Below are 142,547 nucleotides of genomic sequence, written 5' to 3' on the forward strand. Positions count from 1 at the left end.
CTTTAGTTTTTCCTACATGGGTCTGACCTGAACTCTCTGCACACAAACCTTCCAAGAAACATTCTCCCCAAGGAGTACGGGGGCACAGCTGGAGAGCTGGACATCACTGCTTGGAACGCGGTCCTGCTGGCCTCGGAAGAGGACTTTGTGAGAGAGTTCTGCCAGCCTGTCCCTGCCTGCGACAGCATCCTAGGCCAGGCCCTGCTGCCCGAGGGGCTGACCTCAGATGCGCCGTGTGATGACTCCATGCGGGCTGTGAAATCACAGCTGTACTCCTGCTATTAGCCAGTCCCCTGTGAATGTCACCGTCTTTAAAACCTTCCCTTCTTTCTCTGGAGAGGCACACGGGGAGTTTGAGGTGCCATGGATTGTCTTGCTCCTTGTAATTAAACTTCAGCGTGGAGGAAAAGCCTATAGAGCTCTAAGGTGAGCTGTGAGTGAGCCCGTGGTTACTTGAATTACTCTATGGAAGAGATGGAGAAGGTCTCCTAGTGATTCTAGACATTTGGATTCCCAGTGTGCAACCACCATTCATCTGGAAGCCGTATCTGGTTCTTACACATCTCAAGGCAAGAAAAATCAGGACCAAAGTTGTTTTGGTCCCACGTTGCAGGAGAAAATCACCAGGCTGGTCCATCAGCACACTCCTGTGAAAGAGTTTGGCTGAGCCTGCAAGGTGGCCACACATGAGACCACGGGCGTTTGTGTCTTTCACGTGAGCCCTAACTATGGATCTTGGTTGCTCATTAAGAAACTTGAAGTTGGTGGTCCAGGCCTCGGTTGCCATCATTGGGTCTGGAAAGCACCTTCACTGAATCATGCTAGCATCCAGACAGAAGCAGCACTCCCAGATCAAATTCGGGAGCCAGGGACTCCAAGCCTTTCTGGGATTCATCGGCTGAATCTTGCAATAGAAACTTAAGTTTACCCAAACCCATACAGCCTTAGTCCTGGTTCTCAATAGAATCATACATGATCCTAGATGTCCGTGATTTTACTCAACCTGAAACACTGGATGCTAGGCCTGTGTAGCTAAAAGAATTCTAGCTTAAGAATTAAGAGGCCTAGGCCCCCGCCTCAGATGTGTGACTGTGGACAAGACATCAGCCTCCGTGGGCCTCAGCTTTCTCATCTGTGAAGTGAGGCTGGATGAAGTGATGCCTACAGCCCTTCTGGTTACTCTCCAGATTCTGGGATTTGGCTTAGTTATTTACTGAATATTAGACATCGGTTTTCTGCCCAGAAAGATGACTCTCCAGATGATTCCAGTGTTTGGATCCTGTTTTTTATGGTACACATGGGCCTTTCCAAGAGGGATGTATCACTTTCGGGCCCTGCCTTTAGAGAAACTAGTATGTATATTCGTGGGACTCAGCAATACCCACTTTCTTTTCATCGTGAGGGTTAAACTTGATAGAGATGGCCTTGATGAGGGCAAGCGAGATGCCCAGCATCTTGTATGAATTCCATCCATCCCTCAGGCTCTGGCACTATATTTTAAACTTGGTAATGGTGAATGATTAAATTACTCGGGATTCTTAAATTTTGGCCTCTGGGAATGAACACAAGGGTATATTATTCTGGGGACCCCCACCCCACCCCCACCCCTGGCCCAAACCTGCTTGAGTTTCTCTCTCTGGTGTCCAGCTAGACTGCATGTTAGTTCTGCATTTCAGCACTTTAGACCCCTCCCGTCAAGAATTTAGCCTCAGCCCAAGCACCAAATTAGGTGGTTCACCTGTTGGCTTTTGACCTATTTCCTTTCATACTCATTCCATGCAAATTGTGACGTTAAAAAGTGACGGGTAAAGCGAGTTGTGTATGTACCTTCTCCGTCCATTTGTTAGACCAGAAGGCAAGGTAGATGGCTCAGTTAGGACTGGAGCAGTCCTCTGAAATTCAAAGGTCAGTCAGTTGTTAATAAGCTGTTCATCTCTCTTAGCACTTTTTTAAATGTCTGGAGAAGTTGTTGGTGGAAATTACTGTACCTCATTAGTGCCAATTCTAGGGAAAACTTTTCACCATAGATACTAGCCCTGGGTGCTCTAGGGACCTGGCTGAGTTGCAAGTGTCAAAATGCACACCCCTGGCTGTCTCTGGTCCCATCTGACAATGATAGTGTGACCAGCATTTTGCTGAAGGTCTAAACAGGACAAGTGGGATGGCTATAGTAGAGGGTGCTGAATCCAACCAAAGAGGACAGAGAGGTTAAAAAACAAAACAAAACAGAGAGACAAATCATTCAGCCCCACCAAGTTTCCAAGGTTTAAACTGCATTGCCTTCCTGGCCAACTGCCTTTATCTCTGTGTCTTAACACAGGGATGGACAAGCTCACGTAGAGAAATTTCTCAAACACCAGGATGTTGCCCATTTTCCAAGCTTTTCTGGTTGGACCAAGGAGCTATTTCATTCAGTTTCTGAGAGGAGTTAGAGCAAGGGTTGTCTGCCTTCGGGAGTTGCTGTTTTATTTTGGCTCCAGAGAGATCAAATGGTTTTGGCACCTCAGGAGGTTTCAAACAGGCTGTGAAACAAGGACCTCCCTGGGTAGAAAACATGGCAGTCCCCGCATGGCTTCACCAGGCATAGTTCAGACAGTTGCCCCTGCGGGTGGGGCAGTGACCATGGGAGCACCCCAGGAGCTTCGCTCAGTAGGGACACAGTGACAGAGTTAAGTGAACCCCAGGAGAATTGTTTTCCTTCAGGGAAAAGTCCTGACCCATTTCACAAACAGCTGAAAATTAACTTTTCCCTAAATTCAGGGTAGTGTGGTGTAGATGAGGGAAACAGTAGTAAACCAGGGGACCTGAGTTCCAGCTTTACTTTGCCATGTGGCCTCAGATCAGCCATTAACACCCCGAATCATCATGTGATAAAGGGGAACTACACTCTGAGCCCTGAACTCTCGGTTCCTATCATCAAAGGCTTTGTTCTTTTCCCCCTCAATCTGGGTTACTCTTTAGGAAATTTAGGTCTGAATGAATTGATAGCTGAAGCTTCCAAATGAATCTGTAAGCTTAAATAAAGGCGAGGATGTCCCTCTTCTACTCAGAATTCTGGAAAATTATGCTTCTTCCTGGAATCCTATCCTACCTTCAAGAGCAGAGGCTGGAAGAAATCTACAGAAATAGCCAGGAGTGCCACCTTGGCTTCCCAAGTTGTCTTGGCAAAGGTGGCTCGAGCACCCTCACACTTCATCCCACTTTCACAAGGAGCTACCTGTCCTTAAAAGGTGGACTGACACTTCGGTTCACAAGATACTACCTTTTGCCAGAAATAGAGTCAGGGTAATAAAAGATGTTTTCCCTGAATTCCTATGAGCTACTTAGCCTTTCAGAATTCTCGCTGGGTGCGCAGTTGCTTTAAACGCCATCGGATTCTGATCATTCATAGGGTTGCTTTTTCATTTGGGTAGGAAAAGTTATAGGACTGTTGTGGCATTATTGTAATACCTCGTTTTAAGGTTTTCCTTTGAAACCTCTTCTTTCCTTTAGGAAGTAAGATGTTCAGTAAGCTAATGACGTAAGTGTGGCTGGCCTGTGGCATGAGAGGTGTGGAGATACCAAACACGAACATATCGACTGCAGGAAGGTTGTCAGTTCTGGTCACACCTTTCAGTATTGGGATCTGTGAATTTTGTAAATCTCAAGATTTTGCGTTCTGCTTGCCTGACTCGGAAATGGTTTGCTTGAACTACAAGTAATAAACATCATCAGAGTCAGATATTCTTCCTTTATAGAGCTTGCTTGGTGGGAAGGCCCGGCGGCTTTGTGGATGGAGATGCTGGTGACCTTTTTACTCTGCTGATTAGCTGCTCTTCCTTTCATCTCACTGGGTGCCACGTTGTCGGGCAGTTAAGAGGCTGCCACTGGAATTCTTGTGGATATCGGCTTCTTTGGCATATCAAGTGGAACCTGCTACAAGTGAAATACTTGAAACTCCTCTGAGGCCAAGAGCCTCTGACATCACTCTGAAGGGGTGAGAGCTGGACTAACTAGCTGACCAGACTGGGCCGCCATTTCGGCCACTGGTTGCATTCCTCGCTTCAAACTGAAATTTCAGTTTGGCTTCAAGTATAGGGACACATGGTGATGGATTCATCTACTTCAGTGTTTGTTTTGACTAAAAGTTTATTTTTCTAGTGTATTTTCTAAGTCAAAATGGTGGAAACATGTAATTTTAGTATGCATGACTGGGTCTTAAATAATAAAAATCTCTGTCAGGTTGAGTGTGTGTGGAGTTCTTTTGTGACAATGGCGGTTTGGATAGAGGTTCTGAGGATTTAAGATTCACGGACACAATAGCCTGGGCAGAGCCTCTTGTCTGGTGAGGCAGGAGGTGCTGTGGGAGGACAGCGCATTGGTGGGCTGAATGCCTCTGAAGACCGTGGGCAGGGAGAAGACAGCCATGTGAAGAGAGGAGGTGGAGCTAGATGCACACAGTGACAGAGGTGACATGAGAACTTATTGCCCAAGGCCCAGATGTACCTCGCGGACCGGCCAGGAATCCTGATGGCTGATGATTCCTGACAGCTTGTATGGGCTGAGCATCCGTGGTGTTAGATGCTTCACATACATAATCTCATTTAATCTTCAAACACCCTTAATAAAAGAGTATGATTGCCCCTGTGGGGAAAGTGAGGCACTGAAAAGTTAAGCAGTTGTGCTCGAGGACACGCAGCTGGCAAGAACTAGCAGTGGGATTCAGGGCCAGGCAGGCTGGCTGGAGCCCACGACTTCCTCCTGATGGTTGGAGTGAGGCTACGCAGTCAGCCCCCAGACGGAACATAGAGGGAAAGATGGGAGGAATTTTATAGAGTAGGAAAGTGTTAGTGTAAAAACAGGCTTGTTTTCTGGCTTCTTGGGAAGTATAAAGCAGAAGTTCTAAATCTCTGAGACCCAAGTTGTAATTGAACATTTGATTCTGGAAGTGCCTATAAGTGAACCCAAACTCCTTAAGGGGTGACTAGGGTGTGGCTTGATCAACTCTGGTCCCATACTGTTTAGCTGTTTCTCCACCTGCCCCTGGTCCGTCTCCCCAGAGGAGGCGGTCCCCACGGTGGGCCTGGTGTTGGTGATGGATAGGTTAACAAAAATACTCTCGTGCAGGATGTCTGTATGCTTACTGTGGCTTAAGGTGATGCAACAGGTAAGTACTTACATTGCAACATACCAGCTCTTCAGGTCAGCCTTCTCTAGGAACTTAAACACACTCTCTCACATCTGCAAAAAAACAGAGCTAATGGCCCCCCCATCCTTTTTACCGCACAACAGTGTTCTAAGGATCAACTTGGGCACTTTACAAGCCACGGGAGTTATTTTCCATGTTTTAAGTCAGCACTTCCTGGTTTCTCTTCTAAAGTACATCTTAGTTTCCCACTGTGCCCACTCCTCTTAGCACTCCTTCAGAATCCTATATAATCAATGGCCCCAAATGTTTGCTGTTTTTGCATTTAAAGCTGGTGAGTAAGAAAATCCTTTAGGACGCCACTTTTCTGGGAAAAAAATTTTTTTTAACCAAATGTTCACCCTCTTACCTGATAAAAGTACGAGTCACTCGGGATACAGTGACCCAGTAAGACAGTAGTCACTGTCTTTAGGGAACTACTGACTTCAATAGTGATGGGTAGTTTAAAGCACCAGGTGACTCACCTCCATGTCTCTAAGCAGTCTCTAGTTTATCTTGTCTCCTGTATCCTTATGGGCTCAGGGAAATTGGGATCTAACTGGAAAAAATCAAGCCCTGGGTTTGTTTCTCTGCTTCGCCTCTGAGTAACTGTGGGCAAGACACTAAACTCTTTAAACCTCAGTTTGCTCTATAAAGAGGGGTAAGAATAATCACACCTTTTAGGGCTGTGGACAATGTCTGTTCATTGCTTGGTACATGTTGCTGGTTTGGGGTACTATTATTTTTCTTCACCTAAGGATATAGGCATCGTGTGGTTTGAGTCACCCAGTAGCAATAATGAGACCACTGAGTAGGTTGCCTGATCTGGGCTCCTAGGTAACAGGATGGATAGACCAATACGAAGTATAAAGAGATGAACAGCAGCTCCCATTAAGAAGCATAAGCCTGGCACCCGCCATCAATCCAGACTCACATTACTGAATACTCACTTCAGCCTGAAGGTGTAAAAAGAAAAATATAATCAAGCAAGGACTTGTAATGGGCAAAAAAGCTGTCCTGGTTTAAATTAGGCCTGAGTTACTGGTTTGGTCCAGAACATCAAAAGCACTGAAAATCAGGAATATGGCCATTCTTTGGCAGTATCTTTGATGGTCAAGAGAGTTTTATTTCCCAACCAACTCAGTACCTAGTAAGAGCAACCTAGAAAGTGAGCATCCAACATGGGCCCACCAGTTCTCTCCTAGCTGAAAGCATGTAGAAGAGGCAGCCATGGCTGTTGCCTTTGATGAATTCCTACAGCACACTGCTGAGCTCAAAGCCAGGGCCCCCCAGTCTGCAATAGTGGGGGACAGATAAGCCTGCTCATGGTGATGAGATACCAGGTGACTCTTCTGGAATGGGATGACACCATGGGGTACTGATGATTCAAAATACTCCCTTGCTTTAAAGTATGATCCTGGGCAAATACTGACTTTTTTTTTAAATGCATACGTATAATTCAGCACTCAATACGCAACTTGAGTCTTGAAACTACTGGGTGTCCTAGCAACAGGCCAACTTAACTTAGGGTATAACCAAGCAAAGCAGGGACATGGCCACCTCGTTTTTAAACAGAATTTGTTATTTCAAATTAATATCAAAGTTATCATCATGAGAAAAAAATAAAAACTTTATTGGACTTTGTTACATTTATTTTACAATTTACTATTGCTTTTATTTTAAATACATAAAGTGGGGTATGGTACATGGTAATGTTTTTGAAGTTTAGGCCCTTTAAAGGTCTTGATTGGCTGGCCCTCCTTTAAGAAAAAAGGGGTGGTTGCTTTACACTGGCAAAGTAAGGGGCTATACCTCCCCTATTTGCCCCCCAAAATTCCTTGCAACTTTATCTCTGTAACATGGCATGAATGACTGGTTTAAAAGATGGTGGTTCCAACAATTCATATCAAGCCCTGCTTCATGACCCCGCACCTACAGCTCAACTGAGATTTGGCCCCTTTATGTTCCTTCTAATTCTGTAAGAACATCTCAAATCTAACCTCTATCAGATTATGGCTAAACATCTCTGAACTTTCACTGTTGTCCAGTCTCATTTCAGCCTGCACTGAGATTAGCAGCTACCACAACTCTGCTTCAAATGGGTTAAGCACTTTGCAGAGTAAATTTACTCTCTAAACAATCTTATGTACTAGGTACTATCTTTTGTTCAAACAAAGGAAACACTGAGGCTCAGACAGCTTGTCATTTGCCCAAGGTCATAAAGCACAGGATATACTCAACAAATAATAACTGACCAGTTTGACTGATAGAAAATGACAAAGCTGTTTGCAAACCAAACAGCCTGACTCCTGAGCCTCTGCTTTTAGCCATTCTTAAGGACCACTTCCATCTCCTCTAGCACAGCTTGTTCCTCTCCTTCCTGTTTTTCTTACCATAGAAATGGAACCACCACAGACTTGGGTGATAAGAACCAGCATTACTCAGGAATCTACCTCTCCCCTATAGTTAATCAACTGCCAATTTAAAATTTTAAATTACTAAGTAGTTTTCAACTGTCAGTTTCTCTCCATCCTCACTTTTACTTCTGTTTCAAATCTTACATGGACTGCCCTGGTCTCATCTCTTTACATCCATTTTCCATATATCAGCCACGGTGACTGAAGATATCAATCATCTGTCCATGTCACTCTGAATATGTTCCCTGCTGGTCTCACATAAGGTCCAAACTCTTCAGTGTGGTTTACAAAGCCCTTTGTAACCTACTCCCTGCCCACTTCTCCCCATTCCAGCTTTACTGAACACATTATTGGTTTCCCTACCCTTAACATCCAGTTTAGTCTACTCTTCAGCAATGCCAGTCCGCTTCCCCATTTCCCTCTTATTAGCTAACTCCTAACATTTCTTGGCTTAGATATCACTTTTTCTAAGCCTATCATGACACCTCCCACCCAGCACCTCTCCTTTGAGTTCTCCACAATTCCTAAATCACAGCACTAATTTACAACACACTGTACCACCTGTCAGCTCATTTTACCCTCCTCAAAACCCTAAGTCCAAGATGGCAGAGCCAGTGTCTGTCATGTTTAAAGTCGTATCCCAGAACTTGACAGGACCTGGGACAGAACACTTAGTAAATCTTCATGGAAAGAACAAACTGTTCTATTCCACCTCCCTCTGTGCTATCTCACCTGAAGAAGTTTCCTGACAGTGTCTGCCTTGTCTCTCATCTACCCAGTGTCTCACCCAGAAAAGATACTTAGTACAATTTTTGAATAAGCTCAAGACTTTACTCATCAGTCAGACCTGGTGAGTTTTAGAAGGAACAGGAGCGTTCTGCTAGATGTTTGACAAACCTGACTGCCCATATAAGTCTAAAAAACATAGAATGGCTGCTAACTCATATAAGCTGTTAAAAAAAGGATCTTCAAAGCTTAAGTCTTTCTGTTTTAATTAAATAGCTTGATATAATTATATCAATATAAGTGCAAATATAATTCACATGCATTATACTTTTACAGACTCATAACAAGATAATTACACAGACTGAAGTTGCACTGTTTTCCTAAATGAACCTTTGTTTTAACCAAACCTACAAAGCATTTATTGAAATTAATATTTCTGGCAAAGCCACGGGCTTAAATCAAGCAGCATCAATGCTGCAGTGCAAAAAAAAGGAAATGAAAAAACTCAAGATGTAGAAGCAGTAGCCATACCAGCAACCCCTCTTCTGGGGCAAGATCCCGCAAACATACTCCTTCCCCCAAGCACTATGAATTTAAGGACTGAGCAGAGGGCTTGTAGCACACAAGTTAAGACTTTCAGGGAGGAAAACTGTCATAGAAATGCATTATTATAATTATTTTGCTTTTTAAGGATACTGCAAGAGAAATATATTAATGATGGCCTCAAATATCCAACATTTTTCTGTATTACTTTTTAACTCAAAGTTGTAGTGTCTCAATAAAGAACTCTCTCACAGCACAGCTGTAGTTCTCTTTAAAACATAAAATGTTCCTTTTGCTCTATATTCTTACAAATAAACATAATATAGATATAAATGAAAAGTTCTGATCCTGAATTAAGCATTATTCAATCTTGTCCTCTGATATAAACCTGGATATAGTCTTATTTGCAAAGCATTTGCTTAATATTTTAGTTGAAGCAAAAGTAAAATGATATGAGCTTTCAGCAAAGGAGACCTTTATGAATTTTGGTGGGGTCCTTGGCACTCAGAGGTTCAGCTGAAGTCTCGATTGGTGAGGACGAGTGGAGCCACAAGGGTCCAGAGATAGAGGAGGAGGCAGACCCAGCTGGAGCTGATCTTGACCCACACAGCTGGCCACTTGTTGGTCATGCTCTGGAAGTTTGCATCAGGGCTGAAAAAACAGCAAAGAGTAAGGTCAAGAAGCCTAATTTCAGCCTTCAGCAGCCCCTCAGCAAAAGCTAAGAAATTCTCCAGTGAAACTTGACTGACACTACTTCCTAGTAAGTTTCTAAAAGGGACTTGAGAAAGCTGCTATTTTTAGTTTTTATGAGCAGGGGACTCCACCTCTCAAAAAGCTTTCATCTTCTTGCCATATGAAGCACCGTGACTATTCCTTGCAAAAAGTTCTTCAGGAACATCTGCTGGTCTACATATTGGTAAAAGTCTAGACTGAAATGACCTCCCTGAAACTTTCCTTCCTTATCACATCCTTATTTTGATCAGAATATATGGCCATTTCTAGACAGAGAAAAATCTGTGAACAAAAATGAGTCAGATCTCTGTATGCCATGATTTTCTCTCTCAAGCAACTCAAGTTTGGAAGAGCTCCCCATGATTTTCACTGTAAAAATTCCACCTGGATTTTAAATTCAAGAGGAGAAAGTCAAAAGTACTTCACAAAAGAGAGGCTGAAAACAACCTCATTACATGGGTAAAAGAAGGGGATTCTGAGGTCAGGAAATGGAAGGAGATTTTACAGGCAACCCAAAGGGGCTAAGTGATCTTCCATCGATTTCATCTCTGCCTCCTACCTGTACCAGTTGGTCAGGGTCATCATGATGTACAAGGAAGCCAAGCAGAGCATGAGGTGGAACATGGAGTAGCTGTACTGCACCCCTTCTCTCTCATTGTCCACAGCCCGCCGAGGCCGTCCATCTTCTTCATCACCGGCGCCGTTGGCAGCTGTATCACCGAGGATCACACTGTCACTTCCTGACAGGGTCAGCTTACTTACTTGGCTATTGTTGGAATTGCGGATGCTGGAAAACGATCCCAAAGAAGGTAAGTCACAAAGGGGCCATGCAGATGAAACGCTGTCACTGGCTTATACACATGAAGGTTATTTCTGAACTGCTCCTACTTTGGGGACTGAAGGACTTCTGAAGGGTGTGCTTAAAGTTCTGAACTGCTGCCTGGCATCACAAGACAGAGACAGTATTCTCATCAGTTACAATTCGATGGTTTAACTGCCTAGGAGTTTCCCAAAACATACTATGTTCAGTGTCTGCTTCCTTGACTTCACAAGTACCTCTTCTTTGCTTGGAATGTACTGCCACCTTCTCCCAGGTAACTTACTCATTCTTTAATCCTCCAGGAAGCCTTCCATGACATCACTTTATCACTAGGCTGGCTTAAATTCCCACAGCTCCTTACTCTTCCTTCTGCCATATCATTTACTGGTCATGTCTTTCTTGCTATTCATAGAAATTTTTAACAACATTGACCTTAGCCACCTATGCATTTCTAGTACACAGCAGATGTTCACTAAAAGTTAGTTAAATGACTGAATAAAAAAGTACACACAAATAAAGGACAAAAATCACATGATCATCTCAACAGAAATTTAAAAAAAGCATCTGACAAAAATCTGATATTTTTCATGATAAAAACTCAAACTAGGAATAGAGAACTTCCCCAAACTGGCATCTATGCAAAACTCAGAGCTTACATCATACTTAATAGTGAAAGACTGAAAGCTTTCCCCTTAATATCAGGAACCAAAGGAAAACAAAAAGAGTCATAGACAATATGAAAACAAATGAACATAGCTGTTTTCCAATAAAACTTCATTTACAAAAATAGGGAGCCAGCCCAAGGGCTGTAGTTTGCCAACCCCTTCTTTAAGCCGTTGTTAAAAAAAAAAAAAGGTAAATCTATACATAATGTGCAAAGCTGTCCAAATTATAATGACAAATTCATATGCACTTCAGAATAGTATATACACTGTTATATATGTTCCTAATTTATTTTAAAAATTATATATCAAGTGTTCTAAATAAAATTATGTAACCATAAAAATATAGTTATTAGATATATAGATATACGTAGTTATATAGATCTACAAAAATATGCAATTAAATCATATATAAATATGATATATATTTTATATATGCTGAAATAATATATATCAAAATGTTAATCATGGAAGAGGTAAGTTTAGAGGGAGGATAATTTCATTTCCTATTTTATAATTTTCTCACTTATGTTATTAATTTATATAAATATATTCTTGCCCATTTTTATTATTTCATATTTAAAATTATTAAAGTAATATACACTGTTTTATAGACAACATCAGTAACAATGAGTGGGAAGATGAATGCAAACTGCTGACATAGGTTATATCTGGGGCTGTAGATTACAGACTTTAACATTTCACATATTTAATTCTGTAGTTGTTCAAATATTATTTACAATGATCAGAAAAGAAAGGTTTTTTTTTTTTTTAAAGATAAGCAATCAATTTTCAGTCACTATTCTAGCTCATCTAGGGACAGGTAAGGGCTTTATCCTCCTATACAAAGGACAGTATCTCTTAGTAAGGTTGGGAGGAATTATCTGTTGAGAGGATTTACTGAACTTTAAGAAATGTACACAGTGGGTAACTGAGGCAAGCCAAGGACTTTAATAAAGAGTTAAGTTTTTTAAATTCTTCATATGGCTTTTTGAAAGCAAAATGGCTTCTCCAATCTACTGTTGTTATTATTATTATTATTATTATTATTATTCACTCTATTATTAACCTTCATGAGAATCTTGTCCTAAGTACTTTTTAACTTACCTGGAATACAAAAGGGAGATAACAAAAACTACCAGCCCAACAAAATTCTCTTTATCCAGAGAAGGCCCGCTCTGTGATGGCGGAGCAGGGGTAGGGACTACTGCAGTTGTATTTCCAGGAGCCAATGTTGATGAGGTCATGTGAGTAATGATGCTCAACAGGCTAGGGTTGCAGGAACGATCTGAAAGTGAGAAATTTCTTATTACCTTTAGGTACAACTCATCTTGTTCTAAGAAAGGATTTGAGGGGTGTGCTGACACATCTTTCAGTCGTGATGTAAAACATGGGAATGCCATACTTCAAAGAATCTGCAACTCAGCAGTCAGTAATGTATTTGTATTACAATCAGGGACTTAGTTTTAGAAAAACAGAAAAGAAACCACAATAACAAAGTATTTGTCAAATTTCACAAAGGTTAATCTTGATTTCAATGGTTTTGAAGTTTCACTGGCTAGTCTTTTTGGCTCTATAGTTGTGCTTAAAGCACAAGGAGTTTATACCTAGTTTTGTTTTTGCATAGTTACATAGGATCACAATGAAAATAAGTCCAGTCATCACTGGAAGGTCTGCAATAATGGTTTTCCTTGAAAACGAGTCCACAGAACATCCTATTGAGAAACAATCCATAATACCTACAAAAGAAGATTTCCTGCAGCTGTTTCTTCCAGAGCCAGTACCATAAAGTAAAATTCAATTAAAACTATTCTACAAAGGGCCAAGACAATGTTGCCTTGTCCAGCTCTTAATTGGTTTGACTTAGTCCAGGGAAAAAGCCTAGACCATATATAGGACTGTGGTCCTTCAGGCTGTCAGCTCTGAATAGCTCTGAATAGCTATAAAGAATAAAACTTGAAAGGTAAATATGTGCAAACATACAGTGAACACTGTACATTTAAGTGACAATGTTTGTTTGTTCATTTGTTTGTCTGACATTTGCTCCAGCTCGTTTTTTGCACCTGCCAAAGGAGTAATTTCTTACTTTGTTTTCAGCAAATGAATGCACTACTGAATTCCCTTACCAGGTTCATTGGACATGGCTGACCACGTGAGGTACATGATGTAGAGGGTGATGACAGAGGACTGCAGGAGGCCAGAACGAGGCTGGTATTCCTATGGAATCAAAAAGAAAACAATGCCACAGGCATTGCAAGGGCTAAATTTCTAAAACCCAGTGCACTTCCTGGGACCCACTGAATCGTTATTAACTGAGAACGTCCTGATTCTGCTTGACAGCTGAAAGATGACAAGTAACCTTTCAGTTTGAGTTAGTTTGAAAAAAAAACCAAGAAAGAGGAAGCATGTACTACTGGTTCTCAAGGCATTTTATAATCCTGGAAGTTCCTGTGTATCATACAAAGGCTCTGATCTACTACTAGTCCCTCAGTAACAAAGTGAAATCTAAGCTAAGCTTTCCCATTAACTAGCAAGGTGACCCATCACCTCTCTGAAATTTCAGTTTTCTCACTTTTAAAAGGAGAGGTGATATCTAGATGTTCTTTTCATATTTCATATCTGGAACTCCATGAATTTTTAAAACATGGTATTTAAATAATGAAACTCAGGAGTATGAGTTTTATTTTAAATATTAAAATCAATTATTTTTTCTAGTTTAATACTCCTAAAATATCTTTGCTAATGATTCATAAGACTCATTCTCCTAATGTAAACAATTTTAAGAACTATAAATTCTCAAGTTACATAGGTTTTTTTTTTAATGATAGGGAAATTATTCACTTAATTATAATACAGGCACTAAATGGTACATTTTATAGTGATTAAGTTATAATTATGAAGACTTTACCGTGCTTAAGTAGATAAACTTGGATGTAAATTCATATAAAAGGTTATTCAGATTTCAAGTTTAGCATTAATTAAAAATCTTTCACAGCAGGAAGAACAACTTACAACTATACCTGAATTTTTGGAAGGATTGATACAATAGAAACTGCAATGCAAAGGATTAGATTAATGCTGATGAAGAACTTGTTTTCTGTACAGCCATCTGGTTTGGTGTAGTATATGTAGAGCAATACGACAGAGATGATTGACAGGATGTAACAGATGCTTGTGGCAGACAGTAAAGCTAGAAAAGAGAAAACAAACGTGAATGTCCACAATCATAACAAACTTTTATAAAGAAGACCATTTTCTTCTATTTTGTATAAAAATAAAGCAGCATTATTTCACTTTAATGATGGTCAGTAATTTACAGTAAAATTACTGAAGCCCCAAGGTTAAAGTTTCAGATTGTGTTAAGAGTTGATGCAATGTTAAATTCTAAAATCCACCAAGCAACTGAATTCACTTCCTGGATTATCCGACTGGATTCTGTGGGTTGAAAAACCAGTTGTAAAATTCTCACTAGAGTATTCCCTAACTACACGCTATATAAGGTACATTATAAACTTTTCTTGGGAAGCTAGAAGACTCCTGGGCCCTCAAAATGGCCCAATTTACAGCAAGCTAAATGCCAGGAATGGTGTTAGCAGAAAACAGCAAAGACAGGCATCTTTTTATGGCAAGTTTTTCTCTACAGCCAATGGCTATATAAACCCATTTCCTATTTCAATGAGACCACATCATTGTGTTAAAGTGGCTCATCTGCTCTTCTCAAATATCTAAAGTCATGTTTCTTTCTATCCATATGGATAATCAACAATTAATTAGCTGTGTAACTCTGAAAATTAGAAAACATGAAAGGGTATCCAGTATACTCAGACCAACTGTAGCAATGTTGAGTTCAATTAACTTGTGTTTACTTCAAAGCACAGACTTATTTAAGAAAACTAGTTTCGGGGAGGGTATAGCTCAATGGTAGCATGCGATGCATGAGGTCCTGGGTTCAATCCCCAGTACCTCCATTAAATAAACAAACAAACAAACAAACAAGCCTAATTATGTCCTCCACAAAAAAATGAAACAAAACAACAACAAAAGAAGCTAGTTTCTACTTATCTCAATCTCAATGGACTTTGCATGTTTAAAATTAAATGATGTACATGATGTTACTATAAAATGATAATGTATATTAAGTTATTAGCTCAGTTCTTAATGTTCTTCCATCTGAATATGTAAGATTTCTCCACTTTTAGTTACTTCAAAGTATGGCAAATCTGCAATTTGGGTGATCCAAAATAAATGGGAGAAAACAGAAGCAAATAGGTAAGAAAATAAAATAAATTTTTATTAGTCAGAAAGAAGTAAAGGAGGAGTTTCAGGACTCCCAACCAATAGTGGCAGATGATAAAGACAATTTTTTAAAACTTTTGTTGAAATAATTACAAACAATTTAAGTGACCTACAGCAGGGTAATGGTTAAACAAACTGTGGTATGCCAGGCCATGGAACACCATGGAATGTATAGATTGGAATACCATGCAGCCATTAAATGAATAGGACAGACTTACATTCACTGGTATGGAAGGACATTCATTCATCATACAGTAAGTGAAAAGAGCAAGTCATGGAACAGTAAGTACAATGAACTTGTTTACATTTAAATTCAAAAACATATAGATGTGCATAAATATATAAAGGTCTAGTAATAATGGAGAAGAAAGTGGGTTGCTGGTGGGTGGAAATTTTCGTGTTTTATTCTTATACAGGGCTCCAAATCCTTCTCCATTATCACAGGCTGTAAATTCTATTCCCAACCTAGAAATTTTAAGCGCCCCTTACCCACCAGAAAGCTTTTACAAGGAGTATGGGGTCATACTCTAAATAAAGCAGTAAAGACTGTTCAGCTTTATCTGCCTGAGGCATGTGAACAGATGTCCCATATGTAGAACCCATCTGAGTACCCTGTCCATGGAAAAAAAAAAAAAAACCAGAACTATGTCACTAAATAAAACTTTTTCCTTATGTTTTTCCAGAAAACTGGAGGTGTTTACATAAGGAGTCTCAAATCTCAAAATAAATGAATTGGGAGAATCCAGTGATTTAAATCATTTTTGCTCCTCTATTCTAGTAATACATATAATTCAGAACTGACTGAACTGGTAATTATAGTTTTTTAAAAGTCAGCTCTACATTGGGAGCTTATATGTTTACATCAACAGAAATTTTTATCGTCTGCCCTGTTTAACGGAGCGTAACACAGTGCAGCTCTCATTGGTGTTTAGATACCTACCGGCATACCAGCACTTGGGGTTCCCTTCTTCCATTCGATTTACCCATAATTCATTCCAAGAGTGAGCAAAGTCTACCAATAGCACCAGCTGGATGAGGATGAAGAAGGCAGCCCCCGCCATGCCAATAACAAACCAGGCTACAAACCAAATGCACAAAGTTATTCTTTACCATAGCAGTAACATTTCAGAATGTTACTGTCCAACCTTTAAAAAGATTTCAATTCAATTAAGAGAGAGGTGATGAAGACATACTCTGTCTCCAGCAGTGCAGCGAGATTACTGCAATTCCAAACTCAAAGGCACTCTCTGAGAAGTGTTGAGTTTTGGACCTTTTAAAACTTGTTCTAGCTTGTGCCAAGGGGAGCCTAGGATCTGACATTCCAAATGGAAAGAATATAAACCTTTTCCTTTACTTTACAGGAATAAAAATCACAGTGGAAATCCACAGGAAGCAGGTAAGACAGGGATAGTGGACCACATGGTTATAAGTCCCTATGTTGACAAGCTCTCCAATTAACTTAGTATTGCCAAGTGAGAAGGTAAAGTACTAAAATATTGGCAAACGATTAGCATATGGTTCCAGAACAGCTGACAAGTGGGCTGAAAGCCTTCTGGCTTTAATTAATCAGTTAATATCTTAATATCACTACCAAGTCATGGTAATTGGACACCATTTCATTTAATTACCAGTTCTATAAAATCGGTAATGAAAATGTAGCTTTAACTCAATCATTTGTAGTCTGTATACATTATAATTAACCCTCTTAATAGCGAACTGTACCTGTGGTGAAGTGACCCCCAGGAATATAGAAAGATCCAACCATGATACCAACAATGGCAGCAATTTTGAAGAACCAAAACCTATTAAAATACAAAAGTGCATTTATGAGATGCTAACTTTTGCCCTTACACTGAGAAAAACAAATTTATTAAATGTAAAAATAAAGCCGTACTAGCATTTCCAATATGATTGGGCTTATGTCTTCATCTGACATGAAGCTACTTCATTCAATATTTCACACAATTTAAGGACAAATAATAGCACAGAGACCAAATCATTCACATTCATAAGAAAGAAACATGTAACTTTAGAGTTTCCCTACTTTTAGCACTTAAAGATATGAATTTTTCTAGAATTCCAGAGCTAATTTAATGTTAGCTAAATATAGAGCAATCAACTCAGATCTGGGGAAAAGTTAATCACCTAATCCTTTTACAACCAAGTGAAACCCTGCCCCATAGAGTTAAAAAAACCCATCCTGAAACTGTGCCTCACAGAGCTGATAGAAACTGGTGACTAAATTCTTGAGTTTGTCTAACAAAACAGCAGCTAAGGGAACAGCTTGTTTTAAAGAACACCTCTGATTGTTTTGGTTTTTTGGGGGGGAGTGGTTGGTAATTGGGTTCATTTATCTTTAGAGGAGGTATTGGGGATTGAACCCAGGTCCTTGTGCATGCTAAGCATGCACTCTACCACTTGAGCTATATACCCTTCCCTTAAGAACCCTTCCACTTGTAGCCTTGCCTTCATTGAGCAAGCTTGCCTTAATTTTTTTCAAATTCCATACCCTCCAAGCTTCATATAGCCTCAATAATACATCACACAACTCTTAAACCTTTTAGATAACACCTCTGACATATGGGTTGCTATAGTATCAGAGGCTTAAGCTGTTTCTCAGAAACTTGGGAGTTCTTCTCCAGTTTGAGTTGGTTAAGACTGGTTCAAACCACTGACCCTAAAACTGAGCCTGCACAGGTGTTCAATGAATGACCTTTTGATATCAGAGTGCCAAAAATTCCACCCTCATTATGCTAAGCATCTCCATTTTTGAATATGCATTCCGTTAAGAAGCATGTAACTCAGATATGCCTGTGTAGAACACTAATAACTACACCTTTTGCCTACTTCCAATCTCCTTTCCCCAAACCTAAGACACTCCGCTTCTTTATCCCATAAATAACTCAAGCCCCTCATCTTCGGGGAGGTGGATCCGAGATTAGTCCTCCTGTCTCTGCTGCAAACTTCAAGCATCTGTTTGGCTTGCTGTACGTCAGGCAAATGAACCTGGTTCAGTAACAACTGGACATAAGTGCCTTGCCCACAATCACATGGTTCATCACTGGCAAAGCCAGGACCAAACCTGGCTTTCAGTCAATCTTTAAAGACTGTCTTGTATGGCACAGTGGCTTTGGAGCTGGACAAATCTGAATTTCAATCCTAGCTCCAACCCTCACTAGCTGAGAGATCTCAGGCAATTTATTTAATCTCTCTGGAATTCAGTTACTGCATCTGTAAAAAGGGGATTATAATATATATGAAGTTTACTAAATTCCCTTCCATCTTCAAATGAGAATTAGAAATATATGTATAGGGATCGGGAATGGGAAGAAACAGAATATATAAATCAGTGGCCCAAATATATTCACTATCTATTTCTGTATACTATTTAAATATATCAGGTACATGTTTATCTTTTAACAACAGAAAGAAAAAAATGTGTGTGTGTGTAGCGCCCACAGTGCTTGAACTGTTTCATAGGTGTTCAAGAAAAATCTGGACACTTGAAGCAAAGGTTTGTTTTGTCTTTTTTTTAATTAAAAACAAAAAAGACAAGACTCTCCTCATGCACTTAACCACCCCCATGCTGTTGGACTCCAAATGAAAATGACGTCAAACAATTTCACATGTATAATACGTCAGAAATACATCTGGGCCACTGATTCACATACTCTACTGCTTTCTTCAAACTAGCAACATTAACTGCAGAAGGGGAGGAGGCACACCATACTATAACAAGTTAATCATAAATAATTCTTACATACCCATTGTGTATTGCTGCTCTGGGATCTTTACTCGTTTTCACTTTTAACATAAGCAGAGAGAAGACAAAGAAAAAGACGGCTAAGGCAAAGTTGATTCGATATACAGCTTTATAACGAACCAGCACATCACAATCTTTATCCACATTTATGTCAGCCACTTTGGTATTAAATCCTTCATCACAGAATCCAGGAATCTGGAAAAAGCAATTTCAATGCCATAGGAATATCCACATTTACAGAGAGAGATTCTATTCCACCATAGGAAAGCCTGGATTTATAAAACTGACCACTTTAACAACTGTAAAACAGTCCTGTGGGATTTTTCTCTTTCCCTCCAATTCACTTACAATCTTGTCACCAAACAGTGTAAACATCTTGCATTTTGAAAATAAAAGTCAAGTGTTCTCTTTTCTGCTCTTGTCTGCTGATGAGGTGATCTCCCATTTTCCCACGAATTTTCATGCTACAACTCACTCCTTCCAAAGGTGAAGGGCTAGTCTAGCTTAAATGTTTAAAATTAAACACAGCATGGAAAGACAAAGTTTTAGGGCCACTCTTTAATATCATTCCCTCAGTTGACTGAAGATGTTCATTCTGACTACCTTTATTTTGGAAAAGGACTAATACCTTCATATTCTGTGTCTTGACTATATCCCAAATTTAAAATCCCAACAAATCCAATGAACTTGATTGAGTTTCACAATAATTATTAATTATGACTAAAATTTCACAAACTATAAAAATGATAAAAATAAGCCCTTCATTAAGGTTACTCTTAGGTCCACTTACCTTCTTCAGCTGTGTTTCCATCCCTTCATGAAACATGATAAAACATACAATGGTGCCCAGGAAGAGAATGAAAGCATAGATGAGGCGAGTCAGAGTGGAATTCTTACTATTGGGACAGCAACCACACAGCAAACATGACGCGCCACCGCAAAGGCACGGAACCTGTAATAAAGAACATCACTGCCATTTGACTCCTTCAGAGAACTCCTTCATGACATCCAGAGCAGACACGAGGCAGACCAGGCCCTGAGAGCTGTTACTGAGGGAATGACTGCCCGGGAGGAAGGGCTTACAAGCCTGGGCTCTGCAACCAATGTTATTTCTGCCACTTTACCTCAACAAGTTATACAATCCAAGCTTATCTCTCAAATTGTAAAACAGACTCAGTAACAGAATCTTCCTCTCTCAGACATTGCTATATTAAATGAGCACTCAACATAGTGCCTAAAACATAATAAAAAGCCCAATATTAGTTATGCTCACGCGGAGAGCACATTTTATTTAAAAACAATATATCTTAATACTGAGAAAAACAGAAACCTAACTCCATTTGCTGTTTGATGAGAATCCTAGCTACCAGATCTGAATTTACAGCATAAGGCAACATTACATGGAAATGCTTATAAATAATAAAAGCAAGAGTCATTTAGTTCCATTCAAGAGTAATCTGGAGATTCCTCAAAGTGAAACATAGAATTATCATATGAGCCAGCAACTCCACTCATATACACACCCCAAAGAACTGAAACAGGTATTCAGACAAAAACTTGTACATGAATGAATGTTCAAAGCAGCACTATCTACAATTGTCAGAAAGCAGAAACAACTCAAATGTCCATCAAGTGATGAATGGATAAGTGAAATGTGGTATAGCCACAAAATGGAATATTATTTAGCCATAAAAATGAAGTACTGAAACCTAGTACAGCATGGGTAAACCTAGAAAACATCATGCTAAGTGAAAGAAGCCAGACACAAAAGGTCACATATTGTGATTTCATTCATATGAAATACCCCAAACAGGTAAATCCAGAGAGAGAAAGAAGATTAGTGATTTCCAGAGGTTGGAGGGAGAGGGGAGACGAGAGCTGACTGCTTAATAGGTATCAAGTTTCCCTTTGGGGTGATGAAAATCTTCTGGAACCAGACAGAGGTGATGATGACAGTATAACACTGTGAATGTACTAAATGCTACTGAATTATACATTTTAAAATGGTTAATTTAATGTCATGTGAATGTTACCACAATTAAAAAAAACCCCAAAAACCCACTGTAACTTGGATCTTTGGTCAGCAGAAATCTAATGAGCATTCCAGATGAGAGGACATAATCTGAGTCATTCTTTTATTTGCTTGATTAGGAAACCACCTGAACTGCTTTGACAGATGATGTTATCAAGTCACATTACAAGAATAGGCCAATTCAGAATCATCAGCAGAAGCAGCAGATGCAAACACTGGGGTATTCTGATCTTAGAATATGGCCCCAGTAATCATCTTTTATGAGACATTGTTAGGAATATAGAGCACCTAGCACAATGCCTCTCACAGCAGGGGCTCAGTCTATCCTGGTAACCATTAGTAACCATAATCACAGCAGCCATGGAGAATTGACCACCCAGCCCCAGTCTGTAGCTCTTAATTACAATCTGGGTCAAAAGACCATAGTAAAAGTCTGTATCTGGCCACAGACAGAAATAGAGACATTTTACAACTAAAAACAATGATACTGATTGCTTCAGGTTTATTTTGTCTGCACTCTCACACTCCTGACTCTCTTTAGCATTTTTTCCCCTAGCCAGTTCCTCATAACTGCCTACTGTTTGCTATAGGTTGAATTGTGTCCTTCAAAATTCATATGTTGAAGTCCTAATCCCCAGTACCCCAGAATTTGACCTTAGGATCAGGATCTTTGCATATATAACTAGGGAAAATGTTCTGCTGGAGAAGAGTTGGCACCTAATCAACCATGACTAGTGTCATAAAAAGGAGAAACCTGGACACAGACATGCATCGCAGGGAGAACACCATGTGAAGATGAAGACAGAGATCTACAAACCAAGGAACACCAAAGACTGCTACCAAACCACCAGGAACGAGGAAGGAGGCCTGGAACAGAGTCTCTCTCACCACCCTCAGAAAGAACCCTGCTGACACCTTAATCTCAGATTTCTAGCCTCCAAAACTGTGAGACAGGAAATTTCTGTTATTTAAGTCACCCACTCCGTGGTATTGGCAAACCAATATCTACTTACCTGTTTATAACTGTCTTGTATCTTGAGAGGGGACCACCTAGTGTTGTATCTCTTGCACCTTTACATAGCAGGTACTCAATCTGTGGAACAAACTTGTCCTGCTATGCTATGTCACTTCCCTATCTCAGTAAATGACCACTCTATTTGAGATAGGCTGGGACCTGGAACCCTTTACTGGAGTGCTTACACCTTGGACCTACATCTCCGTGAGCAACAGAAAACAAAGTAAACTAAAAATAACTGAATAAGATACAAAAAGGCCACAAGCCAACTGCCACTTCAGAGGTGCTGGGAACAAAAGCAGGGGACTGTGCATGATCCCTGCAGACAGCATCGCCAACGAGATGGGCAGACCACCTCAGCTACGCTTCCTGCCCAACACACTGATCCCACACGCTCCTCCCACCCCACCTTGGGAGCAAACAAGGGCACCTGTTTCTTGTTTTCACTCCCTCATGCTGCACTAGGAGCTCCAGTAAAGCCTTACCTTAACATTCTCATCTGCCCTCTTACCAATTGCTGCTAATTAAAGAGTCCAGGACCCAGGTTGGTAACATACTCTTCCTGTTGCCCAGACCAAAAACCCTGGCGTCATCCTTGATGCCTTTCTTTTTCCAAAACCTTCATCCCTTTTGTCAGCACATCAGCTCTATCCTCAAAATATATCCAGAATCTGACTACTTTCACAGCATCCTTAGCTATCACATTGGTCTAAGCCCCTACTATCACTTCACCTGGATTAAAAGCTATAGTTCCCGTTGCTACAGCAACCCATTCAGAACCCAGAGTTAGTATAAAAATTATTTTAAGATGAAGACATGTGAGATTCAAAAGATGCAGGAAAAAAAATGCCTTCTTAGAGCTTTTTTCATCTGACTAAAAGCAGTAACTGCCACGAATTCTCTCTCCAAGGGAGTTTTATGGCCATGAAGAAGACAAAAAGACCTCTGCACCTACATAAACAAGAACTATCACAAACTTTCTTATCTCTTGTTTGTTCTCCTAAAAACTCAACTGTTGGTGGGGAGAGGGTATAGCTTAGTGGTAGAGTGCCTGCCTGGCATGCATGAGGTCCCAGGCTCAAACCCTAAAACCTCCATTAAATTAAAAAAAAAAAAAAAAAACCTAATTACCCCCTACAAAAAAAGTGAAAAAAAAAAATTTTTTTTAAAAAGAATTCAAGTAATTAAAAAAAACCCAATTATCTTTCCTAAAGAAACCTATTTGTTCCCCCTGGCAGCCCTTTTCTGCCATCCCCTGCAACTAAGTTAGGCATATAATAGGCCCTATATTCTAACCACCCCTTAGAGTTATTCATCACTGAGAACTCCTGTGTGTATGTGAGTTGCACAAGTAAACTCTTTTTTTCACGTGGTTTTTCTCTTCTCATTTTAATTTGCAGGCCTCAACCACTAACTCATAGTGGATGGAAGAAAAATTTTTTCTCCCTACACTGCTTTATCTTTTCTTTTCCACCAGCTATTCTCCACACAGCAATCCTGTTAAATCACTGGTCAGATCACATCATTCCCCTTTTCTGCTATGGATCCCTGTAATCACATAAGAATAAAAGCCCATGTTGTTAAATTGGCCAGTGGGCATCTACATGACTTGACTCCCTTCACCTTTCTGACTTCATTTACTCTTTTTCCCCTCACTCATTCCATTCTCTGGTACACTGAATTCCTTACTGTTCCTACTGAACAAAAGGAATTAATAAAATATGAATGGGATCTATAGATAGAAATGCTTTGATGGCATCAATTCCAATCTCAGCTTTACCTCAAAGCCAAAATGTGTTTCAGGTTTCAAATGACCAATTCATTCCTTAATTAATGACCTTCTTAGCTACTTTTTTCTAAATTTGTGTTGTAAATAGTGAGTCTGACCCACTAGAGGCCTGTAAAAATCAACTGACCAGAAATTTTCTTTAATATGACAGAAAAGAAAAATTGTATAGCAGAGGGCAAAGGTAAGAATTATTTCATGAAACTTGAGTCTAAATGGGTGTACTAAATCAACTGTGTAAAATTTATTTCCTATTTTGGATCAAGGTAAAAAAACTGGAAAGCCACTGCAATCTAGGAACCCATAAATGACCAAAGCCCCTTCTGATTTAAAATCAACAACCTTAAAGGATGGAAAATACACTGTTCCTAAAAAACGGTAGTGGAATGAGCTGACAGTGAGCCCTTGATTAATTAAGTCAGCTGGGGAATTAGGAAACAAGAAAATGATGTCAAGAAATCACCCTCCTCTGAAGCGAGTGCATGAACGAACTCGCCATATTCTCTTCCACAGAGCCTAAAATATTCCTTATAAAATATGGCCTTTACAATCTATCAAGTGATTCAATCCATTTATTCACTTCATCCTTACAACAGTTCTTGAAGCGAGGAATGCTGGGGTGACTGTCTTCATCTTAAGAGAAGCCAGAAAGAAATGACTTGCACAAGGTCCCAAAATGTTCAGACCATGACTTCCAATTGTGAATAATCCACAAGGCCTACTTTTCCTTGCACCAGAACCGCAGACAGGCCTCGGTTAAAATCCCACCTCTGCCATACGCTTCGTAGCTTTGGCAAAATCCTGTGCTATGGGATAAAAATATTATTCACCCTCCCCACCCGTAAATAAATGACGCCACCCTAAGAAGGTGCGTGGAAATGAACCTGAGAGCGCCGCCCCGGGAACTCTCCTTCGTCGCTCGTTTCAGCTCCAGAGGAAGCCAGAAGCCGGAAGGCTCGCGGGGGCGGGGCAATCGAAATTGTAAACAATGGAGGCCTGGCCTCTTAGGTTCCTCAACAAACCCAGAAGGCGAGTCGCCGGATCCCGATCGCAGGGCATCGCGAATTCTATCCTAGACACCCCCAATACCCTCTGCAGCCCGGCCCGGTCCCCCAAACCCTGGGCCCCTGGCGCCGAGGCCCTTTCGGGACTGGGCTTGGGGAGTCCTATAGCCCTCCCCCAAACCACAGGTCCGAGGGAGAAACCGGACCCCAAACTCACCCAGCTAGCGAGGGAGAAGACGCCCAGCACAGCCCCCATGGTGACACCGGTGATGGAGGTGGCCGAGCCGGAGGCTCCTAGCGCGGTGGTAACTGCCGGTTGAGGCGCCTCCTCAGAAACGCTACAGTTTCTCAGGCCGGAAACGTGCGTCCTGCGTCCTTACGTGGCCCCGCCCATCGCCCGCGGCCGCTGCCGAGAAGGCACCAGTCATTGGTAGGAGGAGAAGGCGGGGCTGGGGAGGAGGCGGGGCTAAACCTAAATAAAGGAGCAGAGCAGGCTTTATTCTTTGATCTCATTTGTATTCACTGGGAGCTCACTATGTGTCAAGATTTGGGGTACAGAAGTGCACGAGAATTTATGGTCAAGTTAAGAAGAGACTGATGATGAACAGAAACGTACCATGACATACTTTGGTGACTACAATGAAAAAGTAGCGTGAGGGAATATTCTTTCAATAAAAGTTTATTTAATGCCTACTATGTAGGGGGAAGGTAAATAGTTGGGGAGTAGTCCTGGAAGGACTTTATATCTAATCTGAGGAATTTATATTTAGTCTAAGACCTGAAGGATGAGCCCAAGTGAAGCAGGAGAGATGGGCACTGTTTCCTAAAATGCGGGATAAATAAGCCATTTGGGATAAATGAAAGGATCCAAGGATGCATATATCGGTCATTAAATAACACTGAAAGGCAGGATGAGAACGTCTTGCTTCAAATTAAAGAGAAAGTGTGTTTGAGACTAGTACGTATTTAACATTTTTTCTAACATTTGCTTATCTCCCTTTTTAACAGAGTGAAGGCTTCACTTTCCAAATATCATCCAAAGGTAACCACTCTACAGTTAAATAACATTGTTTTAGGGTTTGTGTATGTGTGGATTTGCAGAAATTCTTACACTTCTACCAAGCAATGCTTGATTTCCACTTAAGCAGTGGTGTAAATTTTCCTTTGTAAATTTAAGTAAAAATTAAGAGTCCATTTAAAGAAAAAATTTTGAAAAATTATTTACTAATGTCCATAACAGTACAGGTGGTATGTAGATATGGCAACAATGGTGACAACGTTATACAAATGACTAGTGTAGGGGAACATTTACCTGGCAGTATGAGAACCTGTAGAGTTTGGATCCTAGAATATTTAGATTGGAAGAAGCTTTAGAAATATATTTGAATCTCTTTTTGTACAGAAAGAAATGGGAAAAGACTCAAAGTGAAATGGTTTGCCTAAGGCCACAGAAAGGGTTGATGACAGAGGAAGAAGAATTACTCAAGCTTTCCTAATTCCTACCTCAGCCCTTCTTTCTTTCTGCCCCCCAAACTACCTGCCCAAGTCAGGCTGTTTCAGGACCACTGAACCTTCCAGGTAACCCTTAAAATCCTTCCTTCTTTCTGTCTGGACAGTGTTGGACTGGGCAGAAAAAAAGCTAAGACTGTGATAAAGTCCGTGATCCAATTCTACCAGGAACATACCATAGTCAAAATGAATTAGAGTTATTTAGCTTGTTCATTAAGGGAGAACGTATTAAGAGAAGCCATGAGGTATCTTGGTAAGAGGGAATTGGGAAAAGCTTGTTGTAGGATTTGGGTTTGTGCTGGGTATCTCTAAGGAGCAGGGAAGAGGTTAAGGAAGTGGGGAACAATTTTGAACTGGACAGAGTCAAGAAGCAGGAACAATTCAATAATTAGATATTTTAATTTTTATCCAGAAGGTAGGAGGATTAAAAGAGGGCCAGAGTTGTCCTTGAAAAAGAAGCAGGACCCACTCATGTTGGAAGAAGATGTTGAGTCATATTTGTTTCCAGAGTGGCCTTATCTATTGCCTTGTTCCAACTACAGAGTAGCCTCATCTGATATTTGTTTATATTCATTGAACACTTTTTTATGTTCAGTGAGGAACAGTGGGTCTCACCAGCAGCTGAAGAGTTTTTCACATCCTGACCTGCAAGCATTAGTCCTCCCAAATGTGGGACCCTGCCCGTCTCAGTGTTTCTGACCCAAAGTGGTTAAGTGTGCCTCATCTAGGTGGCAACGGTGAGGGAGGGCAGATCTTTCAGAGCATCTATTCTAATTTCCCACATCATGCAAGAACCCCTCAGCAACATCCCCTATAGAGTGGGGGGCTCACTGTCACCCAAAGTAGCCCCTTTCATATTCCTATTGTCAAAACTAGGTTGTTTTCCCCCTACCTTCTGAATTTCAGTGATTGGGCCAGCTAGGCAAGGAGGCTTTTATATCATTCTGACAGAGAAGGGTAAATTAAAATTTGTAGAGATGTGATAGGACGAAGGAAAAGGGTTTATGGCTTTTAGGAGGCAGCCTGTGGGAAGGTAAACATATGTGAGAAACTGATGGAAGATAAGGATTGTTTTAGTAAGGTTTGTTTTGTAGCTTCCTCTCACTGATAGTCTATCTAGAGTTGTCTCCTGTGATTAACTTTTGCCCTTCCTGGTGGAGAGGAGATGGGGGATACCTTACAAAGGGTAATTCATAGGGGGAAGGGCAGAGAGCTTTTCTGTGTCTACTTCTCAGTTGTCTTCTGCTGTAAATAATCCTTATGCCAAAGTGGCATATTTTGGGGTGGAATAATCTGATTACCTACACTCCTATATGTTGTTTGAAAAGATAATGTATGTACTTGATTTTTAAAAATACTGTATGGGGGGTGGGGATATAGCCCAATGGTAGAGAACAGGCTTAGCATGCACAAGGTCCTGGGTTCAACCCCCAGTACTTCTATTAACAACAACAAAAAAATACTGTATAAAAGAACATACAGTGAAGATGTATTAGCTTAGTCCTCAGCACCTCCCAGGTCTCTTTCCAGAGTACATGTATGCCTATGCCAGCAATATAGGTATTATCTACCACTCCCTTTTTACCCATAGTAGCATTCCAACCACCTGGTGTTGCACATTGCTTATTTCACTTAACTTATTCATTCATTCAAGAAGTACTGACCAAGCTGTTACTATGTGCCACACACTTCCCAGTGATGGGAAAACAGCAGGGAACAAACAAAATGCTTGCCCTTTAAAGTTTATGCTTTAGTGAAAAGAGACAGGCAACAAACAAATGTAAAATATAAGATCAGATAGTGACAAGAGCTGTGAAAAAATAAAAAATGAACCAGGAGAGGAGAAGACAAAGTTGGTGGGGTCTGCTATTTTAAATATAGTCAAGACAGGTCTTCTTTAAAAAAAACAAAAACACTTTATATATTTTTATTTATTTATTATTTTATTTTCTTGGGTGGAGGGGAGGAGGTAATTAGGTTTATTTATTCATTTTAATGTAAGTACTGGGGATTGAACCCAGGATCTCCTGCATGCTAAGCACACACTCTACCACTGAGCTATACTCTCCCACCAGGGCAGGTCTTTTTGAAGGCCTGACATTTTAAGTTGAGATTTGAAGGAAGTGAGGAAGCAAGTCATGGGGATATCTGGAGGAAGGGCGGTCCTAACATAGAACAGCAAGAGGAAAGGCCTCGAGTTGGAAGCATTCTTAACAAGCCAGGGTGGCTGGAGCATGGACAAGAGGGAAAGTGGTGAGAGATGGGATTGGACCGATATCCAGGGAGGTAGTTCACTTGGGAGTCTGTTGTTGAGCATGGTAACTCTAGATTTTGTTCAGCATACTAAAAGGTTTTGAACAGGGGAAAGACATGATCATGTTTACATTTTAAAAGGATCATTTTGGATCTCAGGTGGAGAATAGACTGGGGCAGAGTTGGAAGTAAAAGTTAGAAGCAAAGATAAAGTTAGGAGACTATTGCTGTATGCATAGCTTGAAGAAAGGTCTGTATCTAAACTGTATCTACATCTATCCTTCTGCTCCTCTTAATTCTTGCTATGGTGATCCATTTTATGGATGTGACATAATTTAGTTAATCCCTTACCGATGGACGTTTAGATGTCTCAACTCTTTTGCTGTTACAATGGAGCAATGAGTATCTCTCATGCTCATGTTTCAGTATTATATGCAGGATTATTCCATAAAGTATAACTACTGGTCACAAGTTAAACAATTTCCATATTAAAATTAAATCTGGTGATCTAATTCCCACTTTGAGCCCAAAGAAACAAGTTTGTTTTTGTTTTTGTTTTTTTAATTCTTTGCCACATCACTGCTTTGGAAATTAAAGAGAGAGGCGTGTGCCACCCCTCCCACATTAGTTTTCACGTCTTTAAATATTCCCAGTCTAGCCAGCTTCTGCCTGCGCCTCCGTCATCTCCCAGCATGGACTCCATCTCAGGTGACCCGAGAGAGAAACTGAGACACGCACGTGCAGGCTTCGAAGCACAAGTCTTCCTCCGGCCTTGTGCCCCCCTTTCCCCGAAACGTTTCCTTCTTTCTTCCTTCGGGGCCAAGTTCCAAGCTGCCAATCCCCAGCCGGGTCCCTCACCGCCCAGGACTACGACTGCCACCCGATTTCACCCCTCCGCCCGCTCGGGGGCTGCGGAAGGGGACGTGACGCCTCCTGGTCCCCTCCGAGCCGCCGTAGCGCGAGCCGCGGGAGTTCGGCAGCTCCGGTCGCCAAGGCAACGGTCTCCGCTGCGCGCGGCGGGCGCCAGGCAGCCCGGGGGAGGCGCTGCGGGCCGGCGGCCCGGATCGGCTGGTGGCGGGACGGCAGGTGAGCAGGGGCCGGGCGGGCAGTGGCGGCCCAAAGGCACGGCTCGCGGCGTCGACTTGTCGCAGCGGTCGAGGGGCTGGGCCACGGGGGGACCCCCAGGAAGGAGACGGGGGCCTGACCTTTATTCCCCGCCCATAGGCGCCGGGGCGGCGCCCCCTCGTGGCCTTTACCCCCGCCTGTCGCTGGCATGGAGTTCGCTTTGGGCTGTTGATTATGTTTGTGGACCACTGGCCTGATGCGAAAGTTTCTTTTTAAAAAAAAAGCCCATCTTATTTGGGAGTCGAGGAATAACTCTAAACTGCAGAAAATGTACGTCTGTGCGACTCTTCTGGGGCCAGAGGGGATTGACTTCTTTGTACATCAGTTTTTCCATCTGCAGAATGGGGATAATGATAGCACCTGTTTTAGAAGGTTATTACAAAATAAATTTATATTTCAAGTCTTTGCAGGTAAGTCCTCAATGCTTGAGAGCTTTTATTATTACTACTGCTACTACAGGGAGGTCCATCAGTGAGCCTGTACCGTGTGCCAGGGCCTGGGCTGATTGCCAGGGATAAAAAAGTCAATGAAACATCTTGTCCTCTGGGAACTCCACAGTTTTACTGTATAAATAGGAATTCATTGCGGTTCCAGCTATGATTTGGGGCATACAGGGGACTGTGAATGCACAGAGAAAGCGGTTAACCCAGATTTCCGGAGACGAGGTTGGGGAGGATGGTCAAAGAGAGGTTTCAAAAGAAGAGGACTTCCAAAATGAGACATGAAGACTGCCTTTGTATTGGCAGAAGATGAAGCTGGTGGAGTGCACAGTGTTCTAGACAGAACAGCCAGCGCAGGATCCTGGAGAGGGAGTGCCGTCTTCTTGGGCATTTGAGGGATTTCACAGCCTGTTAAGAGACAGATTCTGGGAAGTGGAAGTAGTCTGGCTAGATGTGTTTGACAGCTAAGCAGGTGCCCTTCTGAAGGACTTACCTTGTATCTCCTTATAAATTTTGAGGAGTTTGGACTTTATCGTGGGGGTTAGTGGGGAGCATCAAAGGATTTAAAGCAGGCAGTGAGTGTGTGTTGTGTATGTTTGATCAGCAGTATGTTTTCCAAAGACTGGGGTTTTTTGTTGTTGTTGTTCTCGTCTCTTGGTCTCATGACTCCTCCAGTCTGTTTCTCACATTGTAGCTATTCATTTATGGCCATTCAAAAAATATCTATTAAGCATCAGCTGCGTGCCAGGCACTGTGTAGGTAGTAAAGAATCAGGTTCCTTTCCTCATGGCATGTATTCCAGACATATTCAAAGGTACATTTGTGGAGAAAAAAAGCAGTTTAGTACAACTGGAACTTAATCAGTATTAGAAGAGACCCAAGCAGTGAGATTTTTTTTTTTAAGGCCCAGATCATGCAAGACCAGTGTGTTGCACACGCTCGGCAGAACCATTCATTTAGACTACACCAGGAAGAAATGGCCAGAGAATGGGAGGAAAGCTAGGAGAGTGTAGTAATAAAAACCCAAGGAAGAGGTCAACATTGCTGGATGCTGCTCGGATTTCAAGTAAAATAAGTTAAATGTTAAAATGTGCCTTTTGGATAAATAAATATAGAGGTCACTGAGGACCTAATTGGGCAAATTTGGTGAAATGATGGGGGTGGAATCTGTAATACAGGCAGCTTCCAAAGGTTCAATGTAATATGTCAGTGGGATGAGGAGAGAGTGGGATGTGAGAAAGTAAAGACAAAGTGTAGGCAGCTCCAAGAAGTCTGGCTGTGAAGAGACGCCAGAGAAGCTGGAGAGTGATTGGGAATCAGGTGAAGTCTTTAAGCAGGAGAGAGACACGAGCAGATTTAAAGGCTGAGCAGATTTAGAGGCTGACGGCAAAGAGCCAGTAGTGAGGGAGAGGCAGAGAAAATACAGGAGATGGAAAGATAAATCAGTGACACAGCTTTGCAGAGGACGTGACAGTGGATGAGATCCACAGGACAGACCCTTTGAAGAGTCTGGTGGTGTGTACTTTTTTGAAGAAGTGGGAAGCAAGGTAATTGCAGAAAAGGAGTGCAGCTGCGTAACAGAAAAAATAAATGAAAGATGCAAATGTGGAGAGAAAGTTAAGTCTTCATTCTCGTGAAATAGCAGACACTTATTGAACTAATACTGCGTTTAGGACTTTCCATAATGTGATCTTTACAACAACCCTTGGAGATAGCCTCTAGTATAATTCCCAGCTTACGGATGAGGAAATGGAGGTAAAAATGCTTAGCCAAGGTCACACCGGATTTGAATCCAGGTCAGCCTGAGCCTAGAGCTTTTGCTTTTAATCACTCCCTAAATGATATGGTTGTCTACCTACGATATGATTATCTCCCAAGAAAATACAAAAGAATTGCATAAAAAATAATTAGATAGAATAAGGTTAAGTGAACCAGCAGCTACGGGATAGACAAAAAGCAATTGCTTCATACCAACAGTAATATTCAGAAAATGGAATTGTAGGAGAAATGACAATTGCAACATGAAAAATAAATACCTAGGAATAAAGTTTAAATGTGTCCATACTAGCCAAAAGAATGAGTGGGCTGGAGGGGGGAGGTGGAGGTTTATTGGTTTTTTTTTTCTTTTGGGAAAATTGGGGTATTGATAGCAGAAAAAGGGCATGTAAAAAACAAACAAAACAGATGTCTATTATGAGACATAAGGAGAATATATGCAAAGATGTTGACTGTGATGTTTTTATAATATTGAAAAATTGAAAACAGACTGGTTAAATTAGGGTGCGGTCATATGTGGGTACTATCAGCCATTAAAAAAGAATGAGGTGGGAGCTATATATATGGAAAGATGTTTACTTTATATGGTTAGGTGTGAAAAGCAGATTACAGTAGGTTTCTATTTTTGTTTTTTTTAAGTGTATACATACATACTTATAGGAAAAATGTCTAGGAAGATGAGTTGTTTGAAACATTATTTTTACTGTGGTAAAATACCCATAACATAAAATTTATCGTAACCATTTTTTATCATAACCATTTTTAAGTTAGTAGTGTTTTAAGTGTAGTGTATTTCAGTAGTGTTAAAGATATTCACACTGTTGTGCAATCAACCTCCAGAACTTTTTAATCTTGCAGAACAAACTTTATACCAGTTAGAAGCACAACTCCACATTCCCGCCTCACCCTAGCCCATGGCAACCACCATTATAACTACCATTTCTGTTTCTATGAATTTGACTATTCTGGATATTTCATATAAGTGGAATCATGCAGTATTTGTCTTTTGTGATTGGTTTATTTCACTTAGTATAATGTCCTCAAGGTTTGCCTGTGTTGTAGCATGTGTCAGAATTTCCTTCCTTTTGAAGGCTAAATAATATTCTATTGTATGTATGAACACATTTTGTTTATCCATTCCATAGAAGGATATTTGGGTTGCTTCCCTCTTTTGACTATTGTGAATAATGCTGCTGTGAACATATGTGGGCCAGAAAAATAAGTTCTTTATGTCTGTGTCATGAGATCATGGAGACTTTTATTCCTTTCCTTATTGCCTTTTTTTTTATGAGTGTAAATTGCTTTCATAATCAGAAAAGCAATAAGGATATATCCTATTGGGGAGATGCGGGAGTAAAGGTAAAAAAGAAAAAAGAAAAAGACCTGATCTAGGGCAGCGGCAGCAGGAATGGAACGGAGTGGGCAGATTTGAGAGACATTTCAGGAGAATCAATAGGACTTGACAACCAAGAGTTAAGGAAGTAAGGAGTGGAGAATGAAACGGAGGCCTGTGGGGAGAAGAGGCTTAGACTAGGGGAGGAGGGAGAAAATAAGGCTGGGAGAGCCACCTGAGCCTTTTTGTTCAGGAGTTTGAACCCTTCCTGAAAGCAGAGGGAAACCATTGAAAAGAAGGGAAATGACTTAATCAGATTCGCATTATAGAAAGGTCACTTTTGGCTCCCGCCAACTCATTCTGCAAGCTGAAGCCAGATTGTGCCAAATTTCCCTTTGTGTTACTTAGACTTGAACCTCTGTTAACTTCCTTTTATTTGAGATGAAGCATTAGTGCTGAAAGACACATATTTATTCTTCTAAAAGCACCTGGAGTATTTTAAACAAAGTCCTATTTGGATTATATTGATCCCTAATCGTGTTCAGTTTTATTTTAACAACACAGTCTCCTGTAAATATCCTCTCTGCCTTTAGCAGGGGAAATATAATTGGGAAGGTAAACAAGAAATATAAACAACTCAGGTTAGAGACCTTCAATTTATTGCAGATATCTTTGACACTCTCCTTTGAGTAGAAAGGGCCCAATAAAGAAGTAAACAGTGTCTTACTAAGGGGCTACTGCAAAACAAAAAATCTTAAGAGTCCAAATGGATTCAGCTTACTACCCATTTCTGCTCAAAAAACTATGATCTCTCTCTGCTTCCAGAGCATCACAGAGGAAACTAACTGTTGTGCTGACAATTGTAAGCGTTCTGCAGTTTATAAGAGCTGCATATCCCAAAGATGTGAACCCATGATCTCATTTCATTCTTCCCAATAATTCTGTGAGACAGGGATTATCAGTCCTATTTTTGGATGAGGAAATTGAAGATCAGATGATTTAAGAAACCTCCCAGCTCCTACATCTAATAAATTCTGGAGTTTGAATCTGGGTTTTCTTATTTTCATTTTATATTATAGCTTATTATTATGGAAAGTTCTTAACATATACAAAAGTAGAAAAGATAGTATAATAAATACCTTATACTCATACTCCAGCTTCAAAAGATACTAACATATGGTCAGTTTTATTTGATCTATATGCCCTCCTCCCTCCCCACCTTGCATTATTTTAAAGCAAATCCTAGACATTGTATCATTTCATCTATAAAGACTTTAATATGCATCTAAGAGATAAGGATTTTTTCTCCTCCTCCCCCCCCCCATAATCACAATATTATCACACCTAAGGAAATGAACAGTGGTAATTCCTAAATATTACCAAATATCTATCTGGTATTCAGTTTCCTCAATTATCTCATAAATGTCTTTTTACAATTGGTTTGTTTGAATCAGAATCCAGACAAGGACCACCTATTTCACCTGGGTGATAGTCTCTTAAGTGTCTGAATCTATGGCAGTTTCTCTTCCCACCCCACCCCCTTTTATTTGTTGAAAAATCAGGTCATTTGTCCTGTACAACTGCTCACATTCTGGATTTGGCTGATTAGATTCCTTTAATGTGTTCCTTGAGTCCCTTTATTTTTTTGGCCATTATGCTTTGTGGGTGCTGCTGTGCATCACACTGGCAGCCAGTAAAGTCTAATTCTCTCACTTTTTGTGATACTGGAATTGATCATTGGGTTCAGGTGTTTGTTAGCATGATCCATCCATTATAAGTTTCTCATCAGCCTTTCACAGAATGGTTTTTACCAGCTATTAATCATTGCCTTGATCTATTATTTTATTAGGGGTTGCAGATGAATCCAGGTTTTCTGACGCCAAGTCATGTGCTCTGTTAAATCCTACTGTCTCCTGATTTAAAGCAGCCTTTGCACAGCTGTTATGTATTTTCCCCCCTGGTAGGTGGAGGAAATCCCCTCAGTTAATAATTCAGCTTAATATGTATATATATATATTTTTTTTTTTTTTTTAAGAAAACAGCCTGTGTGCTCTGTCCAATACTAGTTAGTTACAACATTGCTTTCCTGGATTGGTTTTATGTGTTGGCAAAACTGCACTGCAAGGGGCTGGCTATATCAGTGCTTTTCAAACTGTAGGTTACTACCTAGTTGGCTGGCAATTAGTAGGTTGAGGAAGTTATTTGGGAGAGGAGTTCTAGAATATTTTTTTTTAATGGAACAGACTTTTATTTCTGTTGGAAAGGAAGTTTTTCTGTAAGTAGGAGAACAGACACTGAGTAGATTGGTCAGCTAGGAACTGTGTTGGTTGCTAATAACAGGGCTTTAAATAAGACAAGTTATTTATTGTTCTTTAAAAAAAGCATTATGGAGGAGGGTAGTGGTAGAGGGCATGCTTAGCATGCAGGAGGTCCTGGGTTCAATCCCCAGTACTGCCACTTAAAAAAAAAACTTACTCCCCCCAACCCCAAAAAAAGCGTTAAGTCCAAAATTGGCAGTCTGTTGCTGGCATGGCAGTTCCACACTGCCACAGCCTAGATCTTTCTTTCTTTCTGCTCCATCATTCTTGTCACATAGTTGGCACTCTTTGGTCACCTTGTGGTCACAAGTGGGCTTCTGGCTCGCTAACCAAACAGTCCTTCCTTGATGCAGGAAGAAGTAGGAGAGGGGAGGGCAAAAGACACCCTTTAAAGTTCCAGAAGTCCCCGCCAACACGTACAGTTTACATCTCATTAATTGTTTGTATCTGGAGGGAGGCTGGTGAATGAGGTTTCTTAGCTGAACACATCGCTGTTCCCAACAAGAGAGGGAGGGAAAATGGCTACAGGTCTGACAACATGCAGTGCCCACCACGGAAGGCAGTCCTCAGTGTCCTCCATGCCCTCCGCGTGGAGGAAAGCACAGTTTCGTATGTGTTCACTGTCTTTCTGTTCATGGTTGTTTAATCAGATTATGAGCTCATACTTTATATGTTTTATAATTCATATTTTCCATTTAACCACATCATGAGTATCTTTTCATGTCAGTTACTATACAGTAGAAGCTTTTTAATCAGTCTCCACTTAATGGATGCTGACAGACCCTCTCCATTCTCACTAGAAAACTTAGTGTTTAATTCCCACGGCCCTCTGAATGTTCTTGACTAGTAGACAACTCTACTATGCTATCCAGTATGATAGCTACTACCCACATGTTGCTGTTTAAATTTTAGTTAATTAAAATTAAACTAAAAATCCAGTTTCTCAATCTCAGTAGCCACATATGACTAGTGATTACTGTATTCACAGCCCAGGTATAAAACATTTCCATCACTAGAGAAACTTGTGTGGGACAGCACTGCTCTGGAGCACCGGCACACTGCAGCTCCCACCTTTTTGGTTTCATGGAGTTTTAGTGGTTGGAGTCCCCAGCCTGGCGGGAACCAGACTGCCTGGGTTTGAATTCTCACTCTGCCATTTACTAGTTGTATGATCTCAGGCAAGTCACTTAACTTCACCATGTCTCAATTTTCTTATTTGTAAAATGAGGGTCACAGTTGTACTAGATTTTAAAAAAAAATTTATTTAAGTTTTTTTTTGGGGGGAGGGAGGTAATTAGGTTTATTTGTTTCCCTTTTTTGTTTGTTTTAGCGGAGGTGCTGGGGATTGAACCTAGGACCTTGTATATGCTAAGCATGTGCTCCACCACTTGAGCTATACCCTCCCCAGGTCACTATGTTTTAATCCAAGGACTTGGGAGAAATTTTTGACCCCTCTTCACGAAGAGGCCTGGATTTCAGTCTGGAAATCATTAAAATACAATAAAAGAGGGCATGTGGGCATTTCAGCCCAAATTTTGTTTTAGGATTTAGTTCTATTTCTTCTTGCGGGCCACTTGCTGATTTTAGATACAATATTTAGTATTTAATGCACCAAAAAGTTTGGACTGTCCTAAAAAATCGGTGTAATGGAATTTGTCCTGATGTGGCTTCTTTTTCCAATTCACATAGCACTTTGTTTGAACTTTTCTTTTTATAGCATTTCTCATAAATAGTCCTCCTTTATAATTATTTTTGCATTCATTTTGTGTCTGCTACTAGACTTTTAGTTTGTTGAGGACAGCAGTTCTTCACTGGACTTTTACATATCCTAACACGTGGGCCCTCAGCTTATGTTCATGGAATGAATGAATAAATCACTGCCCCTTTCTGTTATCACATAGCCATCTTTCGTAACATTTCCTTCAAATTCATTGTTAGTGGATAGTCTTCCAGCCCCTTCAGTAGGTCAGATTCCATGTTAGAGCAAAAAATGTTAAATGTTTATAAAGTAATTTTCTAACATAAACAAAGATAGAGGGAATAGTGTAAAGAAACCCCCATTACACATCATCTAGCTGCAACAATTAACATTTTAGAGCCAATTTTGGGTTAGGGTAGAGGGAACATTAAGACTTCCCATTTTATGGAGAAAGAAGCAGGGTGTGAGTGACAGGCGGGGTGGAGAAAGAGGAAGCCAGTGGCCCGAAGACAGACCTGCCTGCCTCCCTCATGGGGTTGTTATGAAGGTTTCATGAGTTGACACATGAACAGTGAACAATGCCCCGCACATGGTGAGTGCAGCTGACATGCTGCCACCACCACCGCCATTACTGTCATTGCCATTACTGTCACTACCCCATAGCTTGAGGGAGCTGAATTGGGTGGCCGTGGCACTAACTAACTTGGTAACCTTGGACATCAAACTTTCTGAGCTGCATTTTCTTTATCTGAAAAATAAGAATGATATTAGCATCTTCTCTACCACACAAGGCAGTGGAATAATGCATGTAAATATGTTCTGGCTTCATTAACATTAATCACAATTTTCTGGAGTGGTGTTCTGGTCCAGAGGGACTGTGTTTTTTGGAAGTCAAGCCTGTTCCTTGCATCGACTCTCATTCTAAGACTTCCTGTTATCCGTGGGCCCCAAAGTCATTTGTCAGCCTAGCAAATAAATATTATAGCACAATAAGCTTCATTTCTATTTGCAAAATGTTTATTTCTAAGGCATGAGAAAACAGTTTCGCTTTATATAGCTTGTCCGTATTTGCACTGGAAATGAAATACTTATCAACCAAGTTGATAAAGGGATAAAAATAGTTTTCCTAAGGAACAGTTTGCTGGGGATTAATGTTGGAAAAATTTTGTGGCAGAATCTGTTTCACCATCTTTGAAATATAAACAGTATCTTCATTTGTCTGTATTTTTCTTGTAACACTTTGCTCAACTCCTAATTTAAAATAGCTTTCCAAAAGCCAGAATTCCTCTTTAAAAAGTCAGTTTTCTTTTAAATGAAGACGAAGTTTTAAACACTTTGCTTTCTGCTCAGTACTGCAAAGAATTCTAATCATGCAGAACATTCATCCAAAGAACACACACACACACACACACACACACACACATCTGTCTGAGATAAGAATTAGTAGATACTGTGGGAAGAGAAATGGAATATCCCTGATGGTTATAATAAATTTCTGCAATGTTTGTTTGGACAGGACAATCAACTGTCATGTCTCCTGGCTATAAGAGTTACGTAAGTCGAGGGCAGAAAGTCAGTGCCCTAAACTTAATTCTCAGGAAGATACTCCCTTTTCAAACTACCACTTGCCATTAGGTTTGACTTTTTAAAAGTCTGATTTTTATTCTTTCACTTAGTAAAAACTTGGCCTTGCCATTTGTGGTTTATGGCAAGTTGGACTTTTATAAACTTCTTCATTCAAACAAACTAAACCCCCACTCCATATCTCCAAATAACAAAAACAAATAAATATAAAATGCAGCTTTATCTCAAAAAGAGCAAGACCCTAATTCCACTCTTTGAACCAATGACATATGATCTCTTTGCTTTAGTTCCCACAGACTGTTCTAGTAAAACGTTTTATTACACAGTCTCTTTACTTGATTCTTTTTCCTGGGATTCCAGTATATTTTGGTGATATTTCTTTTCTGAGAATCCAACACACATCATCTCTGGTAGTCATCCAGCCAATGTTGTCTTAGAAGATATGCCACTTCTAATTAAAATTTAAATTGGGAGAGTTGATGTGAAAAACTTTGGATTTTCATAATTATGAAATGTGGCTGGTCTGAGCTATATTATACACAAGGTATTTCAAAGACTTAGTACAAAGATAAAGAATATGTCAATAATTTTTACATTGATTACATGTTGAAATGATGATGTTTCAGAAATACTGGGTTAAATAAAACAGATCATTAAAGTTAAAAGTTTTTTATGTATGTATATATATTATATACATAATATATATGTATGTAAGTATATAGATACATCTATATGTATGTATGTAAGTATATAGATACATCTCTGCATAGTAGCCAGGGTGATTTTTTTTAACTTTTTGAGATAATTATAGATTCACATGCTGTTGTAAAAGATACAGAGAGATCCCATATACCCTTTATCCAGTTTCCTTTAATAATAAGTATCAGCTCAAATGCCACCTCCTCAAGGCATCCTTCCCTGACCACCTGCTTTTGTTCACCTGTCCCCATACTCTGTTTAACTTTCTTCATAGAATTTGCTTCTGTCTGAAATTTGTTTGTTTAGTTGACTTTTGTCCAGTAGAAGGTGAACTGAAGAGAGTGGAAACCTTGTCTGTTCTATTCATTGCTTTGTCTCCTGTGCCTAGAGTAGAACATACACGTAGTAGGCACTTGATAACTATTTTCTGAATGACTAAATTTTGTGGATGAGCAAGCTGCATTTCAAAGTGACTGAGTAGCTTATCTGTGATCACCTAGTCGTAATTAGTAGAACTGTGTCTTGAAGCCACAGGCACAAAGGGCTTAAAATAGAGGTGAGTTTGTCCTGTTTGAAGGACAGATAGAACCATGATGCTGGAGGATAGGCAGTGACAGCGAGAGTGGGACAGTTTCACAGTAGAGCCCGGGTCACCTCAGGCTTTGTAGACCGTGATGAGGAGTCTGGATCTCATTCTAGGTACAGTGGGAGGTACTGAAAGGTTCTAAGCGAAGGAACACTATGAATGACAGGTCCAGCTTAGCTCACTGGAATTCTGCTCTCATGCTGGGACCAAAGTCCTGGTCTGCGATGATGCTTTCCTTTTCCTTGCTTTGCCAGCCTAAAGGACCACAGCCCTGAAGGATGAGTAGGAATTTGGGGAAGGAAGAAGGAAGGGTGTTCAGGTAGGATGGGGAGAGAATAAGGTCAAGAGATGTTAGGAAAAAAATGGGCTGGAGTGTCAGAGGCTAGTAGGATCTGTCTGTCTGGAGCAGATTCAAGAAGGAGAAGAGAGAGAAAGGATCTGATTGGAAGGAAATGGTGTGAAAATGACTCTTGGTCAAGACTTTCCCACCTTTCTACTTGTACAAATAATCAGGATGGAGAGATGGGCAGGTGTGTGGGTGGGTGACTGTTCACTAGGGTTTGATGGTAATTGCTGTAACTTCAGGAGTGGCTGCTCTGTGCCAGGCTCTGGTCTTAGCATCTTCCATTAACTTATTTAATCCTTTTTAACAGCTCTGTGAGGTTGAGACTATTATTCCTCATGTTACAGATAGGAAAACTGACGCATGGGGAAGGAAAGATCTAGAATCTGTGCTTTTAGCTTCTAATATGACCACTTACTTAATGAGGGCTAGATGGATTTTCCCCAGCTTTTTATTACAAAAAATTTCAAACATATAGAGAAAAAAATTAGAGTACAGTGCACACCTGTGTCAGATGCCTAAATCAGTGTTAACATTTTGCTGCATTTGCTTTTATCTCCATATATGTATGTTTTTCAATTTTTATGGAACTCTTTGAAAGTATGTTACAGATATGATAATTCACCCCTGAATACAAAAAGGAGTGTTATCTTCCTTTCACATGATATTTACACCCTTCCTTCCCTGTGCATTTTTGGGAAATACATTGCCTCCATGTAAAAGTACTTTGTTAGATGTAAAAAGGAGTTTTGTTCTAGGCTCAGATAATTATAAATAGTCTTTCTGCTTACATGAATCTCCTGGTATTTGAAAGGCACGCAGGGTAAGAGCAATTTATGTTTCTCTAAGACTGCCTGACAATTTGCTGGACTTTTAACATCCTGGTCCTCACCTATTAAATACCCATTTGAGTGAGAAGCAATCAAATATTGTGACAACCAAAAATGCCCTCCCTTCCTCCCCCATTTCCAGAAGGCCCTGCAGCTACTTGGCCTGCTGAGAGTCATTGACTGACTAGTCCCCTCAGGAGAGAGCTGTAGTTTAAATTAAAAGAAAATGCTCCGTCACAGAACCCGTACTGTAATAGTTCAGTGTTGAGGGGAAGGAGGTGGTCCAACTTGCCTGTAGTGCTCCTTTCATTCCGGATTTGTATACATATATTCATTTATTCAGTTATGCCCCCACTACCACTACCACCATTTTGCTCCAGAAAGGCTGTATGATAGTTCTTGATTTATTTAACCATTAAGTGTATCTTCTAATGATTTGTAATTCTTGTGCTTTTCCATAGAATGGGACTTGAAGCTGACTCAGGGCTCACTCAGTTTACTTTCCCAGCTTTATTTCCCTTGATTTTGCTGGAGGCACGGGAAGATTTATCCCAACTCTGCAGCTCCCTGAACTACACCAGTCTCTACTTTTCAGTGTTGCCTGGCAAAGTCCATTTGTCAAGCTTACCTCAAATGTCATGTCGTTTGTAGATCTCACTGAGCCCTGCAAGATATAGTCTAAACCCCCGTAACACATTCTTTCTCGTGACACTAACCACAGACTGCCCTGCATTACGTTTGATTGTGTGTTTCCCGTATCTCCTACAAATATTTCCGTCATAATTCCCCAGGCAGCTCCTCCATGGCAGACCTTGTTCAAGATTCTGGAACTAGAGATGAATCTCTCCTAGATAATCCTATTTGATTCTTACTTTTGCTTTCCTGATAATTGGAGTGCCTCTTGTTCCCTTGCATCCCCTGTAGTGCCTGGTACATTGCCTTGTGTATGGTGATTCATGCATATTTCTGAATTGAGTTTGAGATCCAGGAAAACAGGCACTTCCAAGTCAGATGTAAGTCATACTCTGCCACTGTGCAGTGGGTGAATCACTTAACCTCTGTAAACTCCAAGTTCTTTATCTAGAAAACATTGATAATAATATCCATCCTAGAGGATTGTTGTAAGTTTAAAGATGAATTATATGAAGTGCCAGGCACCGTTACCAGCACATAGTAGGACTATTTTAACGTCACTTGAGTTAGCAGTAGATGTATTTAGGATCTTCATTGTCTTAAGGGAAACACTTACTTAGTCTTGGGGCCTCTCCAAGAAGAAACAGGCCCAGGGGAAGGTCTGGCCCATCACTGATTAACTGTTCCCTTTTTAGAGTCAATGATCTGAGTCTCTGTTTTGGAACTACTTATATAATATATACCACCTGTTATTTGTGTATTTTTAGCAGTGGGAGTCGGGTAATCCTAATCCTGTCTGTAAAAGAGCAAACTGTTTACCAGAAGCAGTTTTTTTTCTTAACACTGACTCACACTGACTCATCCCTCTCATTTTCCTTCCTACCCCTCATAACAGCCTTGCAGGGGAGAGAATTTTTAGGGAATTTAGTCGGGTTACTTTTCTTTCTTTTTTTTTTTTACTTTCCAAAATTGAAAGCGTGAAAGTGTCAGGCCATTAATTCCATCTCAGGAAAGGCTATAAAGCCTATGCTGCCTTGGAATGGCCAGGATGACCAATGCCAGGTAGCCAAACGTCTCTTAAAAAATCTTGTCTAGACAAACCAATCCTGTTGGCTGAGAGATTGGACCAGTGCCTGAAATGTACACGTTAATCAACTAAACACATGTTGTCAACTTAAATTCTGTTGAACCTAGAAATTTTCTTCTTCTGAGATAGGAAACCAGAGCAGGATTAGAGCCAGACCTGTGATGCCTTAACAGTTGGATTTGAGATGACAGACAGAATTCAGACAGCACATTAGAATCAGTAAAATGGGGAAGGAAGGAAATAGATCAGAATGACTAGTGTCCTTATGCCTTCATTTGACATTCATTAAGTGAATATTTACTGATCATCTGTGACATGCCAGGTGCTAGGGCTGCAACAGAGAATAATAAAAACATGGTGCCTGCTGTCATGGGCCTTTTCTTCTAATGTGTGTTTGTAGTAAACGCTGTGGTGGAAGTAGAGGATGCTAGGGAGCAGAGAAGTGCCTTGACCTGCTCATGTGAGCACACGCTAGTACGTGAGGATGAAGGGAGGAAGGAAGACTTCTGGAGGAAGAGACACCCCAGTTGAGACTGGCTGGATGCATAGGACTTACCTGGAAGAAAGGGGGTAGGATGGGGCAGGATGGCTGCTGAGATTCCTGGCAGAAAGGGCCACATGTGTGAAGGCCTTGAGGTGAGAAGGAGGTTGCTCATGGAGGAACTGAAATAAGTTCCAGAGTGACCAGAGGACAGTCAAGTGAGGGAGAAGTCTGGCACAAGCTAAATTTGGAGAAGCTGGCAGGACCAGATCATACAGAGCATTGTAGATCAGTTTATTAATTAAAAAAAATTTTTTTTCAACTGGGGCAAATTTTACAAACAGTGAAGTGCTCATGAAAAGTACATACACCCTTGCAACCCACCCCCCATTTTGGGTAAGGACTTTTGATACTGACAGCAATGGGAGGAACGGGTTTTGAGTAGGGCCCAGACTTGATGCTGTCTGCTTGCTAGCTTAGAACCTTCTGAGGTGGGAGGGGCACCAGCAGGACGGAACAGGAATAGATGGTGGTTTGCAGGTGGGTGGGGAACCCAGCTTGGGAAGGGTCCAGGATCTCTGTATTCCTAAGATGTTTTTACCAGAGGACAAACCCCTACATGCTTTGTAGGGTTGAAGTGTCTACAGAGAGTGCAGAAGACTGTTTTTTTTTTCAATGTCTTCCTGGAAAGACTCCCAGGCTGCCTGCATCTTGAAAAAAGCCTCCTGAAAGCCTGCCTGGCTACAGAGGCAGTACCTCCCAACTTCACTGATGAAACAAAGGAAAATAATCGCCTTATTGAATTTTTTTTATTACCTACAGTACATGTGACATTTTTCTTTTCTAAGAGTAGGGTGTTAAAAAATATTGTAATAGTTTTGGGTTTAGGGATTTACTGAAGCTTATATCTTTTAAGTGCTCCGACTGTTTGAATATTTGAGGGTTTTGATGTGGTGCCAGAAATCACTGAACGTGTCACTGTGCTCTGACTGGGATTCCCAGTGCTGTGTTGGATAGAAGTGGCAAGAATGGGGCATCCTTCTCTGGTTCCTGATCTTAGAGGAAAAGTTTTCAGGTTTTCACTGTTGAGTATGTTAGCTGTGGGCTTGTCATACACGGTCTTTATTATATTGAGGTGCATTTCTTCTGCACCTAATTGGTTGAGAGTTTTTATCATGAGAGGGTGTTGATTTTTGTCAAATGCTTTTTCTGCATCTACTGTGATGGTCATATGATTTTTCTCCTTTGTTTTTGTTAATGTGGTATATCACATGTATGATGTGTATATGTTGAACCATTCTTGTATCCCAGGGATAAATTCAATTTGATCACTTGAATGATCTTTTAATGTGCTCTTGTATTAAGTTTGCTAGTATTTTGTTGAAGGTTTTTGCATTTGTATTCATTGGGAATATTGGCCTGTAATTTTCTTTTCTGAAAGGCAAGAAGAGTGTTCTTGCCCGGCTTTGGTAGGACAGTAATGCTGGTCTTGTAAAATGATTTGGAAATTTCCTTCCTCTTTAGTTTTTGTAAAGAGTTTGAGAAGGATTGGTGTTAATTCTTTAAATGTTTGTGTTGGAATTCACCAGAGCTAAATTTCTACTTTAGTGATACACATATTACTATATTTCAATTATTTTAATATCACAAGGAACCTCAAAGATCATTTAGTCCAATCCCTATCAAAATTCCAATGGCATTTTTTTTGCAGAAGTAGAAAAATTCATCCTAAAATTCATATGAAATCTCAAGGGACCCCAAACAGCCAAAATACTTTTGGAAAAAAAAAAAAGGATAAAGTTGGAGGACTCACATGTCCTGGTTTCAAAACATTACCAAGTTATAGTAATCAAAATGGTATGGTTCTGGCATAATTAGACATGTAGACCACTGGAACAAAATAGAGAGTCTAGAAATAAAACCTTGAGTACACAATCAAATGATCTTAGACAGGGGTGCTAAGACCACTCAGTGGAAAAGGGATAGTCTTCAACAAATGGTGCTGGGATGTTTTACCCCCAGAAGAGGAAGATACACATTTATTCTGCACCTACTACATACTAGGTGTTATTGCAGCAATCCTGGGAGAGACATCATTAGTGTTCTTGTTAGATTGACTTGTCCTGCTGTGCAAGGGAAATTCAGGGTCCTAGCAGGGGTATGATCCCAGATCTGCATCCTTACAAAGCCTGTGCTTTCCTCATACTACCCAGCTGCATCTTCCTGCATCTCCTGGCAGCTTCCTAACAGTAGACAGAGTTTCTGTCCATAACTGATGGGTGTTTATCTTTTCATTAGTGCTGCAACATTTGTAGGGGTTCCACCTGCTATTATATTTAGGGAGTTGTCGCAGAATTTAAATGAGCTGCTTTTGTATATTTTAACACTTATCTTTTCAAAGAACCAGCTTTTAGTTTCATTGATTCTTTTTTTTTTTTTTTTTTTAGTCTCTAGTTTATTTCTGCTCTGATCTTTATGATCTCTTTCCTTCTACTAACCTTGGGTTTTGTTCATTCTTCTTTTACTAGTTTCTTTAGGTATATGGTTAGATTGTTTATTTGAGATTTTTCTTGATTTCTGAGGTAAGCTTGTATTGCTGTAAACTTCCCTCTTAGAACTGCTCTTGCTGCATCCCATAGATTTTGGAGGATTGTTGTGTTTTTTTTGTCTCTAGGTATTTTTTGATTTCTCGTTTGATATCTTTAAGGATCCGTTGGTTGTTTAGTATCATATTGTTCAGCCTCCATGTGTTTCAGTTTTTTTTTCTTGTAGTTGATTTCTAGTCTTACAGCATTTGGATCAGACAAGATGCTTAATATGATTTCAATTTTCTTAAATTTACTGAAGTTTATTTTATGGCCTCTCATGTGATATATCCTGGAAAATGTTCCACGTGCACTAAAAAGAATGTGTGTTATGCTGTTTTTGGATGGGATGATCTATCTGTATCTATTAAGTTCATCTGGTCTGATGTGACTCGTGTGTCACTTAAGGCCAGTGTTTGCTTATTGATTTTCTGCCTGGATGATCTGTCCATTGATGTAAGTAGGGTGTTAAAGTCCTGTACTATTATTTTCTTACTGTCAGTGTCTTCCTTTCTTTCTGTGTTTTCTTGTAGCTCACTAAGTTTCCTTAAAATAACTATTTTGAATTCTTCATTGGGAAAATCTTAAATCTTCCTCTATTTGTGGGGGGTCAGTTACTGGAAAGTTACTTTGTTTTTTTTTAGCGATGTCATGCTTCCTTGATTTTCCATGTTCTTTGAAGTATTGTATTGCTGTCTTCACATTTCAAGAGGAGGTCACCTCCTCTAGCCTTTACTGACTGGCCTCTGGAGAGAAATACCCACTGTTCACCCTTCTAGGGATTCTGAGGCTTTCTCAGACCTTTTCTATGGATACACCTGCTCCACACTTCTTGTTCCCTCTTGAGGAGGAATTCTTAAGATTGTATGCCTTCTCTTGATCTTGCAAAGACAGGTTAGGTGCTGACAGCCTCCTGTTTGCTTTTCCTTGGGTGGTCTGAGTGCTAAAGTTTGTGTGCTTTCTCCCAGCCCTGCGGAGTTGAACGAGTTCTCTGCATGTGCTCACTAGCTTTCTGCAAAGGCTCACACTCACTGCCCTCAGGGTGCACACAAGGAGTCAGCTATGGAATGTGGGTGTGTGGGTGAGGCACATGGAGCATTGTGGGAGCAAACTGGGGGGATGTTCCTGCAAGGCAATCTTGGTAGATTGTGTGTGGGCTTCCTGATGGAGCCCATGAAGGGGCTATAGTAGGACCTGTGTCCCTTTGATGCCCTCCAAGAGCCCTGGCTGCTGTTCCCCTAGTCCCTCTCTACCCCCTAGTCATGCAGAATACCTCTGTATTCTGGATGGGGTGAGAAAGAAGTGGACCTCTTGACAGTGACCTACATGACTAAAGGCAGTCAGGCTCTCACTCATATGCTCTCAGTTTTCCCCTTGGGAGAAATCTTGGGCTAAGAAGGTCTTTCCTGGCTCTGAGCTGTGCCACCTGGTGGGAGGGGTGACTGGGATAAAGTGAAACTCTTCTTACCTTCTTCAATGAGTCCAGTCTCAGATTTTGTTTTTGCTCCAACTGTATGCTGAAAATTCTTTGTTGGACTCCTGGCTTTCCACGGAAGTATTCTTGCCTATAGAGATTATCAAAATTGGTGTTTTTTTAGAGAGAAGACAAAAGAACACTCCTTTTCTGCCATTTTGCTTATGTTTTATAATATATGTGTGTGTGTGTGTGTGTCTCTGTGTGTGTGTGTATTTAACAAGAAAATACTTTTTGCATGTGAAATCCAACTCATAGAACTCAGGATTTGGAAAGAATTTTAGAGACCTCCTCCACTTAAAAGGTTTATTGCTGATTGGTTACTGTTAACAACTAAAACATTTATCGCCTAAAATTATCTTTTTATTTTTTTGTCCTTATTTAGCTGAATTTCCAAGTTTACAAATTCAGTTGATAAATACTTTATATGTGACAACCAAAAGTTAAAATTAACCATAATTATACTTTCCTGAACAGTAAATATTTAAAAGAAGCTATACCTTTATACTTTGGTCTTAAAGAACTGGGTTGGAGTATACAGTGGAAATATGACACTTGGTGCTCCTTTGGATTCCCAAGACTTTTCCATGTCTGGGAGAGAACTTGGGAGGGATCCTTTGCATAACAAAGGGGCTAGGAACTTCTCTGTTTTTTCACAGTTGATTGGCTTTCTGCAATTTATTAAGCCACAAGTCATTAGGAATAAAACTTTCAGTCTTTAAATGACCACAGTATTTTTAATGCAGCAGAATGAATATGTAACACCCCATTCTATAATGTAGATATGTTTCTGAAAGATTGGCTACTTGGGTATTACTTTTGCTATTTAAATTGTCATCCTCATCACTGAAGTAGCAGTAATAATAATAGTAGTAGTAGTAGTAGTTAACATTTATGGAAGATTTAGCATGTTTTATATATAGTTTCCTTTAATCCTTATAACAATCCTATGAATTGGGTGTTTTATTCTTTCCACTTTATAAATAAGAAAACTGAGACTTAAGTAGACCATATCATTTGTTCGGTTGGTTCGTTGTGGTAAAGTTCAGATACCATTTGCCCTATGGCTGGCACTCCATAGTAGACATTCAGTAAGTATTTGAGTAATAAATAATTGTGTGAGATATAAGATAATCTTGTCTTTTGCAATAGTCCCTTCTATTCCTTTCCTACTGCCAACTCTCCAGTCCAAGTTCATATTTCTTCAAATGTAATTAGTCTGCCTTTTTTCCAGCCTCTCTTTACTCAGTCCATCCTCCTGGTAGGGTTCCTTCTGCCAAAGTTATATCCAAATCCTACTTTGCACATGTCATTCTGCCATTTAAAGTATTTCAGTGATTTCTTTTCACATATCACCTAAAGAATGATAATGGGCTTTGTCTTTGAACAGCCCTCATTAAGAATAAGCACTTAGAGATTTCAGTGTATCTCAGCTTCAGAACAGCCCATCTCATCTGGCTTTTGTTTTCCTTTTTAAAATAAACTTTATAAAAATAAAAATAATTTTTAAAAAGTACTGAATGGTATAAGTAAGAGTTCTTCCCCCAAGTCCCCATTCTCATTTCATAGAAGTAACCATTATAAAAATTTCCAGGATTATTTTTTCAGAAATTCTGCATATCTGAGCAGGAATATTAGATTTATTGGTTGCTTTAAAATTGTATAAATGAGATCATCTTGTGCATATCCATTTAATTCTTTTAAATGACTTCATAGCTGTATTAGTTACAAACCTTTCTGCTTTGAGTAACAGAAGCACGGGATGCACTGGAGGGATGTAGGACAAAATCTGGGAAATGGGTCAGGACCAAGACAGGACCTTGAAGTAGCAGGCTCAATAAGCCTCTCTTATTTTAATGGAGGTACTGGAGATTGAACCCAGGACCTCATGCATGCTAAGCACGCACTCTACCACTGAGCTATACCCTCCCCCTACTAACAGACTACAAGAGAAAAATTATGATTGTATGACAAAATTCAGCATCCATTCCTGATTAAAACAACAACTTTTAGCCACCTAGGAATAGAAGGGAGCTTTCTTAATTTGGTGAAGAAGTAGCTATAAAACATGTACAGGAAACATCACACTTAATGTTAAATTGTCACTTTGAAGAAATTTCCACTTTGAGATCAGGAATCAGAGCTGTCCATTTTCATCATGTCTGTTCCATTTTGGGGGGGAAGTTCTAGCAATTGCAATGAGACAAGAAAAATGAAATGTTTTAAATATTGAAAAAGAAGAATTAGTAGCTTACTGTTTACACATGACATGATTGTTTATATAGAAATTGCAAAAGACTTCTGTATATACATCACTAAAGTTATTTTTTTCAAGTTGAACACCAAGTCAATTATATTTCTACACACCAACTACAAATAGAAAATTAAATTTTAGAAGATAATCTCTATAACAACATCAAAAGTAGCAGGTTCCTATGGAGAAAATCATAAAACTGTTGAAAGATATTAAAGAACATCCAAATAAAAGTAGGGATAGGTCATGTTGCAAATATTAGAAAACTCACTACTGTAAAGATACCAGTTCTTTACAAGAGATGGGGGTACTATTCTAGAGCAGAAGAAATTTAAGAAATAAAACAATCAATTTCAAAGTGTGGTTTTGATTGGATCCTATATCTACAAAAGAAAAAAGAAAAACCTTCCATTTATTCTTACTCTTCAGCTAGCCTGGAGACACCTACCACTGTTTTCAGTTTCTCATGTATCTTTCTAGAGCTATTTGATGAACATAAAAGTAACTGTATTTTTTTCTTTCCTTATTACAAATTTAACAGTATGTTGTTCATATTATTCCACATCAGGCTTTTAAAAACATATACATTTTGGAAATGCTTTTGTGTCACTATATAGCTATCATTGTCTATCTAAATTGTAATGGCTGCATAGGCTTCTGTTGCTTGGAAGTACCTTGATTTATTTAACCTATCCCTTATTGATGGCTATTTAGATGATTTCTTGTCTTGCCACAATGAATACATATTTCACCCTTGTAAAACTGTGCTTTATGATAGATTCCTAAAAGTGAATTTGCCGAGGCAGATCTGTGCATTTTTTAATATTGCTTGCCAAATGATGTTCCACCAATGCATGACTGCATCAGCAGTGGATGAGAATTCCTGTTTTCTGACATCAAAGTGTGTTGTCAGACTTTCTAATATTCTCCAATGGTAGATGAAAAATACAGTAAGGTTGAGTTTTTCATATATTCAGAGCCAAATGTATTTCCTTTTCTGTAAATTCTCTGTTTATATTCCGAGCTTCTTTTCTCCTTGGGTTGTTGGTCTTTGTCTTATCAATTTCTGAGTTAACCTCTTTATAGGTTAAGGAAACAGGCTATTCATGATATGAAATACAGCTTTTCCTGGTTTGACTTTTTTTTTTTTTTTTTTTTTTTTTGCTGATCATGTTTTTTTGCCATGCAGATTATTTTTATTCATATACATTGTCAAACTTACCAGTTTTTTCTTTAATGACTACTGGGTTTTTTACTTGCAAAGACCTCCCCCATTGTGAGGTTATAAAATGCTATGCTGTGTATTTTTCTAGTACTTACATGGTTTGATATTTTTGCATTTAAATCTGTAGATCCACCAGGACTATTTTTGGTGTGAGATATAAGACTCTGCTTAAACCTCACCTTTCTCAGACAGATGGGGAGATTAATTTTGACTATGGGGGAGAGGGGATGTGGTAAGAGAGTCTTGATCATCATTTGAGGTATTTGAAGTCAGAGCTCCCTCTTCCCCACAGCAGGTGGGGAAAATCGTCTGTTTTAAAATGAGTCCTTTTTCAATGTTTCTTTTCATTTCTCAAAACTTTCTATTACTGCAGTACCATAGGCCTCATGACATCTTATGATTTTGATCTCATTTTTGTACCATTTTAAAGTGGCTGTTTTCTGATGTTATGAAAGGACGCAGCTTCATGTCATTTATAAGCACTCTCTGAATTGTGATGTGGCAGGAGTTACAGTGAATTCCAGCCATTATTTTTATGATCATCAGTTTCAGAGGGCTCTCTTTTCTGATTTTGTTTGCCTGATCCCAAGTCCATCTCATCCAGTGATCTTTCCTTAACCTTCTTTAATTGTCCATCCACTTATTATATTATCAGACAGGTTGTGAGCACAGGAGGAAGCCCATCTCCCTGAGCATGATTTCACATTTCTGTCATTGTTCTGGTCATAAATGTACAAACCTTTCAAACCTTTGAAACTCACTTCAGACTTACCAATGGAAATAAAGAGAATTGGCAATCATTTCCCATCATTAAGACTTTTAGTCCCTACTATGAATATTACTATGCCCTGTGGTCTTGAATGAATGATACTAACTTTGACCTAGGCACTCAAGAAAATACATTAAAACATTATTTAAAAATGACTTACCTCTCCACTCTAACTAAAGCAATAGTTTTCATGTGTTTGTGTTTTTTCTGATGTCTCTCTTCATCTATATTCATTTAATAGGTGCCTTCTGTTCATCAGGCATTGTGTTGGGTACTGGGGCTACAGAGTTGAGTAAAATACATCTTCTATCTACTAAGGGAGACAGAAATATAACAAGTAATTGTAATGTACTATGCTGGGAACTACAGTAGAGCAGCTTACTGGGGGCATGTGTCAGTCAGGATTTTTACTAGCAAACCACAGAATCCAATCTAGCTGGTTTAAGCAGAAGTAGCTTACAGTCTCCAGGAAGTTGATATGTTGAATGTTACACAGATGGAAATAAAGCAGTAAGGGACAGTGTTTCTATATAAGTGCCCAACCACACTAAGGAGGACTGTTTATAGAAAACACCACTGCTGCCTTGACTCACTTCTTCAGTACAAGTGGCATTAGATGCTGGACATCAGAAACTGTGCCCTCAGAACAGCCCTATAACATGAGTTGATCATTTTCTTTAAGGTCCTTGGTGCAGTTTGATGCACTTAGCCCAGTTCATGATCTTTGTATCCCTCGTGCCTTTCATTGGTCAATAGCAGCGGTGACTGAGTTTGAAATAGCTTTGCCTTCAGTATGGACTTCACTTGCGATGACCATAGGTGATTATTTTTAAGACTCTTTCAACATTGCATGCCACTGACTGCCAGCATCCCATCCTCTAATGAGGAATTGGCAAACTATGGCCTGCAGGTCAAATCTGGCCTGCCATTTGTTTTGATAAGTAAAGTTTTATCGTAACACAGCCGTGTTCATTTGTCTGCACATTGTGGCTGCTTTTGCACGACATCAGAGTCCAGTAGTTGCTGCAGGAGTTGCTTGCTGTGCGAGTTCTTTAAGATTATTGGTTACTTGTTCAAGAAGATATTTTATGTGCAAGGGGCTCCTAAAAGACGGAGATGGGCCGTCAGTGCTCAGACATCCTGGGCCTCTTGAAGCTCCCTAAGTAACATGATGACCTCATCAAGGTTCCTTTGGGACATTAGCCCCTTTCGTCAAAAACCTTAACTGGGTGCTAGCGTTTATTTATGCATTCAGTGTTGCAAGCCTGTCTTGATAGCTGGAGTCCAAAGAAACTGTTGACTCTATTTCTGTAATTTAAATATGTCTTATTTTATTTTTACCCTTTGCTCTGTTACATGTTCCTTCTAGTCCTCAGCTTCAGACAACAGTGTCTTCAGCTCATGGAAGATTCTACTGTTAGAAGTCCAGGAAACTCTCTGCCATAACATGGGGATAATCTTGGGATGTGGCCAGAAACTAATGGATGCTGAAGAGTACTTGGAAGATCAATCTTTCCTGTATCTTAAGTCCGTTAAATCAGACTCATTCTTGCTGATATTTGCAAACATGGAGTTAATAGTTGGGTGCAGAAGAATTGTACGGACCATGAACTTTGTTCTCCTTTGACCATATGTACTATATTCAGTCCACACTGAAGTCTTCTGGTCTTATTCGCCATCTTACAAGGCAGTAGACTGGGATCCACACGATGAAAAGCCCCCATCTTACTATCCCATCTGAATTTCATTTCTAATTCAAAATGACTATTAACGAGCTTTTTGGTCAGCTTCCTCTAGTTCCTCTCACAGAAGCAGCCAGTCTGCTTTTATTCTCTTTCTAATTTAAAAGCAATAAATTTATCTTCCAGTGTATCATCTTTCTTTTTGTTTTCCTTATTGGGATTTTTAAAAACTTCAACATAAGTATCTACAGAGTCTTCTTATCTCTCTGCCAACAGCTTTTGTCCTCCCCGGGCAGGGGCGGGGGCGGGGCGGAGTCCTTTTGATCTTTTGCAAGTCTGCACTCTCTTAAAGACTGCACTGCTTCAGGCCTGGAATTTTTTCCTGGCTAAGAATTTTCATCTGTGAACATGATAGCTTCTTTGCAGCTCTTTAATAAACAGTCTCTGTTATAAATCTTGGCATTGGCGCACGTTAGTTTGAAGTTACCTTTAGTTCTAAGGACTGATACTCGTGTCCTTGATCTAATCTTTCATTGCACTAAAATCCACTGGATGTATGTGTCATCTAGCTGCCAGGAGCAATACTATCAGTCATGGGAAATGCGAAGAAAGCTCTGGGGTCCTTTCTGTGATTCTGTCTCACCAAAGCTTCTGGAGCAGGGCTCTGGCTGAGGAGCTCAGGGCACTTCTGTCTTACAGGTCCTGCCTCATGCTGTGTCATCTCCATCTCACTTTCTAAAACTCCTTTTTCTTTGCCTGTTTTCTTTTCTTTTCCCAGGACTACCTTGCCTCCATTCTTTCTCCTTTTCCTTTCTCCATCCTTATGCTTGTCACGATCATACTGTCATCTGGTGGCCTGGATCCAGGCCGAGGCACCTGGACAGAGCTTGGAGACTTTCTTCCCACCTTCAGGTACAGCGTCAGTGCTTCTCTCCCTTCTCCTCATACAGGCCTTGGTCCGGCTTGTGTTTTTTGTGCATCCTCCATATGTGGAAACGGCTCCTCTACCAGGCCCAGGCCTCCAGCCCACCTGCTGGGACCAGCCAGGGGAGCAGAGGGCGGGAGCAGGGCCCTCCAGCATGTGGCTCCTATCTCTCTCCATTATTTGCAGTGGCCAGTGTGTTTGATATTTTGACTGTTTTCCATTTTTTCACTACTATAAATAACTGAGATCAATGTCTCTCTCACTTATAAGTTAGGGTGTGTATGTATTGGTAGCAGTTGATATGTATTGTCCAAAGGAGCTTAAAAATAACTTTTCATATTTTTCTTTTTATAGAAATAATACTATATTGTTATTATAAAAATAATGCTTTGCAGGAAAAATTTAAAATGCCAATAAACTGAAAGAAGAAAATAAAAATTATCTGCAGTGTTACTTACTAATAGTTTCACCATTTTCATGCAAAACACTGTTTCCCCTTTTACAAACACAGCCTCTACTACATACACCTTAACATTCATTTGAGGCTCTTTTCATGTCATTAGAACTCATTGGAATGTTTTTTTATTTTAATGTTTTTTGGAGGTGAGGTAATTAGGTATTTATTTTTGATGGAGGCACTGGGAATTGAACCCAGGACCTTGTGCATGCTAGACACACACTCTGCTGCTGAGCTACATCCTCCCTCCCCTTTTCATGTCATTAGAGATTCTTCTGTAGCATCACTAACAACTGCATAATGTTCCATTCTATAGGTGTACCATAGTTTATTTAGCCATTCCCTAATTGTGGGCTTTTAGGATTTTTTTCAGTTTTTCACTATTCCCAGCAGTACTGAAGTAAACAACCTTGAGACAAGTCTGCACACATCCATCATGCCTTCTCTAAGATAAATTCTTAGAAGTGAGATGAGTGGGTCAAAGGTTATGTATTTTTTTTTAAGTAATAAACTTTACTTTTTTAGACCAGTTTTAGGTTCAAGCAAAATTGAGCAGAAAGTATAGAGCGTTTTCATGTGTTTCCTCTGTCAACCCCATCCTCCGATGCTGTGCGTGTACAGTTTTAAGGATTTCAGTATGTGTTGTCAAATTGCCTGATAGGAATATTATGCCATTTTCCGTTCTTACCTACATTTTCCCATATCTCCACAACACTGAGTATTATCATTAAAAAGAAATCTTTCATAGGGCACTTTAAAGCCAGATACTTAACTTCTGTCATCATTAAACTGATTTTTTTCTTCTTTTGTTCTGTGCAGAGCTAGTTGGTAACTTTCAGCTTTTATTTCTGTTATTTTTTTGCATGGCTGAACCCAAAAAGATAATCAGCAGCCATTAGGACCTTCCATTTCACAGGCGCCTTTCTCTTTAGAAAGCAGATGTCGTTATGAAGACTTTTCTTCCTTTTTGTATATATGTTTCAACATCTCAAATTATCTTAATCTTATCTTAATAAACAAATTCTGTAGGTCTATATCCTTATTAAGAATCACTTTCACTTCGCTGTGAATGTAGGCCCTGGCAGTGGGATAGGACCTGTAAGCACATTGAAGATCCTGTTCTTATGAAGAACAAAAGAGGAGGAACGTTTTTATTTTGAGATCTACTAAACTGGTTTCCCTCTGTCCGATAATCTGAATTTCTTCTTCTGTTTAAGTTCCTCCAAATTTATTTTCCCCACCTTTTAAAAAAAATAGTAATATACTTATTTTTGATGATTATAACACTAATATACATTTTATAAAAATTTGAGTAACATGAAAGTATATCATTTAGTTAATGAAACCTGTAATCCTGCTGTCCAGAGATAGCCTCTATTAATAATTTGGTATATTGTATATCTTTTTAGGGAGTTAAAGGCATTTAATAACAACAGTGAAACAGTGATTACAAGCCAGGTACTGTGCATTGTCTCATTAAATCCTCACAGTGTCTCTGAGATGGAGCTCCTGTTTACCAAAAAGTAAACTTGAGGCTTACAGCTTACTGGCAACTTACCTAAACATATTTCTAATATTTGTTCCCATAGCTGTAATAAATAAAGATCTATCTATGTGTCCTTGTCTGATTATCTCCATGTGATAAATTTCCAAAAGTAGAATTACTTGATCAAAAATTTTGCACATTGAAACTTTGGTTCCCTTGGAGCGCGGTAGTTAAGAGCATGGGCTTTGCTGTCATACACACCAGTGTTCACGTTCTCACTGCTACTTGCTGGCCACTTACTGGACTTGTGCCTTAGTTTGCCCCTATGTTAAATGGGAATGAAAACAGAAAGCTCATAGGGCTGAGGATTAAATGAGATGATGTGTGGAATAACCCTGGCTTGTATCCACACAGAGGAAGGGCAGTGTGTTAGACAGACCAGTCCCTGCTCTTACAAAGCTGGCATTTTAATGTGGATGTTGGGGAGGAAGCCGTGAAAGACTGGCAGTAAACAAATTAATGAACAAGAAAAATAGCAGTGCTGTGCAGACAGTTAAAAAGAAAATGATATTCTAGGTAGATAGGTTGGGTCAGTTGGGGAAGTCCTTAAGAGGTGATATTTTAGATAAGGTCTGAATGAGGAGGATTCTCTTTAAATTCCCAGGAGTAGAATTGAGGGATCAAAATTACATGCATTAAAATTTTGGGTCATATATTGACCAAATATTGACAAATTGACCTGCAAAACAATTCTAAAATGATTTATAGTTCCTCTGTGTCTAGGCATGTTTCTTTCCTTCAGCCTCAACCAGTGGTTTTCTCCTGATTTTAGCAAGTGGAGTTAATGGAAAGATGATCTTGGAGACCTTTCTGTTTGTCTTCTAAAAAGCTTCTTAGGCAGGGAGAAAAGATAAGAAATAAGTGAGTCTCTTTGAAGAATCCCTTGTGCTCCCTCCCCCTAAATTAATTGTCCAGCATCACCCTTATACTATGAACCTTTCTTCTCATTTGCTGCCCTTTTTCTGAGTGCCAGTTCCTGCCTGCATTGTGTGATAGGACTGGAAGCTGCCAACCTTTTAGCCAATATGCTTGTTGGTAACAACCACTTTTCCCCTTTGGAATTAGGCAGTGCCTGGCTCAGGGGAGATGGCTGATCTGCAGTGCTTTTACTATAAAAACAAGGCAGCTTTTAAAGATAAGCTGGTTTTTCCAAACGAATTTGTTGGCAAGGGTTTAATACCTTCTGTGAGTTAAAACTCACAGGCTCTGCACATCTTTTTGTTACGGTCAGACCCCTCCCCTCTATGGCATGCAGTAGGGGGAAGGGGGTCTTGCTGAGCTCTGGACCCAACTGCTTCTGCCCCAGAATCGGTGGGTAATAAGATGTCTTTTGTTTGTTTGGCATGCGTGTATGGATTACATATTGTTTGTGGATCCATTCTGTAAAGCCCTTTATCATCCTACGTAAACTGTGTCATAAGACACCTTCTCTTTGTAGGTCTTGAGCTTGGCCCAGCATCATTACAGTGATATAACACATGTTAAATTACAGACCTTATTCAGGTACTATTTTTATTTCAGTTGTATATTTTTATTGCACGCACATGTATTAGAATTTAATGTCTGATTCAAGCCTTAAGAAAATAATACTATGGAGCTTAAATTCATAGACAAATGGAGGAAAAGTCACTTGTTCTTAAAATGTGATTTCTTTTTATAATCTTTTTTAACTCAGCAACCTTAAATAAAACATCCCGAGGGCAACATGTGTTAACGAGGGTGTCTGGGGGTGGCGTGGGGAGGGAATGTGTTTGGTAAAATTGTCCAGGAGCAAAGCACCGCTCACTTGAAGCCCAGAGATTTGTCATCCAAATATGTGCAGATTGCTGGTGCTATAAATAGTTTGAACTCAAGTAAACAGCTTCTTCCCCCCAGCTGCCGCTTGGCCATTGTTCCCATGCCAGAACAGCATCTCACCCACACACGTGTGCCCTGTTCTTAGGCCGCCGCCGTCATGGGCTCCGCAGGTGCCCAGGGCGGGAGATGGCCGGGGGCCAGGTCCTCAGGCCCTTCAGTTCCCACCTTCAGCTCCCACCCAGCCAGGTTTGTTGTACAGGCTCACAGACGGGCCTGCGCTCTAGAGAAGCACAGAGCTGGGTTTCCCGGCAGCTCTCCAAAGCCCTGGGGCCACCTGGCTGCGGACTGAAGTGGATTTAGGAGACACAGACACACTCTTTTCAGGGCAGAAGCACACACGATTCATTCCTTTCTGTTGGAGCCAAGAAGAGTGGCAGGGTGGTCGGAGCTGCTGCAGGCGGGGCCTGTGCGGATGCAGGCAGGCTGGCTGCTGACATTTCAGAAGCCTGCTTGAGGACTCAAGCAAAACGCTGCCAGCAGAGCAACTGAGGACATTCCACGGTTTATTACTATATTTCCTTTGGAAAAAATAAGTCTCTCTCTCATACAATTCCTGCTTCAGCCTCACTCATCTACAGTGACTCTTACGTCAAATGCCCATGAGGAGGTTGTGGGGAACGTGACATTTTGTTGTTGAGAGGACAGGGATGATAGAAAGTACTGGGTTAGGATTAGGAAACCTGGATTCTTGGGAAGTTAGCCAACTTTTCTTTGCTTTAGTTCTTCATCTGTCAAGTGAGGATAATCCCATCGCTCCTGTTTCGTGGAGTTGATGAGAAAATGGAGGTAACGGTACTTCCTGGACTGTGCCGAGCCAGTGGACTGACTGTAAAGGAGAGGTGGGAAAGTTTAAGGGGTCTCCCAAGCCTGGCCTTCTCCTCTGTGACCTCAAGCAAATGGCTAGTGTCTCCCCACCTCTGTCTTCTTATCTGTAAAATGGGATTATCAGTACCCACCTTGCAGGAGTGTTGTGAAGATTATAAATAACGTATGTAAAGCTCTGACAAATGCTAGATAGTAGTTAAATAGCAATCATAGTTATTGTTACATTTCATGTGGAGATACTGTGGGTGATTTAGGATTCTTTACCTGGAGGAACAGATTGAGTTTGTAGATGTCGCTATTACTGAAAGGCCCTGCTAAAAGCTCATGGCAATGATAAAAATAGATAAAATTTTAAAATGTAAAAGTGATCATGAACATCATTAAAAAAAAAAAATCCAGCCTGGAGGGGCCTCATTCTCCTCCTTACCCCCTCACCTGAGGTAATCGTTTCAGTTTTTCTGCTTTTAGCTCTTCTGGTGGTCACCCCGTTTCTCTAAATAATATTACCTCTATTTCTTTTTTACATTAATTTTATTCTTGTCAAAGTGGCACATGCACATAGGTTTGCTTTGTTCTTTTTAAGGTCAAATATCATTCTAAATTTACACTAGAAAACAGCTGGCCCCTGCCCCACCCCTTCTTTTTCTTCCCTCCTGTCCTGCTAAGAGCACATACTTTTGATCCATTAGCTGTTTGTTCTAGTACGTATCTCCACATAGCTAAATAATGTGCCTATACAGCTATCTCCCTTTAAAAATTATGGGAATTTTCAAACATCCAGTGCCCAAGAGAGTAGCCTAATGAATCATCATGTGCCACCGCTCCCCAGCATCAAGCATCATGACCAGTCACGCTTCATCCATTTTCCCCCTGCTCCTGGATAATTCTGAAGGAAATTCTAGACAACATTTCATCAATAGCTACATCAGTATGTATCTCAGAAAATAAGGACTACCTTTTTTTTTTTTAACACTAGCATTATTACACAATAAAATAAGTAATAATCCCTTTTACTGGCAAAGATCTGATGTTAACTTAAAATATTTATTTTCCTCAGATCCAAACAAGGACCACACACAAACATACTGCTCTTTCTTCATTTGTAAGTTTTTGACGTTGCCTGTTGACCTCCTAGGATGGCACAGGAAGCCTTAGCTTTTTTACAAACATCACAGTTCTGCTCACACTCTTTTCTCCCTTACCATTTTCCCTCAACAGTACAGTTTTTTGGTTAAATCCGTATTAAGTGTTATGGCATCATAAATATTGTTTACCGCTGAGCCGGTAACATTCTCATTATTTTTCCTTTCTGTCTGTTTTCCTGGGAAGCATATTATAGCTTTTGCTTTAATATGTTCAGTTTTCCTTGTTCCATCTTGCTAAGTCTTTCCACGCTTTCCTATAGACTTTCAGTTCAGTTTTCAGCAGACCTGACAAGAAGTCCCGTCATTTCTGTTCCTGGAGCTCCCACCCTCCTGCTCCAATCAGACTGACGCTCTTTAAGAGTCAGCCGAGGTCCTGGAGATGCCACCATCATCACCATCACCTTCATCATCATCTTTGACGTTCCTTTCTCCTCTCTTGTTACATCCTTGTTTTTCAAAACCTTACTTTTTAGGTTAAATCCTCATTTAGGTGAATTTCTTCTCCAGAAGTTTACTGAGAAAACAGTACATGAGCGATAAATTGTTCTAAGTCTTTGCAAGTCTAAATATGTCTTTATTTTGTCTAGACTGAGTATAAATTCTAGGTCCCAAACCATTTTCTTTCAGAACTTTTCCCTTGGAAAGCATTGCTCCTTTGTTTTCAGGCACCCAGCCTTTCTGGCAAGAAGTCTGATACCAGTCTGATTCTTTTCTTTTGAAATAATCTGTTTGTCTCTCTAGAAACTTGTAGCATTTTTTCTTTTGAATTCTGAAAAGTCAAGACACCATACCTAGGTGTGGTCTCTTTTCCGCCTCCCAGCATTTTAAGCTTTTCAGTTTGAAGAGGTAGTCTTTCTTTGGCTCTGGAAAATTTCTCCCATCATATCTTAGATAACTTCCTATTGTACTTTCCTTTCTATTTTGGTTTTTTTTTTTTCTGGAATTTCTATTTAATCTGACATTGAACTTCCTGGATTGTTGTTTTATATCAAGATCGTTTTTTATCCTGTGAATATTTTTTTCCTATATTTAGAAAGATTTCCTTTTCTTATTTTCCAGTCCTTCTCCTGAATTGTTGATTTCAGCATTCATAATGTTAATTTCTAAGAGCCCAGGTTTGTCAGCTTATTTTATGTCTTATGGACACAGTATCATCAGAATCTTTTAGAAGACATTAAGAATTTTTCTTTAAAGCTTTTCATTTGTCTGAGTCTTTTTTCCCATGTTTGAGCCCATTTTCTCTTTATTTGAATCCCTGTCGTGCTGTTGGTTTTCCTCAGACACCATGTGATACTGTTTTTTTTTTTTTCTGACATTTGTAATTAATAATAAAAGCTTCCTTTTAGGAGCCAGGCTTTGATTTCTTCTGGAATTGGTTGTCTTTTTGCCCCACAGACCTCACCCCTGCCTAGGAAGTTGCTGGAAGCTCTCTGTAGCATGCTGAAGGGTGTGCTTTGCTTTAGGGCACCTGAGCAGCAGTTAGACAAAGGGTCCTTCAAAGGTTAAAATAAGGATGCCCGTTCTCTTACTAGAAGCCCTAGCTCACCCTGCTCAGATCAATTTGTTCAGAGACCCCTCTCCTGTCTGCCTGGGGTCCTGCAGAGGTTCCCGACCCCCCATGTGCTGTAGGCATGGGGTGGGCAGCTGATGGGCACAGGATGTTCAGTGGGTCCCCTAATTTCAGCCCTCTTCCTAGATCCTCTTGACGCTTGCCGTCTCCCGGCTCAGAGCCTCCCTGGGCTTCCACATTTCCACTGGTGCTTTCCTGTCCCTGTGCTCTGGACTTCACCTGCTGTCTGTCGTCATGCTACTCTGAACATTTTTAGAAGTTATTCGGAGTGAAATCCAATGTTCTTGTTCTCTAATGATCTTACCTCGCCAAGGGGGAAAGCCTGATTTGTAGTTTAGAAGACATGATACTTTTTTAAAGCAAAAATTACTTTACCTCAAGCCTGGACTGTCTAGGGTATGTGTGTGTTTAGAAAATATTTGTTGAATTTCCTGCTTTGTACCAGTGAACAAGGGAGACATGATGTTGATCTCACAGAGCCTATGGTATGTATAACATGTACTTACAATAACATATGTTAGGGGTCATGAGAGGAGAGACAGAGGGTGCCTTGGACGCCTACACCTGGGGGAGCTAACTTAGCTCCGGGAAGGCCTCCACAAGGAAGACCTTATTATGGCCATCTGCTGGCCCAGTAGGAGTTAACCAAACCAAGAGGGAGGAGCCAGTTAGATTTGTATTTCAAAGTGCAGTGTCAAGAGAGCCTTAAACCAGGTCTTCCTACTGCTAGAGCACCAGGCTGTGCAGCTTCAGGGAATCCCCTGCCTTCTGGGGCTGGGCATTTCTCATCTCAAAAATGAGACCACATGCTCTTTTCAGCTGTAAAAATCAAATCTAAGATTATTTAAAATTAACTGAAGAGAAGAGATCTGTCTTTCCCATTACTGCCCCAATCTAAGACCTGTCTGTTGCTGTTGGATATCAGGTGTAAAGAAGGCTGGGAAAGGGAGGGGCTGAGCAGTATCCTGAGAGCCTCCCCTCTTCCCAGGTGCACACTCAATGGGATCAGGTTTCCCTTCCCCTGCCAGCTCTCCAGCGGGCACAGCGCATACCCCATCGGCAGCAGTCCAGGGGGTGGAGCCTCAGAACATCAGACTCTTTAGAGAAAACACCAGGTGTACTCCAAAACCAAAAAAATACATCAAACATTTCTTTGTCATCCTTTGTAAGGTTGATTCTCTCCACACCCCAGTTGGTTAATGGTTTGTTTCTGGTGGTAAGAGATGGATGACTTCCCTTCCTTTTTTCCTGCTCTTTTCTATGTTCCTATTTTTTACAATAAGCAAATATGATTCTAATTGGAAAGAAAAAATCTGCTTTGGATTAAGTCTCAGTCCATATGTTTCTCAGTTAGTTATGGCTAGGAAAAATGGGGAGCTTCCAGCTGTGTGACATAGGGAATAAGTGAGTTTGAAATAGCGTGACAGCTGAAACCCGCCTTTGATAGGGTGAAAAGTTAATTGCATTTTACAGCAGGTATTCGGACTAAAAGTTGGGTAATGGTGGCCAGAATTTATTCATTCATACACTCCTTTCAACAGATGTCTGTTAGTTACCAGCTGAACAAGTTACTCAGTTGATCTGTTTCTGCAATTTCCTCTTATGTCAAGCAGGGATAATAAAAATATACCTACCTCATAGGATCCTTGTTGAGATTAAATGAGGTAGTTTATGTAGAGCAGTTAGAATATTATCTGGTATATGATAAAAATTCAGTACAAGTTTTTGTTATTTATGGATTTCCTTATTTTAATGAGTATCTCATAATATATACAAAATGCTTATGAATTAGACCCAGATCTTTTCCTTAAGAAGCTCAAATTCTAGCAGCAGAATAAGATCAGCCCAGAAATAAATATGCCTCAAAGGAGAAAAGGATAAGTTTCTTAAGAGAGAAATAGATAAAGTACTAAGGACATTCAGAGGGAGGGCCCCCTTCCAGCCTGGGGATGAGAGGGTGGAAATTAAAGGCAGCTTTGTGGCAAAGGGGCTGTCTGAGCCCTTCCGCCCAGCCCTGTGCTACGGTTGTGCTGGCTGTGAGGAACTGACAGGTTTCCTGCAGGGAAACATTTCAAAGGCAGTAGAGTCAGGGACCTAAGAGGACAGGCCTGGCCCCAGACAGCCCGGCCTTGGAGCACAGGCTCCGTCCTTTACTCCGGGAACCCTTTGAGCAGGCCCGTCAGCCTCTGCCTGCATCGCCTTCCACAAGCGAAGGAGGACACGAGTGACACATCCTGTAGCCTGTCCGTGTGAGGATGACGCACAGCGGTGTTTACAGCACCGAGCGTGGCCCTGTCCACAGTGTACCATCTCCCACGGTCAGTGCGGGGAAAGAATGAGTGTGCTGGTGTCACGGTCCCTCTTCGTGGCTTCTGTCACAATTGGACAGTTAGTCTGCAGGGCAAGTGTTGCAAACTACGCGTTGTGGAAGGAACAGCTACCTTTGTTTTTATGAATGGGCTCCTTCCTAGTAGTTTTGTGTAAGTAACAAAACTGGCTTCAGAGCACTGAGGGTGATGTCAGTAACTGACCTGTCAAGAGCCGGGCTTTGTTTCCTGACACCCACTGGGACTTCAGGAATAAAGGCTCAGCCAGACAGCGCCCCGCCCCCAGGCGCCTGACAGCTCAGAGACTTTGTTCCTTACTCACCCTGACGCTCTAGAGAAACACAGGCCCTTCCAGCTTCCCGACATTCTTAACCTTATTCATTCACTGTCACATCATCCTCAGGACACAGGGTGATGACACTGAGTCAGAATTAGAAAATAATGTCTTAAGATGTCACAGCTGATTTTTGCAAGTATTTTTTAACTTGCAGTGTGTGGCAGGCACTTAATCCACACACGAACCTTGAAGGGTGAATGGTGTATTATTCACATTTTGCGTTGGGAAACCAAGGCACAAAGTTGTTACCTTGCCCAGGGTCCTGTGCAGGTAGAAGATCTAGGGACAGGAAGGAACAGGTCTTTCAGGCTGTTGACTGCTGCTCTCCATGGGTGACCAGGCCAGTGTTCTTTCTATCCACTACAGTCCCACACCAGCTGTGGGAGAGCCTTCAGAATGGCAAACTCCCTCCTAGACATGGCCTGTTTGCTTTGACCTTTTCTGGTTAACTTCAGAGTTTTCTGAGAACTAATTAAAATTCTTGTTAAGTCACAAACTGCCACAGCCTTACCCCCCACCTACAAATAGCTTCTTTCCCAGCAGAGCTCTAAGTCCTATGTTGCTTTAAGGCAAATCAGATCTGCCTGTTTGAGGGGAGGGGCAATTGAAGCCCAGACTTGCTCAGGCCACACAGGATTTTGATAGGAAAGCAAGTAAGCACCCCTCTTACCTAGTGGCCAGAAGTGTTTCCTGTGGGCAACAGATTGACTGCCTTTCCCCATCCCAGGCCTGGCTGAACCCAGGAAAACTCTCCCACCCACCCCTTCCCCACTTGTTTTAATAAGTTTACCTTGTTTCCTAAGTGAAGATGATCCCACTTTAGAAATAAAGGCCAGGCTCAGTGGAGTAACCATTTTGAGAAGTCGCATTGGCAGTTGTGTGGCATGTCTGCTGGCCTGAGTCGGAATTAAAAGACTCAGTGTCCAAATCCAGCTCTTTCATCTTGAGCTGTGTGACCTTGGGTATGTCACTTAACTTCTCTGTGTTTCATTTTCTTATCCAGGAAAAGGAGATTAATAATGCAGCTCATGGGTACCTAGTTCTCCTAAAATGAGAATCAAAGGAGATTAGGTACAACAGTGAGAGCTACCATCTAACATCACTCATGTGCCAAATACTTTGAGTTTCCTTACATGTGTTATTTAATTCTCACTGTCCTAAAATGGAAGTCCTAGTATCCTATTTTTCAGTTAAAAAAAACAAAAAAAACACGAAGTTAAGAGAAGTTAAGTCACACAGGATTCAGATCTTCATCTCTGGCTCCCAAGTCGATGCTCATAATCACTGCACTTGTCACATTGCTTCCCACTGTGCACAAAAGCAGAAAGGCTTCGGGTGTCCTCCCTATCAAACACTCTACAAGTACAGGAGATGGATGCTTGTCTTGTAACCACTGCGGTTCTGTGTTAGTCCCTTAGGACAGTCAAATTCTCTTGCTTTATCTTATCTAGTAGTTTATGCTGCCTCTTTCCATGTCCCCCAGGATGTGTTCAGTGAATTCTTGGGGGTTTTCTCCCAGAGAAACAGTTCAGCTCCACCAGAAAGGGGGTTGAAGGAGCCTGAGCTGAGCCTGGCATCTTGAACAGTGGCCTCCAACCCCTCCAGGGCTCTCCCCTCCCTCCTTCAGGCGTGCAGTCAGCTGGCTTGTAGGAAAAGTCCTTACGTTGAATTTGTTGATAAGCTCCTCCGTCACTGAATTTTAGAAGACACCAAGCCCTCATTTTATTGATGGGAAACTGAGGTCCAGGGAGAGAGGAGACTTGCTTGAGGCCATTCATTCTGTTAGGAGTGTGACCAGGACCAGAACCCAGTTCCCCAGGCAGCGGACCAGCAGTCTTTCTCAGCCTTTCACATGGGTACGTGGCATCTCCCCAAGTGAAGGACAAATTTGTACACCTAGGAAACTTTAGGGGAGAAATTAAATAACTTGGAAAATTGTGCAGGAAGAAAGAGACGGGGGTGGGGTGGAGTTGGGGTATTGCTCTCCACCCCAACTAGTGTTTTATATATCAAAGACATGAATTACACCACAGCACAACAAACTAGATAAGCCCACAGTAAGCAGTGACTAAGAGGCAAAGGGACTTAGACCAGGAGCCCTGGCCCAGTGGGCGGATAGGAAGCCTTTTGTCACTAAGGCTGCAGTGTTAAAAATGGAAGGAAGGATGTTAGGCAAACGTGACGGCCTGGGATGCAGTTACAGCCCCCCCCCCCCCACCAGCGCATTGTCCAGAGGAAATGGATCTCTCCTGTGGACGGAGAGGTGGAAACTGAGCAAAGGAGCTGAGTGGTTGACATCATCAGGCTGAGCATTGGGTTACAACAAATGGGGACTTACTTGGCCTGAGACGTGGGAAACACCCACTAAAACCTTGAAGTGCATTTCATTTAGGAGAGAGACAGGAAGAGAGAGAGGGCACGAGAGATTCTGCCTGCACCCGCTGGCCCGTCTGCTAATCTTGTTTACCCTCAGAAGGGAGGCGTTTTGAAACCTGCTTTCTTAAACGCGACCTTCCTTTCTGCTGAGGACCGCTGGACTTTGAAGAACTCTCCGGTCTTGTAAGTAGAACTTTCTTCTCCGCCGCTGCCTCCACCCCCAGGGAGAAGCAGGCTCAAAGGCAGGGCTCTCTGGAGAGCTTGCTTTCCAGCCTGTTGGTCACAAAGTGTCTATTTTTATATTATGATATATTATTGCTGAAAATTATGGCTTTGTCTGAAACTGCCTAGGGCTAGAGTCTGAACCTCAAGGCTCACAGATGGGCTCCAGTCAAATACTGTTTTACTTTGTTACCCAAAGAACGTTGACGGAGTATCTGGAGCTCTAAAAGTAGCTCCTTTTCCCAAATGTAGGTGAGGAAATAAATCCTCCCTTAGAAACTGGTGTTTGTAAACCTTTATTAATTTATTTTTCTAATTATAAAAGTGATACAGAAACCTTTAAACATTCCAGGGAGAAATGTCTCTGAAAATGAAAATTCCTTATAATCTTCCCCTCGTGAATATAACACTGATTTTTTTTTTAATTTTAGATACAGATATGATTAGCTTTCATGAAGCTAGCACATCACATGTGCCTCGATGCCAGTGCCTGAGTAGGCAACTCCAAGATGGAAATCTTTAACTTTGGCTCTGTGATCTTTTTATTGCTTCCTTTTAAAAATGTATTGTTAATTCCTAGAAAACAAACAGAGCATGTAAGTCCTTGGGCATTTTATTTGTTGGGTTCTGTTTGCAGGATTTTAAACTGAGGGAGCCACTCTGTACAGAGAGGAAGGGAGGGGACCCCTAGACCCGTGGGTACTGAGCTGAGGGTTCTCAGATGGCTTGAGGTACAAGGCTTGCAGGTGCTGTGCATGACCCAGCTACACCCCTAACAGGTACAAATCATTGAAAAACCGCAATTAAAGAAGAAAGCCTTCAGCTTTAAAAAAACAAAGAGCTGCCATATATTAGAACGGCTGCCCAAGGAAACCGTGTGACCCCAGGCAGGTGTTTCACTCTCTGGGCCTCAGTTTCCTCATTTGTGCCTAATTGAGGGGGCAAAACTAGATGATCACTGTAGAGTTGGGCCTTGAATAACACGGCTTTAAACCGAGTGGGTCCACGGCCTTGCAGATTTTTTCCAACAAATATGTACAACAGAATACACGATATATGGTTGACCGAATCAGTGAATACAGATGTGGAGGGTCGACTAGTTATGCGTGGATTTTTGACTGCATGGAGAATTGTATCCCTCACCCCCATGCTGCTCAGGGGTCAACTCTTGTTTCCAAATTCAGCTTGAAATGAACCACCCAAAATCTCTTTCCCCTTTGAGGAGAACCTTGGGCTTGAGGAGCAAAGTGCCCTTGGTTTTCAGTATCCAGAGTGGCTGAAAGCTGGTGCCTCTAGGAGGATTGCAGGAGGGCATAAACCAGGCAACATTAAGTTACTTCTGAGTTTAACTTTTTGTCAGGTTGGTGTTCCTGAAGAAGGAGAAAGTCTCAGTGTGCAGTGTGCACCGCACACATTGGGGAGGGAGGAGAAAAAAAGAACTCAGGGTCTTGAGCACCTGGTAAGTGCCCGGTCCCATGCTGTGCAAGGCAGTCAATACCATTATTCCCTAACTCCACTGACAGGGCGGATCTCCACGCCTGTTCCCATACTCTGCTGAACTCCTTCCTCGCTTTACCTGAGCTGTGTGTACATGATTATTGGTGTTAACTTCTCACTGTGTTCCTGCTAGACCATGTACACCCTCTCTTGTGAGCCTGTCTCCTCTGTCTCTGTACCCCATTGCCTAGTAGAAAGCTTGGCACATAGGCACAGAGGAGACACTTCATACTCAATTTTAACCTAAAGCCCACTGTCCTACTCCCTAGATTGGCAAAAGAGAGGGAGAACAGGAGAGGAAGTCTTTACTTGCCTCCCCTCCTCTTTCAGCCAGACACGGCCTCCATGCCTGCAAGGAAACGATGGCCAGAGCCAAAGTACAAAGAAAAGCAAAGGAGGTTGTCAGATCTTGGACTTTGAGTTTCCAAGGTTCCAGGTCTTGGCAGTTTAAGGGATTTTTATCTTTAAGGCCATCAGAGATCCTAACCCTCAGGAAGATGCAGTATTTAAAACTGTTTGGATTAGTATCACCCCTCGGCATATGTGAGAGCTGCGGCGTATCTCCCCGAGCAGCTGAGCCCTTTGAAGGTGGACCGTTGGCCACCACCCCTGGGCGTGGGCAGTGGGAGGGCCCAGGCCTCCGTCCCTGCCTCATCCAGGGTCCCAAGGCCCCAGGATCTCGAGACCTTGGCTGATTAAAGGAATTGTTCTTCTTCCTCAGATGGTGGTGAGGAAGTGATATTCTGGAAGGAAGGTACCGGTTTTGATGTTTATTTTTGTTTGACTGTGAATGCCTTTAGGTGACGTGCTCTCCAGTTTATTACCATCTGCGCTGTTTCCCTGCCCAGTCTGTCTCGCTCTCTAGTCTCCTGCCTGCTCTTGGGCCCTGTGAGCATTTGCATTTGTGCCCCCTGGGTGGCTGGTGTCCACAGCCCTTGTCATTTTAGGTAGTCTGGGGTTCAATGAGAAGTGGAGCCACCTTGGACAGGCTCCCTCCCCCCACAGAGTGCACTTCTCTTCTGAAAGTGGGGGTCACAGTTACACCTACCTCCAAGGGGTTGCATGAGGACAGAGCAGGAGAAAGCTCATATCGTGCTTATTGGCACAAAAATGTGTGCTCAGGATTAGCTGCTTTATGGTTTCCGAAAGAGAATGTTCACCAGCGAATACAGGCACCTGCCTCCTCAGTCATAGGATGGCGTTTGTGTGAAGTGCTGAGGTCAAAAGCTGAAGTGGGTGCTGTTCTCCTGGGACCAGAAATCCCTGGTCCAGCTGCTTAAAGAAAGAGCTGGTGGCAGGTGTTACTTCCTGAGTGTGACCAGAAGCTGAGCTCGCCCAATTAACTCTGCCGAGTCACTCACAAGGGGCCAGAAGTGATTCCTAAGTGGAGACAGACGTGGAAAATCTAAAGTTCTGGGAAACAAGTCATTAATCACAACCCAAGGCTGAGCTCACTACCGCCTGGAAATCTTTCAGAAGTGCCTTATGAAAACTGAGTACTGCTCTTCAAGGAATGGTTTCTTTGGAAGTTGCAGTCACTGCAACGCTAAGTGATTCCGAATCACAGATGAAAATGCATCCGCTTCTGCTGGAGGAAGCCAGCATTTCCTAACTTTAAGAGAAGTCTCTAATCTTCCAAGAAATTGCTGGTCTTCAACTTGGCTTTTCTGAACTGAATAATGGACCTTCAGGGCACTAAAGAAATGAAATATTTGATTGCTAATGTGCTCTATTATGTCCCAGGACCTAGGTCATTTATCATGTTAAGTACTTTCTAGTTGTGGTCTCTGGCATTCACTAAACCGTGCTGAGGGCTGATGGGTACTAAGAACGAGGCGCCAGTGCGGTTCTCAGTGCATGGAGGACGACGGGCAGGTGAGCGAATAATTACAGCAGATCAGCATCAGGTGGATGGAGGTCCTGATCTTGAGCTGTGTTGATCACTCACACACTTCCCCTCCATCTCCTGACTCTCAGAGCTTTGCCAGCATTTGCATTAGGGAGAAATGAGAGCTTCTCCTGCCAAAGTTGTCACTTCCAACACCTCCCTATCTCCCAGGGCTTCAGATGAAAGAAAGGAAGGAACTCTTTGTAAGATGTAGCGGCCCCACCTTAGAGACCCTGAATCTGCTAACCCACGTTTAGTAAGGAATCATAGGGATGGGTGATTTTATAGTCTGAAATCACTAGGTTTGGTTGTTGGTTTGTTTTTTATAACATTATGCCTTTTTTTTTTCAGATTACAAAATTAGAATGTATTCATGGAGAGAAAAGCTAGACAGTACAGAAAAACATACTTAAATCATCATCCAGTGATTTCACTGCTCTAATTTTTTTAATAAGGCATGGCGAGGTCAAAGGGCATAATCTTTTGTAGATCTCTGATACACATCTCCAGTTTGCCCCCAGAAAGTTTCTGCCTATGTAAGCTCCCATTAGCAATCCTGCTATTCACCTTCCCCCATCCCCTCACCTATACACTCTGCATCTTGAGTTTAGCTCGTTTTAATTTCTCCCTGGGCAGAGTCTCTATTTACATGTCTCAAAGGTGCTCGAGTTCTGTGTTGTGGTCCCCTGGGTGGGAGAAGCCACTGCTGTGGTTGGTCAGGGGCTGCAGCTTCATTGTATTTTCCTGAATGTATGTGTGAATTCATTAGCGGTTAAGAACGCTTTATGTGTTTAGCATTATGCATGGTGCTATGGGGAATACCAAGGTAACTAAGGCTTATAAGTAGCTCGCAGCCTGATGGAAAAAAAGACTTGATGACTCTAACACATGTGATTATGTGCCCCAAGAGAGGGACAGAGCTGTGGAAAGCCTGAGAAAGTGGAGAAACAGTAGCATTTGAGCCAAGCCTTCAATAAATTTTTCATGTATTCAGCCAATATTCACTGAGTCCCTGATATCTGCCAGGCACTGGGCAAGGTGATAAGTGGACAGTGCTACATAAAACTAGCATGGTTCAAAATAGATAAACAACAAGGTCCTACTGTATATAGCACAGGGCACTATATTCAATACCTTGTAATAACCTATTTCAAAAAACAGGCATGGTCCTTCCTCACATGGTGCTTACTTACAAGGACTGATAGTGGTGTTACAAAACAAAGAGGGTGAGTGATGGATGCGGAGGAGAGCATGATCAGGACAGGTTGGCTTGAAGAGATGCTGTTTAAACCAAGATGAGGAGTCAGTTGTGCCAAGAGCTAAGGTGGGTTTCAGGGGGAGCGGGGTGTGGAGGGACGGGAAAGAATACTCCCAGTAGAGAGAGGCACACATGTGAAAGGCCCAAGGCGGGAGAGCGTGTGGGATGTTGAAGAAACTGAAGGGATGCCAGTGTGACTAAAAGCACAGAGGGGAAAGGAAGAGAGAAGTGAGGGAAGGTTAGGATCGGGGGCAGGTTAAGAAAATGAGGGAGGGGCCTGGTGATGCAGGGGAATTTTCTTCCCTTACTCAGCAGCTGTATTCCAGTATGTGAGCAGTTTCTCTCTGAGGCAGCACAGAACAGTCCTCCTACTCTATAATTTTTTTCATAAGGGGCAGGAAGACTCTGTTACTCCCAAGAGCCTGTTTTTATTTGTTGGCTTGTCTCTAGTTCCCCCTTTCTCTCTGTGATTTCAAACCTGAGCTCCCTACTGGACTTGGGGTTTGGAGACCCGAGTTTGTATTGCAACTGTTACCAACTTGTGTGACCTTAACTTCTCTGGGCCTCGTTTTCTTCTGTAAGTGGGAGTGATGCTGTTCAGATCCCAGGGTCATTGTGAAGATCAAAGAATATAAGGCATCTTCAAGTGCTGTGTAAAATATGAAGTGCTGTAGACATAGGAGGTATCATTATTATTTCAATGAAATAAAATAACAGAAGTTAAACGTAAAGCCTTCCACCCGGGAAGGGCAGAGCAAACCTTCCCGGTAGCCCTGAGGCGCGGAGTCAGCGTGGCTGGCTCTCCAGGAGCTTGCTGTGAACGCTGTTCCTCTTTTCTCTATCATTTCATCCAATGGGACAAACCATTTCCTCTCCTTTCTCCTTCCATCAGAATGGTTTACAAAACAATCCGTTTCACTCCTCCAGATTCCAGGACCCATTTGGCATAGAAGCCAGAGCATCTGCTTGGAGGCCAAGAGCCTTGTGAGGGGAGATGCTGCGGTTTACTGGGCTTTGGTTCCCAGCAGACATAGGCGCCCGGGAGTGTATTTAATTGGATTGAAGGAGGAAGGCAATCAAGGGCACAGAGCCACAGAAAATAGCAGCGCAGAACCAGCCCACACACCACCTAAGCAGGGCAGTTTTAGGCCAAAGCTTTAGGCTTGCTTTTGGATTTTAAATGGGGACTTTGTTTTTTAAGTGAAAAAAAATTTTCCCCTTTTAAAATAAAGGATAAATGCTTAGGAAGTAAATTGCCCTTTTTTGCCCCCTTCATGAAGCTTTAAAAAAATTTGTCTTCTAGCTTTTAAAATGATAGGCTGGAAGATCTATTCCACTTGACTGCAAAAAAAAAAAAAAAAAGTGATATCTTCAGTGTTATTTTTGTCAAATATGTAATATTATCAAATTTGCTTTTACCTCCTCATTTAGCTTTGTTTCACCCAATCAGTACTTCTTTAAATTCGCTAATATACTTACTAATTTTGCTCACTGTTGATTTTAAAAATCTCACTTACTTTCTATGTGCAGTTTCTCTTCTGTTGGAGAATATTCTGGGGACTTTGTGAATGGTAAACTTGCTCAATCTTTGCCTGAAAGTGTCTTTTGCCCTCACTCTTGATATTTTAGAATTTTAGATAGATAGCGTGTGCAGTGATTATGAAAGTTATGTACGCCTCCTTAAAAGTTTTCAGCTAAAACAGAAATAGTTAGTATAAAAAGTGAAAGTCTTTCATTCCTTTTCCCCCAATTTCTGAGTTCCAGGAAGAGCCACTGTTTATAGTTTGCTCTTTGCCTTCTTCTGTGTAGATACAAAAATTGTGTATGTACAGAAATGCTGTATTTTTCCTAAGCATAAACAGTCATGTTCATACTTTTAAAGTATGATAATAAAATACTTAAAAGTGATAATATATACAATTTTACACTACTTTCAACAAACAGCATGTACATTTTTCCATGAAAGTATAATGAAATCTCCCTCATTCTTTGTCATGACTGTGTGGTTTCTCATCATACTGATACACTGTAATTTAACTCTTTTTCTATTAACAGACACTTAAGTTGTTTCCCCTTTTTTTTTTTTTGCTTTCACACAATGTATTTTACTGAACATTCTTTTACTTATGTGAACATATTTATAGTATAAATTCCTAGATTTTTGGCTGATCCAAAGGATGTGCACAGTTAATATGTTAATAGATACTGTTTACTTATATTCCCAAAAGGTTGTTTCAGTTTACAGCCCTACAGTATGTCTGGCTCTAATTTTTGTTTTTCTTGTGATTCCTTAGAATTTCCACATTGATTAGTCCACAGTGGAAAGTCTGAAGAGATGCGAGCAGGAGAAAGAAACTAAACCAGGTGGGTAGTCACATTCATACCACTCTACCATAGCATCACCAGTGTTTGCCTAAATCTGTTATTTCCCTTTGATGAAAGAAAAGAAATGGTTCCACATGAAATTAGAGAGGAGTTTGGGACCCATGAAAAAAAGGCAAGATGGCCCTTTTCAGGTCACACTGCAATTTCAATCATGATTCCATTTACACTGTTTCTTTATAGCATCGGAAAGACAGTTTACCTCTGATGGCTTAGAAGAGAATGGGTTTCATCAGCCACCTACTTGAGCAGATGGACTCATACGCAGGAGTTATTAGCAAATCTGGGCGTGATGCCAGCTTTCCTGTCCATCAGTTGTTTGTGGTAAAGGTATTTTCATAAAGACCAGGGCGCATTATGGGAATTCTAGTACTGTGCTGCAGGAGTGAAAACAAGCAAAACCCAGCCCAAAGAAACAAGTGTAGCCCAGTGATCTGATGGTGAGAGGAGACACAGGTCCCTTCCAGTGGGAAGAAAAATGCAATTCATAGAACATGAATGGCCTGTCTGGAAGTTTGGCCACCAAGGGTCCATGTTCATATTTTTATGGTACTGAATGTTTCTGGCGTAAGTCACTAATTTTTAACAGCCTCTGGTCCGTGGTTCACCCACCTCCCCTGCCCCCAACTCGCCCACCCTCTTCCGGCTCCATCTCCTTGCACTTAGGGCAGAATCTCCAGCCCTGATTTCTCCGTCCAGGTCCTGGTAGTCCCGGGAGTGTGGGGGATTTCCAGCTCCTTCAAATTCCCTCTCATGGCCTGGCCTGCCTCTCGCACCTCTCCTAAGATTCCTCTTTGTTGGCACAGCAAGAATCTGGTAGGCAGCTGCGCTGTGGTTGGAACTCCCCAGCTGCTTGTCAGCAAGGCTTTTGGGCCTTGCCCTACAGTAGCTTCCCAAGCCACCAGGCCTGTGTCCTGTTGTGACTCAGTGCCGCTGGGAATCCCCTGGACACAGATGTTTGCAGTGACTGGGATGTGACAGTCAGCTCCCAGGACTGTTTATCTGGCCAGGGTCAGAGGGCCTTCTGTTCTAGTTGCCGTGGGAGCACTGGGGCACAGAGCTACTGAACCTGGAGGACGCTGAGGCTGTATGAAGTCTATAACAGGGTTTTAAACCAGGGGTTTATCGTTGGCTTCTGGGATTCAAGATTTCCCTATAAACAATGGTACAGTTTTGTATGTATACACACACACACACTTTTCTAGGCAAAATGTCTGCAGCTTTCCTTGGACTCTCAAATGTGTCTGTGACCTCTGAATTTTCAGAACCATTGTTCTAGAGAGAGCCTCCAGTTGTGAGCCACTGTGTCCCTTTGGGACACCAGCCTCCCAGATGCCAGGGTATCTTGAGTGACCTCACTAGGCCCCTAGGTTTTTCTGTTTAGGGGTGAACTGGGACAAATTAGATAATGCCACTGAAGCTCGGCGCCATCCCATGGGATTCTCTAAGTCTAATCATGAAATTGCACCCCCAGCCCCTGTTACATCTCACTGAACACACTATATGGGTTTTCTGATTTCTGAGTCTGTAACTCAGAAGGGCTGCTCCAGTAGCTACACTGACAAGTGAGAATAGTGTTGGTAGCTAAGTGTCAGTCTGGCTTACCACCACCACCAACAGCGCAAAGTGCTTTCTATACCCTATCTTACTCAGTCCCCACACCCTCTGTGAGGTTGGTACTGTTATTTTACAAATGGAGAAACCGAGGCACCAAGTGATCTCATGACTCACCAGAGATCACACAGCCAGTAAGTCAGTAAGTGATACATGGCCAAGGCATATGAGCCTAACCACAGAGCTTTATGGTGAAAGTAAAGGGCATTTGTAGAAAAAAATTAAGTAAGCGGAAAAAATGTGGGGCTGTTTATTGGAGGGCAAACTGCCCTGTATCTAATGACACTGAGAACATTGCCATGTTATACCAGATATGAAAAACTGCACACAGCAGTGATCTTAAGTCATTAAGATTACTGGGTGATACACTAATGCACTAGTGCAATACCTGGGAAGAATTTCTCTCCATTATAATTGAGATAAAAGAGTTTTTTTCACAGCTGTATTGAGATATAATTCACCTACCACACAATTCATGCATTTAAAGTATACAATTTAGTGGTGTTTGGTATATTCAGAGTTGTGCACCTGTCACCGTGATCAGGTTCAGAACATTTTCATTATCCCCCAGAGAAACCCCACACCCTTAACTCATCACCCTCCCAGCCCCCCACCCCTCCCCAGTCCTAGGCAACCACTAAGCTGCTTTCTGCCTTCAGATAAGGAATTGGGATTTACAGGAGTAACAGTGTGGGAATCTTGTGATCTGGAGTGAGTCATTCCCTGAGGAATAATGAGACAAATGAAATTTGACTCTAATGTATTTTTTAAATGGCTTTATTAGCCAAGAAGCTACAAGCATGGCTTTGATATGCTCAAATTTAGGGTTGACATAGGCAAGAGGCAAGTTTTCTTCTGAGTAATTTCCCCTTGTCAGCGTCACCTGTCAGGTAGGCTCTTCTCAGTAAGCGGCTGTAACCGGTGATGGTTTCGTGGGGCCGATTCTCCACTGGCATCAGGACCCGTGGGAGTTCAGCACGCGATCTTTTTTCTGTCATCTGAATCCCTGGCTTGGTGTCTCTCTCTGCCGGGCTGTAGTTGTCAAGTGAAAGGCACTTGTGTACAGGCCGGTCACTCATTGAAGTTCAGGAGACAGGACCCCGTCAGGCACTCGGCGGATGTACAAATGCATGCTCTCTCGAACTGTTTTACATTAGCAGATCCCTTGTGTATCTCTCCTGACTCATCCATTCATTCGTTTTTTTAGAAAACATTTCTTAGGCACTGCGCCGCCGGCACTGTGGTAGCTGCTCGTCAGTCACTCTGAAAGCTCCTTCTCCCCATTATTACAGCGCGGGGCCTTTGACCCAGGTGGGTAGAGCTGTTGGCCCTGAGACAAGCCCAAGGGCCAGGGAGTTTGGTACAGAACAGTTCTCTGATGGGGATGAGGCAGATGCATCTCATCCACACCAAGACAAACCCATCACTAGAAGGCACCATCCTAAAGGATGTGCGCAGAATCAGGAGTGGAGAAACTCAGGTTCAAGGCCTGGTTCAGTCACTAACTGGTTCCACTCATAGAAAAATCTCATCTCCTTGCCCTGCTTTAGTTTTCTCCCCATCACTTTTGCCCCCAATGCTTATTCTGTTTGTTAGTATGACTGTGTGTAATAACTGGACCCCTGAGCCCACACCCTGCCTTAGACATCTTCTTGTTGCAGCTCTTAACGATCAAGCTTTTTAAAGATTCTGAAAGTTTTAAGATTATATACAGAAGTGGTCCCTAAACTCTTTTCTCTTTCGTCACATGTGTGGGCTGTGACACTGTCTCATCTGTAACAGAGGCTGGTCAGGGCAGTGATCGCGGCTAGATTGTTAGAATCCCTGAGGGGAGGTGAAAGGTCGAGTTTGAACCTGTTCCCCAGAGATTCTGGGATTCCGATACATGCACACCCACCCCCCAACCACTGGTTAAGAACTATGGGTGTATGAGTCGCCCTCCCTAGCTAGGTCTTGCATGTCCCTCCAGGGCACCTGGTGTCTTACTATTTTGTGTCTCTGGCATCTAGCCAAGCCTGGTACACGTTGAGTAATCAGTAAAACTTCGCTGAATGAATAGACGAATGAATTAATATTATAGAGATAGTATGTTGTTTCTTTTCATTCTCCACGGTGGATTTGGGGCATATGTATAACTGAGTTACTGTGCTGTACACCAGAAACTAACACAACATTATAAATCAACTATACTTCAAAGAAAAAAAAATAGCCAAGAGATGCCCAGCTTACCCTGTCGTGCCACACTTGAGACCCCAAGTTTGAGGGGGAGGAACCTTGCCCAGAGGCGCCCAGCTTGACATCAGCAGAGCTAGAGCTCAGTCCAGGCCCTGGACCTTTGGCCAGCCTGCTGGGACGTGACCTCACTTTCCCTTCCTGCCCTCCCTCCACGTTTTGACCAAGACTGCCAGTCTCTGGGGACCTTGTGTTTTAGCTGAGCCCTCACCAAGTTTACATGATGTGTGAATAACAGAAGGCCCGGGGAGACTCAGTGAGCCTGGTTCCCAGGCAGTAATTTTTTGAGTCTGTTCGGCCCCTTTCCAAAGACCCCACAGGAGCACAGACTTCCATGGATTGAAGAGTTTGTGTCATTGTCCCAATTCCCAGCCCTAGCCCTCCGTAAAGTGCAAACACTGCCCTGCCACATGGGGAGATCTTAAGATGTGTACCCCCCAAATAACTGTTTTGGTGGCAGAATTCAGAGACTCAATCCAACATCACTGAAAAGATTCTGAAGACTTTAGAACTCCAGCTGAAAATTCTAAGTAGACTGTTCCTTCAGTGTGAGTAGAACACGCCTAGGCGTACGGCTTGGTCAGCGTTGTAGAATGTTTTCCTGGGACTTGGTGCTTTCTTGTCCTTCCTTCAGAAATGCCTTACTTTGAAGTTGGGGACAGAGGAGAAAAAATGAAGAACAAGGGAATGGACAGTTTTTAACAAACCCTTACTGTGTGCCAGGCGTGATGCTAGTTCGTTCCATGCTTCCTGGCCCCATGGCACAGGCTCAGTCTTGCGCCGCACTCAGCAGGTGTATGACTTGGGCAAGTACTTAGCCGCTCCGTGCCTCAGCCTCCTCTTCTGTAGGACAGAGTTCATGTTGCTCTCTCCCCCAGAGAGTTGCTGTAAGATCCAGTGAGATAATGCCTGTAAGATGCTTAGTGGTCTGACTTGCTGGCTCGGATTATTCCCCACAACGCCTTTCCAAGCAGTTGCTCCACACCCACTTTACAGAAGAGGAGTCTGTGGTCAGTGAGGTACTCAGCCCTAGGAGCAGAATCTGAGCGACCCCAGGCCCTTGCTGTGCTCACCACACCGCACTAGACTCCAGGCGCTCAGCCGGGCCTTCCAGACATGCCGGAGTTGCGGGCACAGGGACTCTGGAGGCCTCACAACCCACAGGGTGCCCCGTGTCAGGGTCTCAGAGCCAGGGAGTTTGAAAAGGCAGGGCCGGGAATCCACTTGAGAGGCTCCGTAAAGAGCAGAGTGACAGAGAATGTTCCAGGCAGAGTAAACAGTCTCATGAAGGCCCCAAGGTCAGGAAGAGCTGCTTTGAGGAACTAAGGACCAAAATGGGCCAAGAAGAAAATGGAAATGAGACAAAAGGTCACAGAGGAAGGCAGGGCCAGATCAGTGCAGGACGTCAGGGGCTGCTGTGAAGAGTTTGGGTTTTGCCAGCTTTGGAGTGGAAAAGCTTCGAAAATTGAATGAAGCAGGGGAATCACATGACCCAGTGTCTGATTTGCAGATATCCCCATGGCCTTTGTGCAGAACACAGACTTGGGGCGAGGGCAAGTGGAGAGCAGGGAGGTGGTGAGGAGGCACCACGGTGGGGGTGAGGTGCCGCTGAGAAATGATAGCTACCAGGTGGGGGCTTGGAGGAGAGAGGGAGCAAATTCAGGACCTGTTTTGCAAGTAGAAATGACAGGACTTGGTGACAGACTGGACATGAGTGAAGAAGGAGGAGCCTCCATCCACCCAGGCTGGCCCCAGCCTGAGCATCTTGAGCTGAGGGAGGCTGGAGGGAGCACGCTTGTGGCTGCACGCTTGAATCCTGAAATGCTGGGGAGTTGTCCCAGGGCCAGGAGAAGCAGGCAGTTAGACTGCAAATCTAGAGCTGTTAAGAGAGGCCTGGGGCTCTTTGGGAGTCCTTGGCACAAACTGTTAAGGGAAAGGGTGAGAACCCCTAGGTCACATAGAGAAGAGAACTCAGGCCTGGTCCTGGGGCTGGAGGGCCTCTAACACAAAGGTCCCTTACAGAGGAGGCACCTGCGTGGAGGAGGTTGAGAAGTGGCCTGACAGGTTGGAGGGAGGCCCCTGGAGAGGCATGATCTGAGAAGGGTACCCATGGGGACCTCGTGTGACTCCAGCACCCTGCCCTTTCCTCCTCACCATGCGGCCTCCACCCGAAGCAGGCCTCTCCTCCCCTGGCCCCTGGGGCTGCAAGGCTGTGGCCCTCTGGGTGCAGAGGCCAGAGGCCCCGCCCGCTGCCTCACTGGGGGCTCTTTGAATGGGTGCCGGCTCCTTTCTGGCGACTCCACTCTGTGTGTGTCCCTCAGGCACTAGACAGAGTTTGGGGCCAGTGGCCAGCAGGCTGCACGTGGCTAGAACCAGCTGACCTGCCCTTTCCCAGGTTCTGGGAGTGTGTTCAGTTTGGGGCCCTGTCTTTTTGCGGACCTCAGTGACTCTGGCTCTGGCTGTCCATCACAGTGGAAAGCCGCTCCCTCTGAACTTGAGGAATGCCAGCTCAGGAGGCCCTGGTATTTATTGGGTTTCCATGGCCCTTTCTTCCCTCAGAGAAGCCTTAGAAAGCATTTTCCCCACCCCGGAGGAGGCCTATCCCAGGGGACCAAGTCCCACTCTGTACTGTGTCCACTGCAAAATGGTCTGCTTTCATATTTGTACGGTCTCTGCAAATATTTAATTTTTAAAAAAGAGAAAAATAACAGGAAATGACCTTTCTGGTATATTTGGGAAACAATTTGGAGCTGTAATGGAATGTGCCTGAGCATCGAGGACCAATAGCTGCAGACTTGGAACAGACCGTGTAGCTCTTGGCGGAGCCTGGGGCCTCTTCACTCTACAGAGCAGGGGGGAGAATGAGAAACCAAAGGGAGAGATGGCTTCCCACAGGGAACCCAGCGGTGCCCAGAGGGAGCACCTGCCAGAGTGCAGCCTCTGACCCCAGAGCCACCAGGGTCTGGGCGCACAAGGGCTCTTCCTTTCCCTCTTGGGATTTGGGGTCAAATGCCTCATCCCAGGAAGGCTCCCCAATCCTCTCGAAGATGAGGAAAGGCAAAAGAGCATCACTCTTGAGCATCCCGTAGGGCTCCAGCTGAGATAGGAGATGCTACATCGCTGTAGACCCAGATTGGCTGTGGTTGACTCTGCCAGGATCACCTGCTAACATTTCTGCAGATCTCAGCCCAAGGTCACAGCCTTAGGAGGCCTTCCCTGATTATACAACCTTTAACTGAGCCATCCATCCACAGAGAATCCTGTTCTCTTCTTCCACAGCACTTATGACAATCTGTGATGATGGATTCATTTACCTGTTCAGTGCCTTTTCCTCTTTATCATGTTGTATCTTTTTAGTCCCCAGTGTATACCCCATACGTGACACAGTGCCTTAGCATATAAAAAGTGCTCAGTAAACACTGAATGAATGAAAGAAATACAGAAATGTTAGGGCTGGAAGAGATTCAGAGATCATTATTTCAACCTTCATTATTCAGATAGGGGAAGGAAGCTGGGAGAGAGGAAGAGACCCATCGGAGGTCACCTTGCTGCAAGGAGATGGAGCCAGACCTTTGGCTGCTGTTGCAGTGCAGGGCTGCACACCCTGCACTCTTTCTACCCTGGATCTAGACCATCTTCTGTTATTCACTCATTCATGAAATATCCATTGAGCTTCAATTCAACTATGAGCTCGGCCTTTCGGATATAGCGATACATGTGCCAGCCAGGGCACCATGTTCCACTCAGCTCCATAAAGCATAAAAGCAGGAAGTGATGGTTTTGCCCTCTGTGCATCACTAAACATAGAGTGAAAACAAAGGAGTTGAAAGAAAACGTCACAAAGATACTTTTACTGATAGTCTTGCAGTGAAACTGGACCGCAGTAATGACTTATTAATTCCTCTTACCTTCCACACATCCTATCAGACTCTTTACGTGCGCGTTGTCTCATTGGCTTCACAACAGCCCCTGAGCAGCAGGGTGTTATTTTCTCTCCATGTTGCTAAGGAGGAAACTGGGATCCAGAAGAGTGAAAGGAGTTGTCCAAGGTCTCCGAGCTAGTAAACAGGGACACTGGGCTGCATGCCAGCACTGGGCATCTACCAAACACACACCCCCTCAGAGATGTGTCATGTCACTGGGGGCTCCCAGGGGTGCAGGGAGGTGTCCCAGGGGTGCAGGGAGGTGTGGGAGAAAGAGCTCTGGACCAGGAGGTTGGATCACTGAATCAGGAACTTTGGGCAAGTCACTTTTCCCTTTCTGAACCTCGGTTTCCCAAGCTGTTAATGAGAGGCTTGTCTGGCTGAGCTCAGGAAGCCCTTTCAGTCTGATGATTCCACAGATGGTTTTGAGATAAATGGAAAAAATTAAGGTAGATCTCTAACTCATACCTGATGCAGATGAATTCCAGATCAATCAAAGATTTTAAGTATGAAAAATAAAGCCATGAAAGTATAAGAAATAAGGGAGAATTCTTTACTAATCTGACAGTGGGGAAGACATTTATTTCTAAATATAATCCAGAGTCCAGAAATCATAAAATAAAATATCTATATGACTCCATAAATAGAAAAAAATGTGTGCATGGATAAATGTCAAAAACAGAACAAATAACAAGTAAAAACTACATGTAATGCCTCTTAAGGTAAAAGACCAATTGTCTTAGTATATAAAGAACTCCAAAAAATCAGTAAGAAAAAGGGCTGCAATCCACTAGGAAAAAAATGGGCATCAGGAGTTGAAAAAACAGTGTGCAGAAAAGGAAGAACACGTGGAAAGAAACTCAGTTTCCCACACAGGAGCAGTACAAGCTGAAACAGCCAGGTACTGTCATCATCTTTCAGGTTGGAGGGCGGGGCGAGGACCGTGCTGGTGAAACAGAGCTCTCCTCACATATGCCCGATGGGAGTACCCTCTGTGGAGGAAAATTTGGCCCCATCTATTCAGTTAAAAAAAAATTCACATATCCTTTAATATGGCAGTTATGCTTTTACAGGAACAACTCTGAAGTTCATCAATTGGGAAATAATTCTGGGGGGATGGAGTTGGGGCATTGGGACCTCATTGGCCTCAGTTAGCATCTTCCAGGATAGGGCTCTGAGCTTGGCACACTTCCCTCTCTGAGCCAGGAAAGCTAGCTTTCTGCCCTGGGCAGCTTGTAAATAAGATCAGCCAGACAAGGGCAGGATCCAAAGCCCCAGGGTGTCTGTTCCAGCAGGAAGCTAGTCTTGTAGATGGAGCCTTTAACTCTATGCCACAGTGTCAGATGCTAGGAATCCCGGGCCAGAACATCAGCACAGCCGTCTACAGTGGATGGAGGCTTTTCCACCAGCCCCAACAAGGGCTAGTCATCCCCACAGACAGGGAAAGAGGGATGGAGGGAAGGCAGGCAGGCAGACAATTCAAATTTAATTCGACAGTGTTTATTGAGCACCTACTCTCTGCCAGGCCCTGGTTGAGTATCTGAGGATGGAGCAGCCAGAGCATGTGTTCCAGCTGCCAGGATTAGGCCTTTCAGTCTGGCCTGGTGGAAATCCAGACAGAAACAAACACCATTTCCCTTGGAGTCAACATTCTGGTTGGAGGACAAGGGCTGAGGAGATGGGACTCGGGGAGCTGGTGTGGCCTGCCCAGGCTCTTTTCCCTCCCACCAGCAGGTGTGGGTCCTCCTGAGACCTTACTAAGTCATGGTTATAAACTCACCCTGCTGACCTCAGAGGCTATCGTGTCAATTTAGTCAGTGAGGTATAGAAAACATAGTGGCTTGGTAAATGTTGCCTTTACTATTATTGTTAGAACCGTCATCATTTTTATTTTGTGTTACTACTGTTATTGCAACAGGCTATTCCCCTGTTCTGAAGCTTTGAGCAGTTTCCCCAGAGGGAGTGTAGGAGTGAAACTTGTGTGACCTACAGAAGAACCACCTCTGGGACTTCAGAGAGTTCGGGTTTTTTTGTTTTGGTTTGGTTTTGGTTTTTTTTTTTTTTTTTTTTTGCTAAGGAGGAGCCAAAGCGTAACTAGGGCAACTTTCTCTCAAGGCAGCTAAGAAAAATAGTCTGGGTGCGCCCTCTGCTGGAGTTGGGAGGGATGGCCTTAGAATTCTGGCCCCGCTTTTATTCTGTTTTATAGCCGGGGTAACAGAGGCCCAGAAAGGGAGTCTTGCTCCAAGTCTGGTGAGGCCGGAGCCAAGTTCATAACACAGGGTCATGTCTCTTGTTCTTTTCTCTTTCTACTACAGGACACCTCCCTGTCTCCCTTGTCTGACCTTTGAATGCCCCTAATTTATTCTTTAGGTGTCTCTTCTGGGCTTGGTGTCGTAGGGAGACGAGGGTCCAGCCCTTCATACTGGCCAGCCTCTCTTCCTTTCACCACCACCCCCCGCCCCGACACACACAGAGCACAGAGCACTTACTGAGCCCCACCCTGGGTGCTTTCCGCGCACTTCCTGCCAATGTCAGTTACTTTCTGAAAGCATTGCACAATCACTTGGGCTTATAAAAACTCCTAGCATTATAAACATATAATCTTAGAAGTGAAAGTTCCCCTTAGTCGCAAAGAACCATACTCGGCAAGGTTTTTTCCTTTTATGTGATGTCTTTCCCCATAGCAACTGGGTTTTCTTTAAGGTGGTGTTTTGCAACCTGCATTTTTCAGTTAACTGAGACACTTTGCCGTGCCAGTACACATCCATCTGGTGCAGCTCTTTTTCATGAATAACTTTATAGCTCATGTAATGCCTGGCCTTCTGAGGGACACTTGGGAGCTTCCCTATCACTGACTGCAGTAAACATCCACACACAACAGAGAGCATTGGAATTGCATGCGTGTGTCTAGAACTGGGAATTGCTGGGCCCATCTCACCCGGGAGGACTGAGAACTTTGACAGCCAGGCAGTGGCTTAGACCTCCCCCTCTCCCACTTCCTAACTCAGGGTCTGCCAAGTGGCCAGAGTCCATGTGGTGACTGTGTGATTTGATTGCCTTGAGAAAATCATAGGTACTTAAAGAGAGGTGTTTGTATTGCCCTAGCAGATTAGCCTTTTAAAAAAAGTACATGATAGTAATAACCATTGTTGACAAGGGTGCAGATAAATGGACAATCTCATGGGCTGCTGGTGGGAATATAAACAGGAACAGAACTGAATTTATATGTTTTATTTCCTAATTTTTTAAAATTATAAACACCACACTATGCCATTCAGGAGGGCAACTTGGAAATGTGTCAAATCAATGTCTTAAAATTTATTTCCCCATTTCCCTTTAGCTCAGCAATTCTACCTCTAGGAATATGCTCTAAGGAAATAACTAGAGATAGGCACAAATATTTATATAAAGACCTAGTGCCGTGTCTAATGGTGGAAAGTTGGAAATCACCTCCATGTTCATTTTTATGGAACCAGTGAAATAAATGATGGTACATCCAAGTACATGTGTACAAAAATCATCTAGAGAGATCCCTTAATGGCTTGTTCCAGGGTAAGCTATAAAATAACTTGATCTCCAAATAATTGTTTACATGTATATGGCTCTTATTTATATATGTGGTTCTCTTCTCTCTCTCGGCTGTAAAATCAGCCATCAGGGCTGTTAATCACCATCTCTGTAGCAATAACTCCTCATTTCCTGTCTCTCCTCCCCATCCCATCCCCCGTCTCTTCTGAGCTCCAGCCCCCTAACTGTGTACCTACTCTACCTCTGCCTGGGGGTTAGGGGTCCTCACAGGCATCTCAAGGATAACATGACAGAATGAACTCAATCTCCACCCCGCCTTCACTCCCCATCTCAAACCACACTGCTATTCACCTGCTTATTTATGTCAGAAATGTCACTTTCGCATCAGTCAAACACCAAGTCCTGTTGATCCTTCCTCCAAATGACATCCAGAACCTGTCTATCACCACCTCCTTTGTCCACCCACCAGCGTCTCACACCTGAACTTGTGCAGGAGCCCCCATTGCTGGCCCCCTTCCGGGCCCTGCTCAACCCCAGGTGGCAGAGTCATCTTTGAAAATGCTGATCTGATCCTTCACGAGGTGTAATGGGGCCCCTGCCCAGCTCAGCAGCGTCATTAGGGTCTCGGCCCATCTCCCGCACACTGCAGCCCACGGCTCTTACAGTTCTTCCAGCCCACCGTGCCCTTCGCTCCTCAGTCCTTGTCTAATGCCTATTCCTCCTTGATCTCAGGTGAAATGTCACTTCCCGACTCCTGGCCTGGGTCAGGCCCTGGTAGTCACTCCAGCACCCTGCCTTCCCCCCTGGAAGCCCTGAACACTGCATAATTACTTAAGTATTAGGTAATTACCCTAAATTCCCCAGTAGACTGTAAGCTCCCCGAGAGCAGGGACTGTGGCTGACTTGTTCATTGCTGCATCTGTAGCACCTAGCCAGTGCCTGGCATATGATGTGGATAAATGTCTAGATGGATAAACATGTAGATGGTTATCATTAACTTAAAGATAAAGGGTGTTCTTTAAAATGGTGGTGATTTTGGAGGGTACAAAATTATGGATGAATTATTTTGTTCTTTGTACTTTTCTGTGCTTTCTGCTTTGTCTTCAGTGATCAAGTCAATAACTGTCATTTTGTTGGAAAACATCAGTGCTGGGGCCCAGAGCTGAGTCTTTCCTGCAGTACGCAGAGGCTTCACGTCTGCCCTCCTGCTCTTGTCCCCACAGGCCTGAAGAGCGATGCGACAGGCATGATGGAAGTCGAGTCCTCCTACTCGGACTTCATCTCCTGTGACCGGACAGGCCGTCGGAATGCGGTCCCTGACATCCAGGGAGACTCCGAGGCCGTGAGCGTGCGGAAGCTGGCTGGCGACATGGGCGAGCTAGCCCTCGAGGGGGCAGGTCAGAACCCTCATGTGAGCGACCCTCTTCTGGGCTCAGGGGCTGGCCTCTGAGTCCTAGCCTGCCCACTCTTTCTCAGGGAAAAGAACTGCTTTTAAATCAGGCCCCAGTCCCATGGTTCCTGGCAGAGTCCAGCCAGTCTCTAGGCTGAAGGGTGCAGCATTTCACGCCATGAGGACTCTCGGGTCCCCCCTTTCCCTAAGCCTCCCAGTCCATCCACTAGTCCTCAGTTCTCCTCCAGGACCCTCCCCAGCCCCTCTGCTTCTCTCCATCCCCACAGCCACCACCTGGCTCAGGCCACTCAGCACTGCAGCAGTCTCTTCCCCACCTCCCACCCCAGTCCTCCTGCAGTCCAGCTGCCAGCCTTCCGCCCCATCCTGCTTCTGCCCTCACATCCCCCAGTGGCAACCTACCTAGTGGAGCCGAACTCGTCCCTGTGCCCTACTCTGGGCCCAGGCCCTGCCCTGCCTCTCAGACCTCAGCGGGTGCTGCCCCTCCCCTCCTTGTCTGCCCTCCACTCACACCTTTGGTCTGTTTCTGTCAAGGTGTAGGTCTGCCCCCTTCAGGGCCTTTCATCTCTGGCCATTTCCTCTGCTAGAACAGCCCCACCCAGTCCTGTGGCTGTTGTCTCCTCTCCCTTAGGCCAAAGGTCAGGTACCAGGTGCTCAGAGGGGCCTTCCCTGACAGCCCAGTCATCCCTCCCCAAGCCCATGACCCTCACCACTCTCTGATAAGGTCTTGTGTGTTTAGAATGAGCTTCCGGAGAGCAGGGCCTTCTGTTCTGCTGGCACATAGCAGGTGCTTGGAAGCCACAGGTGGAATGAGTGAATGGAGGAAATTGCACCGCCACCCAACTTAGTGCCCAGGTCACCCTCCTCCCTCCATCCTTCCAGTGGACTCTGTTCAGCTAACTGGTCAACTCTGGGACCTTCCTTCAAGAGCCTTCTCTGGTCCCACTGCTCTGCTGTCCCCACAGCACACAGAGGCCATGTCAGTCCCTGTCCCTGTCCCCACAGCACACAGAGGCCATGTCAGTCCCCACAGCACACAGAGGCCATGTCAGTCCGTCACATCGCTTCCCACAGCATGCTGCACTGTCGGGCTCTCTGTGTGTCTCCCATGAGATGTCCTTGGAGGGCCACGACCCTGTTTTCCCTGTGAAGCCCCCCAGTCCAAAGCCCTTGGCCCTTGCTGGCCAAAAATGACCTATTTTTGGTCTGGGGGCTTGGCCCACTCTTCTCCCAGTACAGTTGGACAGGCAGGACCAGAGAAGTTGGATGGCTTGCTCAGGGTTGCCCAGCAAGTTAATGTAGTTAGAATGAGAACTTGACTGCCTCTAGCACCCTGCCTGAGGAACCCCACCTTCCATCCCTGCACCTTCCCTCTCAGGGGTCTGTCAGCCTTCCCTTGGCCTGTGGCCTAAACGCCTCACCAGGCATGGGAGCCTCCCCGGGTCTCACCCAGCTCACCTCCAGCCTCTATTCCCATCTTTCTCCCCTGTGCCTCTGATCCAGCCCGAGGAGGGTACGTATGTTTCTTGAAAGTTCCTGATGGGCCAGACTGCTCCCTCTGTCTGGTTCTTCCTTCCCTTGCCTGGCTTGCTTTTCCTCTTAAGAGACCCACACAGCTCTGCTGAGAGGCCCTCTCTGACCGTCCCCTCTCAGGCAGGAGGAGGCGCCTCTTCTCCGGGCGCCACCACTGTCCCACTGTCCCACGTAGCGCAGTGCCCCTCCATTAGGCCAGGAGCTCCTCCCTCCGGGGATCTGCGTCCTGTGCCGTCGGTGCCTGGCAGCGTTGGGTACACGGTATCGGTGCCTAGTCAGTGGCTGTTCACTGACCAGCATGTCCAGCTGCCAGGCTGGGCCTGCTGCCAGGGCTTCTGAGTCTGCTCTGGTGAACTGTTTTCTGTCTCCCTCAACTTCAGCTGGAGCCACTCATCCACGTACCCAGGCCCTCCAACGCCTGTTACCCCGTCCGATTCAAAACCCCTGAGGTGTCCGAGTGTCCCAGTCTTTGCCTGCCAGGGTGACTGACAGTTTAAAAGGGGACCTGAGGAAGGTGTAGTGCTGGCCATGTGACTGGCTGAGGGGCCTTCCAGTAGGCCCTGCCAGGAGCAGTTTCCATCGGTAGGTCTGCAAGTCGGGCTCAGTCCAGCAGACTCACCAAGGGAGTGGGATACAGAGAATACAGATTCTGACCCTGCAGACCCTGGATAAGGTCCCGGAGCATCTGTTTGCTTAAATTAAAGCTTGGGAGACGGGTGCACAGCCAGGGCAGGGGAGAGGGCATGGCCTTAGGCTGTCCTGAAGGACAGGTGCCAGCCTCCCCAGATCCTGTGTCTTAATGCTCCCCAAGCACACTGTGTGCACAGCTTTGTCCTCTGATATTTCCTTACGTGGGGAGCACAAGTATTTCCTTACTTGGCCTAACAGTGAGAGATAAACAGTCAGCAAGGCATGAAGGAATATGAACGCACTGCTTGGTGTATGTGACCGTGAACTTTCTGAATCACGCTCTGCCCCAAATGAGTCCCAGGGGTGCTGCTTGGAGAGGAAGGTGCTTGGGGACCTTTTCTCCATGCCAGGAGAGAACTGGGACTGGCTCAGAGAAAACCTAACCCCTGGCTAAGCTGTTCCCATGTGCCAGATGACCACAAAGGGACAGAAGTGTCACCATCCTCACTTCATAGATCAGGAAGCAGAGGCTCAAAGAAATTAATTAAATTGTCAAGTCCCACAGCAAGGAAATGGCAGAGCAGCAGTTCCTCGGGAATCTAACGAGGCTGTTCCTGCTCACCAGGGCGGGAGGCTCAGGGCCAAATAGGGCATCACTAGCTGGAAATTTGCCTGAAGTGCAGTCTAATTTGTTGGGCTACTCGTGGTCCAGAAGGGCCCTCTAGGATCAAGTCTTTGCTACAGGCACTGCCCCAGGATAGGAGGTACCCTGGGGGTGGAGGGCAGGTGTCCAAGTTCTGCCCACACCACTCGCTACCACTAACACCCACTTCCGGTGACGGCTGCTAGGGCAGAAGGAGGCGGCTTCCATAACAGGTCTGAATAAACCCCAGAGGATGCTGCTTTAGTGGCAGGGACACTGCTCCCTCCACCACGTGATCTCAGGCAAATCAGTTCACCTCTCTGAGCATTGGTTTTCTCATCTGTACCATAATGTGATGCTCATCACATTTCCAGGCTGCTGTGTGGACTTGCATAGAAAGTATGTGCCTGTGTGCAGCCTCTGGAGCTGGGTGCAAGGTGGTTTCTCCTTAGTCACGTGAAGGGCTTAGCCTAAGGATGCAAAGACACAGGCCACAGAGGGAGGTGTATGTTTGGTCTGGTGAGGACACAGGACAGCCATGGGCCCTTCCTCTGCTGTAGGCCACCCCTGCTGCTCCCCTAAGCTAGCCTAGTCCGGTGCCCTTTGCTGTCTTACAAAAACTGTTATCTGCTGAGCACTGGGACATGCTGGGACTCCGCACTGCCCTCTCCCTCTGCAGAACCCACACATGTATCCTGACCCTCAACAGCCCTTCGCCTGATGCTCTCAGCATCCACCCACAATCCTGGCCTTTACTTGACCTTAATTATACTAGTAGTAGTGCATGAATTTTCTTTGTAGAAATCAAAGTGTTACAAAGTTCCCTTTGGCCACCCCCACCCCAATCCAGCTCCTGTCCAGCTCCCCCAGGGCTTACCACTGTTGCCACTTCGGTCAGGTCCTTCTAGACCTTCTCCTAACGCTTTCCCTCCATGTATACGCTCCTCTCTCTCCGCTGCAGAAGGACAGGCGGAGGTGGGCACCCCAGACAAGGAAGCTAGCAACCAGCCTGAGAGCAGCGATGGGACCACCTCATCTTGAATGTGACCTTGCCCAAGGAGGCTGGAAGAGAGACACGCTATGGACGGGGAGCCCTGGCACTGGCCCAGCAGCCTCTTCTGAGCAGTGTGTTCCAGGCAAGCCAGGCCAGACTGAAAGGCAGCCCCCAGGGGCTCCCATGGCCCCTACCCTGGGAAAGCTCTCTGCCCACACCCCCAGGCTCCATGCTCCTACCACCTCCTCACTGCACCTGGGGACACTTTCAAGACACTGTCACCACAGGATGTTATTTATTCAGTGGGCGCCGGGACTCAGGAGCTGGTCCTGCCCACCTGGGTGAGCAGCCTGGGCAGGGACCACATCCCAGCTCTGCCCTCTCTCCTCCAACCCTGGCCTCTGGGTCAAGACCTTCTTATCCCTTTTTTAAAGAGCACTTTTAAACTTTTTAAAAACGTTAAACCTTTTTCAGCAGAGAGGAAAGGAGCTGACAATTCACTTTTCTTGTGTGGGGGAGGCTATGGTAAACTAAACTCTTTGACCGTCTCTGCAGCTCTGAGTTCCCTCCTGGAGCTTCACAGATCCATTCCTACAGAAGGGGGTCTGTGCTCAAAACTATCTGATCAACCCTTCGCCCCTTCTACCAAGATAAGTGACACCTACGACCCAGGAAATAAATGCTGATGATTTATGTGACTGGTTTAAGATGGTTTCTCCTTTAAACAGCAAAAGCAGGGGCTGGGTCTTGTTTCCCCAAGTCTTCAGTTAGCTGGGACCCATGGCTTCCCCAGGCTCTCACGGAAGGAAGTACCTGAGAAGATACTGGGGTCCTGCAGAGGCCGTGCAGATCCTCAGCCTGGTGTCCGATGAGTCCTCCTCATCTCACCCTCTCCCTCACCCCAGTCCACAGCTTCCAGAACTTCCAAGGAAAGTTTTCTCCTTAGGACCTAGAGTTGGAGTGGTTAAGATTTCAGGGAGCGTTTAAGCAGATAACTCTTCAAAAGGAGTCTTATTTCTTCTGGGGTCGGGGGAGCAGCCTACTAGCCCCTCTTGGCCTCCAGCATTGGAAGCCCTGGCTTCCCATTCACAGCCCCCACCAGTTTCTCGGGACCCTGCCACTGGGCAGGCTGTCTGCGTCTGGGAGCCCCGGGGCTCCTTCCATTCCTCACAAACCTAAGTTGGCCCATTCCAGACCACAGCACCACACACCACGTGCTGCACGACCCCAGCCATTGGCTTCTTTATTGAGCACCAGATTTTCATCATAAGTCATCACAGGAGAGAGATTCAGATTCAACCAACCCCAGACCCAGGCCCTGATCCAGGCCTGGGAGCACAGTCCGAGGAGGGACCTGGTCCTGCTGAGGTATACATGTGTACAGAAATAGGCACACAGGCTTCAGAGTATCAGTAGCTGATTTTGGAAATCATGGTCTCCCTGGAAGAAGTAAAGGGGAGCGTGTCGCTTGACCCCAGAGTAGTGACGTATCCATCCACAGGGTGAGGGCTCAGAGAGATGGCCACCATGTCTTCATGCATGCTGCCCTGTTTGCCAAGTTAGAGAAGCAGAAAGATTAGGACATTAAAAAAAAAAAAAAAAAGAATCACAGAACATCAAAGCCAAAGAGGAGCCCCTTTCTACACCTGGGGAAACTGAGGCTTGGAGTAAGGGAATGCTCTGCCAAGAACACACTGGAAGGAAGGAAGGAGCGGAACAGACCTCCGATCTCTGGGCGGACATGGAGATTCCCCAAAGCTGCCAGGACCTTTGGGACTGGGCTTAGAAAGCCTCTTCCCCAGACCAGCCTCAAGACAGCATGATACAGAAGGGAAGCTGATCTAGTGAGAGTCTGCCACCAGCCAGGGCCCTGTCACCAGGGAGTCATCACACATCCTTGGTGCAGCCCAAGAGAGGAAGGGAGAGCATCTTGTGTGAAGTCCCACGGAAAGCCAGGCTGGGGCCAGGGCAGCGCAACAGCCCAGCAGCTCAGATGGGAACATACCTGCAGAGGCCAGAGATGTCATCCCATAGGCTTCATAGAGCAGCTCAAGAAGCTCGTTCTTCTCATCTTCTGGGAGGAAACTGGACTTTGCTGCGTTGATGTTCTAGAAGGACCAGCACGCAGACAACGTGAAACCAGACATCATGGAAGGGAGCCCTTGGCAATCTAGTGACACAGTCCATTCTCTTCATTAAATGTGGGCAATTGGTTAAGCTCAGAGGGGGAAGGACTTGTCCAAGGTCACACAGCAGCAAGTGCCAGAGCAGAGACTATGAGGTTCTGTGTTCTTAATGTGGCCCGAAGTGATACAGAGATATGGGAAGGAGGCTGGAGAAACCTTTGAGAGACAGCGTGCGCTGTGTGGGGCCAGAGAGACACTCCTGCAGAGACAGACTTAGGCGATCACAACCCCTAAAATCAAGGGCTCAGCCAGGGGTCTATGAGTGGCCTGAAAATTGTGTGCAGAATTTATAGCTGAGAACACCTTTCTGAGGAGATGGTTGCCAGCTTTTAGAGTCTCTCAGGGCACTCAACCCAAGCAAAGGATAAGAAAACCGGATCTAGGTCAGGATTATCAGCAAAGATGTCTTCTCTGTGAAAGGCAGCACACTCCAGGTCTGGCTTGGCCTGGCTTGTTGGAGCAGACTCACTCCTCCAGGGATTCCAGGCCCTGGACAGGCCTTGCAGGCCTCACACACTCCCCGGGCCAAGAGTCAAGGTTCACACCCACTCACCAGTCTCTTAAACTCCTCTTCAGTAAAGCCCATGTCCTGTTTGGTCATCTGGTAATCTGTGTCCAGGGTAGACTTGAAGATGAGTGGGTCATCTGTGTTGAGTGAGTAGTTCGCCTGGTCATTTTTGAACCTGGATACCGGGGGAGGGAGGGAGAGGGAGAAGCACCTCCTGATATTTCTCTATAAACAGCCACTGCACGTTGACGGCTACCCTCCTTTGAGCCTCTCAGCGCACTTGGACAGACCTGGGAACTCTCATTGTACAGAGGAAGAAACAAATTCAGAGAACCCAGGTGACTTGTCCAAGGTCACGTAACACGTAGCAACTCAAGACTTAAACCCATCCAACCAGGCCAGAGCCAGGCAAAGGCAGAAGATGAGCCAGATGGAATGGGGGCGTGAGGGGCAAAAAAGCAACATCCCCTGCTCCAGCTACCACCCTCTGTAGCCTCCTTCACAGCCACTATTGTGGGAGAGTGGTCTGCACCCTACCCCAGTCATCCTCGGTCCCACTGGGATCTGACCCTTTAAATACCAGGAAAATGTTCTTGGCACAATTCCTGGCCACCATCTTGTTAAATCCAGTGGACATTTCGTAGCTGTTACCTCCCTCAACTTGTGTAGCAGAATTTTATTCTGTTGGCCTTTTCCCTCAATTTCTCAGACACCACGCTTCTGGCTTTCCTTCTGCCGTCCCCCTGCTGTCACTGTCCTAGGTTCAGGCACTCTTGCTCCATCTCCTAAGGCTGTCACTTCTTCAACCCCCATATCTGTTCAGACAACTCTTAAGCCTTTCTCCAGCTCACAGGCTGTATACCCTCATGTCTCCGTTAACTTCAGCTTGGATGTCCACACACTCCACATTCCTAAAGCAGACCTCAGGAGCCCTTGAGATCAGAACATCAGTGCCCAAGCTTTCCTTCTCAGAAGCTTGGCAGACAGACCATCAGTGCTGGCCTGACCATGGTCTCCCCAAGTTCCTGGTGAACTTCTCTTGTGTCAGCTTTGCCCTCCTGAGGCCTGTCCCAGGGCTCAGTCCCAGGACAGCCTGGAGAAGGGCGGAGGCGTCTTAGTTAAGACTGTGGGATGGGATTGGGGTCAGGTGGGGTGGGACAGACTCTCCGGGGGGGGAACTTCAGGATGGTGCTGGGGGTTGGGGGGACGCCCGGAGGTGCCAGGAGCAGAGACCACAGGAGCAGCAGATGCTCATCTTCCTGATCCCTGGGAGGCAGAATCTAGAGTGTGGGATAGCGGGGCATTCTGCTCTAGCTGAATGAGCTAGGGGTCCCCAGTTCTGCTATTTAATAGCTGGGTGACCTCGGCCAGGTTACACCACATCCAAACTTTGGATTCCTTATTTGTAAGGTGAGGACAGTAACGCCCGCTTCCCAAGCATTTGAAGAGATTTCATACCCAAGAGACCCAGCACAGGCCAGAGCCCGGTCCACGCATCCCCGACCCACCCTTGGCTTTCCGAGTACGAAACTGAATGGGCCCCAGGGGACCAGGCCTCACCGAACAACCGCATGCTCCGTGCCCGGCTTCCAGGCGCCGGTGAGGTAGCTGGACCAGGGGCAGACCTGGAAGAGCAGGTACGTGGCTGGCCGAACACCCCCAGGCCACGGCAACCCCCCTTCCCCGTGCCCCGGTCACACCAGGCCCCTTGCAGCTGGATCCCAGGCCCCGGCAGTCCTGGTTTTCTCCCACGGCCCAGCAGCTTGAAAACCCACTGACTGCTCCCACCACGGCTCACCCAGTGCCTTCAGCTCCTGGAGCCTCCTCACTTCCCACTGCAGCTCTGTCCCCTCACTGCCCAGCCCCTCACCTCGAAGTGCATGTTTTCCTGCCGCAGCCTGTTGTAAAGGGCCTCGTCCTCCAGGGTGTGGTAGCCGTGGCCCAGCCTCTCCGTCTTGAGCGTGTCCACGGCCTGCAGAGAAGGAGAAGCGAGGTGGAGCCCAGCGGGGAGGTAGGAGCAGGGACCACACCGCCCGCCAGCCAGACCCACTCACCTCTCTCACCACCTCTGCCGAGCCCACCTCCCCGGCATGGACCGTGCGGTGAACGCCGCTCTTCACGGCCTCCTGGAAGGGCAGGGGCCAGGTCAGGGGCGGCCTGGGGGACAGCCTTGGGGATAGCCCCGGCAGGCCGTGCCTTCACCACACCTTGGGGCTGAGCCACGCCCACAGGCCACATGGCCTGCTTCAGGACAGGGAAGTCTGGTTGGTTTTTGTTTTATAATCATTTAAGTGGTAGCTCTCATTTATTAGACAGCTATTACGCGTCAGGTCCTGTGCGGAATGTTTCAGATACTTTAGCCAGCATTCACAACTGCTCTGACACTTGTCTTACAGCCGGGGAGCTGGAGCTCAGGAAAGTGAGGTAACTTGACCAAAGTCAAACAGGAAGTGGGGAGCCAAGCTCTGAAGCGGGCAGGGACCCCAGAGCCCCTGCTCCACCCCCCTGCTTCACCCCTTCCACGGGAAGCACATTTGAGGCTTTGAGACCTCTGCTCCAACTCAGTCATCCCAGCAGATGAAAGAGGCCCAGAGAAGAGACAGTCTCGCCCAAGATCACACAGCAAATCATTAGGCAGAAAGCCTCAAATATAGGACCCCCCGCACCAAGTCGGTTTTTTTCTTTATACCAGATTCCCAATTTCTAGAGCCCCTAGACCCGAGTCAGACCCACTTGGGAACCCAGGAGGCCTCGTGATCCCCAGTCCGTGTGACTTCTCCTTCCTGGGGGTGGAGACAAGCTCCCTGCACGGCTCCCCCAGAGCCACCCTCTTCCCCGCCCCCTTCCCACGGGACCCACCTCGTAGGCCTGCACATGTCCTGGGAAGAGGCTGCTGCCTTGGATGGTCTCATCCCCAGCCAGGTCGATGGCCACCACGGTCTGCTGCTGGTACTTCTTACACAGCTCCACCACCTCGGGGGACCAGCCTGTGGGCAAGGTGCCAGCTGGGCCTCCGGCAGCAGCACTGAGGAGAAAGATCTCTCCCAGGCCTCCCTGCCACTCGCCCTTGCCTCCCACCCGAGGGCAATGAGAGGCCGAGGGCCCAGTGTCCTGTCTTCAAATCCCGACTGCCGCGGCCTGACCACGTGACCTTCGGTGCCCCCATTTCCTCTGCTCTCAGAGGGGACACCACCAGCTGCAGCACCAGGTCGCAGCAAGGCTTTGCCAAGGCCCGGTGTGTAAAGCACTGAGGGCAGGTCTTGGACTCAGTATATGACAAATGGCAATTCTCTGTCTCAACCCCACCCTCCAAGTGGGCTTCCCCCACTTAGCAGATGAAATGGAGGGCCACAGTTCAACGTTTCAGCCTAAAGCATAACTCACTCTAGTGTTAACCAAATACACTGCTAACGTACTACGTGCTCTTAACTAGTGAAGTCATCAAAAAGTGTTCTGAGAAGGATGAACCACCACAGGCTTTGGAACCAGGTGGCCCTGAGTTCCAGCGTGGGCTTTGTGCCTTCTTGACTGAGGAGCAAGGGCTTTCACCGCTCTCTGCCTCAGTTTCCTCATCTGTCAAACGAGGGTAAATAATGGTAGTCCTACCCCATGGGCTGCTGCGAGGATTAGCGAAAACACCGGAGGCACTCTGCACAGGGAGGCCCCTTGCTTTGGCCTCCTTAGAGCAGAGAACGGGGTGAGTATGATCACCTCCTGTGACAAGGCGAGTCTGAGGTCCAGAGAGGTGACGTGACCTGCTCAGAGCCACACAGCAGGGCTCTGCCTTGGAAGCGCAAACCCTGCGTAGTTTCCGAACTGTTGGCAATTCCAGGTTTTAAATACTTTGTAAATTTTCAGTTTCTATGCACTTTATTATCCACTTGTGATTTTTTTAACTAAAGTGTTTTAATTCCTTTCTCTGTTCAGCTGTTAATGCTGAGATCCATATTTAGTTTTTTAAGATTCTCCCTGGGGTTTTTTTTTGGGGCGGGGGAAGGCTCATGAATTTTTCTTTTTGTTTGTCATGGAAATGTAATACATTTCTGTTTAGTGCTGTAATGTTAGGAATTTGGGAAGCCCTGGGAACGTGACTAGTGCCAGTCACAGGGAGACCCCTCAGACCTCAGACCTAGTCCCAGGTTCTGCAGCCCCAACAGGAAAGGCCTGATCCCCAGGGTCACAGGGAGGGTCATGGGCTGAGGGGAACCTGGCTCAGGCTTTTCTCTATTGTTCAGGCTCCCTGGGTTTTGAGCCTCCTGCAGGTCACATGGCTCTCAGGCCCAGCCTCCCTGGGGATAAAAGTCTCTGTTGCAGGAAGTTCTGAGCCTGCCAGGGAGGAAGCCCTGAGGTCCAGCTGATGGGCTCAGGGAAGACCACGGGGTGGGGGGCACAGAGGAGACCAGTTACGGCCCCCGTGGTGGGCCAGGAGGTTGGGGTGGCATCAGATGGGCAGCCCGGGGTAGGGCCGAGGTCACACTCACTGGGCTGGTGGCGCATGCAGCACAGGATGGACCGCACCTTCACCCCGAAGTCTCGCTCTCCCTCCTGCAGGCCCTGGTCCACTAGGGCCACCACCTCATCCGGGGTGACATCCCCTCTATGTGCAGAGAAGAGCAGGAGTGGGCCTGAGACAAAGGAAGGGCTAAAGGACAGCCCTGGGACTGGGACAGAGGAAGGAAGGGAGGTGGGGAGGAGGGAGAGGAAAGAGGAGAAGGAAGGGAGGGACGGGAGGAAGAGGAGGAAGAGGAATCTTCCAGGAGAAGCCCTCACCCCCACTAACCCATTGCCTCTGAGGAAAGGCCAAGGGAGACAGCCCCAACTCTTAGCACACGCCCTTCCAGCTTCCTTGGAACTGTCTGGGCACTTCCAAACCAGAAAGGCTGTCCCAATTTGGGAAGAAGGGGAGGTCAGACTGCCCTTCCCCCATCTTAGGTGGAAAGCACTGCTAAGCTAAGCTCACCTGGTCTGATTCTTGTCCATCAGTATCAGAGTCATGGCTAGAAGAGGGGCAAGGTGGTTGGGTGGTACCACTTAGACATCCCTGGGGTCCAGGCAGAGGGGCAGAAATGGGCCAGACTCACTTCAGTTACAGGGCTAGGACAGGACCCCTAGAAGTCACTGGATAAACAAGTTCAGGTCCCTAGACTGCAGGCCTGTGTCCAGGACTAGGGATGGCAAGACACAGCCAGACGCTTTTGTCCAAGATAAAAACACAAGCCCAGGTGAGGGATGGGAACCACGTCCCTTGTGACAGAATCAAGCCCATCTTTCTGAAGCTGTGGACCAGCTCAGGGGGCAAGATCAAAGTCTTGCTTGGGTCAGGGCCTCCTGACATTCTGCCCCTCGGGTCTCTGGTTGGGCCACCCCAGCACAGCCCTCTGGGCGATCACTCACTCGGCCTGGTTCCAGGGGATGGGCTCCACTTTGGAGTTGGCCAGCAGATGTGGGCTGTAGCGCACCTCCACGTACACCACGCCCTCCTTGGCCTTCATCTCCATGAACTCGTAGGCAATCCTTTTGATGGCCTCCCGGCAGCCCCTGGGAAAGGAAGAGAGGGGTTGGGGACAACCTTCCCCAAGTCCCTTGGGAACTCCAGGAGTAACAAAGCTGTCTCAACCCGTGGCAGATCAAACCCACATCTGGCGCCCAATCTCTCATCACCCAGCCCTAAGCTCTGGGCTTTGCTGGAGAAAATCCTAGAAGCACAGAGAGTCCTGTCAGCTCTACTTTCAAACTCTGCCAATTCTTGGCTCCTCCACCCTGCTTCTAACCACCTCATCTCTCTAACCGGCTTCCCTGTCTCCACGCTTGCCATGTACAGCAGCTGGTGCTTTTCTTTGTAAAAATGGAGATCAAAGACTATCGCTCCTCCACTCAGAACCCAAATGGCTTCCCACCTCGTAGAGTCAGTCTCAACTCTGTGACCCCGCCCACAATCAACTCTGTGACCCCGCCCACAAGGCCTGCAGAGTCTGGCCCCTGCCAACCTCCCCACTCACTCCATGAGTCCTTCGGGGTCTTCTTTCTGTCCAGGGAACAGTCAGGCTTGTTCCCAGGGATAGATGTAAGCCAGCAGGGAGGAGAAATAAGAGAAAAGGACACACATAGGCAACAAAAGCAAAAATAGATGAGGGGGATTGCACCAAACTAAAGAGCTTCTACACAGCAAAGGGAACCGCCAACAGAGTGAAGGCAGCCTACAGAATGGGAGAAGCCATTTGTCTGGGTAAGGGCTTATTTCCAAAATATAGACGAACACCTACAACTCAATAGCAGAACAAAATAAACAAAAAACTGATTAAAAAATGGGCAAAGGAACTGAATAGGCATTTCTCACAAGACCTACAGGTGGCCAACAGGCATGAGAAAAGGTGCCTGACATCACTAATCATCAGGGAAATGCACATCTAAACGGGCTTGGGCTTTAGGGAGCTGGCTGTCTTCTGTCTTGTGGCCAGAGAGACAGACACACCTCAGCCTGTACAGGACCCCCACCTGGCCGTGTGTCCTGGTGGGGGTGTCTGAGGAGAGGCACCATGGGTGCCGGAGCATCTGCTGACGGGGCCTGGGATGAGGGCAGGTGATGCCTTCCAGGCTGAGCCCAAAGGCTTCCAGAAAGAAGCCAGCAGCCTTGGCACACGCCTCCCTTCCCCAGGACTCCTCAGACCTGTCCTGCCACTTACCCAGCCAAAGGCCTCTACCTGCCTCATGCACCTTCCTCAGTGGTCCTTCAACAACTCATACTGGGCCCATCCTCCAGACCCTTCCTCAGGTCCAGCCCTCTGGATAGTATCACATCCTCTCCATCCCAAGGCCCATGCTTCCTCCTCCAGGCAGCCTTCCCTGACTCCCCCGGCCCCCTTTACTTCTTCCCTTCTCTGAACATTTCCAGCATGGACTGCCAAAACCTGATTCTCGCCTGCCTGTCACATGCCAGGAAGCTCAAGGTGACATGAGAGTGAGAATCTGGGCCAGCTGTATGGTCCTGGGCAAGTTCCTTCACTTTCCTGAGCCTTCATTCCCTCCTCTGCAAATGAGGAGGGAGTCCACCGAGCAGGACTGTGGACAACTACAAAAAGGATAGTTCTGTGAGCTCTCCACGTATGATATTCTTCTATAGCTAAGATACCCTGCTATTAAAAAATGGAAGGAATGAAAGGTAACATAAAACCATCATGTCTGGCTGTCAATAAAGGTAGCAGTTGTCCTCATGGTAAGGGGGGGCTTGCTGAAGACAGTGCTGTGTCCATTCCAAAATCCAGCCCTAGGAGGTAGAGGGCCATAAACCCATTGTCTAGATGAGGGAACTGAGGCCCAAAGAGAATAGATTTGCCCAGTGTCACAGTTATTTCAGGAAAGAATCTGATACCAGGATCTGTGTTCTCAATCGCCACCTTCTGTCACTTTCCCGTAGAAGCTGAAAGAATTTCAGTCCATCACACCCAGTTTCCAGAAGGGAAAAGTGAGGCCCAAAAGTATGGGGAGATTTGCACAAGTCCACACAACAGTGAGACAGAGTGGGTGTCACAGCGCCTCCTCCCGCCCCACAGAGTAGGTGCCAGCCTGGTACCAGCAGCCCATCGTGGGCACAGGGGTCAACACTGCCCAGGGCCGGAGGGTGGGGATGACTCACGCGATGGCAGGCATGTAGTAGTCGAACTTGGCCAGGAATTCTGGGAGGCTGAGCGGCTTGTCCATGCCGATGATGTTCTGCAGCTCCTCAGGTGTGTTGGCAGGGAGGGCAATGCCCCTTTTCCTGGGGACAAAATAATGAGGAGGGTGGACTATCCCAGGGTGGGACCCGAGTGTCTTCTCAGGGGTACACAGGCAGGAAACCCAGGGAATCTCTCCATCCAACTTCTCCCATTGGACAGATGGGAAAACTGAGGTCCAGGGCATATGGAACTGGGACCTGAATCCTTCTAGGACCTCCTGTCCCCAAGGCCATAACCAGCCAGCAAATCTCAAGGGGGACAACTAGGGTTAAAGTCTGTGCTATGGAACACACATGCACACACACCCCCATGTCTGAGGACAGGGCTGTTGCCAGGGCAGGCCCTCGGTAGAGCCAGCTGGTCCTGTGCCAGGTCAGGGGTTATCAGGGGCAATGACTGCAGCACACAATGCCCGGGGTTGGGGCAGGCGCCGGACTTCCCTCCCCCACCCTCCGTCTGGCCAGCACATCAGAGAGGCTGGCCTGGTCCATTGTCCTGAGAGACGTCCAGGCACAGGCTCAGGGGTGGGCCCGGTGAGCTGAACATAGGGCTAGACCGCGGCAACTGCTCCGCAAGGGCTGGCTGAGAACAGTCCTCCTGGCCCGGGGCCTTCTTTTCTCCATTAGCATCTCTGCCTCCTCCCAGCCATGGCCAGCAGGGTGCCAGGCTGGGCTGGCTTCCCCCTTCTCAGGCTCCAGCCTCCTCTGCTCCTTCTGGCCCTGCCCCAACTCACGGGTCACCCATTTTTAAGATAAAAGGAACAAGCAAAGAACACCAGACATTCAAGAAATGCTTCATGAGGTGCAAAAAAGAGAAAAAAGGATTCTGAGGAAACAGAAAAATGCAGAGAACTGAAAACTTAAAAACCCTGAAGTGAAAAGCTTCAAGGAGATGAGACAATGTGACGTCCTTGAAACAAGAATGCCCCTTTTTAAAAAGGGGGCATTCAGAGAGTAAGAAAGAGCTCTTGGACATTTAAATTAAAAGAATATGGCTGCAACCACCAGGATGTAATAACAGGAATGGAAAATAAGGTGAGAAAATCCTCCAGCAAGTAGAAAATAAGATTAAAAAAATAGGAGCAAATGATTAAGAAAATTAGCTGATTAAACCAAGAAGTTCAGGCATCCAGTTCTGTCCTTTTCCCTAGAGGGGGCAGGAGCAGAGTTCCAGGCAGGGTCAGAGCCAGTGCTGAGGGCTTCAGGCAGAAGCAGTGAGGAATTCCAGGCCAGGGCGGCTGGAGTTCATAGCAGGGTCAGTGGTAGATGAGCCAAAGGGCAGGCAGGGTCAAATGGAGGCTTCGTAGGAGAATGGGACCTTATCCTGAAAGCAAGGGGAAGGCACTGAAGGATTTTAAGCAGGGGAGCAACATGAAAAGATGTGCTTTTTAAAGAGCTCCTCCTGGCTGCAGCATGGAGGACAGATGGGAGGGAAACCAAGGCAGAAGATGGAGCCCCACCAGCGGTCCCACTGGGAGACAAATGGCACAGGACTCTCTCTCCAGCATCTCACATGGGACTGGGTCTCCGGAAGCTGCTCAGACTGAGCTATAAATCTCCTATCTGGGACCCAAGGTTGAGACAGGAAGGAACTGTTCCTCAGTCCCTAGTTCTTCCTGCCACCCACAGCCTTGCACAGCAGCTAAGGCTGCAGCCGGGGCCAAGCTCAGTTCTCAGATAGTTCCCTGCTCCCCTAGCCAGTAGTGGCCACACCCTGGGCGCTGCCCTCCATGGTGGGCGATACACCCAGCGAGGAGGATGAGCACAGCCTTTGGAGTTCAAAGTCCATCCTCCTCCTATGGGTACCAAATCACCCCAGGCGGGAGCTGTCCCCTCTGAGGACCTCCACCTCCTCGTCAGTAAAACTCAAATTGTACTTTCTTTTCAAGGTACAGGGAGGAACAAATGAGGCTACTTATGTGTCCAGGGAAAGATGGCAGGACCCAAAGCCCAATGGCCTGGGTTTGAATCCCAGCTCTGTTACTTAAAGGCTGTGTGACCTTGGGCAACTTATCCAACCTCTCTGTTGACTAGGTTTGGCATATTTGAGAAGCACGGGCATAAACTAACTAAGCAAGGAGAAGTAGAAGAGGTCAAAAAGGCTTTGTAGGACTTTAGGGGCCATGTGTAGACTGTCGCTTTGACCCTGAGCAGGGTGGGAGGGTTTGAGCAAGGAAGTGAGCTGATCACACTATGTTTTAAGATGACTGTTCTGACTTCAATGCTGTGGGGACAATAGATGGGAAGGCCAGGGTGGATGCCTGGATACCAGTGTCCATTGCAGGTCAGGAGGCCATTGCAATAGCCCAAGTGATCTCAGACCAGGATGGTGACAGGGAGGAGACAATGGGCAGATTCAGAACGTGCTTTGGAGAAGAGCTGGTTGGGTTGTGAAGGAGATTGAGAAAGAAGTTAAAGCCCCCAGAGGAGATGGCGTAAGAAGACACAGGTGAAAACAGTTCACTGAGTCTCAAGTCACATGGGCAGAAAAGAGGCCACTGGATGTGGCTGGGGGTTGGGGAGGGCTCACAGGCCAGACAATCCCCTCCTTCCCCTCTGAGCCCCAGCCGACCATCTCCTGGGAATCCTCCGGCATGCTTGGTCCACATCCCAGTCTGACTGCCTCCCTGGTTTCCCTGCATGCTGATCACAGGATCAAACTCCCAGAGAGGTGCCTACATTATTCCCAAGATACCAAGGGGACGTGAGAAAACAGACAATCCAACCAGCCACCCGACAAGCACTGCTCTCTTCCCTCCTCCCTGAACCCTGCTCTGGACACTCTGGCCTTCTTGCTCCGCTAATGACTCTATGTGACCTTTTACCGAGCGCCCGTGATTAGATCCCATCTTGGTGCCCAGTTAACCCACCCCGATGGCCTCATTAGGGGCCCTGGCGCAATGGCTGGTACTTCACACCGGCAAAGCACGGGCAAAGGACAGGCAGAGATAAGCCAAGCAGTTTCACCCTACTTAGCCGGAGCCATAGGTTACAATTAATAATACTAATATTATCATTAAGTGACATTTATGGAGCACTTAGCGTGCCCGCCTTGAGCTCAGCATTTTGTGGGCAGTACTTTACCTGAACCTCCAGCTGGCAGGAGCAATGGTCAGGGGCATGGACCCGGGGTCACACCTGTGTTTACTAGACAAGTGACTTCCCCGATCCTGGCTCAGTGTCCTCACCAGTAAGACGGGGACAGTAATACGCCTACCTCACAAGCTGTCCAAATCCAGTAAGTCAACCCAGTGCGGCACTTAGAGCCATGCTGGCCGTGGAGTAAATGCTAACACACATACGTGACATAGCTAAATAAAAATCAAATCAATGACAGCTTCCGAGGGCACAAAAAGGTCTCTGGAAGTGCAACAAGATGGAGAAATGTGTTCTTGCCTGAACTCTCTCAGGAAGAGAGGCTTCTGAGAGTCAGGGGCAAACTCGCAAGGATCACCAGGTCTCTTCCAAGGAGCAGGTGTCTGGATAACTGAGGGGATTCTGGCTTATGGAGCAGAGGGTTCAAATTTGAATCCAGAGCTGAAATGCTCATGGCAACAAGGAGAGGTGGAATCCTTCCAGCTCCAAACAAAACGAGTGTAGAACAAACCCAAGAGGAACAGGTCTGCCAAGGGAGGGGTGGGTGGAAGGGGGTCCCCTGTCTCCCAGGTCAGCTCTGGAGGAAGGTCCTGCTCTTACCCTCAATCTACAAAGGCCAAGACCGCAGCAAGGGAACAGTGTCTGAATTTGAATCTGAATCCATTAGCCTCCAACATCCTGTGCTGGATTGCACTGCTGTGAAGTGTTGGGAGGGCAGGTGGACCTCCCTCACTTGGGGTGCTGGGGACATGTCAGCCCACCAGCATCCATGAGAGCTGAGGCAGGAGGTGAGTTCTCCTTTGGAAGACGCAGAGATTTGGGCAGAGAGGGGACACCACTTCTCCACGGCTCCCAGCAGGTTATCATGGTGATTAGGAAAAGCTTGGAGGGCCAGATGTCCCAGTGTCAACTCTTGACTCTACTCGTTGTGTGACCTTGAGTAACTGCGTTCACTTCTCTGAGCCTGCTCTCTCCTTGGTGACATGGGGACGGTAATGCCCTCCTCCTGCAACTGTGGAGGAATTAAATTCACTGACTCAGGAGAGGGCTCAGCCCAGCCCAGCACCAGGAGATGCTCAACAAGTGGTACCAGCATCCCGTGTGGGTGCATCAGCTGCCACAGGCTCTCAGCTGAGTCAAAAAAAAGTGACCGGTTCAGCCCTGGGAACCGCCTTCACTCGTGTGCATGTGCGTGTGCGTGTGCGTGTCTGTGTGTAAAGTGGGGTAAGCTCCTCCTGGCTCACATGGCAGCAAGCAGACAAACGTCACAGGCACAGAAGGCAGAAGACTTGGGCTGTGGGTCTCCAGCTCAGAGCTGAGGCCTCCATGTCCCACAGAGCACCATTTTCTAGGCCGAGGGCTGGCTTGATTCCTCAGGGATACAGGGAAAAGTGGCAACCCTGGAATTCTCCAGAGGCTCTGGGTCAAACTGAGAACCCAGTCCTGCAGGAGGAAGGCCTTATCTGTGGACTTACTTGCCATAATATAAGATGGTTTCAGGCTTGATGGCTCCATCTAGGTGGACGTGTAGTTCCACCTGCAAGGGGGCAGAGGGAAAAGACAGAGAGAAAACACCCATGAATGCCTGAAGGACCTTTCAGAAGGTTATTGTTAATATTAACTGTGATAACCATTAGTCACCACTTACCAGACACTTACCACATACCCTTCACTACACTCTTTATATGCATCATCTTGGTTAATCCTTGTCTAGAGGGTGGGTTTAATTGCTATTGTTATCTCTTTCACAGTTGAGAACACTGAGGTTCAGAGTGGTTAAGTAACATGTCCAAGGCCACACAGCAAGGAAGCAATGAAAACAGGAACCCAACGCACTGTCTTTGTTCTTAACCACAGCTGGTAACTGGCAGAACCGGAATTCTAATCTGGGCCTAATTCCAAATCTTCTGCTCTTTAAACACAAGGCCAGTCCTATAGGAGCCACCACGCAGGCAGACCCTGCTCTCAGCCACCTCACTAAACAAGACCCAACTCTCACAAGGGTTGACCACACAGGCTTTCTGGACTAGTGGATAGCTACAATATATTTCAAAAGTCTGCATCCATTTTCAAAAGCAGGTGTTACTCAAAATTAAGCATAGCTTGTCAGCAATCAATGTTAGGCAGCGAGATCTTTCCAGGACTCTAGAAAGGGCACTAGACACTTGGCCATCTTGGTGATCCTCTCCTGCGTGCTCAGCCCCACGGACAACGCGCTGCACACAAAGCCACGAGTTAAGGACAGGGCTTCTTGGAGCGCTCATCGGGCTTGACTCCCAGCTCTGCCTCCTCTCTGGCTTAGACCAGACACTCGATCTCTCAGAGCCTCAGTTTCCTCAACTGAAAACAGCTGCAAAGAATGCCTCCCTGTCCAAGAACAATTTAAGGATTTAAAAAGACAGTGTAGGTGGACATGTAGGGCCCACGGGAAACAACCCCTGCCTCTCAGCCAGGGCACTTTCCCCCGGCTGTTAACAGAAGCACAGTGGTGCTGGGGGACAGTGGGAAAGCCGGCGCCATCTCCCTGTTCCAGGTCATGGGGGACATCCAGAAAACTCTCAAGTGACATCTCTACCAGGGTGGGGCCTTCTCTGGAACCTGGGGGCCTGGACAAGGAATTGGGAGCCCTGGCTGGCGGGGAGTGGCCCTGGAGCTGCTGGCCCAAGAGCATCCTGGGAGCGCCCACGTGGGCTGCCTCCTGTGGAGGAGACCCGGCCTGGGGCCCGTGCTGGGAGGTCGGGGTGGGGGCAGGGGTAGGGCCACCATGCCCTCCCGTCAGCAGACGTCAGAGTAATCAGATCTCTCCAGAAGGCATTCAGGTGCAAGGGACGGAGCAGCCCTCACATCCAGCCTCGGTGTCCAGTGAGCTGCTGGATTCCCTGACAAAGTGAGTTCAGTGCCCACTCAGGCAAATGTGTATTGGGTTCCCAAAAAGTGCTCTGCATTGGGAACACTGCAGCTTCCAGTGCAGGGGACTGCCGACCAGCTGTTTGACCTAAGACAGCTGACCTCACCTCTCGGAGCCTCTGTTTTGTTATCTTTAGCCTTCACAGGGCTGTAGCAAGGATCCAGCCAGAGGCAGGGTAGCCCTAGGGTTAAAGCTGCAGTCCCAGCTCTGCCACTCACTCCCTGGGGGACGTGGAGAAAGTTACTTGCTTTCAGGGCCTCATGACCTCATCTGTGCAGTCGGAGGATCACATGCCTTCTTCCTAGGGCTTCGTGAAGCTTCATGCGTGAATGCGCAGTGCGTGCTTCAGACCAGGACTCAGCCCATAGCAAACGCTCAACAGGTATCAACTAAGAATCCTTTACTCACCAAATCGTTGAGGCCCTGCTGGGCACAGTAGGGACGGAGAGGTAAACTAAAGGGACAGAGTCCTGCTCCCATGATTCTTACAGTCCAGCAAGGGAGAGACAATAAAATGTCACAGTGATAAATGTACAATCCCAACTCCTAGGAGACAAACCCAGACTTACAAGAGGCAACAAACAAAAGAACTCACCCAGCTAGGGGGCCAACAATGACTTCCCAGAGAAAGCAGAGCTTGAAATAAGATCTCAAGGATGAAGAGGAACAAAGCAGGCAAAGGTGGGGCTGAGGAGGGAGGCAGGAAGAGCATCCAGGCAGAGGGAATAGCATGTGTGAAGGCTGAGCGGTGGCGGAGAACATGTCATAGGCGAGGAACTGAAATCTGGGTTCAGAGCGGGGAGCGGTTACAGGACTGGAGAGACTGCAGGAGCACAAGAGGAACTGGGTTTTAACCTGAGCACAGAGAAGCCACGACAGGTTTGAAGCTCAGGAGAACAGTACGTAGCAAGACCAGTTAGCATCTACTTCAGTCAAGTTTATGAGAGACGGTGGTACCTTGGACCAGGGTGGCAGTGCAGATGTGGCAAAGCAGGTGGACAGAGAGTGGGGTAAAGGATGATGCTTCAGGCTGGGCCAGGGTAGGGAGTGATTCTCATGCTCTGAGACAGAGAGCCCAGGAAGCAGCCAAGTGCTCAAGGGGTGAGGAGGGGTGCGGGTGCAGGGAGAGAAGCAGGGTCACTTTGCTCTCAGGTGCAGCCGGGATGCCTCTGAGACCTCCAAAGGCACACGGACGGAGCCAGTGGCTGTGTGAGTCTGGAGCTCTCCGAGACCCAGGCTGGAGATGTAAGTGGGAGTGTAGCGGACTGAGGCTGTGGTCTTGAATGAGCCCACCCAGGAAGGGAACATTGAGGAAAGAGCGTGGGGTCAAAGACTGGAGGAATGCCAGCGCCCAGTGGCTTACAGAAGTGGGTGAGCCTAGAGGAGAGCCACCAGAGGTGGGGGAGGAAACAGGAGCACGTGCTGTGAAGAAGGCAAGAGGTGATCAGATTTTAAGAGGGGAGTGTCCCCCTCCCCAGGTCGGCGTAGAGGGCTGAATGGTGGCCCCTCCAAAAGACATCTACATTCTAACATCCAGAACATAGACTACCATACAGGGCAAAGGATGGGATTAAAAATCTGGAGAGGAGGAGTTTTTCCTGAGTGATCTGGGTGGGCCCTACACCCCATCCCCTGTCTCCTTATGAAGGAGGCAGAGAGTTTTGAGAGAAACACACAAGAGGAAGCAGCACCAGAGGGACCACAGAGGCCGATGGGAGGGATGTGGCCACAAGCCAACAGGCGCCTGGAGCCACCAGAAGCTGGAAGAGGCAAAAAATGGACTCTCCCCTGGGGCTCTCAGAGGGCATGCGGCCCTGCTAACACCTTGATCTTGGACTTCTGGCCTCCAGAACTGTGAGAAAACAAATCTCTGTTATTTTCAGTTACCCCGTGGTGGTAATTTGTTATAGCAGCGACAGGAAATAAATACATTCAGGTCCTACTAGAGGCCAAGGAGTAGAAGAGCAGAAACAGTCCCTGGGCTGAAGAACACAGGGCGCTGGGACCCAGAGGAGTGGTCCTCAGCCCTCAACCCTGGCCGCCCACAACGAGCACCTGGGAAGCTTCGGAAGGGTATGTGCACCTGGGCCCACCTTCAAGTCAGTCACTATCCCTGGGGGTGGGCCTGGGCACTTTTATTTTAAGAATGATCTTTTCTTTTTCTTCTTAACATGAAGCCAAGGTTGAGAACCAGTACCCTAGAGGAACCATTGTAGAGGTCCAAGGGGGCAGAAGTCAGATAAGAAAATGGGGAAAGTTTAGACTATTTCTTCCCAAATTTTACCCTTGAAGGGGAAGAAAGGGCCTAGGAGAGGAGTGGAGGTGGGTGTGGGGCAAGAGAATTGTGTTTCTTTTTAGAATGGGAAGGATGTGGGCACCTTTAAATGATGAGGGAGAGGAGGTATGTGAGGTCACTAAGGGGGTAGGAGGGGGTCATTCGGAGGAGACGACAAAGGAGTCAGCCAGGGGAAGAAGGAGGGAGAGGGCCGTCTCCAGGCAGAGGGAACTGCATGCGCCAAGGGGTCAGGACTTGGTGGGGAGAGATGAGGATGGAGAGTCAGAGGGGTTGAGGGCAGGGAGACCTCACAGGTCACAGTGAAGGAGGATCCAATGAAGGGTCTCGCACAGGGGAGTCACCTTTTGAAAGCTTTCTCTGGCTGCCATGTGGAGAGCAGGCTGGAGGGAAGTCAGAGCAGAGGACAGAGAGCCGACGCAGTGGTCTGGATGGGAGATGCACCACAGCATAGAAAGGAGGCCTTGGAGAGCCCGCAGGATGTGGGAGGGAAGATGCCCTGTGGGAATGAAAGCAGAGCCTGCTGCCCACCGTGCCCTGCAGCTCCCAGCCCTCCTCAGGGCCTCCTGGGAAGCTGCCTAGACACGTTTTAGGGGAGGAACGGAGGCCAGGAGCCATCGCCAGAGGCGGTCCAAGCTCAGGCTGGCCTCCCACTGAACTTTCTGAAAAACAGACTACCCACGGAGAACTCTGTCAGCCTGCCCCAGATGACCATGGGGTGCAAGCTCAGAAACTGGGGTGGGGACCCTGCTCTGCTGGCCCCATTCGGGGGAAAGAACAGCAGGGATGTCTAGCTTACCGAGTATCTACTGTGTCCTGGACCGTCTCCATGCATCATCTTACTTCATCCTTACAACCAGGGAGGTAGGGACTTCACTCCCATTTTACACATGAGGAAATTGAGGCTCAAAAAAGTATCCAAGGTCACAGAGGCAGTGATGGAGTTAGGATTTGAACCCGGGTTTGAATCCTGAGTTCCTGCTATACTTTCTCTGCAGGCCTAGACTCAGATGTAAATTATACACCATTATCAGACCCTTTATCTCATTTAATCTTAACCCCTAGGCAAGAGACACATTAGCCTCTGTTTAGTTGGGGAAGTAAATGGACTTGCCAAGCTGAGCTCAGAGAAATTCAGTGACCTGCCCAGGGTCACACAGACCATAGTGGCAGAGCTGGGTTAGAACCCAAATCCCTCCACTTCTAATCCAAGTCCTGCCCGCAGGCCAGACCACCTCCCTGGTGCTTGCTCCAGACCTGCACCTGGCCTCTCGGCTGCCCTGGAGGGGAAACTCAGCCCCCTCCCCTGCACTTGCGTTCTATGACACTGACAAGTGAGCCTCTGGCAGAGCTGCAGGAAATCCTCCAGGTCTGAACGGGAAGCATCCCCAGTTACCAAGAAGTATTTACTAAGCTGCCCATCTCTGACCCCTCCCACGCAGGTGCTAGGCACTGGGGACACGGGGAAACATGCTGAGTCCTTGCTCTCAGGAGATGCCAGCCAGGCAGATGAGGTCCAGGGAGCTAATTCACTCACCCAAGGTGTCAGTGGCAGAGCCAGGACAGGGAGCCAGGTCTTGGACTCCAGGGCCAGATGCTCCCAGATCTGACTCCTGCTCACAACTGGCGGGTCTGTCTACCTTCAAGGCATACCCGACTCAGACTACTTCTCCCCAGGCCCCCAAACACACCTGTTTTGTTTTCATCCTACTGATTTTTTTCAATTCACTTACTTAACTATGTCTGTGTCCAACCGTTAGTTCCCTAAAAGTGGGGACTTTGTGCCATCAGGCTTGTGCCCTCAGGGCCTAGGACAGTGCCCCACACAGCAAGAAGATCTAGTAGGTATTTAATGTCCTGTGTCAGCACAGCTGTGTCCTCTCCCTGTGGCAAGGAAGGGGTCACCTACCCCCTTGGACCTACCAGAGGATCCAGGTAGGGCAGAGTCTCTAGGATGCTTGCCCAGCCCCTAGAACCCAGGCACTGCTGTCAGAACCTGGATGAATCACAGGTGCCCAATTCCCTTCTTAGCCCTGCTCTTGACATTGAACTGCGCAGAGCCAGCGGTCCATGCCCTTGTGCCGCCCAACCTCTCAGTTGACTTGGGGGGTGAATCCAGGAGACAGAGCAGCCCTAGGGCTGACATTGTTTCCTCTTCCAGGAAGTCCTCTGGGCTCCTATAGCTGAAAGGTACAGAGCAGAAGGGGCCTAGCTGTTGTCCCTCAGTGCCTCCTGCTGACTTGGGGCCCAACCGAGCTCTCTGCTGCCTCTGTGAGCTTCCCCAGAGGTTTCATGGAAGGCAAGGTGCGTCGTCAGCCAGGGGACATCCTGTGGGACAACACCCTAGGGACTCAGCGCAGTTACCCCCATTTTATAGGTGAGAAGACTATGGCTCAGAGAGATTAAGGAACTTACCTTAGGGCACAAACTATCGAGTGCCACGCAGGAAGCCTAGGGCACAGACTAATGAGTGCCACGCAGGAAGCCTAGGGCACAGACTAATGAGTGCCATGCCAGGAAGCTCTAAGGTGGGAGGTCATGACCACCAGGACACACTCCCTTCATCCTGCCTATCAGTACTGAGTCAACGCTGGTAAAATCTAAACAGGACTATTAATCATGATGACGAGGCTGATGATCAATAGCAGCTAACATTCGCACACTCCCTGAGCCAGGCCTGTGCTTGGTGTTTTATGTAGGGGAGATAAGAATATGATTCCCATTTTATAATTGGGGAAACAGGCACAGAGAAGCAACTCACTCAAGAACCCCAGAGGTTGTCTCTTCCCCCACCTTCCTGCTCTGGTGCTTCAGGACCCTAAGGAGTGAGGGTGAGCCTGCCCCAGACACTCTGGGTAAATGTAGGCTTGAACCTCACCTTGACCACCCTGGCCTACTCTTCTCCCCTGTCCAAATCCAAGGTACCCCCTAAAACAAAAGGGCAGGTGGACATGTTTCTCCCAGCTCACAGTGCCCCTTCCCACCCAGACCAAGCCCACCCTGAGGTCACAGGTGGAATCAAAAGGCTGGCAGGCCTGCCTCACCTTGCTGTATGACCACAGATACTGCACTTCCCCTCTCTGGTCCTTGCTTCTTTGTCAAACAAAAGGCTTCGTTGAAACCCCATCTCACTCTCCCCCTCCCTCCCAACCGCCACGTGAATTGTAACGGGTAAGGCAGGAGGGCTCTTCCCAGCCAGGGGCATTTTTGTTTTAACACGTGGCTCTGGTAACAGAAAAGCACCGAAAGCCCAAAGCAGTGCTAACACAGTGGGCTTTGTGGCCACAAGACAGGAGTGAGAAAGACAGTGCAGGTGGAGTTCACCGCAGCCCCCACTGCGGTCCCCAGGGAGGAAATGCACCCTCGAGGGCCTGCTGTGTGCCAGTAAGGCGCTTCACAAACACCAACCAGCACATCCATTCCCCCAGGAGCACCATGTCCTTGGCTTTATCAGTCCATTTTACAGAGAGGAAAGCTGGGGCTCAGGGAATTATCCATCTGAGCTCTTGTAACTGCTAAGTGGTAAGGCAGGGAGCCACCCTCAGTCTATCCGAAGCCTATGGCCATCCTGATTCCAACTCCTCCCCCCACAAAGTAGGGTGAGGGCTGTAAATCAGCAAAGCCGTTCACAGTGTCCGCTTCAGTCTTCGGTAGATCTGGGTTCAAGTCTAGCTTTGCTGCTTTCTGCCTGTGTGACTTTGGCAAGTTCCTTCCCCTCTCTGAACTGCAGTTTCCTTTTATGTCTATGAAACTAATAATAGGACTTACTTCAAAGGGCTGTTGTGAGCATTAAATGAGTTAATATACGCAAAGCGGTTAGAACAGTGCCTGAAACTGAATTAACATTCAAATATGAAAAAGAAAAAAGTTGGTTGGCAGTTTAGCTCATTTCTCCTCTGCATCAGGAAAGGGCCTATTCCAACTTGGGCCATCTCACTCTCCTGCCTAAAGCTTTGAGGCTGTCAGATTTTGCGTAGCTTTGGACAAGCCATGTCCCCTCCCAGGCCTCAGTTTCCTCATCTGTAAATGGGGATGAAAACATCTGCTTTGATAAGCTGTCCAGAGGATTCTGTGAGATAAATCACCGAAGGTGCCTGGTACCCACGAACACTCAAATGACAGCACTGTTACTGTCATTACAATGGCAGGCATGTGATCAGCATCACCCTCCACGACACTGAACTCCTGGGGCCATGGGATTTTCCAGCCTTGCTTTGTCGGGAAACAGACTGATGAGGGCCACCCCTCTGCCCTCCTTTGTGCCACCTCCAGTGCCCAGCAGGTGTTCAGAAAGCTATTCGTTGGGATAACGCAATCAGAGCAGGTAGGCAGCCAGCCACCTAGGGTCTTGCTACTCAAAGTGTGGTCTGTGGCCCAGAAGCATTAGCATCTCCTGGGAGCTTGTGAGAAGTGTGGCATCTCAGATCCCACCCTAGACCTCCTGATTCAGTGTCCGAACGTTTTAACAAAAATCAGGTGATGTGCGTACACATTAAAGTTTGGAAAGCCCTGCCCTGCTCTGCCTTCTCAAAGCTGGCCAGTCCTAAGCCTCACCTGGTGGTAGGTATGAGAAGCCAAAGAGCCCAGAAGAGGCTCCTGTCTTAGTGAGGTCTGCGTCTGGGGCACTGGCACCTCCAACCCTAAAGACTTCTGCAGAGGCAGCTCAAGAAAGCTGATGAGGGTAAGGGATTTTTGAAGCCAGCCCACTGTGGGCTTAAACCCCAGCGTGGCAACATTCTAGCTGTGTGATGGTGGGCCTAGTTCATCTCTGTGCCTCTCTGTTCATCTATAAAATGGGATGATACCAGCTACCTCCCAGAGTCATTGCTAGGATCAGATGAATTAACAAAGGTTTATGTGTTCAGAATGGTGCCTGGCACAGAGCAATAATTCAACTCAATGAGCTGTAGCTCTTAATACTAGTGATTCTCATTACTCTCGCTCCACTCTGGGAAGGCAGGGAGCTGGCTCTGGTTACAGTGGCTTTTAAACTCAAGTTCCTGGCTTCGCTGGCCAGCTCAGGCACATTCCCTGCCCACAATAATATAAAATTTATCACATCCCACATGCATAGTGGGTGACTGTCTACCTTCCCTCTCAAGCATTGCCTTTTAGCTCTTGGACACCTGCATAGTGGGTGGAGCCCATTTCCCAGGTGTGGAAACTGAGGCCCAGGGAGGGGAAATGACCTGCCAGCTTGAATTAGAGAGGGCTGGGAGAGGCAAAAAAAAAGGGAATAATAATAGTTTCTCCCTCATAGGGCTGTTACAGAGTGTTGGAAGCATCAAAATGGCGCATATAGTGAATTCTGCACAAGTGTTGCCAATTATTTCGCTCCATAATCCCCACTGCATTCCAGTCAAGGGGCTTTGTCTATTGCCTTATGATTCACATCAAGGTAAGATGGGTCCCCAGTCCTAGGGCAGAGGGAATCCAAAAAGGTATTTTTTTTTTAAAAAGGGAGGGAAAAAGCCTTCAAAGGAAAGAAGCCCTAATGATGGGGCACAGAGTATCCAGACAAGGTGTGAAGGTAGCATGGGGGGCGGGTGGCAAGAGTGCTACCTCAGTACTTGCAACACCTGGCAGGGAGTAGCCGAGCCTTTGCCCTCTGGTGGGGGCATCAGCAGTGGGGGCCAGGCTTTACCTCCCTGGAGTACCCGCTCTCCTCCCCGCTCAGGATTCTCACCAATGCTTTTGTGCTCTCTGCCGTCATCACTCACACCTGTTTCTCAGAAAATTAAGTTTGATTGCAGCCCACTCCTTCCCTTACCCCCCCGCAGTCTCAAAGCCTACTAGCTGATTCATTCTGCTGAATGGACTCCGGGACCCCTCCTTCCCCTGGACGAAACTCAGTGCTCTGAAGCCCGCCAAGTGGGCCCAGACCCTCCCTGACCCCACCATTCCCAGGACACCACAGCTGGAGGGAGGAGGGACAGGGATTTATCCCTTGAGGTTAGTGGCCTTGGCTTGGCCTTGAGTGAACCCTACAAGAGCCCAGGGCCTGAGGCCCACCCAGCCCCTCTGCCTCTAACGTGAAGAGAGAGGTGCCCTGCTCCCTCCCTCCCCTCTCTGGCATGGCTCACTGTTTTCATGGGCAGATCTATAAACCTGGGCTCCTTGGCGTTTCCAAACCATCATAGTGCTGGAGTATAATGCTGTTTCCATTCACTCGATATGTATTGTCCACAACACTAAGTGAAGACACCGGGCCCATTTTACAGCTGAGGTTCAGAGAGGTCAAGCCCGTGCCTAGGCTGCTCAGCATGGTTGGTGCTAGGATGCCCATTTGACACAGAGTGAAACTGAGACTCAGATGGGCCAAATCAGAGGCAGAAACAGAACTTGGAGGCTAGCCAGAGGAGCCTCCCGATTCAGAACCCTTCCTGTCTCATTGCTTCTTGTTAAATAGCCTGGAGGCGGGCAAGGACCTGAGCTGAGGAGAGAAAGCACCTGCAGGGGTCCCCCAGTTCACTCCCGGGGTGTGAATGCCCTTAAGCCCTCCAGCCAGACAAGCAGGCAGACCCCTGGACCCCAACCCCTGCCCGCGCTTACTTTGGGCTTGTCGAAAGCCGGAGTCTTGGCCATGGTGCCAAGCGTGCGTCCGGCGCTGCTCCCTCCGCCGAAGATCGGTGGTCCCCGCTGGATCGATGGCGGGTCTGCTTCCCCGGGGGCCCGCAGTGACCGCGGCCCGCCACGCTCTTCTTAACGGGGTCCGGCCCCGGCCCGGGCCCCTCCCCTCCCCGCCCCCTCGCCGGAGCTCCCGCCCCGCCCCGCCCCGCCGACCCGTGCTGTGCATTTCCTGGAATTCCTGCCCCACGGTGGGGACAAACCCGAGTACCCTGGGGCCTTGGCTGGCACCAAATCTCTAGCCCGGGATGCCGGGTTGGAGCCACCTGTGGACTCAGGCTCCAGCCTCCTGGCTGGGCTCTGCCTCATGCCCGGCCTCTCCAGCAGCTGTCACGCTACTGCCTGGGCGCCTACATTGTGCCAGGCCCCAGCTGGAAGCTGGGAACCTGTGCGCATCGCAAACCTCGTGGGGCTTGCACTCCAGGCGAGACACGAGCTCATAGCAGAATCACACAGCATAAGTGTAAAATTAGGGAGATTTACTAGGGAGCAGCCGTTCGTGGCCTGCAAGTCGGGGAAGGCATCTCTGAAGATCTTAAGGAGTTTATCAGGTGAAAGGGTTTGGGTGGGTGGGAGTGGAGTGGAAGAGCAGCCCAGGTGGAGAGGGCATTCTGTGGGACCTCAGGGAGGTAGGGAATGAAAGGGAGGCCGGAGAGACACAGCAAATCCCCTCCCAGGCATTTACTCTTGAGAAACCCGCCCACGGTGCAGCCAGAGAAGCCTGCAAGAATCTTCACACCAGCGCTGTTCCTAATAACAAAAACATTGGAAACATCCCAGATACCCATCCACAGGCAAGTGGGCAGCTAGGCTGGAACATTCACACCAATAGAGTACTATACAGCAGTGTAATTGAATGAACTTCAGCAGACAACACAGATCTATCTCAAAAACAATGTTGAATAAAAGTCGCAGAAAACTACATACACTGTTGTGCAACTTTTAGGTTGTATAATAAAAGCAAAACCAAAAATATGCATGTGTAGACATCTGTAGGAAAAAAATGCAAAGCAAAGGAAAGAGAAACACAGTTTGAGAAGAATGGTTATCTCGGGAAAGTGGAGGAGGGGGGAAGGGAGGAGAGGGGAAGGGAGGGGAGGGGAAGGGAGGGGAGGAGCCGACAGGTTCATTCGGGTTATTGGTGATGTTCCAGTACTTGGATGGGATAATGGTTTCATTTCATTTCACTGTAGTATGAATAAATTAACAATAAATAAGGGGGGAAAAGGGGGTGGAAGAGTAGAGGGCAAGGGGCCAGAGCCAGGCGAGAACCAGATCACATGGGGCCTGTGGGATGTGGTAAGGGTTTGGTCTTTCCCCCAACAGGGCTGGAAAATCAATGGAGAGTTTTAAGAGGAGGCAAGATAGGATCAAATTTTATTTGCAAAAAACCCCCCAAAACTCTAGATACTCAAAGAGCGGTCTGGAAATCATCAGCATCGGTATCACCCAGGAGCCGATTAGAACCGCAGACTCTCAGACTCCATCCTAACCCTCCTGAACTGGAATCTGTACTTGAACCCCATCCGCCTGTGATTTGTGTACATCTGGAGATTAAGCTTGAGCTGGCTGCTATGAGGGAAAGGCATTGCCGTGGGGCCAGAGAGCAGGGTGGGGGCAAGTGCAGCAGTCTGGGTGGAGATGGGTGACAGTGGGGGAGACGGGAGAATCAGATTCAAGCGACATTTGGGGGGTAAAACCAGCTGAGCTTGGGTTGGGTTGTATGTGAGTGTGAGAGTAAAATCAGGTCAAATATGATCCTTCTCATACGTTGATGTTACATTGTTACATTCTGTAAGACCCTTCTCTGGCTCCCCACGTCACTCAGGTACCTAGTAACTGATCCTATTTACTGCGATGTACTTGGAGCCAGGTACTCTGGGAAGTACTTGATTAACACCATCCCACTTAATCTCTCCACCAATACTATGAAGTAGGAACTGATCTCATTTTACAGATGAGAACACTGAGGCTCAGAGAAAGGACCAGCCTGCTGGGCACATGAGTTGTATGTGGCAGAGCTGGGATTTGAATTTGAATCTGACTCTAGAACCTTCACTTTCCACCTTATGACTGTCTCCCCAGCCCCTGTCATGATAGTCCAGTCCCTCTCCAGAGTCCTTCCCATCACTGCACAGCACATTCCCCAAACACCAGTCAACCTGACTTGCTGCTCTGTAAAACGTGACACAGTTCTTTGCTGTTCCTCCCATTGCCAGATGGAGTCCAATTTTCCTCCTTTTGTACCTGGGCTGGACTGAGTGGCTTGTTTGACTGATAGAAAGTGGTAGAGGTGACATTCCTGGACTTTAAGCCTAGGTCATAAGAAGCCTTGTAGCTTCCCTTGGGGCCTCATGAACATTCTTTCTGGGAAACCCGAGTCACTCTGTAGGAAGTTCAACTACCTTGGGACCATGACACTAGAGAATCCATATATAATCACTTTAGTCCACCAGCCTTTCCACCACCTCCACCCAAAAACCAAACACACTAATGGAGCCATGTTGGATCCTCCAGACCAGAACAGTTGCCAGCTGAAAACATGACTTCAGTCATGCCATGTGGAATGGAAGAATTACCCAGCTGACCCCAGCCCGAGTTCCTGACCTACAAAATTGTGCTATATATAATGACTGGCTGTTATTTGGAGCCAGACTTGGGGTAGATTGTCAGGGAGCAGCAGGTAACAGGAATGCTGGCTCTAACCTAGCCCAGCCTCTCCAGTCTCTGTACATTAGTCCATCCTGACATCTGGAAAAGGCTTTTCCCAGATCCAGGACTATCAAACTTATGCTTTCCAAGCAGGTCAAACAAAAGGAAACAATCAATCTGTGTGCTGCACATCTCCTCTTTGCCCCCCACCAACGCACAACCCCATGCACTTTCTGCCACTTCCCTCCTACTCTGTGCCAGGCAGCCTGACCACTGTGGAAACACCAATAGGCTCTCTCGCCCTCTGGCTTCTGGTTGGTTTGCATCGATGGGGGGCACCTGCAGGAAATCAGAAGGTGGAAGGAGGGAGAAATCTGGTTGTTTATTCCCCCTCTCCACCCTTGCTTAGTCTGGGCCCACTGTGCCTCTCTACCAAGGCCATGGCTCCCAGCAGGTGGCCCTCTCCACACCATCCCCTTTCCAGGTTCCCTCCTGCTCCCCGGGCTGCTGCACTGGCCTTTGTTGCTTTTCCTAAACTCTGCAATCTGGGTTAGGGACCCCCCCAGAAGCAGAGCTTGAGACAAAGATTTGAGCGCAGGTAGTTTATTCAGGAAGCAATCCCAGGAAACATGGGAAGTGGAGGGCAGAAGGAGACAGGAAGAGAGAGAAGCCAATATGTCCAAGCAGATTACCAGACAGGACACCTGGAGCTCAGTCCCTCAGTCCCTCAGGAGAACGCTGATGATGTGTCCCAGAGGTAACCCAACTGAGGAGTGAGGAAGCTGCCGGGTTTATCCACCCAGTGCCCACTGCCATCTTTGGAGGGCTGCTCCAGGATGTTAACTTCCTGGAGCTCTTAGCTTGCTCAGCACACCTACCAGGCTTGCTCCCATGGCCAGAAAACACCTGGAGAAGAGAGAGAGACAGAGAGAGAGAGGAAAAGAGAGGCCGACTCAGGTATCAGGAGTAAGTAGCTATTGCCACGTAGAGATGACACTGAAGGCAGGGGACTGACAGCTACACCTGCATACCTCTTTGTAAATAGTTCCTTTTTACAAATTCTGTAACTTTTCAGCTTTACTGAGCTATAATTGACAAATAAAATCACAAGTTATTTAAAGTGTACAATATAGGGGTAGGGGAGTGGGAGGTACAAACTATTAGGTGTAAGGTTCAAGGATGTATTGTACAACACGGGGAATATAGCCAGTGTTTTGTAAAAAATTGTAAATGGAAAGTAACCTTTAAAAATTGTATAAAAATAAAATTTAAAAATTAATTGGAAAAAAATAAAGTGTACAATGCGATGATTCGATATATGCATACATTGTGAAAGGATTTCCCCTATCAAGTTAACTAATGCATCCATCACCTGACGTATTTACCTCTTTTTTGGTGTGAGAACATTTTAAGCACTATTCTCTTAGCAAATGTCAATTATACAATAGCGTTATCAACTATAGTCACCGTGTTATACGTTAGATCCTCAGACCTTATTCCTCTTATAACTGAATGTAAATAATTCCTTTATTAAACTCTCTTCAATTACTCAGTTTGTGTGTGTCACCTGTTCCTGCCGGGACCTCAGTGATACAGTGTCATGTCAATACCCAGTGGACCAATGTCTACAGAGTTGCAGGAGGGATGGAGAAAGATACCTACCTCAAAATTCACTATCCACACGGTTCATCATTAATTTGTGAAAATATACAGGAATTGTAACTCTCAATTGTTAACTCTCAGATGTTTCTGAAACATCTAGTTCAAGATCTAACTCCAGCGAATAACAACAGCAACAACAAAAAGGAAAACACAGAACTAATGAATAAGAATATCCCAATCTGAAACAATACTGGTCAGGAGTATTATCTCCAGTTAAGCAAAGAATTAAGCTGTGACAATAACATTGATAACTTGGTGCTACAGCACTAAATGTAACAGTTAAAGTCGTGAAGGGGAAAAGTTACATAACGGAAAAGATCCCGCTTTCAAGGCAGATGTATTAGGGTAACCAGAGCTACTGTAACACATAGAATGTTACACATACCTGCAAATATGCTAGGAGTAGAGTTCTTGGTCATGTATCAATTCCAGGTGGGCAGAAACTCTCACTCAGTCCTCCTGGGACTGAGGCTGAATCTAGAACACATGGGTCTCAAGGTTGCCCTGGAGGTCATCTTTATTCTAGCCATTCAGAGGGGGAGGAGAGTATTAAGGAGTGTTTGGGGTTTTGAGGGTAGGCTCAGAAGTGACATACGCTTCAGCCCACGTGCAATGACCACAACTGGGTCATGTGGCCACACTGAATTGCAGGGGAGACTGGGAAATGTAGTCCAGGCTGGGAAGGAGTGAAGAGCCCGGATGTGGGTGAGCATCTAGCAGTCTCTGTTGGAGTGGGAAGGCGTCTTCCTCGAGGTAGCCTGTTTGCTCTCCTTCCCATAAGACTTGTCATCATCTTCCACATATTGGAGTCACGTGACCTTGTCTAACCTTACCAGTCAGGTCGATAGTCTTCAAAGGCAGGACACGTTCAACTTCCTCTGGCTCTCCAGTCCTGCCCTAGGACCTGCTGGAGAGTAGGAGCTTGGTACAAGTTGGAATGATGGAAGGTAAGTGGGCAACTCAGGTCATTGTTCGCAAGCTCCTGAGATAGATGGGAAACCCTCATCTGATCGTGACCTTGTGTCCAGCCCGATGCAGGGCTCAGGCTGCCTAGGGTTAGTGGAGGGCAAGTCGAAGCATAAGGGAAAGAATTGCAAGACATAGGCATTTTAATCCCTCCCCAACCCACATACTCATACAAAATACGTGGCACATCTGTTACGTGCTGCTCACCGGGAGAAGGTAACGGATGATCTCACCTAGTCCTCCCAGCGGCCTTGAGAGGGAAGTGATCAGCTCCGTTCATTGGTGGAGAAACTAAAGCTCAAAGTGTTGAGAGGTGAAGCCAGAATTTGGGTGTGACTATGCCAGATCTCAGCCTGTGCTCTGGACCCCTGTAAAGATCCCCGAGAAAGCAGGGAAGGTTGGGCAGCAGCCGGGGCTGGGGGAAGAGCCCTGGGTCTGCATCCCGGCTCTGCATGTGGCTCTGTGTGACTGAGGGTGGGTCACCTCCTTCATCCAGCACATTGTTCCCCAGCTGGCTCCATACTGGACACAGGATATGGAGAAAAAACAAAATCAAACCATTCTCTAGTTGGTTTGCTCATAGTGCAGCAGGGGAGCCAGTGCCATTAGTTTGATACATGATGACAAGGGTCATTAAGTATTTCTTCCTCCTTGGCCCCTTTGTCTTCCTCTGAGAAACTTCAAGCAAGAGATTAGGACATCAAAGGTTGCAAACTCAGAGGCTGACAGAGCAAGCGTGGAATGCAGGCAGTCTGGAGCCTCAGCTCCACTGCTCCCAGCTCTGTGACCTGTGACCTGGGTAAGTCCTCTCCGAGCCTCAAACTCATCTGTTGAGTGGGGATAACACCTATATGTACCAGGCTCAGAGTGTAGTATGTATATGTGTGTGTGTGTGTGTGTACGTATCACATATCTAAATCATAGAGTAACCCATACACAGATCTAGCATATAGAGTAACCTATAGATACCTAGCTCATAGGATTTTATATGTTACATATAATATAGGATTATATATCTATAAAGTGTTATATATGTAATATGTATAAAATATCTATAAGGTATTATAGGAATTTTATATCTATTTAGCAATAGAAGTGAGGATTGTGCAGTGAGGGAACAGATGCCCCATCTAAATCCTGACTTGCTGAATGAATCCAGTGTTGCCAGATCCTCCAATTATTCAAGAAAAGCCAGGAACTGCAATTTTAATGTTCAAGAATGTGTTCAAATAGATTCCAATTTTAAAAACTTTGAGCTGAAGGAAACATCAGTGGGCCAGATTTTGTCCCTGGCCCTGAGGCCTCCATAACAGCTAAGGTCTCTGCTGATTCTGTCCTTCTAAGATCTCTGAAAAGGAAAGAGGACATGGGAGGAGTTGTCCCCAACTTAAATGTACTCAAAAGGGTTAGGATCGGATACACCTGACAAAATCCTAAAATCATAGCAGCCAAAACAAGAAAGAAGTTTATTTCTCTGTTGTGTGAAAGAAGTCCAAAGGAGGGCAATGCAGGCTGGTATGGCAACTCCATGAAGATGGTTCCTTCCATCTCTCTGTTCTGCCACCCCTAGCCAGTGGCCCTTATCCTCATTTTCCAGTATGGCTGCTGGAGCACTGGCCGTCACATCTGCAGCCCAGAGAGCAGAATGGAGGAAGAGCAGTTCTCTTATAAAGATACATCCCGATTTGTTCACAACACTACTATTGATATAGTCACATGGCTTAACTGCAAAAGAGCGAGGTAGCTATCTACAAAGGGAGATTCTGTTACTGAAGAAGAAGGAAATAGTAGATATTAGAAGGCAACTAGCCATTTCTGCTGCATCAAGTAGCCTGGTGTGTGAGGAGGGTGTGTGGATAGATGGAGGGGTTGTTACCAGGCAGCTAGCCTCTGCTGCCCACTTCACCTGTCCTGCCTCATATGCCTTTGAGCCTCTTTCTGAAAAAAATATTCCATGCCCTGTTCTGAGCCCTGTACAAACACTCTCTCAGATCATCACCCAGCCTCTCCCAAGAGTGAGTCCCCTGTTCTGGTGGGGAGAGGTCATGTCCCGACTGCGCCAGCTGGGGTAGGACACCTAGGAGTCCAGTTGTCCCACAGACGGTTGCCAACCAGCCCTTCTGTTTTTAATTCTGCTCTGTACCTCGGTCTTTGGCGATTCCTGGTCCCTCCACGCCTGAGCCTTTCTGAAGATCTTAAATTGTTTTATGTCCTAATGCCCCACCCCTACGAACAGACAGGTTTCAACCTCTCGGGTTTCTTAAGCCAGTCCCCACTCACCACCTGCTTTCCAGCTTCCAGGATGTGGTTGACTCCTCTTATTGGCTGTTATCTCCTCATAAGGTCTCTTTGTCCCAGTGGATAGGTGTGTATTTTAAAAAATGTCTTTATGTCAATATATTGGAATTCCAGACAACAGTGAAGGTAAATAAAGGTGTTCGGTCTGCCATGTGTAACTGGCAGCCTCCAGCCTGCGTCCTCGACTAGGGGAGTCCTTAGCCGTAGAAGGATTGTATAGCCTCCCCATCCCACCCTGCTCCTTCCTCACTAGCTCCAGGAGCCAGCAGGGCCCTCAGCACATGGGGGCCCTCTCGCTTCTGCAGCCCCAGACCTGCTTCTCAAGAGCAGGGGCCTTGCCTCATTCTTGGCAACTAGACAAGACTGGGCAGGCCAGTGGCAGATGCCTATGAGTCCCTGGTGTGGCACATTCCTGAGAAGGCTGGTGTGGGCTTTAACGAGTTAAAATTAAAAGCTGGGAATGAGAGCCAGTCATTTCTAAATTGGAACATCAGAATAACACTCTGCCCCAGGGTGTAGCCCCACTGTGTTTACAATGGAGCCCAAAGTCAACGCTCAAGGGGAAGGTGGGACAGAGGGCTCTTGTTTTTATAGACCCCTTAGGAAGGTGCCAGGGTGGAGACAGACACCCTGCCACTGGGAGAATCTGCAGGGGCCAGCACTCCCTCCAGGGCTTCCACCCGCTGTCTTGGTGAAATGCCTGCAGGAGATCCTGATCTGGGTTTAAAAGGCCATGTTGTGTGAACACTACGCCTCCCCAAACCCTAGAATCCCCCTCAGTGGGTCGTGATCCTCATAGGAGAAGAGGCTCATGGTCCCCAAGAACTAGGGTGAGCATGCATCCTGGTTGGATGGGCCTGAGGAATTTTGGGGGATGCAGGAGTTCAAGGGCTGAATCCAGGACAGTTCCGGGACCACCTGGATGGCTGGTCACCCCACAAGAACACCTGTAGCAGCAGATTTGCTCCCCCTACACCCTCCTGGGTGTGTACTTGTTGCACAACCAGCTTAAAATAGTTATTTCCTGCTGTTTACCACCCACCCCACCCCCACCTTGCCTAGCAAGGCAGATGGTGGAGGGGTGCAGTGAGTGGGCTCTGGAACCAGGATGCCAGCCCCAGCGCTCACCAGCTGTGAAGCAAGTCACTTCACCTCTCTCTGCCTCGGTTTCCTCATCTATAAAATGGAAAGAAGAATCATAAGTTCTACCCCATAGGATTATTGCAAGGATTAAGTGAGTTAATGGATGTAAAGCACTTAGAATGTAGATGGGCCCCAATTCCTTATCTAATGTCTCCCCTGATGTCTCAAGGTTCTCATGCATTTTGGAATTTGGGAAGTTTGGGGATTTTAGAAGCACAAGTCATATGTTATGTTAAGACACTAGTGGGGGGTCTGGGTTAGCACACCACAATTAAACACATTAATATTTCTACAGAGAATAATGAATGAATTAGCCATACAATTGTTCACACTGGGTTTTTGCCACCAAATGAGTTTGGGTGCCAAACAAATTATTTTGTTCAGAACTTCTTGGCTCCCAGAGTACGAGTAAGGAATTGTAGACCCGTGTAAGGGCCTGTGTTTCTATTGTTTAATGAACATCTTGTGTAACTGCCTCATAATCACTTCCTGAGGGCAACTTTTGGGTCCAACTTGGGCAGCTTTTGTGCTTCAAGGCCCCTTTGGGTTCATGGAGTTTTCTAGGAGAACCTCTCCGCACCAACAGCTCTGAAAAACCTTCAGAGACCGAGGGGACAATTTCTTGTCTTCTTTCTCTACCTAGACCTGCAATTTAGTGACTTCTCCCTGTCCCTTGCAGTAAGGTGGTGGTGGTGGTGGGTGGTAGTGATGGCAGGTGAGGAGGGTGGGGGGGTTGGGATGAAATTCAAGTCTCCAAGAGCCTTTCCCAGTCTGAGCTGGGGAAGCCTTCTGGCCCTCATAGGGGAAGGGGGCCTAAGCTGCAGAGAAGCCATGAGAAAGGCACGTTTCTGGCAAAGTTGCCGTGGATTCCAGGCAGGGGACTGGTCTGGACAAGTGAGATGGTGGAGCCAGAGGAGGACTCGTGGCTCCTCAGAAGCCCCAGGGCTTCCACAAACATCCCCAGAGCAGATGCTGCCACTCTGGCTGGAGAGTGTGGGAGGGATGCAGGGAAGGTTCCTCAGCAGCGGTGTGTTTTCCCCGAGCTCTCCAGGAGGTGCATGTTTGACAGGTGCTCAAGGTATTAGGGAGTCAGAGCGACTGTGAGAGCGGGAGGCCGAGCCCTGACCCCAGCACAGCCACTGAGATTGGCCTCCCCTGGAGGCACATGTCCACACCTCACAGAGCCCCCTCCTGGCCCTCCTGACACACAGATCCCTGGCACAGCCGCCTCGCCTTGGGGTTACTTTGCAGACTCATTTCTTTGGGGATTTGATTGTCTGGGAGGGAAAATCTGTTCCTGCTTCTTGTCAGTGAAGCTTTGGCAATCAGACATGGGGCCTTTCCCAAGAGGGACAGAGGAGGGGACCGCAGGAGTCAGGCTTCCGTACCAGACACGCCTGTCGGGCATTTCCAAGCCTTATGCAAACTGTAAAGTCGTAGAGGAGTCGTGGTTTCCCCTCCTCTTCTCACCCCCTCCACCATCGGGGGCACCGCCATCCCCTCTTAGCCACTCAACTCCTCCTCCACCCCAAAAGAGCCCTAGACTCAGAACAACCCCCTCTTTCCTCACTTCCTATGAGTAAGAAACATCCCAAGGACGAACCCTGGCGTAGGAGTTGGGAGACTTCAGTCCAAGTTTCAGCTCTGCCCCCAACACACTGGCCTGGACCTGGTCCCTTGTCCTCCTTGTGCCTCAACTCCCTCATATTTTTGAGAGAGAGACTGAATTTGGACAGAAGCCACTAAATCAAATAGCCCTAGAAGCCAGGTAGGTTAAGAGCAGGGATCAGGTGAGGTCGAAAATACAAGCCAGACTGAAGGGGGCAGCAGCTACAAAAGTCCAGCCCATCACTGCCACATGGAAAGGTGAGTCCAATGTTGCCAGATTTCTGATTTTCCAAGAGAAGCTGTATTAGGCAGGATAGGCTGCTATAACAAACAATTCCAAAGCTCATTGCCTCGATATCATAAAGATGTGTTTCCTGTTCCCACCATAGTCCAATGTGGGCCAGCAGGGGGCTCCACATAGCCAGGAGGGGCCCCAGCCCCTTCCATCTTGTGGCTCTGCCATCTCCTAGGGCCTAGGAGTCTCCCTGAGATCTTCTGTATCTGGCCCATCGGCCCTGAAGAGATTGTGGAGGATGGGGAGGGAGGCCTTGGGGACTAGGCAGGAAGAGGTAAACATTAATTCTGCCCACATTCCACTGGCTGGAATGTAGTCACAAGATCCCACACAACTGCAAGGAAGGCTGGGAAATGTTGGGAAGAAGAGGATGTGGATTTGGTGAAAGGTAGACTTTTGGTGAAAGTCTCTGCCACAAGCTAGAAACCTGGATTTTATGTGAAACCTTCTAATTTTTAAATATTGGCAAGTAATTAAAATTTTTATAAAGATAGTATGTGGATTAAACAAAGCCTTCTTACGAACCATGTAGCCCACACACTATCAGCCTGTGCCACTAGGGTAGAGGTTCTCATCTTGCCCAAATGAGCTGTGATTCTGCAGGAACAGGCCAATGACTGGGGAGGTGGCTGCTTTCATTTACTCACACATTCATACAGCCATTCAACAAACATCTAGTGAATTCCTACACCATGCCAGGCCCTGTAATAGGTAGTGAGGACACAGGAAAAACAACAACAAAAAAACCCCATTCCTTCCCTTGTAAAGCTCACAGTTGTTTTGACCTCTAGGTAGAAAATAGTGTCTAATTTTTAAGATGACATTTTAGACCTATTTGCCATAGTGTTACATTTTAACAGAGAAACATCCCTGAACGGGAAAAAATAACTTCCTAGGGGGAATTCTAGGTGTAAGGTGTAATAGGGAGAACATCAGCAGAAGCCTTGGAAGGACCCCAGGGAACTGAGGTGGGGATGGGGGCATGAGACAGGCTCAGACTGGAGAGAGAAAGAAAGGCTTCTGCTCCCAAAGATGGCGCTGTGACTTGATGCTATCTCCGAGGCCAGAACACTTCCTCTAATCTAATCTTCCTCTAATCTCTGGTCCTCCAGGCCTGGAGATGGGAGGTCCAGTCATAAGTCTCATTTTAGGAATGAGGACATCTAAGCATCAACAGATGATTCCAACTTGGCCAAAGCTACACAGCTGCCAAGGAGTGGCCTGGAGATCCAAACCCAGGTTCCCACTCTTCCCTAAGCTTCACAACAGTTCCCGGGGGAGAAATTTCTGCTGTAGGGCTCAGATGACCTCCACTGTGGGCTCCTGATCAGCCGCTCAGGATGGAGGAGGGGAAGTCCACTGGTTAGGGCTTCGAAGGGGTTCTGGCAAGAAATGAATTTCTCTGTCTCAGGCTGGCAGCCTGCCTGGGAAGCTGGAGTTCCTTCCTCCCTCCCTCCCTTCCTTCCTGGTTGATTCCCAGCTCTGGCAGTTACGATCTGGGTAACCTTGGCAGGTCATTTCAGCCTTCTAAGTCTATGGTTCTCCTATGTACCAAGCCCTGCTCAAAGGATACTGAGGGTCCTGGGCAGCCCAGACAGACAGATGGGTCTCCAGCCTCATGGGTCAGCTAACCTATTCTGGAGGCCTCCTGGACGAAGCAAGGCTTGGACAGAGGCTGACAAGATGAGAAGCTGTTAAGCACATTCAACACGGATGGGAGGGGTAGAGGTTCTGCTCTGGGAGGAGGCAGAAATGGATTTACCAGGCTTACCATGGCGTTCCGAAGCTGGGAGGGGCCCAAGCAATGCATACTCAGGGTCACACTGCTGTTCTAGGGCTTGTGAAAGTAAGCTAGTTTAATTGCAATGGATTAAAAATGCTGCCTCTTTCCTCTCTGACTTCCCCATCAGTCCTACTTCCTCTCAATGCGGGTGTCACTGGAGCGGCTGTGACATTTTTGGGGATCTAGCTAAGGGGAAGTGGTCACAGAACGCTGCATCGATGGAAAGAGCAAAACTCAAAACACAGCATTGTCAAAGAGGATGCTGGCTACAAACTGAGTAATAGGTGACATCAATTCAAAGGATTTTAAAGATGAACGATCAAGGAAACATAAAAAGCCCTGAAATTCTGACATCCTATTGACAAGAGTTAGTGAATGTGGGCAAGAAGCCTATATAAATAAACCTTGTTACTTTAATTTACTACCCCAAGCTCAAACTCTGTTTAGATTCTTCACTAATTGGGTACCCAAAACCTAAATTTCTTTGTTCTGCTCATTCCTCTCAAATGTATTATTTCTTTTGTCTAAAACGTGTAACAGCTGCCTGCTTTGGCCACTTCTTAGGTCCCATTTCTATGAAACATCTGTGCACACGAATTAAAATTTGTTTACTTTAAAAAAAAAAAAGTCCTGAAATTTTATAGCTCCTCTATGAAAGAAACCTGGTAGAGGTATTTCTAAATTTGACAATAATCCTAAAATTTTATTACACTACCTATAATGAGTTGTGAAGTTGACCCGTCTAAGATACCTAATACCTCCTGATCACCAAGTCCTATTAGCATGGTATCATCAAAAAATGGGACCAATGTGGTACTCGTGGGATGGTGAGATTGTCCCGCAGAGCTGGAGGACTGACCTAGTACTGAAGAAAGGGGGCGAAGGCGAGCTACTCTCCCTGTCGATAAGATCAAACTCCTCCAGTGCAGGAGAACGAGCCCTGAGTGTTATTTTGCTAACTCTGTGACATTGGTAAGTCACTTTTCTCCTCTGGATCTCAGCTGTAAAATGAGAGGGCTGGATAGGATGACTCCGAACACCCTATTATTTCTTCTAATCCTGAACTTCTACCAATGATCAGATCTCTAGGTCTTGCCAGTTGTGGAATATTGATTAGTCTATTAATCGCGTTCATCCTCAGTTTTCTTCCTTGAGAAATACAGTTAATAACCTACCTCTTAGCATGACTGTGCAGCTGAAATGCAGCCCAGGGGCAGTAAGCTCTGTGATTAAGGGCACTGGATTTAGCAGTTGGCGAAACTTGACTTTGAGTCCCCGACTGGCCACTGCTTGGCTCTGCGAACACCTTGGGCAATACACTTCACCTCTCTCAGCCTCAGTTTCCTTATATGCTAAGTGAAGGCAAGGGTACCTACCTCAAAGGATTGTTGTGAGGATTAAATGAGATCCTGATTGTAAAGTGCCTGTAACATCTCAGGTGTCTGATGAGTTTTTGGTCTCTTTTCTCCCCGAATCCATGTGGTCACAATATTTTGAGCCTCAGTTACCTTGTACATTAAATGAGAATAAGGAACCTACTCATTACAATTAAGGTAACTTCACATCCTGCTTTAATTCACTGACTGCCACCTGCTAGACAAATATAAGGTCCGTTAGCATCTTCTCCGCTAGGGAAACAGGCATAGAAGGACTCTGTAGGGCAATAGATGAGTCCAGGTGAAGGATATACACTCTGCCCCTTTAAGCATTAAGGGGGCCAGGAATGGACCAAAAGAGCAGAGGGGAGTCCCTGAGGATGGATTATTCGGAGCCTCTGGCATCCTGTTGCCCTCTGGGCTCCTCCTGGGAGGAGAGGAGTCAAGTTTGTGGTAGAGAGAGACTCACAATGGGAAAGTTACCAGGGCTGATGGAACCCCACAGCCTGCGCCGGGCCCTCCTGGCTTGGGAATGCCCAGACAGCAGACCCCATGGAGGCCTTGGCCAGCCTCAGCCAGTCCCTGCTACTGGCCAGGCCATACATGGTGGCAATGACCAGATCATGTCTGTGGAACCTAGCCAGCTGCAGCTGGGATAAAGTGGGAACAAGTCTGTCCCTGTGTTCCTCTCTGCCCTGCCCTCATCCCTCCTGATCCATCAGGAAGCTGGGCCCCTAGCTCTTGGCCCATTATAGTAACGATCATTACCTCCCTGCACGGTTCACCACCAGGCTCCACCCTGGGCCTCATCGGACCCTCGTAATGGCCTGTAAGAGAGGGGAGGGGATGAGAGATAGAGATAGAGAGAGAGAGAGAGAGAGAGAGAGAGAGAGAGAGAGAGAGAGAGACGGAGGGAGGGAGGGAGAGGCTGGGTGGATGACTTATTCCATTTTATAAGCAAGGAGTCACGGCCAGAGGAAGGCTAGTTTATCTGTCTACCTCCCTCACTGGACCATGAGCAACTTGAGGTGGAAGATTAGGTCTTGATCATTGGGTCATTTATTCCAGGCAGAAGAAAGAACAAATGCAAAGGTCCTGGGGGCAGGAATGCATTTGGCTTGTTGGATCTAGGACAGTGAGTGAGAAGAATTACAGGTGATGACTTGGAGATGTGGGCACTAGCCAGACCACATAAAGCCTCATACAACAGGGAAAGGAGTCTGGCTTTTACTCCAATTGCCAAGGAAGTCACTGAAAGGTGCCTATTCTGAGAGTTGACACTGAGAAGACAACAGCCAATCAGGCGGGTCTATCCTCATCTTCTTGCAACAAACATGGGAAGCAGGCAGTGGAATGTCCAGTCACAGAGAATGCGACTCATGCTGGGGGACCCACAGGGGTTGTGAGAGAACAGAGGGGTCCTGCCCCAGCCCAAGTGCCCTAGGGTCCTTCCCAGGGGAAGAGCCATTTCCGCTGAGATCTGATAGCTGAACCAGAGCTAGCCAGTTTGAAAGAGGTACAGGAAGGGACGAGAAGTGACATTCCAGGCAGAGGAGACAGTAAGTGCAAACACCTGAAAAGAGGGAAAGCCTGGGGCTTTGGGAAGGGAGGTACCATAAGAGCTTTAATATGGCTAGATGGTAGGATACAGGCTGGGGTTGGCCTGGGTGGTGATGAGGAGTGGGGGCGGCTAGCAGGAGTCCGCTTCTCTCGTGTGACGTAGTGTGAACCCTGTCCTAGGTCAGGCAGCATTCTTCTACTGTAAGACTTCTAAGGGCTGCACTGTACCACTCCACTGAACATTCTGTGGCATAGTAACAGTCCCCCAGTGTGGACCATTTGGATTCTTTCTCGTTACCCCTATTATAAACAATGCTGTGATGAACATCTTTGTCCACACATCTTAGTGCATATGTAGTATTATCTCCATTATAGTAAAGATGGAAGTCGTGGGGACTGCCCAGTGCACAGGCTTGAGTGCTGCCTTGGAGAGGCCTGAGTCAGACCTGTTTGCCAAACCTATCCGGGAGCCTCTTGGGTAGCCCTTTGCTGGGTGTCTGCTTAAGGGGCCATAAACAGGGAGATGCTGAGAGAAGGCTTGAGGGAGTGATAAAGAGCCCTGACCATGACCTCTGGCTGCCCAGGCCAGATAAAAAGCAGGGAGGAGCCCCCGATCCTGGGCCCCACATGTCCTGTAAGCTGCATGTCTGTCTGTCCAGCCGGCCTGGTACACCAGCTTCCAGGCCCCTTCCAAGAAAGCAACAGAAGTGCTTAAGGTGCAGGTCTGAAAAGGGGGGGTGCCAGAGGTGGGGTTCAAACCTTTCACTCCTCACGGAGAAGCTCTGGATTCTGAGTTCTTTCCCGATTGTGCATATGCATATGCACTACATATGCACTAAGATGTGTGGACAAAGATGTTCATCACTGTGCCCGGGGTGGGGTTTACGGCGGGATTGGGTCTCAGCCTCCCCTACCTGCTCGGATGTGGGGTTTTTTCTCGTTCTCCTGATGTGTAGGAGTCATTCAGCTACTTTTGGAGTTTTTTCAGAGGAAACTTCCACACAGAGCCGTAGATTCAGTGATTCCGTGGCAGGAGGTGAGTTCAGGGTCCTCCTATGTTGCCATCTTGAACTGGACCTCCAAAAGAAAGTACTTCAAACTGAGCATGGACCTTCAAAATGAGCACTGGTTCAAATTACAGCTCGACCACTAAAAAGCTGAGTGATTTTGGGCCCGTTACTCAAATTCTGAATCTCAGTGTCCTCATCTGTACAATGGGGAAAATAACCTACCAGGGTTATTGTGAAAGTTAAATGCGATTACCAAGTATTTGGCCCATAGTCTGTGCCCCTAGTAAGTAATGGTGTATATTTCCATTTTTATCTTGGGTCCATCCTTTTAAAAAAATACCATAACAGCTTTATTGAGATGAAATCCCCATGCCATACAATTTACCCATTTAAAGTATACAATTCAATGGTTTTTACTATATTCATCACAATCAACTTTGGAACTTTCTCACCATCCGCCAAAAGAAACCCTGTATCCATCAGTAGTCGTTCCATAGCCCTTATGGCTGATCTCACTCTCCTCCCAGCCCCAGGCAACCGCCAATGTACTCTCTGTCTCCATGGATTCGTCTCTTCTGGACAGTTCATATAAATGGAATCATACAAAATGGAAATCTTTTGTGACTGGCCTATTTCACTTTGCATGATGTTTTCAAGGTCCATCCATGTTGTAGCAGACTTCAGTACTTCATTCCTTTTTATCGCAGGTAATACTCTATTGTGTGGATAGACTATATTTAATCTATGCATCAGTTGATGGACATTTAGGTTGTTTCCACTTTTTGGCTCTTATGAGTAATGCTGCTATGAACGTTTGTGTAGATATATATTTTCATTTCTCTTGGGTATAGACCTAGGAGTGGAACTGCTGGGTCATATGATAACTCTATTTTTAATCTTTTGAGGAATTTCCAGTCTGTTTTCTCAAGTACCTGCACCATTGTACATCCCCACCAGCAGTGTACAAAGGTTCTTGTCTGTCCACACCATGACCAACACTTGTTATTGTCTGTCTTTTTGATTAAAGCCATCCTAGTGGGTGTGTAGAGGTCTCCCACTGTAATTTTGATCTGCATTTACTTGATGGCTATTGTCCCATTTTTTTTCAATGGAATCCACTTCATGTTTAGGGACAGATAAATCCTGGGACACCTCATTTTTAATATGGAAACACTAACTGGTCCCAAAGAAAGAAAAGGATCTTATATGGAAAAAGAGAAAATAATCTTATAGATCTGTTATCAACTCACAACATTTCTTAAAGTGGTTCTTTTACAAAGCAATTTCACAAACAATTTCCCAGTTTGGAGGTGTTGAGAAGCTTCTGATTTTCTTCTGTTATCTCTAGTCATTATAAATCACTGATGGCCACATGGAAAATGCCCACTACAAGTGAACAAAAGTGGGATAAAAAAAATACTCAGTTTACTTACCTAAGCTGAAAAAAAAAATTGTTAATCCATTCAAATGTATTTTAAGCACCATTCTAGTGCCAAGCCTCATGCTAGCTTGCTTATGAACAGAGTTTGGAAAGGAATAGCAAAAATAAAAATATAGCATAGGGGTAGGCAATTAAGAGAATCAAACTATTAGGTATAAAATATTTTATCTAAGGCATAAAATAAAAATATCTACAGGGATATATTGTACAACATGGGGAATATAACCAATGTTTTAAAGTAACTATACATGGAATATAACCTTGAAAAATTGTGACTCACCATATTGTACACTTGTAACATATACTATTGTACATCAACTATACTTCAATAAAAAATAAGAAAATACTACTTGTGTTGGGGAAGATGGGGCTCTGGGTGACAGGCGCCCCACCCTTCCCCACCTCAATTTCCCAAACTAGACCGTTGTTATATTGCCTTTGCGATAAAACCAAGGGAAGGAAGAAAAAACTACTGATCTAAGGTTGATAGGAGAAACAGTTCTTGAGCCAGACACTCAAAAAATTTTTCATGGCATCTGCATACAACCCCTGGGAAGGTTAATAATAACAATAACAACAACAACAACAACAGCTTATATTATGGCACTTCCTGTCTGTCTGGCACTGTTTCACAAGTTAGGGACCATTCCTGTCCCAATGTTACAGATGAGGAAACTGAGGCTGGGCAAGGAGATGCCCTTCCACTTTGGTGCTCTGTCCTGCCACATCCCTCCCACACGTGCAGAGCAGCACATAAACTCACATTCACACTCAAGTCCATACCTGCCCCCTCCCAGGAACGCACAGACACACCTGTGCACTGACACACAGGGCTGCTCGTACCCACAGGCACGTGCATGGGAACACGTGTGTACGTGTGGGCGCATGTGCATATATATACACACACATATATGCCCTTGTGCACACAGGTCTACATCTGTCTAAGAGCGGGAAAAGAGGTACAGATAAAGGGGCCAGAGTCCAACTCTTACCTCCTCTCTGCATCCTCAAAGTGCCGTCCGCTGCTGGCAGGTGTGTACAGGAAAGGGTGGGGCATGGACAGGTGGCTATGGGCTCAAAGGGTAGAGATGACTTTGCACTAGAAACCCAGGGCCACCAACTAACTTCCAAATGGGGCTACAGAGACTTAGGGGCCTCTACTGCTGGACACCCCACCCCAGCCAGAGGGCATGAACTGGGGCCTGCAGCAGGACCAACCCTGTGCCAGGGACTCCAGGCGCTGCACAGAAGAAGGCATGAGCGGGGTCCTCCAGGGCGTCAAAAAGACAAGATGCACACCCAGTTATGGACCATTACTGGAAGCCCATCCAGGAAGCAGCATAGCATGGTGGTCACCCGCCAGCATTTTAGCAACAGGCCTTTTGGATTAGAATCCTGGTTCTACCATTTACTGACTGTGTGATCTGGGCAAATTGGTTAACTGAGAAGTGCCTCAGTTTTCACGTCTATAAAATGCGGGAAATCCGAACACCTACCTCTTAGTGTTGTTGCTTAACCAGTATGACATTAGGTATGTACTTGTAACATAAGCTGTTTCGGGCAAAGAGGGTGTGAGGATGTGGGAGCGGGGAGAGGAGGGAGGGACAGGAACTGAGTAGAAAAAACTTCTTTGGGATCCTGGCCCTGTGTCCCACTAGCTGGGTAACCTTGGACAAATCACATAACCTCTCTGGACCTCAGTTCCTCCTTTGTACACTTTGCACCAGTCATTCTTGATCATTAAACACGTATCTACTGAGGACTTACCATGTGCCAGGCATGGTGCTAGGCACGGGAAATACAGCAGTGATCCAGCCAGATGGTTCCTGCCTGCACGGAGCCTGCAGAGTTAGAGGAAGGATGAGGTGGAAACACCTGGTGCATAGTAGGTGCCCATCCTCCTCTATCATTGTGAAGGCAACACATCAACATTACAGAGAGTTTGGAGAATAGAGGGGGGCTGAGATGGGGGAAATCTATCATTCAGAGTCCCACCACCCCTAGCAAAACCTCTAGCTTCATTTGTGCCAATCTCATTAACCAACACAGAGCTAGGTTCATGGTAATGTGCTCAATAAAACTTTTGGACTCATCAATACATTACATCTGTGATCAGCAGGACAAGCTAATTACAATGCAGCATATTTACTGGGTGGAAAGCAACACAATCATGGCCATCCCTCTGCATAGAGAGGCTTTTCCCTTCTTTGGAATTTGTAATATTTCCATTTTATAGAAAAGGAAACTGAGCCTCAGAGAGGTCAAGTCACTTGCCCAAGGTCATACAGACAGAAACATGACCAGTCAGGTCCAGAAGCCAGAGCTCTTTAGCCCACGCTGTCCTGAACTATGGGATACAGCAAGGGATGGACTTGGGCATGAGGACATGGCTGTCTTTCCATCCATTGGAGCTCAGGGTTTTGGAGAGCCCTGTGGGCCAGATGCAGCCTGCCCCCACCTCTGGCAGCCAGACCCAGTAACACAGGTAAAGTGCCAGGCTCTTGGCTGGCCTTGGGGGTCTCTTTTGAGCTTGGAAACCCCTCACTCTTACCTTTAGGGAGCTCCAGAAGCCTGCTTTGCCAGGGTGCAGAGAACTGAGGTCAAGTTTGTGATCTCTGGTGCCTTCTAGCGGGCAAAGAGAGCAAACCTCTGGATCCCTCAAGGAGCTGGGAGCCAACCTTGCTGACATCAGCTGCTTCTGCTGCTGCTAATGATGGTTGCCTCCCAAGGAGTACTGACCACGTGCAGGCACTTTTACACAATCCAAAGCAATGCCTGCAGTAACTCTCTGGAGGCAGGCATTATTATTACCACTTGATATAAATAATCTGAGACTTGAGAAAATGACCTTCTAAGGGCACATAGCTGGTTGGTGGCAGAGCCAGAAGTCAAGATCTTGGAGCTTGAAGGAAGAAGGAGGAAGAAAGCAATGTGAAGGAAGTCTTCCTGCTCTGGCCCCACATGGCTGGACACAGAGGTGGATTTTTATCTGCCTCCAAAACCTTTGGAGGGGCTCTGCAATGCAGTTTATTGCATGTTTGATAAATCTTGCAAAATGAAGACATTTTCATTGCAATTGGTTAAGACCACTGTCTCTTTCTACTCTAGTGCCTAAAATAACATCTTCACGTAGTGGGTAACAAAGATGTATTAATAAATAAATAATGCATTTAATAAATTGTGTTGAACAAATGAATGGGTGATAGAGGAGTGAATGAAGTGGCATTTAGTTCAATCTTGAAGGCAGGATTTTCGCAAATGCTTCTCATGAGGCCTAGGGGTGCCCTCCACAGATAGATTCAACTTAGGCCATGGGTGACCTTGAATGTCAGGGCAAGGAATCAGGCAATGGGGAGCCATGGGAGGTTTTAGAGCAGAGGAAGGACTTGAGTGTAACTGTCAGTTAGGCAGCAGTTGAATCTTAGATAAGAAGACAGGGCCCTGTGGCAGGGGGACCAGACTGGCTCACATAAAGCTGCCCTCAGCCCACACTCCCAGGAAGCTGTCACTCAGGAGATGCAATCAGAGGGGTACCCTCCAACGGGGTGCTTCTTGGGGAGAAATGTCTCCAGTTGCTCCCTGCCAGGGTGTCTGCCGGTCCCTGGGAGGGAGAGTCCAGGCTAGGAGAGTCCAAATGCATTGGTGGGTATTAAACCTAGATTTGCTCTGTGTGCCCAGCCCAATAATGTTGGGGGGGGGGGGGGCTGGGGCCCTGTGCAGGTCAGGCGTGGGGTCATACGATGTGAGAGTCCCAGGCATGGCTGCATGTCCTGTCCCTGCAGTGAAGTGAGGTGGCCATTCTACAGAAGAGGAAGTTGAGGTCTGGAAGCTGGGTGGGCCAGGGTGGACATATGCACATCCAGCTACCCCTGCTGCCTCTTTTACTCCAGGCCATCCTTTCTCTCTTCCACCCAAATCTTTCTAAATGTCAAGAATTCCAGCTACCAAAAAAAAAAAAAAAAAAAAAAAAAAGAACCCCAGCTACTATTTATGTAGCCTTGTTTTGTGCCACGCCTTGTGTTAAGCACCTTCATATCCCACCAACCTGATTATTCCTCCAAGCCTGTGAGAGGCATGGTTATTAATTCCATTTTGCAGATAAGGAGTTGTAGAGTCCAGAGAGGTGAATTTACTAACCCAAAGCCACACAGCAGTAAATGGTAGAAGCGCCATCAGACCCGGACTCCAGAGGCAACCTCCTGAGTTCCCAGCTACCCGGCCTCCTCTTCTGGTCCAAGTTGAGGTAGAGAAAGTCAGCTTTGCCAGCAGAGGGTGGTGTGCTCTCAAAGATCAACCCTGCTTCCCAGACTCTGGCAGACAGAATCCTCAGTGCTGGGAGTAACCCTGCTACCACGGACACATGATTCAGAAATCACCTGAGCGCTCATTTAGTCCCAAGTTCCGGTGGGGTCTGGGGAGCATGAAGTATGCAGAGAAATATAAAACACAGCCTTCAAATGAGGCGAGCCAATGGTTCACAGAAAAGGAAACACAATGACTGTAACATAACAAGATGCTTAACTTCGCTCTTAATTGGAGAAACCTGTGTTAAATCCGCAACAAGCAGGCACTTTGATAGTTGGGTTAAATAGTTTTTTTAAACCCTACCTGTTTCTTTTTACTTTTAAAATGTGTCTGCTAGAAAATTTAAATTACATACGTGGTTTGCATTTGTGGCTCATATTTTTTATTGTGGTAAAATGCACGTAACATCACATTTATTATTTTAGAGCTCAGTGGCATTAAATCCACTCACATTGTTGTGCAACCATCACCACCAGCCATCTCGAGAAATTCTTCACTAGCCCAAATGGAAACCCTGCACCCATTAAACAATAACTCCTAGTTCCTGCCTCACCCCAGGCCCAGGGAACCACCGTTCTGCTTTCTGTCTCTACGAATTTGACTACTCAGGTATTTTACATACACGGAATCATACAATATTTGTCCTTTTGTGTCTGGCTTATTTCACTCAGTATAATGTCTTCAAGTTTCATCCACATTGTAGCCTGTTTCAGAATTTCGTTCCTTGTTAAGGCTGAATGATGGTCCATTGTTTTTATGTTTTCTTTATCCACTCCTCAGGTGATGGACATTGGGCTTGTTTCCACCTTTCGGCGGTTGTGAATAATGCTGCCATAAACATTCGTGTATGAATACCTCTTAGAGTCCCTGCTTTCGATTCTTTTGTACAGATCCCAGTGTGTTTTACTGGACAGCATTGTACTAGGAATTTCCATAGCAGCACTATTTGAAATATCCCCAAACTAGGAACTACCCGAATGCTCATTAATGGCACAATGGATAAATAAGTTGTCGTATATTCAAATGGAAACCCTATAGTGAGAAGGGTGAACAGCTCCTGCAGCAGTGTGCATGAAACTCAAAAAGAAGCCGCACAAACAACAGTACCTATGGTGGGATTCCACTTAGACAAAGCTCAAAAAAGGCAGAACCAACCTGTGATACTGGAAGTCAGAATGATGTCTACTCTTTGTGGGCCACGATGGGGGCCCCTGTGGGGCTGACAGTATTCTGTTGATCTGTCACTGGTTTCAAGAGTGTGATCACTTCGTGGAAGTTCACCAAGCTAAACACTTGGGATCTGTGATCAGCTTTGTGTAGATTTTAGGCTTCCATAAGAAGGCCCTCCCCCAAATGTATATATCCTTTGATCCAGCAATTCCATTGCTAGGAATTAAAACTACAGCTACATTTTCACACGTATGAAATGATGTATGAACCAGGTTATCCGCTGCAGTTTTTATCACAGCAAACAATTGAAAACATGCTATCTCACACCCATTAGGGTGGCTACTATCAAAAACCAAAAATGAACAGTGTTGGCGATGATGTGGAGGGATTGGAATCATTGTACACAGCTGGTAGGACTATACGGTGGTGATAAAGTAGTGGAGCCGCTATGGAAAACAGTATGGCAGGTCCTGAAAACATTAAAAATAGAATTACCATATCACCCAGCAATTCCTCTTCTGGGTGTGTACTCCAAAGAACTGAAAGCAGGGTCTTGAACAGACATTTGTACACCCACGTTCATAGCAGCATTATTCACAGTAGCCAAAAGGTGGGAGTAACGTAGGTGTCCATGGATTGATGAATGGATAAACAAACTGTGGTATGCACATGGAAGGGGATATTATTCAACCTTAAAAAGGAAGGAAATTCTGGCACATGCTCCCACATGGATACACTTGGAGGACATTATGTCAAGTGAAAGAAGCCAGTCACAAAAGGAGCAATATTCTATGATTCCACTTAAAAGAGGTACCTAGAGGGGTCAGATTCATAGAGACAGTGGAATGATGGTTGCAGGGACAGGCAGGACGAGGAATGGGGAGTTGCTGCTTAATGGTACAAGAGTCAGTTTCGGAAGATGGGAAGCGTTCTGGAGATGGATGGTGGTGATGGTTGTACAACCATGTGCACATACTTAAAACCACCTAACTGTACACTTAAAAATGAGTAAAATGGTGAAGTTGATATTATGTGTATTTTACTGCAATGAAAACATTTAAAGAGTGAGGTGTCTATAAGGAAAGGTGAGAAAAAATCTTCAAGAGATAATGGGTAATAAAACACCAAGGGAAGAACAGCATAGAAGGGACGTTCTCATTTGTTTAAATATATCAAAATGTTAAACAGAAGACAGAGAGGAAAGAAGTGACACGTACAAGAGGCTAACAAAGGAAGTGGACTGGGACCTGTCTCCCTTGCCTCCCATCCTCACCCCTCAGGGACTCAGAAGATAAAGGGGGAGGGGGCTGGCTGAGTCGCTGTCCAGGAGGAGCTGCAGCTCCCAGCCAAGGGACTCCTGCCTGAGACAGTGAAGCAGAGGTGGCACTTCTGTATGTCTGGCTGGGGGACCTGGGAGGGTTTCTGGATCAGACGGGGGCTGTGGGGGTGGTGATTGGCAGGAGGTCATCTTGGGTCCGGTCCAATAGGACCTCCTGGAGAGGCAAGAAGCTGGCGTTGGATGCTGGACTCCCAGGAGGAGAGGCAGGGGACCCCCAGGAGGAGGGGGCATCCCCACAGAGATGACTGTCTCCATGGAGCTGACAACAGTGCTGCCATCGCCGCCCAGCCCCCTCGGCCCCTCCTGTGGGGGAGGGGAGGAGAACTGGAGAATGAGCCCCCTGCACCCAGCCCCACCTTGCGTTCACCTCTCCCACTGTGGTCAGGGAGCGAGGGGAGGTCTAAACCCAGATCAAGTTAGCAGTTTCCACAAGTCTCTTGACTGGACATTTAAAATTTGAGTGGAGAACGTGTTTGTGACTTAAAGCATCAGTAGAACTGTCTGTTATCTAAAAGCTGGTCAAGGCCACATGGCTCCATGCCACGTGCCCTCCGGTTCTCCGGGAAGCAGAGAGAGGCAGAGACAGAGAGAGACAGAGACAGGGATGGAGAGGAACAGCAGGGCTTCTTGAAGTCTCACTCAGGACTAGCACAAAATTCCTTCCACCACATTCTGGTGACCAAAGGGAGACAGGAGGCCAACCCATATTTGAGGGAAATAGAACCCATGCCTTGAACAGGGGAGCCAGGGCAATGTCACATCGCAAAGAGGTGTGAAAACAGTCTACCAAAAAGGCCTTGCTTCCCTTGCGAGGGCAGCTGGGCGATGTAGACCAGCTGTGTGTCCAGGAAGAGGAGGAAACGGGTTCAGGGAAGAGCTTGCCAGTCTCGCCACACTTGCCCACCCCCCGCAGATGCACGGTTAGGCACATGCCTACTGTGTCCTCAGCCCAGCAGGGAGGCTTAGTGAGAGCAGGGACCTCAGGGAAAGGGGTCCTGATTCCCCAGTGGTGGGACCACTCACCTCTGCTCTCAGGACCTCCATTTTCTCATCGGCAAAATGGGTCTCAGACTTGGCAGAGAAGTGGATGACACTGTCCCTGCCCTCAAAGATGTTAAGTAACAGGCGGAGAGAAGAATTCAAGATGTGCCCAGACCTGGGGAGGGTGGAGGGGTCCTGTTAACAGGGGAGGCGCAGCGAGCAGGGGCTCACTGCAGGAGAGGACCCTGTGGCTGAGCCTTGACAGATGAGGAACAGGATCAGAATAGACCCCACGCGTAGGGTACCGCCCGCAGGGAGGAGAACCAGCCTGTGCAGAGGTGTGGAGGCTGGAGCACACGTGGTCTAGTGAAGGGTCCTGCACCCCCATATTTAAAGCAGAAGTTCCCCAAGGGTGGGATGTTGGCTGTGCTGGGAGCTGATGCACACGTATGTGCTTGTTCCTTGGCAGGATGGGTTTGAAAAAAGGAGAAAGAAAAAGAAAAAAGGCAACGAGAGATTGAAAACAGATTACTGGGGAGAAAAGTATTTCAGGCGTGAGATGGCTGTCTCTGCAGCCGCCGGCTCCAGTCCCGCCCATTCCCTGGCCCTGACGCAGGGCTGGCAGGCAGAAGGTGTGTCTCCTGGGACTGTTCAAACTGAGGGCCTGGCTGGCAGGAGGCTAAGGCCTACCCCATTCCTCCCTGGGTGCCAAACTCTGCATGAGGCTTAAATATCCCCACAGGCTGACTGCGTAACTTAGGCCATGCTAAATGCTTTCCGTGCTTCTTGAATTCTCCCCTTGAGGTACATTCTGTGATTGCCCCATTTCCTAGGTCAGTAAACCGAGGCTCAGAGAGGTTAACT

General features: G+C 45.6%; 4 protein-coding genes across 14 annotated transcripts in view; 2 read left to right on the plus strand and 2 right to left on the minus strand.

The window, feature by feature from the left end:
* TTPAL (alpha tocopherol transfer protein like) overlaps positions 1-4,226 on the plus strand; it is a 15,201-nt gene extending 10,975 nt beyond the window's left edge. For all 4 annotated transcript variants that reach the window (XM_006193506.3, XM_032461216.1, XM_032461215.1 and 1 more), the window contains exon 5: positions 7-4,226. In XM_006193506.3, the coding sequence (XP_006193568.1) occupies positions 7-285 (279 nt within the window). In that variant the 3' untranslated portion in view covers positions 286-4,226. The remainder of the gene's footprint in view (positions 1-6) is intronic.
* Positions 4,227-6,773: 2,547 nt separating this feature from the next.
* On the minus strand, positions 6,774-25,333 carry SERINC3 (serine incorporator 3). Of its 2 annotated transcripts, none has more exons than XM_006193508.3 (10): positions 25,178-25,333; positions 19,914-20,075; positions 19,125-19,318; positions 17,083-17,162; positions 16,301-16,438; positions 14,085-14,254; positions 13,191-13,281; positions 12,172-12,352; positions 10,142-10,369; positions 6,774-9,501 (listed from the first exon to the last, which is right to left on the minus strand). In XM_006193508.3, exons 1-10 carry the CDS (start codon positions 25,214-25,216, stop codon positions 9,363-9,365), a joined length of 1,422 nt encoding a protein of 473 aa, XP_006193570.1. In that variant the 5' UTR covers positions 25,217-25,333; the 3' UTR covers positions 6,774-9,362. The 2 variants fall into 2 exon arrangements, with proteins under 2 accessions (XP_006193570.1, XP_032317104.1); XM_032461213.1 differs by having other exon boundaries at positions 9,187-9,501; positions 19,914-20,093; positions 25,178-25,294.
* A 229-nt stretch (positions 25,334-25,562) lies between these two features.
* PKIG (cAMP-dependent protein kinase inhibitor gamma) lies at positions 25,563-91,460 on the plus strand. Of its 5 annotated transcripts, none has more exons than XR_004312944.1 (5): positions 25,563-25,612; positions 25,969-26,002; positions 29,376-29,808; positions 74,170-74,239; positions 77,079-77,183. XR_004312944.1 is itself a non-coding variant. In XM_032461218.1 (5 exons), exons 4-5 carry the CDS (start codon positions 86,801-86,803, stop codon positions 90,807-90,809), a joined length of 231 nt encoding a protein of 76 aa, XP_032317109.1. In that variant the 5' UTR covers positions 66,936-67,193; positions 74,170-74,239; positions 77,079-77,182; positions 86,778-86,800; the 3' UTR covers positions 90,810-91,460. The 5 variants fall into 5 exon arrangements, 4 of the variants coding, with proteins under 4 accessions (XP_032317108.1, XP_032317109.1, XP_006193571.1 ...); XM_032461218.1 differs by lacking the exons at positions 25,563-25,612; positions 25,969-26,002; positions 29,376-29,808 and adding exons at positions 66,936-67,193; positions 86,778-86,951; positions 90,730-91,460 and having other exon boundaries at positions 77,079-77,182; XM_032461217.1 differs by lacking the exons at positions 25,563-25,612; positions 25,969-26,002; positions 77,079-77,183 and adding exons at positions 86,778-86,951; positions 90,730-91,460 and having other exon boundaries at positions 29,667-29,808.
* A 517-nt stretch (positions 91,461-91,977) lies between these two features.
* ADA (adenosine deaminase) lies at positions 91,978-116,187 on the minus strand. 3 transcript variants are annotated; one of them, XM_014566709.2, is made up of 13 exons: positions 116,020-116,153; positions 109,812-109,966; positions 105,742-105,803; positions 101,090-101,212; positions 98,851-98,994; positions 97,938-98,053; positions 96,316-96,443; positions 95,511-95,582; positions 95,327-95,428; positions 95,017-95,081; positions 93,502-93,631; positions 92,768-92,870; positions 91,978-92,309 (listed from the first exon to the last, which is right to left on the minus strand). In XM_014566709.2, exons 2-13 carry the CDS (start codon positions 109,917-109,919, stop codon positions 92,296-92,298), a joined length of 1,167 nt encoding a protein of 388 aa, XP_014422195.1. In that variant the 5' UTR covers positions 109,920-109,966; positions 116,020-116,153; the 3' UTR covers positions 91,978-92,295. The 3 variants fall into 3 exon arrangements, with proteins under 3 accessions (XP_014422195.1, XP_006193572.1, XP_032317105.1); XM_006193510.2 differs by lacking the exon at positions 109,812-109,966 and having other exon boundaries at positions 116,020-116,187; XM_032461214.1 differs by lacking the exons at positions 101,090-101,212; positions 105,742-105,803; positions 109,812-109,966; positions 116,020-116,153 and adding an exon at positions 99,456-99,503.
* Between the last annotated feature and the right edge of the window lie 26,360 nt (positions 116,188-142,547).

The sequence above is a fragment of the Camelus ferus genome, chromosome 19 (assembly GCF_009834535.1).
Source record: "Camelus ferus isolate YT-003-E chromosome 19, BCGSAC_Cfer_1.0, whole genome shotgun sequence".
Classification (NCBI taxonomy): domain Eukaryota; kingdom Metazoa; phylum Chordata; class Mammalia; order Artiodactyla; family Camelidae; genus Camelus; species Camelus ferus.

Coding starts and splice junctions, on each gene's coding strand:
- SERINC3 (XM_006193508.3), bottom strand. CDS start 25,216: ATGGGGGCTGTGCTGGGCGTCTTCTCCCTCGCTAGCTGG. Junction 19,319..19,913: donor TGGAAACACAGCTGAAGAAG/GTAAGTGGACCT, acceptor TGCTTTTTCCAG/ATTCCTGGATTCTGTGATGA. Junction 9,502..10,141: donor ACCCTGACCAACTGGTACAG/GTAGGAGGCAGA, acceptor CTGTTTTTTCAG/CCCTGATGCAAACTTCCAGA.
- PKIG (XM_032461217.1), top strand. CDS start 86,801: ATGATGGAAGTCGAGTCCTCCTACTCGGACTTCATCTCCTGTGACCGG. Junction 86,952..90,729: donor GCTAGCCCTCGAGGGGGCAG/GTCAGAACCCTC, acceptor TCTCCGCTGCAG/AAGGACAGGCGGAGGTGGGC.
- ADA (XM_014566709.2), bottom strand. CDS start 109,919: ATGCTGTGGTGCATCTCCCATCCAGACCACTGCGTCGGCTCTCTGTCC. Junction 96,444..97,937: donor CTGCATGCGCCACCAGCCCA/GTGAGTGTGACC, acceptor CCTTGCCCACAG/GCTGGTCCCCCGAGGTGGTG. Junction 95,082..95,326: donor AGGAAAACATGCACTTCGAG/GTGAGGGGCTGG, acceptor CTGCTCTTCCAG/GTCTGCCCCTGGTCCAGCTA.